Source organism: Prosopis cineraria, unplaced genomic scaffold, assembly GCF_029017545.1.
Source record: "Prosopis cineraria cultivar Desert tree isolate PC_DT_omini unplaced genomic scaffold, ASM2901754v1 PC9, whole genome shotgun sequence".
NCBI lineage: Eukaryota > Viridiplantae > Streptophyta > Magnoliopsida > Fabales > Fabaceae > Prosopis > Prosopis cineraria.
This window is the reverse complement of record NW_026555340.1, coordinates 33,137,869-33,269,108: the sequence shown is the minus strand read 5'-3', so window position 1 is coordinate 33,269,108 and position 131,240 is coordinate 33,137,869. Positions and strand designations below refer to the sequence as shown.

The following is a 131,240-nucleotide window of genomic DNA, read 5'->3' as shown; positions in this document are numbered from 1 at the left end:
GTCTCAACTGATATTTCATTAAAATCTCCTTTATTCAAATATTATATTTTTATGCAAATTCTTTTTATGACAACAATGTGATTATGAGATATTTTGTTAATTAAATTATTTTATTTCATGAAATTATTTTATCAGAATTGATCATTTTAGTTAATCAGTAAATACAAGTTTGAATTTTAATTGTGAGATTTCATTTTGAAAATTATTTAATTGTTACGGAAAAATAATTCATGCAAGTTCGACATTGAAAGGAAAATTTGTTTGAATAGTGATCAATTTCTCGCATGTTTGAAAATGATTTTAAAAAGGACTTTTTATAGAACACTGATTGCTAACGGCAGTTCCGTTAGCCTTTAGCGCGCCATGATATACCTAGCTAGCAAGGTGTTCATAAGAGGTACTAGCCCCATACGATGGCCAACGCACGTGGAACGAAGGGATGTTATTCGTGAGCATTGTACTCACGTTTGTTTCATGGCTTCAAGTCACATTTCGTTAGCACTACCCTCGTGGACTATGTATTCACGTTTGTTTCGTGGCTTTAGTTATGTTTGGTTACTTACCCTCGTGGACTGGGTGTCCACATTTGTCTTCGTGGCATAAACCGTGTTTGGTTATTTACCTCGTGAACTATGTGTCCACGTTTGTTAATTGTTCTTATAAGTTCCTATGATTATAAATTAGATTATTTGGTGATTTTACATCTCGTATTTTATTATTATTATCATCATTTATAAATTTACTTACAATTATTTATTTTGTTGATTTACTTTCTTGAAATCAAGTGACAATACTATTTAATCTGATAATTTAATGGTTCAAAATTTTAACTAAAGTTATATAGAGTTATTTTATTTTAAAGTTTACTAAATTTTTACGAAGAACGTGGTTTGTTTAAACTTACATAATTATTTCACTTTTTTATTATTTATGTTTAATTATTTATTGTTGGAACGTTATTCACTAAAAATATTTTTGGTCTCAGATAATACAATTGAGGACCTACCTTATGCTAATCTATGGGGTACTCCTTGTTGAATCGAGAAGAAGATATATTTCAAGTATATCTTTCTTGTGCTGTAAATGGTTAACTAGTTGTTATATTTTGAAATTGTAATTAGGTATACTCCATGTTAACTATATTTAGAATTCTGAATTGTAGTATATTTGTCTGTTTATTACGGAGGAGTAAAGCTTTGCATTTTTTATTTGAACTGTATATTGTTATTATATAGACTTCAAGAAGTCTTATTTAGAGTGGAGATTCTAGCGAAATTTTTATAAAAAAAATTTACTAATCTTTTGTTTAAATAAAAAAAAGTCACAATCATCTTCCATCATATTTCAAATGACCTAAAATATTATATTAAAGTTTTCTTGATCAAGGCTTAAGGAATGTATATTTGTACTTATATCCCTTGTCGATCACGTCTAACTTTTGGGGGCATGACAATTATATACCGACAATACCTTCCTGCATTACTAATTGATTTCTATACGTGGCATATCTTAGTAGCCCCTGACTTATGTATGACTAGTACTGATATCTTTGATCTTATTAATTCATTTTGGGTTAATAATAAGATACATTTTAATAAATTTATAATAGATACTTAAGCACGAGTCGATCTGTCCTCCAATGTACTGAAAGTATACATACAGATTTTAGAAAAAAAATTTTATACTAATCTATCACTGACAGATTGAATCAAATGCGCTCTTGGGGCTTCCATTTCAGCACTTATTTTAATAAATTTATATTTAGGAGTCCATTGATGAGAAGGCCACAATACATCTCCATCTTTTACTAACTTAGGGATTTTAATTAATCCTGATTATTACAACGATATGTTAGAGTGTTATTCTGATAATATCAAGATAGACATTAAAATGTACTACATTTGAAATTGAAAAGTTTGAATTAAGATGTAATTGTGATTAACATTTTTTTAAAATATAAACGAAAAATTTATAATAAAATTATAAATTTAATTTTCACAAATTATAAAAATTCAACTCTACAAATTCAAATTTTGAAATGAGTTGCTCGACAATTACTTTAAATAATAGATATTTAAATCACCGTTTAAATAAAAAATATTTAAACTATCAAGAAAAGCATTTGATGTGATTTGAAAAAAATAAACATTGCTTCTATAGATATAGTCATTTAATGAATAGATTCAGGTCATGTAGTGAATTCAAATTCGAGATAAATCACAATAATTTTATGATAATCCAACTATTTCAAAAAAAAATTAAAATTTTCTTTTAAAATATTGAAGTTGTTATATATCTCATTTTTATGTTGATAGTGCACAATTAATATAGTATTGAAGTACATAATATATAAACTATTTATGTATAAAAAATACAAGTCACTGAATTCAACTAATTTTATATATACAATATAATTCAACACCATAAACATGATAAATTTAACATTCTTATAATGCCATATTCGTTAGTAAAATTAGTTGGATATAACATTCTAAAAACACCATATCCATAAGTAAAATTATTATAGTATTGAAGTACATAATATATAAACTACTTATATAAAACAAAACAAAACACTAAATTCAACTAATTTTATATATACAATATAATTCATCACCATGAACATAATGAATATAACATTCTAAAAATCTAGTTTTGGCTAAATTGCTCTTGTTCTATGAAAAAAAAATATTATAAAAGAATGCATTGTAACAAAGATTGGAAGGAATAGGTTAAACCCTAAACCCTCAATCTAATATATAAATCCTAAATCCCAAGCCCTAATCCCTAAAGTCAAAATCCTAAAACCCTTAAACTCAAAACCCTAAAATCCTTAATTCTAGAATGTAACCATCAACCTTAATGAAAATACAATGTAATTTAAAGAATTGGTGGGTATATAACCATATGCTTCAACATATTCTCACAATAAGACTATTCAATTTATTTTTATAAAAGTTGACATTCTACACATGAAGGCCTATTTAGATAACCCTTAAAAATACATTCAAACTATATTTAAGATATATTTTTGTCATGTAAATTGAAATTCAAATGGGATGTAAACAAGTTAAAATATAGTTTTTAAAATAAACAAAACTATATATATATAGATGATCTCATTTGTTCATTTCTAGTATTTTGTTTAAAAATACTTATACGTGCACTCCATTTCAAAATTTTCATACATTTAAAAAATTAAAAGGTATTATTGCATTAAATTTGTCATAGACCATTTTAAGATGTCAATCTACCCACAGTTTATACATCATTATTTCAGACCTAGTCTTCTTTTTAAGCAACTGAAGGTGTGCATATGATTTTCAAGTTCCAGTCCCTCGCAGCTTCGCTGCCTGGTTCGCAGTCGGCTGAAGCGAGGACCCTCTCTGGGCAATGCGAAGATGCTGTCGCCGGAGCTCCTAGTTCGTTCACCCCGTCCTTACATATCCACCTCGACCAGCGCCCCGTCTATCTCCACCTCCAAAATTGGCTCATCCTACTTCTCCGAGCCCAACCCTTACCCCACCCCTAATCTTAGCCCTAGCAGTGGCTTCCAAGCATACAATGACGATGGCTCATCGAGATCTGCTAAAAATTCTCGATTCTCGCCCTCTGTTTTTGCCCACAACTGTAGGATCGCGGTTGCTCTAGTACCATGTGCCGCCTTCCTCCTTGACCTTGGCGGTACCCCGGTGGTGGCCACCTTGATTGTTGGCCTTATGTTCTCCTACATCCTTGATTCCCTCAATTTTAAGCCCGCTGCCTTCTTTGGTGTATGGTTTTCTCTTCTCTTCGCTCAGATAGCCTTTTTCTTCTGCGCCCCTCTCATTCTCGCATTTAATTCTGTAGCTCTTGCAGTCCTCGCCGCCTTCCTTTGTGCCGAAACCAATTTCTTGATCGGCGTTTGGGCCTCTCTTCAGTTTAGGTGGATTCAGATTGAGAACCCTTCTATTGTCCTCGCTCTTGAGCGCCTTTTGTTTGCCTGCGTCCCCATTTCTGCTTCATGCCTTTTCACTTGGGCTACCATCTCCGCCGTCGGTATGAACAATGCTTCATACTATCTCATGTCCTTCAATTGCTTCTTTTACTGGCTTTACTCCATTCCTCGAGTTTCGTCCTTCAAGACCAAGCATGAAGCTCGGTATCACGGAGGGGAGGTTCCTAATGACAATTATATTCTTGGTCCCCTCGACAGCTGCTTCCATACTCTGAATTTGCTTTTCTTTCCTCTTGTATTTCACATTGCTTCCCATTACTCTATTGCATTTTCTTCGGCTTCTTCTGTTTGTGATATGCTCCTTCTATTCTTTATCCCTTTCCTGTTCCAACTTTACGCATCCACGAGGGGTGCGCTTTGGTGGGTCACTAAGAGTGAGAACCAGCTTCAGAGCATTCGGGTTGTTAATGGTGCCGTTGCCATGATTTTCATCATTGTTTCTTTGGAGATCAGGGTTATTTTCCATTCTTTTGGACGGTATATCCAGGTGCCACCGCCTCTGAATTATCTTCTTGTGACTACAACATTGCTCGGTGGGGCGGCTGGCGCAGGTGCTTATGCCATGGGTATGATTTCTGACGCCTTCAGTTCTGTGGCTTTTACTACTTTGGCTGTAATAGTCAGTGCCACAGGAGCACTTGTTATTGGATTTCCCGTGGTGGTACGCATTCCAAACCGTTTCTTGTGCATCTTGAGTATTTGTCTAGTTTCAATAATGGTATTTGTGCATCTTGAAGGGCTTTACCTTGCAATGCATTGACTTTGGTAAAGCATGAACTTGTTAAGGCGCCTTTTGATTTGAATTTGATACGTAGAAAATAAAGAAATAAAGAATAAATAATTTTAGTTAGTTAGGGAGTTAGTTTGTTAGGAGTTGCTACAAGGGTCTATATGAGATCTAGTGTAAGTCATATATGGTATGACAAAAACGCTAGAGATGTATTGTAGTCTGTCTGTCTCTTTTGCCTTTTCCTCTCTTCTCTCTCGTCTCTCATCCTTCTTTCTATTTCTCCTCTGTTTTCTATTCTATTTCTTTCTCTTCATCTCATTCTACCATACTAATGGTATCAGGGCCCTCCCTTTTATGCTTGAAACACGCTCCCAAACTCCACTCAAGCAGATGGCAAAGCAATCAGATGCAAGAATGTGTACCTTAGAATCCCATATGCAGGCTCTCACGGCATAGATTGCTCAGCTTGTTCGCACCTTCAATGAGTCTTGAAATAATCACACGACAGCATCCAATGGAGGGGGAGGACACCATTGACCGTGACCAAAGAGGGAGTACCAACCTTACAAGATTCATCGAGATGGAATTCCCAAGATTTTGGAGATGGGATGTTCTTGGTTGGATTCTAAAATGGGAATGCTATTTCCAAATTGATAAAACGCCTAAAGCTTGGAAAGTTATGATGGCCAGCATCCATTTAGATTAGAAAGGCATCCAATGGCATTAATAGAGCATGCGCATAAAGGAAAAGCAATAGGATGGGAAGAATATGTGGGGGCTATCAAGAGACATTTTGGACCTGCCTACAAGGCATCAACAGCCAAATTGATGTGACTTTGACTGACAATGTGGCAACTACAATGACTTCTTCAATGAAATCACATGTAAACTTGACCTCATAGAGGATTATCTGATGCAAACCAGTCTTGAAGGCCTACAAGAGGATTTTCTAGGGCCTATTTGTCTTATTGAACCCAATGACCCTCCAAGATGCTTGACTTTTGGCAAGATTGCAAGAAATTCATTTCTCAAAGGCATACAATGAATACAAAGGTGTCAATGCATGTAAGGGAGACAAAATGCCTTTGGCTAGTCTTCTAGGTCCTTCTCCACGTGTCATGCTCTTGTGAGATGCCTTTTCGCTTGAATCCTAGTCTACTTCTTCAAAAAGAGGTCCCATCTCCTTTGTTTCTTCATTTTTAGGTGCTCTTCCTTCAACAACTCATGTGAAAGTCACAAAAAACACTGAACCCAAAAGAAATTGATGATCTTAGGTCAAAGAATCTTTGTTTTTATTGTCACAAGCCTCTTTTCATAGGGCATAGATGTTCACCAAATCCGTAGTTGTGCATACAACTCATTGAACTTCAACCTGAATCTGTTGAAGCAATTATAGATATTGGGCAATTGTTAGAAAAATAGGAATGTTTGGTGTAGGGAAAGTGTCTTCTTCATAAGCTGGTTCTACTTGTTTTTTTCACAGTTGTTGCATTAATTTAGGGGTTTAGCTACAAGACCCTTGAGGTCAACGGCTTTTTGTTAAGGGAGCGTAATGATAAGTAGAGAAGAAAGAAATAAAGAATAAATAGTTTTAGTTAGTGTTCGTGAAAAATAATTTTAGCCTAGTGTCGTGAGGCGTGCCAAAGATGCAGGGTCTCAAAAGGATGGAAGAACTTGACTTCTAATCAAATGCATGGAACCTCGGTTCTCTTACTACATTTCATCCGAATGTGAGAATGCGAAGTAAAGAAAATTAATGTAGATTCAGGGAAGCAAAGATACATTAATTAAAGAAAAATGTGGTGGGCTATGCTGGCTGTACAATAAAAAAAGATTAAAACTACATAATAAAAAAAAAATAAAGCAGCAAACGTGGAGTCTGGGAATTTGACTAATAGTTTGTTGATACTGATGCCCATCATTGAGAAAAGGATCCTCTATTTATAGATGATCCTGGCTTAGTACCCAAGCCTCATGATCGTCAGTTACCTTGAATTTAGAAAGCACTTTCTCTATCATGGTCACTCATCATGTGTGAAGTACGGATGGTTGACTTGGTGGCTAAGGCTTTATAAATATTTTCTTTCATTATTTTAAAGCCAATTAAATTGAGTTGAGTTTGGACCTCCAAGTTTACAATTTAGGTGCAAACAATGCCCCCCGCATACAAATTTGCCGAAGCTTTCGTAGGCTAATTTTGTATAGATATGTCTTGCAGGACCGGCTCATTCTCGTTCTGATTAATGGTTGATCCGGTACTTTTCTTGAAGGACATCCTTGTGATTGAGGATTAAGGACCATGTGGTCTAGTTTAGGATCAAGTTTCTCAAGGTTTAGGACCTTAAGAGCTGGTTTTGGAATTAATCCTTTGAGTTTTTAGACTTGAAGGACTGGTTCTGTAAAATTTACCTGCTGTGGGGCCCTTGTGGGGAGACCCCTTTAGGAGAGAGCTCTTGTGGAAAGAGTAATTGCAAAACTTGCCTTTCAACTTTGGCCCCTGTGGTGCCAATCCTTATGGCTGCGGCTTGTGTGGTTGCGGCCCCTCTGATGCTGGCCTTGATGGTGCTGGCCTCGATGGCTCTGGCCCCGATGGTTCTAACCTCAATGGTGCTGGCCCGATGGCTCTGATGGTGCGAGCCTTAATGGCTCTAGCCCTTGTGGCTCTGGCCCCAATGACTTCGGCTCTTGTGGCTCCAACCCCATTGGTGCTAGTCCTAATGGCTCTGGCCTCGATGGCTCCAGCCCCTCTGGTGCTGGCCCCGAAGGCTCTGGCCCTTATGGCTCCAACCCTTCTGGTGTTGGCCCCGATGGCTCTAGCCCTTATGGCCGAACGGGCCCGCTATTGAATTAGACCTACCATTTATCTTTTGAGGGATGTTATAGTGGTCCTTGTTATTGATATTCTGGTCAAAGGGCACTTTGGGAGACTACCTCTGAAATCCAATTGTTCTCTAAAGGTGTGAGCTAATTGGAGCTTGCTCTTGCGACGATCTAGATGATATAGCAAAGATGATCCTTAGCCCTTCCTTCAGAGTTTGCAATAGGGCTCTTTGCCTCTCGTTAGCTCATACTTCACACTTTGTGCGTGTAGTCGCTTTCTCTGAGTCATAAGACTCAAGTCTATTCTTTCCAACAACATATTGATCCTTATGTGTCCTGGGCATTCCTTTTACGTAGGTCTCACCAGGCGTGTCAAAAATTGTTCGTGAAAAACAATTTTAGCTTGGTGTTGCGAGGCGTGCCAGAGACGTGAGGTCTCAAAAGGATAGAAGAACCTAACTTCTAATCAAATGCGGGGAACTTGGGTTCTCTTATCACAGTTCACCCAAATGTGAAAATGCGAAGTAAAGAAAATTAATGTAGATGTATTAAAGCAAAGATGCATTAATTAAAAAAAAAGTGGCAGGCTATGCCGGCCGTACAATAAAAAAAAATTAAAAACTAAAACTACATGATAAAAAGAAAACTAAAATAAAGCAGCAGACACGAAGTCTGGGAATTTGACTAATAATTTGTTGATGCTGATGCCCATTGTTGAGAAAGGACTCCTCTATTTATAAATGATCCTGGCTTGGTATATGTTATACCTTGGATTCTGATGGATGTGTGTAATACTGAAATGATAGAGCAATGCAGGTTAGCTTGAATCAAGTTTGTTTCACTTATCTAATTTAATTGTTAGGAACTATTTGATTGTAAATGCTAATCAATGACACAAGCTAGCTCCTTCTCAAATACAATGCCTCATTCTTGGTCTGTTGACAATCAGAAATTTGTTGTTGAGTGAGGTCTTTCTAAACACAATTTTGACTATTTTGTTCTTGAATTATGTGGAATTCTAATGGGTGAGTTTACTACTCAAATGTTGAGCTTTTGAATGTTTTTTAATTTGCATAGTGCATGACTGCATAAAAGTGCAGCATAAGCAATATTGAAAATTGTAGAGCTAATAGAGCTTAAAATTCCACCCTTAATTGTCTTCACCATTATCCTAGTGGCAACCATTGCCAACAGCCACTATTGCTAGTGAAAGATGACTAGCCAAGAAAACCAAGAGCTAAGGCCTACTTAGCATGTAAAATGTGATGAGATGGAAAGGGAAACAACAATAACAACAAGAAGTCTTATCCTATTAAATGAGGATTGTACAACGTCATTGTGTCTATCAACAACCAATTTTCAGATATATTATTCATCAATAAATTTTGTTTGATAGTTTTTTAAGTGTGGTTCTTGGTCTTTTTATATATCTTTTTGTGGGGCTAAAGGTCATTTTCCCAACTCTCCTCGTTAGTTAGTTTTTTTTTTTTTTTTTTTGCATATGGCAAACCACCTTAAATGATTTCCTATCATTTTCTCCTTTATAGGTGCCATGTCACTTTTCCTTGTGTATAGTTAGTAAATAAAACTCTATCAACCTCCTCCTTTTCATTTAACACCCTAAAATTGGTATTAGAGCAAGTTGATGTCGGCAATCCATCTAAGCTGACTCCATCTAGAATGATGAGATTTGTTGTTATATAATTATTATAGATCTTGCCTTTTTCTTTGGTATGGCCAAACATTCATTTCACTCCCTTCATCTCTGCTACCCCATTTTTTTTTTATCTTGTCCCTTCAATGTCGAATATTCGCTACCATGTAATATCATTGGTTTTATGACAGTTATATGAAGCATCCCTTTAAACTTAGTAGGTACTTTGCAATCACAATATGAGGTAAAAAATGGCTTTTGTGGATAAGAAGTGTTCCTTGTTCCCCTAATTGAAAAATAACAGCAAAAAATAGTCATTGTTGGGTATTGGTAACATGGGTAATTGGATATAATAGATATTGTATATCTTAATTTTTGTGCAAGGAAAAGGGAATAGCTTTCCTTGATATAACCGATCAGGGCCTCAAGGTGCTCTGTTTTTTCTTTTCTTTTCTTGTTTTGGGGTGCTCTATTAGTTCCTCCTCTATTCTTCTTTGAAACTTTTGTCTCCATCTCTATACTCTCTTGGGCAATATAAGTTCTATAATTAATAATCATGCATTGCCATGATAATATTGGCACTCCGTGCTTGCTTATAGACGATTGAAATCCTCTTCATTGCACACAGATTGCAAAATATTGTTAAATCCTAGCAAGAGTCAGTTTCCTTCTTCTCTTCCCCATTATCTGTGGACTAATTCAATTATACCAGTAAAGATATTTTTATCTATTTTGCAATCTTTTTGCTGGGGACCATTAAATTTGTTTCCACAATAAATCTGAATGGGCTTATGCTCCCTAGGTTTTCACATTTGCTAATGGTAGTCTGTAGTCATACTTCTGATAAGATATTGAGTTGCAAGAATCTAGATGATATTAATGTTCTGATCACATTGTTGGGAAATGTGTAAAAGCGCCGTGATAATAAGGTGGCAAATCTCTTCTCCGGTGTGATGAACTTTGTTTTGCACTTTAGCTTGATGGTAGAGATGATTTGAGCTGACATTCAATATATCAAGTATGGCATAGTTAAATGCTTGTCTCTTCTGATCTACAAAAATATTCTGTTCTTGACCTGCTGAGCTATTTAGTTGATGATAATAAAACCACACAAGCTTATTTCTATTTCTTATACTTAGTGATTAAATGATTTAGTTTCATGAAACCTTATGACTTTTCCTACTCTTACATGAATTGAGTTAGCATCTGTGTTTAATTTGCAGTTCCTTCCTCTCCCGTCAGTTGCTGGCTTTTATTTTGCTCGTTTCTTTGTGAAGAAGAGTTTGGCATCATACTTTGCTTTTGTCATACTTGGGAGCTTGATGGTTGTATGGTTTGTGCTGCACAACTTTTGGGATTTAAATATTTGGCTGGGGGGCATGCCCTTGAAATCATTCTGTAAACTTATAATAGCAAATGTTGCTCTGGCCATGGCTGTTCCTGGTTTAGCTCTTCTACCTTCTAAGTTTCACTTTTTAACTGAGATAAGCTTGATAAGCCACGTGTTGCTAATATGCCACATTGAGAATCGACTTTTCAATTACTCCGCCATTTACTACTATGGATTTGAGGATGAGGTGATATATCCAAGCTATATGGTTATCATGACAACTTTTTTGGGTCTGGCTTTGGTAAGAAAGCTATCTGTAGATCATCGCATTGGAGCAAAAACTGTTTGGATTTTAACTTGCCTTTATTCTTCAAAGCTGGCAATGTTGTTTGTTGCATCCAAGCCTGTTGTTTGGGTTTCCTCTGTTCTCTTATTAGCTGTTTCACCTCCATTACTTCTTTACAGGTAATTATTGTTCTAGCATTGCCAATATCAGTTTGAAGCATTCCTAGTGTGTTTGATATATTTTATTGTTGGATTTCATAGGGATAGATCTAGAATGGCTTCAAGGATGAAACCATGGCAAGGTTATGTGCATGGATCTGTGGTTGCATTATCTGTGTGGTTTTGTCGTGAGACAATTTTCGAAGTCCTCCAGTGGTGGAATGGGAGATCTCCGTCAGATGGTTTACTTCTGGGCTTCTGTATACTATTGACAGGGTTAGCTTGTATTCCTATTGTCGCTCTCCACTTCTCTCATGCATTGGTAAGTAAGAACTATCCTATCCATATTATTTTTGGCAACATAGAAGGTCCTGGGGTGGGGGAAATTCTATATGCATTGCAAATTTTAGGCAATTTCCTGCTTTATTACAATTTTGAAGGCGTCTCTCGTTGATGGAATGAGCCATTATGTCTATTTTGTTCATGCATGGATGGTACCAAGTAATCAAGGTATTTTACTTGTCTTTTCAGTCTGCCAAAAGATGCCTAGTGCTGGTTGTGGCTATGGGTCTACTTTTCATCTTGATGCAGCCGCCAATACCAGTGCTGTTGAGTTATCACTCTGATCTAATCAAAGCTGCACGTCAATCTGCTGATGATATCTCAATTTATGGTTACATGGTTCAGAAGGCTACTTGGCCTTCTTGGCTGCTTATTATTGTAATTTTGCTCACTCTAGCATCTGTCATGTCTGTCTTACCCATTAAGTACATCGTTGAACTTAGAGCATTTTACTCCATATCCATAGGGGTTGCACTTGGTACCTACATTTCTGCTGAGTACTTTCTGCAGGCAGCTGTCTTGCATGCCCTCATTGTAGTCACTATGGTTTGTGCCTCTGTTTTTGTCATTTTCACTCATTTTCCCTCTGCTTCGAGCACTAAGCTTCTGCCTTGGGTATTTGCACTTCTTGTGGCTCTCTTTCCTGTTACATATCTTTTGGAGGGTCAAATGAGAATTAAAAATGTACTTCAAAATAGAGAAATAGGAGGTATGGATGCGGAGGAGGAGAAATTTACGACTTTGCTGGCTGTTGAGGGTGCCAGGACATCCCTTCTTGGTTTGTATGCGGCAATCTTTATGCTTATAGCCTTAGAGATCAAATATGAACTTGCTACAATTTTGCGGGAAAAGGTAGTTGACAGAGGTGGAACTAGGCATAATTATTCTGGTCAAGATGGATCTACTAGCTTCCCACCTAGAGCTAGATTCATTCAACGAAGAGCCTCCACTTCCTCCTTTACTGTCAAGAGGATGGCTGCGGATGGAGCATGGATGCCTGCTGTTGGTAATGTTGCAACAATAATGTGCTTTGCGATATGCCTCATATTGAATATTAACGTTACTGGAGGCTCAAACCGGGCCATATTTTTCTTGGCTCCTATCTTGCTGCTGCTCAATCAGGACTCTGATTTTGTTGCTGGTTTTGGGGACAAGCAAAGATATTTTCCTGTGACTCTTGTGATCTCAGCTTATTTGGTTTTGACTTCCCTCTACAGCATATTGGAAGATGTCTGGCATGGTGATGCTGGATGGGGTCTTCAAATTGGTGGGCCAGATTGGGCCTTTGTGGTGAAGAATTTGGCCCTCCTCATTCTTACATTTCCTAGTCATATACTTTTTAACAGGTACGTTTGGAGTTATGCTAAGCATTCAGATGCGACCCCATTGCTTACGTTACCTCTTAATCTGCCTTCTATTGTAATGGGAGATGTGCTCAAAATTAGGATATTGGGTTTAGTAGGAATGATATATTCCCTGGCCCAGTATCTAATCTCTAGACAACAATATATCTCGGGTCTAAAGTACATCTAAACATTCACATATTCTGTGCTGAGCTGTCAGATCAAGGAATAGTTGCATTAGGTGCACCTGGATGCCTGGGAATGGTTGCATTATGTTTATCACTTTTCAATTGTTAAAAACACGTTTAAATATGGATGAGCGCCCCCCCCCCCCCTTGAATTAATGGTTGTTTTATTCATGATCAGAGCTCATGGTAATCGTTATATAGATTGTGCACATTGGATCTTCACTTGTACAAGACATTACGATTAGTTATATTATGGCTTTTTGTCATGGACGGGTACTTATATGTAAAATTGAATTGCAAAGTATACAAGAGAGTTAGAATTTTTAGGGTATTTCTTGATTGCTTATCTTACAACAGTATCATTTTTATTGCTTTTATGACTGATTAATTTTAAGTTTGTAAAACTTTACTCTTTGATTGGTCGACAAAATTAAGATGAGATTAATTTTGTTGGTGCTTAATTCCTTTTACTTTATTTTCTTGTGGGATGATCTTGATTTGCTTTATGACATTTGATTTATACACTTGTGGTGCGTTTAATTTGTGTGCATCACTTACTAAAGTGTAACTAAGCTCATAACACCCTATTATCTTTTTCTCCAGTCGCACATGTGAGCACGCTATTTTAGTTCCAAACTTTGTGCCTTCTATCACAATGCAAAGCGTTCATCAGGGTAGATGGTACGAACAGACTAGGCTTGAATTTGCTTCTCTAATTAGGTCCAAGTGGCTCATGACATTTTCAAACTCAATAAGAGGCTATCAACTAATTTAACAGGCTTATTACTCGTTTCTAATCATCCTTAAGTAAAATACACAGATTTTCTTATCTTTCATTAATTTATTTAATTCAAAATTTAAAACTCAGGATGTTAGGGAACCTTCATTTTAAATTAAGAAAAAAATTTATATACTTAATATTATATACTTAAAGTAATTATTTTCAATTAAATATGTAAATTTTTATAAATTATTTAATTTATAATAAATTCTGGTTATTAATATTATTAATCTATTAAAATTTACTTGTTTTAATTTGATTTAATAAAAGTATAAAAGTATATAAGATTAATTACATGAACTTTGCTCTTAAATTAATTTTTGAATAATTTTAAATATTTTAGTTATTAAAATAAAAAAATTATAAAAATTATAGAAAGATTAATGCTAAATCCATTCTGTCCATGATATATATAGATAATTAATTTTTTTAAAAAAATGTTAAATTAGATGCTCAAATTATATTTTTATTATTCAAAGTATATTTAAGTAGTTAATTTACCTATTTTTTATATTTATATGATAGTCAACCTGCGAAATTTAAAATTTCAAATTTTTTATTATTTAATATAAGCTAAATCTGTATTTTTAAGGTTAGTGGTGAACAAATTTATTTAAAAATGTTTAAATTTGATAAAAATAAAAATAAGAATAAGAAGCTTCACGTCTGAATGATGCAGAACTCGGACCCGGGTGATGAGTAACCTTGTAGTCGGATCAGCACGGAATATCATCTCTAGACTCTACCCTGATCCATTTCCTTCACGCAGCATTCGCTGAAATCCTCCCTCGCTCCGTTCGTCCGATTTAAAATTTATCGCTATATTCGTTGACTTGCTTCCCTGGAACACAATGGATTTTGGTTTGATTTTATGCCTCGATCTTTTCAGAAATTATGCCAATTCATTCCTATCTCAATACGAACCAATCGTTCTGCTTCTCTCTCCTCTGCTCACTGTCCTTCTCGCCAGCACAATTCGATCGTTTTTTCATCTCGTGCACGATAAAGGACTTAAACCTACTCTTCTGGGGCTACTCATCAACTCAATCAAGTAGCTTGTCTAATTAAATTTTCTCTAATTCAAATTTTACCCATTGCTTTTATTTTAATAATTTAAGAGAATTATATTATAAAGCCAAATGGATATATGCTTAGTCCATATTTGTGATCTATGTGCACCGACAGATTGATCCCTGGTGTGAAGAGTTACATCAATGCCGAAAAACAGAAGGTAATGTGTTTTTTCACAAGCTTTTGACGTTTTGTCTGCATCTGTCCTATTTTCCGTCCCTGAGAGTTAACCAATTCTTACTTTTTCTACATCGTTGCTGGTAAAATGCCATATGGAATGTAAGGAGAAGCCATTGGCTCATCGCTACCAGATTATTTTTCACACAGTTCTTACAATGAGTTTTGATTTTGTACATTGCTTGGCCAGGGGACGTATTCTAGCGAGCGTACTCAATTGCTTGGATAAATAAGCAGTCGCTTTAATTTCCCTACATCTGTCGACGATACCATGCATTGACTTGTGACTAGAGTCTACTCGATATCATCAAGCTTTTAATGCTGAATTACGTTCTACATTAATTTTGTTCTTTGCTGGATTATATTCAACTTGCCACAATAATTTGGTTGAGAGTTAGATTTATCAGAGCAATGATCAGTTCAATTTTCCTGTTTTTGACATCACAAAACTTTTGGGATGACAGAAATTGAATTTTGAAATTTCTCCATCTAAAATGTCAGTGCCCAATCTACTTACTAGTTCAGGTTAGTTTGGTCTACTGCCAAAATCCAAAGATAGCACCGTGCTTGAATGGTAAAGTGACTTAGACATGGCATAAGGTGACACCCTTGCTTATTGAACATGCATGTTTAATCCCTGGCCACTAGCATTTCATATTGTTATGCTTAATGTTTATTTTGGTGTCCTATGTGAACATCAGAACATCTCGATGCTGTGCAAACTTTTATTTAGCCTTGTTCATTGAATTATCTTCTTAAGCATTGTCTTGAATCTCTTGCATGGTATTGTTGTTGAAGAAATGCTTGTGTGCATTTGGTGCTCAAACACCCAATGGTGAAGATATATTTCATGTGTGGATCTTCCGTGCAAAATAAATCATGGTTGTAAGGTGTACATGCACCTGGTGTGCCTTATAATTCTTTCTCATTCTTGTTTCATAAATCACGGTCAGATTACTTTTTACAAGCCCACACTTTGCTTTAACTTTTTTCCCTCTAAGCCCTGGAAGTTAAGTCATTTGTGGATGATCTAATCATTGGGAAACAGGTTGTGGATAAGTTGCAGTATGACCGTAAATCTAAAAGGGAAGGTTGGAGAACAGAGTTACCAAGGGTAGGACTAGGGATGGAAGTTCTGGAGAAAATGAGAGATGAGAAGAGAAATGATGTGATTTGGCAAGGCAGATGCTCTGGTACAGTGTATGTTTCTAATTTTGTTACATTTAATGTCAAGTTCTGCTTATTTAGTTATTTTTTTTGTGGGTTCTTTTTTCCCTATGTTGATTCACTTCCCCTTACTTCTCAGGTTCATCCACCTGACACTTTCTGTTTCATTGCTTTGTTTATTTCTTGCAGCTACATCGGAGGAAGTGAATTTGATGCACACTTTTCTTTGATAAATGAGGCATGCTCAATGTTAGTACACGGCAGAGTTGTCAGTTGACGTTTCTACCAGTGTCTTATTTAAGTTTGCATTTTTAATATGGAATTATTTATGCATAATTCAATGATAATGTGACTAAGTAACTAACAGTGTAATTTGCGCATGGTGTCCAATTTCCTGTCATATGTTTTTGAAGCTGGGGTCATCTTATCATTATGTGTTTTGCTTTTAGACCATTCAGCATCTGATATATCCTGCAAGGCCTGGGGAACTCCCTGATTGCTTAAACTTGAAATATTATGTTGTTAGAGCATGAAAGATTGAGAGAAAGAAGAGAATTTTTACTTTTTACCTTTCCATTTCCTCTTCCCATTAAATTAATTCCAAGCAAAATTCTGTACCTTTCCTTTTTGTTAAAATGTATAGTTAAATTGTGTAAATTTATTTTATTTCTTTAATATATAGATTAATCGGTGGTTAGAGGTTAAGATAACATTTATTACTCTGTATTGATATACTCTTATAAATAACACAGCCAACTCTTGTAAATAGCAATAGTGAAATAATGAAGGATATTTTTTTACCAAATTTGTCATGGTATCAGAGCCTATCTAAGGCTTAGAGTTTTTTGAGATTGGGTTCATTTTTGCATTAGGGTTTAGCTGTCTCTATACATTAGAGTTCCGAACAGTGAAACCTACTATTGCTGAAGACCATTTACCCTACATGTATTAGATCATCACCTTTGCCTGCTGCTAATCGGCTGAACCAAAAGTCTGACCACCGTCTACCAATGCACATGCTGCCTAACTGAATTTGCCCAATATTGTGTTTTCGACGCGTGAGAGCATGTCTGGGCTCCGTTTGGCCCCCGGTCACCATTCTACTCGGAATCTCCTTCTTTCCTTGTTTCAATCATGTCCGATTGCTTATCGATTGACTGGAGCCAACTTTCTAGCTTGGTGTCAATATGTTCGTACCTTTTTAAAGGGTTGAGGGAAGCTTAGTCATTTACTTGGCACTGGTCCTAAGCCAAGAGAACCCAGGTTCGATGCTTGGGATGAAGCAGACTCAATGGTAATGTCTTAGCTGTGGCAATCTATGGCCCTTGAAGTTAGTCGCACGTGTTTGTTTCTGTCCTCAGCTAAGGAGATTTAGGATACGGTGCACCATACTTACTTGAAGGTGAAGGATGCTACACAAATTTATGAGATACAGACCAAGATTTCCACTACCAAGTAGGGCAATAAATCTATCACTAAATACTCTACCCTTATGAAGAGCTTGTGGCAAGAATCAGACCATTATCAGTGTATTACTTTGAAAGATTCTAATGATGTAGCTACCTTTAAACGCTTCATTGAGAAGCAAAGAATTTTTGAGTATCTTGCTGGACTTAATTTAAAATTTGAATTCTATAAGAGTTCAAATTCTTGGTCGGGAAGATATTCCCTCTCTCAGTGAGACCATTGCCGTTGTATTAGCAGAAGAAGGCTGTCAAGGAGTGATGATGGAAACTCCATCTGTGGAAAGCTCTTCCATGATTTTAAGGAATGTTGCTCCTTATTCTGTGGAAAATGAAAAACAAGGAGACTCTTCTAAGAAAGAACCTCTTCGTTGCTCTCATTGCAAGAGGCTGTGGCACACCAAGGAGAAGTGCTAGAAGCTGCATGGTAAGCTTCCAAATATGAAAAAAGGACAAGCTCATGTGGCCATTGATTCTACCAGGGAGAATTCTAGTCAGATTAATTTTAAGGGGGAGATTAAAAAACTAAGATCTATGCTAGAGTCACTTGACAAGGAAACTACTTCTAGTTCTAGTATAGGTATCTGTTCTTTGGGGTTCTCAGGTATCTCCTTTTAGCCTTCATTTGTCTTATTTTTATCTACATTTATTGCCTCAAAACAAGATTTTTTTCACTCTTGGATTTTAGATTTGGGAGCCTCAAGCCATTTGACAAATTCCTCCAAGAATTTCGTATCTTATAATCTATGTCCTAGTACTAGAAAAATCATGTGGGGTGACGAGTCTGTAGCTACTATTGCTAGTCAACGGAATGTCAGATTGAGTGATAGTCTTCTCTTAAAAAATGTCTTGCATGTTCCTAAACTGTTCATAAACCTTATCTCTGTGAAAAAACTTACTGCAGATTTTGATTGTTATGTCCTATTCTCTTCTATCTCTTGTCTTTTTCAGGAGCGAGAGACAAATCAGATGGTTGGACTTGCTGAAGAAAGAGATGAACTTTATTTTTTTGATGAGCCTAGTGAATGTAGTAGGATTCAAAGCTTGATGGCTTCCTCCTCTTCTTAGTCAAAAAGAGTCGAGTCTAGAAAAGACCAAATTTGGCTTCATCATTGTCATTTGGGTCACCCTTTATTTAATATTTTGAAAGCTATGTTTCCTTCTTGGTTTAAAGATGTACCTGCTGAGTCCTTTCATTGTGATGTATGCGAGCTTGCAAAACATAAATGATCTTCATATCTTATAAGTAATAAAAGAACTTCAGTTCCTTTTAGCTTGATTCATAGTGACATTTGGGGTCCCTCTAGTGTCCTTAATGTTAGCGGGTCTCGATGCTTTGTGTCCTTTATTGATGATTGCACTCGTGTAACATAGATTTATTTGCTAAAATAAAAATCTGATGTTAGTATTATTTTTCCCACATTTTATAACATGATTAAGACTCAATTTGGAGTTGGGATACAAAGGTTTATCTTTGACAATGCAAAAGGTTTTTTTAATCAATCATTGTCTATATTTTTTGACACGTGGAATTCTACATGAATCATCCTGTGTTAATACTTCCCAACAAAATGGGGAGATTGAGAGGAAAAATAGTCATCTTCTTAATGTTACCAGAGCCTTATTATTTCAAACTAATGTGCCTGCGCAATATTAGGGAGAAGCTGTTTTAATTGCTACACACATGATTAATAGACTTCTAACCCCAATCCTTGGTTAAAAAAAGTCCTATTGATGTTCTTACCTAATTTTTCCCTAATTTTAATACATCAAGTGGTCTTATGCCTAGAATATTCGGATGTGTAGTCTTTGTTCATGTGCATTCTCAACAAAGGACTAAACTTGATCTTAAAGCTCTTAAATGTATGTTTGTTGGGTATTCCTCTATTCAAAAGGGGTAAAAGTGTTATCATCCTCCTTCTAGGAAGTTTTTTGTCTTTGCTGATATCACTTTTTCCGAATCTAATTCTTATGTCAATACCCCTCTTGAAAGAGAGAGTCCTCTTGATGAGGACAAGGGTCATGATCCTCTTGTCAACAAACTTTCTAGTTCCTTACCTAGTGAGACCTTGAAAGTATCATCAAGTCCTAAATCTACTCGTCCACTATAGGTTTTTCACTTGGAAGAAGAAGAGAATATCACAACTTACACAAGTCCAAACATTTGAAATAGCTCCTGCTCAAACTTCTAAACTCGTGCATGAAAATTGTGAGGTAACTCCTAATCTTCCTGAAAATACTAAAATTCCTTCAAGTTCTCATGATGTTTTTGATAGTCAGGATGTATTTGAAAAAAATTCTAAACAACTTGATTCCGTTCTACCTATTGCTATGAGAAAAGGGACCCGCAATTGTACCAAAAAATCCTTATACCCATGTCTTCGTTTCTTTCCTATAAGAAATTGTCTTGCAGTCATAAAGCTTTCCTTACTAGTCTTTATCCCATCTTGATACCACAATTTGTATCTGAGGCATTAGCAGATGAAAATTGGGTTAAGGCAATAAAAGTTTAGATGGACGCACTTGAGAACAACAATACATGGGATCTCGTTCCATTATGGAAGGGAAAGAAGCTTGTTGGGTGTAAATTGGTCTTCACTTCCAAATACAATTCTGATGGTTTTTTAGACAAATATAAGGCTCGGCTTGTTGCCAAATGATATACTCAAACATATGGGGTTAACTATGAAGAAACTGTTGCTTCTATTGCGAAAATGAATACTTTTCATATTTTGTTATCTTTAGCAGCTCTCTATGATTGGGATTTGCTGCAGTTTGATGTGAAGAATGCATTTTTACATGGTGACTTAAAGGAAGAGATTAATATGGAGATTCCCTCTAGGTTTGATTCTCATCTTCCTCCTGGTACTGTTTTCAAGCTTAAAAAGGCTTTGTACGACTTGAAACAATCACCCAAAATATGGTTTGGTAGGTTTTCAAAGGCCATGGTTGGCATGGGATTCAAACAGATTTAAGGCGATCATACTTTGTTCATCAAACATTCTTCTTCAGGAAGGAAAACATCCTGGCAAGCCAAAGAAAAGTCACAAGGCCAGCAAACCTCCTTCTCCAGAGCCTTTTGTCAATAAGGAATCTTATCAAAAACTTGTTGGGAAATTGATTTATCTAGATCACACTAGGCCAGACATTACCTATGCTGTGAGCGTGGTAAGTCAATTTATACATGATCCTAAAGAACTTCATCTACAAGCGGTTTATCGAATACTTGAGTATTTGAAAGGCACTCCAAGAAAAGGCATTCTATTCAAGAGAGGGAAAAGATTGACTATTGAAGCATATACAGATGCAGATCATGGATGGGATATGGATCATAGAAGGTCTAAATCAGGTTATTATGCGTTTCTTGGCTCAACTCTCATTACTTGGAGAAGTAAGAAGCAGGATGTAGTATCTAGATCTAGTGCTGAAGCTGGGTTTAGAGTTATGGCACTTGGAATTTGTGAGTTGTTGTGGGTAAAGATAATTTTATCAGATTTGATAATCAAATGGGTAGGTCCAATGAGACTTATATTGTGACAAGAAGGTAGCTATCAACATTGCTCATAATCCTATACAACATGATAAGACCAAGCATGTTGAAATTGATCAACACTTTATCAAAGAGAAGTTGAAAAGTGGTCTAATATGTACTCCCTATATACCTTTTGGTAATCAATTGGCAGATATACTCACAAAAAGATTATCAAATGAACATTTTAATACATTAGCATCCACGTTGGGAATAGATGACATCCACTCTCCAACTTGAGGGGGAGTGTTAAAATGTGTAGTCAAATTGTGCAAATTTATTTTATTTTTTTAATAGATAGATTAGGTGGTGGTTAGAAGTTAAGATAAAATTTATTACTCTATGTTGATATAGTCTTGTAAATATCATAGTCAGCTCTTATAAATAGCAATAGTGAAATAATGGAGTATTTTTTCACCAAATTTGTCACTTTTCCTCTCCCTACCCCCTTAAAAACATTTCCATTATATTGCATTTAACCTTATTACTTTGACCATAACATTGTTATTAAAATCAGATTTCGGGCTAGTCCTAATTCTGCACACTTTTTAGATTCATGGGATCATTCAAAGGATAGCTTTTGTTAACAATTTCATAGGTGGTGTTGAGGCATGGACATAATTGGCAGTGTAGGAAGTCTTACATGCATTTGTGGCAATGTTTAAAGTAACTCCATATTATGATTTTGCTGTAGATTCTTTATGTCTAATGAAAATTTTATTTTGATTATATTTCAGGTTTGCACATACCAATCCCTTGCATTTGGATGTATTTCAAAGTGTTGCACACTTTGAGGCAGAAGTGGTTGCAATGACCGCTGCACTTCTTGGAGGCAAAGAAAAGAGTTCAGGGGGACAAATTTGTGGAAATATGACATCGGGAGGGACTGAAAGTATATTATTAGCTGTCAAATCATCACGCGACTATATGAAGTTTAAAAAAGGAATTACAATACCTGAAATGTATGTCATCGGTGAATCACTATAACATATTTGGCAGTTTGTCAATTATTCAAAATATATGTTCATGAAAGTTTCTTTCTGTTTGTCAATTATTCAAAATATATGTTCATGAAAGTTTCTTTCTGTTGTAGGATAATACCTGAGTCTGCACACTCAGCATATGACAAAGCTGCTCAATATTTTAACATCAAACTCTGGCGCATCCCTGTTAACAAAAGATTTCAGGCAGATCCAAAAGCAATTCGACATCATATTAACAAAAATACCATCTTGGTATTAAGTTACTTGATTACATACAGTCACTTTTCTGTTGATTTCATATGCATGCTTTGGAGTTATGGCTTTTTTATTAAAATTTAAAATTGTATGAAGTGGCACAGGTTTGGTGTTTAAGAAAGCTCCTGACAACTCAATTTTCTTGTGCTTAAGCCTAAAACTTTCTTTTACTTTCAGATTGTTGGTTCTGCCCCTGGATTTCCTCATGGAATAATTGACCCCATTGAAGTAAGTTTTTTGTTTTTCTTTTAATGCTGAAAACGTATTTTAAATTCAAATTGCTTGATCAGGTATATAATACGGTAAATGTACCCCTTTCTTCTATAGGAACTTGGTAACCTGGCATCAAGCTTCGGAATTTGCTTTCATGTTGACCTCTGTCTTGGTGGCTTTGTATTACCTTTTGCTCGCAAGCTTGGGTATGGTCAATAATCCAGCATAAGTTTTGTGCCTTAGTTATTCATCTAAATGCTATTGTCGTCATGTTATGTGTTTCTTTGGCTTCATTTTTTATATGGGGGAAATCATATTAGGTCCTTCTTTTTTCATATTTAAATTCTGACATTTGAACCTAATTCTTCAGTTACATATAAAACTGGATCTTTAGTGAAGCCTCTGCCTGCAAAGGATTGAGTTAATATTTTTCTTCTTTGAAGAAGTTCTTGATTTTGCTGGCCGGTTCTGCTGGCTGATAGACTCTAATAATTTAAATGTTTTAAGAGCAATTTTATAAATCTGAAACACTTTGATGCAAACCAACTCTTACTTTCTAACATTTAAGCATGAAGAGTCATGACATCTGAATCCTCCCCCACCCACCACCCTTCTTTAAAAAGAGGCGTGGCTTTATATGGTTATTTTTTTTTCCTAGGTACTCCATTCCACCTTTTGACTTTTCTGTTAAAGGAGTTTCTTCAATATCAGTGGACGTGCATAAATATGGTTTAGCTCCTAAAGGAACGAGTATAGTACTATACAGGAACCACGACATCAGAAAGGTAACTAATTGATTTGCTGAAGAATGTAAAAGCAATTCAGAGATGGAGTATGTTGAAGCAAGCCACTGAAAATGTGCACTTTTCTTTTCTTTCTTTCTTTTCCTTTTATTTCTTTTTTTTTTAAGGGAAAAAAACTTCTTAAGGCAATTTTTAACATTGGACTGGTTTCACACGAAGCTGTAAACAACCTGAGTTAATTATTAAAAATAATAATATGTAACTAATGTCATTTTGTTCCTTGTCAGTATATAGGTGTATTTTCAACTTGGAAAACCCCAGAATGAGTTGTGATTACTATAGGTTTCCCATTCTAGAAATAGCAGGATGAATCAATGGAGCCAACATGCAATTTCAGTAGTCTGATAGTATCATATTCATAGTCATTCATCTCTTCTGAAAGAAATCATGAAGAGGTGTTGGAAAAGCATCATTTTTCATGCTCTTTTGCTAGCTAAACTGTACATAGGAGATATAAGAGGAAAAGAAGAATTGGGCAAATCCTCACATTCTGTTTCTTCATACATCATAGTTTCACATGGCTATTTGCGATAGTAATCTTTTCATAGAAGGGCTGAATCCTGACTTACTCATTTTTCTAGAAATAGCTAGGTATACTGATTGACTTTTATCTAAAAACAAAATAATGACCCTTGTAAACTATTTGGAACTCTGGCTAGGAGAATCCCTAAACAGATAATCTCTAACTGCCTTGCAAGAGAAAGCAATTAAATTGAAAATAATGTCTGGGTGGGAAATAGTAACAAATATTGCTATTATTATCCACATCCCTTTTGTGCGCCATTCCGTCCCCATTCCTTTCTTTCTATTTGGATTTATTTCACTGCAATATGCTGTCATGGCAAATTGGTTGGTGCCTTGTGTGAAGCTGATCATTAATATACTGCATTTTGGGCTTCTGGACTCAACAGCATCAATTTGTTGCTGGTAAGTTTACAATTCTCATTATTCTATTGCTTCTTTGGTTTACAATGCGTAAAAGTTTATGTAGTTGTATGCTGTTTGTGTGAGTGTGTGTGTGTGTGTGTGTGTGTGTGTGTGTGTGTGATACAATAATTTAATAAAGGTCCATGCTTGTTTGTCAGTACTAATAAAGGTCCAGTATTTAATTTATTACTACTGATCTTATCTCTTATTTGATATCTCTGATTATGTGGGATTAGTGTTTCTTATCTTGCTTTTATTAATATCTTTGACTTATCCCAACAATTTCATACTTGAGTAGCTGATGGAGACTTGGTATTAAGAGATACCAAGTCTCATATTGAGTAGTATGAGATGCTCAATGGAATATTTAAGTCGGTTGATTCTTTCATCTCAATAGCTAGCTTTTGTCATGCAGTTGTTAGGATGCCTAACTTCCACCCAAGAGACCTAGTTTCAATCCCCGGCAATAGAACCCTACCCAAAAGCTAGTTGGTGAGAGAACCAACGCACTCAAATTCCCATTAAGTATTCCATACTGCTCAATGTAAGATTTGGTATCCCATACTACCAAGTCTTTATCAGTGGCAAGCTTGTTGCTACCTCTTTCACTTTACATTCTAGTAGCAAATGGTTCCAGAATGACAAGAAAGGTATTGCTTACTAGGTTTTCTCATGGCATTAGAGCATTCGTGCTCTATTCGCCCCAGAAAAATGGTGTCATTGTACTATTTGCCACAATAGGCACACTACATGGTAGCACATGGTGCATCACCTTTGTGCCATTTTGAGGGGTGCCTAAAATGTTGACCAAATTGAGAGCTGGCACACCTCTAACGGTGGGAAATCTACCCAAATCCTTTCCCCAAATGATTAGTAGGCACAAACTCAGTGAAAGCAATTATCTATGGTAGTCATAGAGTGTCCTTATGTCGATACATCAGAGAAGCCAAGAGAAATATTTCATTTGTGAGGCCGAACAACCATTGACAGATGATCCCAACTATGAAAAGTGGATAGACGATCCCAATTACAATAATGTTCCTAGAAGTTAAAATATTTGCAACCCAGTCAATAATTTTTTTTAAAAAAGGGGGGGAACATAACTTTGGTCCTTGCACTTTACTCGCATTGTGTTATAGGTCCTTGTACTTTTTTTAGTGTTCTAAGTCCCTCTACACTTTTGTTTTTTGGTGTTTTAAATGTTTAAATGAACAAAGTGTAGGGACCTTAGAGAAACCTAAAACACCAAAAAACAAAAGTGTGGAGATTTATAACACCCAAAAAAAAGTGCAGGAACCTATAACAAAACGCAAGCAAAGTATAAAGACCCAAAATTATGTTTTTCCAAAAAAAAAACCTTTTAATAGAAATTAGTGCTAGATAGAGATTGCACTGTGTGGAGAGAAAGTTTGTTTTTCAGCAACAGAGCTAATAATAATGAAGCAAATTCTTGTGGTAATTGGGTTTCAAATCCACTTTCTGTATTGGTGGTGCCCTTGTGCCTGTCTGGCCTTTGCCTTATCATGCATATATGTTGCAGTTTTCTTTTTTGCTTTCTCATTTATGTTGATTTTGCAGTTACTGAGTGGTCTGGTGGGTTGTATGTTTCTCCAACCATGGCTGGAAGCAGGCCTGGAGGTCTTATTGCTGGAGCTTGGGCAGCAATGATGTCCTTAGGAGAAGAAGGTGACAGTCCACGAACTCTGTAGCGTTTGGGGCGAGAATTTACTTGCTCCTTTTACTGCATGTGACACCTAATGCGTGGTTGATGGTCAATTATTGGGCCATTTCATTCTACAGGTTACCTGGAGAATACAAAAGCAATTATGGATGTTTCGAAAAGAATACAGGAAGGGTATGCATACTCTCTCTCTCTCTCTCTCTCTCTCTCTCTCTCTGTGTGGTTATGTTGCAGCTTTCATGAAGTTTGATTGCAGTGTTTCCGGTGTGTGCAGCATAGGTGAGATTCCAGAATTATTCATCGTTGGAAGACCGGATATGACAATTGTGGCTTTTGGATCTGACGTTCTAGACATATTTGAAGTCAATGATATCATGTCATCCAGAGGGTGGCACTTGAATGCATTGCAGAGACCAAACAGGTCGGGGTTTGATCCATGCAACACTACTGTAATCTGGGATATTTATTTTGGAAATTTGTTGACCTTCTAGTTTAAGTATTACTTGTTGGATTGTGGCTCTCACTTCAAAGAAACTAAAATTGCTTTCTTTTTCTTTGTTCTTGAATCAGCATTCATATCTGTGTGACACTGCAGCATTTGGCGGTTGTTGAAGACTTCCTCAGGGACTTGAAGGACTCTGTGATGACCGTAAGTTTTTTTTTACTTGGTGTGGATATTTAGGTTTGATTAAATATTTCGCGAGAGCAGGGATGTTGGCGTGCATGTCAAATGCATTACTCAAATTAATACAAGGTTAACAACACAAGTTAGTACCAACCATACAGACGCACTGGAAAAAAACAGATACAAGCACAGCACACATATAATCCGTGGTATGAACGGTACAACTGAATTGTCAAACTGGAACAAAGGAACCATTCTCCATAAATAGCAAATTCACTTCTATCGCCAAAGTGGTATCCTCCTCTTGAACTTGGAACTGTAGTCATGATAACCAACAGTCCAAGAGTTGGGGGTAGTTTGTGGATCACTTTATTTTTATGTGATTTTGACCGTGTCACTGCAAACAAAATTATAATCGAACTAAAATGCTCTCAGCTCTTTAAATTTAGTATCTTAAATGCTTAGGCTCCGTCTTCTCCTGTGTAATGAAAAATAAGGTGTTTAATATCTATTGCATTATTGTTATCATTAATCATAATTTTTTCTCACCTCATGCTCAGCATATAAATGTTACTTTTTTCTTCAAAATTAATTTTTTATTTTCTTTTTTTATTTTGTTTATCAAATGAAATGTATTCTTATTAGTACTCTCTCCGGTCCTTATTATATAATATTTTTTTAAAGGATTCTTTGGTCTTTAATATAAGGTATATGTAGGGTTATTTATTACTCCATCCATTCAAAAATGTAACGCTATTTTGAGAAGTTAAATATTCAAAAATTTAAAGCATTTTTAGTCTTTTGAGATGTAATTATTATTTTTTTTTCAAAAGTGCCCCTATTAATGAATGACTTTATATTTATTGTAGGGTGTTTAATAGAAGTAAATGTAATTCTATGACTCATCATATACTATATATATCTCTCTCTCTATTTTTAATAGGTAAAGTTGGTATTTTTTTTTTAAACATACTTAATGAGTTAACTGTTATTTATTGATTTCAATGAAGCAGTTGAAAGCATCTTATGATAAAAGGAGTTTTTTTTTTTTTGCCACATTATTATTAGTATTATTATTACTATTGTTATTTAATTCATATTTTAATTCAATTAGTTCATGTATTGCTTTTTTTACCGCAGGAGGGTCAAAAATAGTAGTGTATACTGTTTGATATGATGCTACTTTCTTGAGTTATCTTTTGCTGTTTGCCTATTAATTTAGTGTTTGGCTAAATTTAGGTAAAAGAAAATCCTGGTCCAGTAAGTGGAGGGTTAGCACCTATATATGGTGCGGCAGGCAAGATTCCTGATAGAGGTATGGTACAGGAATTGCTGGTAGATATCATGGACGGTACTTGTTAGTTGCAAATGTGCCTAAAACTTTGATTCGGTTCTGTTTCCATTTCATAGTTGCGCCAGAATTTTCTGCCACCTGCAAAGAATGTAGACCATTACAATACTATCTGTTAAATCTTCTAAAATTAATTTAAACAAGTTTTTTCATACATTGTACCAAGTTTAATGAATAGTAACAGAATTTATAGTTTGATTTAAATTGTTGTACATATGGATGCCATATATGATATATCATGTAAGCGAATTATGAGAAATGAGCGTGAGAGACAGATATGAGTAGTGTAGCTTATTATACATTTTATGGATATATCGATATTCATATTAATTTCATCGCTACATTGATATAAAAATATAAAATTTGCATTGTTTATAAATTTTTTCGTTTTAAAATTTTATATCATACAAAAAAGTATAATTAAAATGAGAATAAATATTAAAAAGTTATTTCTTTTGAGTTATTATTCATATAATCAAAAGCCATTGACAATTCAGTTTTTAAAATTTTGTTCAGTATATGAAAAAAAATATCTAAATTTATATAGTAAAACTTAAGTTAAAAATAAAATCATTTTTTAATTTGCCCTTCTTTAAAAGCCAACTTTTTTTTATAGGCTTACTAGTTATTGCTGCGAGTATGTTTAGAATTGAATAGGATAAGGTAAGATGATTTAAAATGATATCCTAATCTTTAAAAGGAAAAAAAATAATTTTTCATCTCAATTTTTAAATTAATTTTCATGTCTCAATGTTCAAGAACTTAGCTGAGAGTATGATGTTCAATAGAGAAAAGTATGTTGAAGTCATGTTTAATGTTCACCAAATTTTGGAGGAATTTAGAAGTGTTATTTTTAGCAAAGACAATGGGAAAAAAATTAAAGGGCAGAAAAAAATTATAAGTAATTGTTAATTAATTTATATTTATCAAAAGATAAAAAGTTGATTAAGATCTTGATTTTTTAAAAAATTCCTACGTCTTTCTAATTGTGTCTTGAATGTAATAAATATAATATTTGATTTATTCTAAAATATTCATTAATCATTCAACAAAGTTAGTGTGTAGTTTGAAAAAAAAAATACAACACCTATTCAATCTCATATTCTAAATCAAGCAAAAATTTTAAAAAATGATTTATATTGTGATCTAAGAAAACTAGAGGTAAGACATATTTCATCCTTGCTTTTTTTCCTAATTTCTCCTTAGAGAGCGGGAAAGCTTGATGAGTTCAAAAGAATAAGGAAAAAACATGAACTTTTTCTAGAATTTTACAAAAGAGTTCAAAAACACTCACATTTATTTATGAGTTGAAGGTCGTTTTCACCAACTGTAAGCTAAATATTAATGGGATCTTAAATTTAATTGTGGATTATTTTTGTTCCTGAACATATGAAATTTATTAACTCCGTGCTCCTAACGTTTATGGGCCAGATTTTCCATTTATTTTAGTATGTGGGTCCCACTATTTTTATATTTTTATAATAAAATATTAAATGTGGGCCCACCACCTCTTTCATCCCCTCTCATCTCTCGCCCCCACCCCCTCCCACCATCTGCAAGTCAAACTGTATGCATGAGGCCGATTCAGTCGCCTCTCTCCTCCATTCCCTCTTTCCTTGTCCAACTCCCCACTGTGAGTTAGACTTACTAGAGTGAGTGAGCTTGGAGAGATTTTCATGAGCTGGAATTTTGCCATTGCAGACCTCCTTAAATTATTCCACTGCCATCCACATGAAGAAGCCATTGCTAGAACAAAAAACATCTGCATGAGACATGAAAGTAGAACTTGGAACTAGGCAAAATTTAATACACCAAACAAAACAAAGAAACATTGCAGCATATCAGTAAGGATCTCCATGCAAATGCTATTCACGGAGATTCTCCGAAGATTCATGAAAGTAGGCGAGTGTTTTTTTTTTTTTTTTTTTTTTTTTGCGAAAACCTCGCTAAAACCATGCTATTCAAAGACCTCTATTTTATTGTCCTAAAACATAGCATACTTGTGCTTATGGGAAGAACATTTTGAGAAAGCAACAATAACAAAGCCCAAATCACCTATATTAGAAAGATTATTGGGGGGCATGTATGTATTCATGAACATTCTCCCACTGAACGATGAGCTAGAACTTGTTCTTGTGGCCACCAACTTGATAACAGCCCTCTATTTCTCATTTCTTAGATGAATTCCATGGGAAGAACTGCGTTATCGCCAATAACAAGATCTTGTGGATACCAAAAGTGATATTAGAGTATATTAAATACATGAAGCTAGCTGGATATATAATATTTAAGCACTGAAAATAGTTTACTTTGAATGATAGATGTCAAGCCTTTACCAATAAATTGACAATGATGACCGCAATAAAAAAACCTATAGATTATGACAGAGCCACATGCAATTAAGGGGAGGCCATAGGCCCCCCTCACTTGGGAAAAATGACTTTGTCTTAAATATGAGTTTTTATATTTTGTAATTTGTACCATTTACGTATTATACTTTGTATCCCTCATTTTCATATTTTAAATTTTAAACTCATTTTATTCTTACTTTTTTAGTCTAGAACTATTCAATTTTTTAACTCAAACCCTCATGAATATTAGCCCACAATTTCATTATACTTAAATACTAATATTATTTATTAATCCTTTAAAAAATAGAAAAAATTTAATTTGATTAAACTAGAGTCGCGTCGTACTTGTTCTAAATACCATTCAAGGACTAGTCAGAAAAAGACAATGATAAATGAAGATTCAAGATTCAAGAGTAAACTGATTGATTGTCTGTCACTAGTTTATTACACTTATAAATTTACAATTGAAAGTTGAATTGAGAAACAAAGAAAAAGAAATAGTGAACGAGAAAGAGTGAATTTAAAAGAGATAAAAAAGCCTTTCTTGTTGTGAGGATCTTGGCTCCGTCATTGTCCCCCTGACCTAGGATCCTTGCTCCACCTATAGGCACTAGTAGTCTAGAAAAGGACCTTTAGGATACTGAGTTCATCGACGGTTGCCACCTTGAAGCTCATGACACCATTAGAAAGTATGGCGATGATGGGAGGGACATTAGGGGAGTTATTGAGTTTGTTGAGGGGGTTTCTGAAAGGAACAAAGCAAGTTCTACGTGTGGGCTTGCAAAGGGAAGGGATGTCTTGTGTGGCATCGACAACGACATCATCGAAGTCAAAAAGGCCATTGGGGATGGTTTTGAAATCAAAGGAAGAGAGGTCGTTGAGGGAATCAGGACCTCACGATTTGAGGAGGCATTTATGGTTGAAATTAGTTAACAAAGGTTATGTGAAAGTCATGAAAGTGAAGAAGCTCTGCGAGCTTGAGTATGGGATGCACAGAATTTGGCCGCGTCGAGGATATGGATTCAGAGATGGATAGGGAGAGAGAGAGGGAATGAAGGGGGGAAGGGGAGGAGAGAGAGGGATATTTTTTTTATATTATAAAAAATATTTTAAAAATGATGGGACCACTAAAAAAATATCAAAAAATTTAAATATAGAATCAACATAATGATAGAATTGGGAGAGTTCACGCCAAGGGTATGGAGACAACGAATCTGTAAGTTGAAAAATAAAATTAATCTCAAGTTGAATTTAAAATTTTTGGTAACTTTTCACGTTCAATTGAAAGAGAAAAATAACTCTTAACTTTTATATATTGGGATTGTGCAACTCCAAACAAAAAAATGGAAGCCTTGAAATGAGAAAGCTTAAAAGCTAAAATAATGCATATATCATGAAACTTTGCTCGTCTGTCGAGAGCTCATTACAAATCCTTACAAACTTTGAGTTTATGTTCCATGTGGTAAATACAATTGTCACTTGCCAGGCTCCAACCATACCTTCCTACACTTGGATTAGCATTTGTAATATTTAGAGCAAATTCATGGAGAATATTATGGCAAGTGGGCAAAGGCTTTTGGTACCATAAATGGACACCTCTCCCTAAATACCTCATGTTTTATGAATCTAAAGCAAAAGTTATCTTTCGTTAAAGTGTCTCTTGTTGCAGAGTGTACATTTAGTTTTCAATTTATATTTGGTAAAAATTTATTTAAAAAATTTAATTATTTGTTGAATTTAATAAAAGCACATTCTAAATGTAATTTGAATGTACTTTTAAAAATTATTTAAACAGGTTCAAAATTATATTAGAGGATTCAAGTATCAAAAAATTGTCCCGCTACCTCCCCTATGATATTGTGAAACAAATTACATCGATACAATCATACAACCTCCAAATCCAAATGTTGAAGAAGATTTCATCTATTGGAAGGCCTCTAATGACGAGAACATTTTTATCAAGTCAGTCGATAAAAATAATTGAAACTGCAATAGGTGGCAATTTTATTATCCAGTTGACAATCTTGAAATGTCTTGCTTATGAAAAGATTTAATATTTTTTCCACAAAGTTGCAATGCGCTGCGTCTAATCAAACACAGTGAAAACAAAAGATGACAATATTAGCCCCTAAGATATGTCTGTTTTTAGTTGCACTAAAGCTACCATTTACATTCCTTATGACCGCACCAAAGCCTCAAAAACTAGGGGAAATGATAATTAAAGACTTGTAAGGATATTAATGATAATTATAGAATTTAAATTATCAAAATCTCAATGAAAGACCATAATCTTTATTTGTAATTAAAAAAATGTGAATACTTAATTGAAAAATCTGCTAATCATACTTGAGATTATTCGTAATATCAATTAAAAATTTATGAAAGTTGAGAATCTCAATTTTTTACTATTAATATACAAATAAACTGTAACATCCCAATTTAAATTTTAATAGTTAATTTAGGTTAATAGAAATTTAAAAAAAAAATAATATTTAGATGTAAGAAAATTAGTAGAAAATAATTATTAAATCTAATTTAGGATATAATTCTAAATTAAAAAAATTAATTAAAAAAAATTAATAAAAAAATTATTAAATTATTATTATAATAAAAAAAGGGGAAAAGGTATGCCAAAAAAAAAAGGAAGAAGAAGAAGAAAACGAATTTGCTTTCGGCGCCGCATGAATAGTAAATATAAAATAATAATAAAAAAAAGGGGGAGAGAGAAGAAGAAATAATAAAAAAAAATGTGTGGGACCCACTGAATTTTTATAAAACTCACCCGTTTCCTTTCATTTCTTCAATTCCTTTCCTGCGCGCTAGCTGAGGCGGAGAGAAGCGAGTTGCCGGTGCGAAATATCTAAATTTTTAAGGTAAGAGTTTTTAATAGGATATTTAGGGTGTGATTTTAAGCTTTTCAAGACTAAGTAAGTGTTCTAAAAATTTTTCTTAGTCATCTTTCTTCTTTGGTTTCTGATTTTGTAGTGGTAGAAAATTTAAGATCTGGAAGAGGGATAAATTTATGTTGAATAAATATGGTTTTTGAGGTTGTTAGTAGTATAATAAATATTCTAGAGTATAAATTTATTGGTGATCTTTGAATTTGTGGCTTATGGATCAAATTCTAGACTAGATCTGAAAATATATGTTGATTTATTGAGATTTAGATGATTATTTGGGATGAGAAATGAATTATTATGGCTATAGGATTATGATTCTAAGCTAGAGACTTAATTTTTAATTTTTGGGTATTTTACGTACGAATTTATGAAATAAAAAGAAAATTTTGATAATAAAAATTAGTTTAGAAGTTGATTTTTAGATTATTAATGTTTTTGATAATTAAAAGAGGAGTTAAAAATTATACTTAATAGTATTAACTATAGATTTGTATTAAGATTGAGATTAGGAATTATGTTATATTTTTAATTCTATTATTAGAATTATTTTATTAGTTTCAAAAATTGAAACTAATATTTATAAATAATATGTTATTTGTAGATTGTATTACTGGTGAAGATTGTGGTGAGAGAGAAATTTTAAGGAATAATTTATTGAAAAAGCCACAAGGTAACCATGCTTTTAATTTATGATTAGTGTTACTTCATGTTAATTGGGTGATTATTGAGAAAATTATAAATTTTGCAATATTATATAATTGTGCAATATTATTATAAATTTATTTGATTATTGTGGGAGGTGTTGGGAGACTTGCTATTGTTGTTGTATTTATGTGCCACGTGGTATGCCCCTATTGGAACTCAATAGGTGGTTTGTAAGGGCTCGGGCTAATCTACCTTTGGCCGGGTAATTTAGCACCGAGTGAGGGCTACGGCTCGAGGTTAATGGAGGGATATAAGGATGGTTGTTTGTGTGTATTGTAATATTTCATATATTTGTTGGAATTATATTATTTTTAATTCTCACTTAGTAAGCACATATTTAACTGTTTGTATATACTATCATAAATTGGCTTTGGTTACTGGGACTTTTGAGTCTCATTATGTGGTTAACAATTTTCAGGAGAAGAGCCACAAGTGACACGTGGAGGAGTCCCAGAGGCTTAGTGGTATAGATCCACTGTTTCTTTTGGGTATTTAATTTATGATTTATAATGTGTTATATTGCTAATATTAGGGCTTTTTGTTTATTGTCAATTATATGAATATATAAATGTAATCATGCCTTTCAAACTATTTTTATTTTTGATACAATTTGGATGACTGTAATTTTAATATTTGGTTTACTTTGGATTGGTTAAAATGGCATGATTATAAGGCCAAATAACTGGCTTGTGTTGAAAATTGACTAAATTGCTTATTTTACTTGTTGGGAGTATAAGAATGGACAAATGTGATTTAGTTTACTTGTTGGGAGTATAAGGATGGACAAATGTGATTTAGTCTAATGGCATGTGGGAGGTAAAAATTTATCTGAAATGTTATAGTGTGTGAGTTGAAGCCAATTATAAAATATTTTATATCGAAATTATTGATATAAAATGTGTTGGGTGGCTGTAACCCAACTATGATTGAGTTAAATTATTAAAAAAAATTTTGGTGTGTTACATAAACCACTTAAAAATCAAGTAAATATATCTAAAATTATTTGTAATATTAGTTGAGAATTTACGAAAGTCAGTTATGAATCATAAGTGAATTACTTACGATTTTTTTCTTTCAATATATGGATGAATCACTTGAAAAATTTGATAAATACATTTAAAATTATTTGTAATATTAGTTAAAAATTTATAAAAATTAGTTGTGAATAGTAAATCAATTACTTATAATTTTTTGCTATCATTTGAAAAATCAACAAAAGATTGTTGAAAATTTTTGTAACGTTAATTGAGAATTTACTAATATTCATTATTAATCTCAAGTCAATCAATAAAAAATAATATATTGCAAATATGGACCATGATCTTCTGTTGGAATTTCAATAGTATAAGATATATAATTGTTATTAATGTTCTTTCAAATCCCTAATTGTCATTTTCTTCAAAAACTAGTTCTATTTATGCTGCCATTGCAAGAATGGATTATGTGGAATGCCAAAAATGAAGATGGTGGCACTTAAGCAAGAAGAATTCCTTGGAAACTATTCATTCATGTCTGTTAGTCCTTGGAGATTATTCCTTGAAGAACTCTTTAAAAGTAAAGTTAAAGAATAAAAATAACACTTAGTTCAACATTTTTATAGTAAAAAAAATATTTAAAAATTGAATGCAATGCCCATCAACAATAAACATAACAGTAGGATGATAAGGAAAGAAATCTTTAAAGTTGAGAGACAAAATTAATTCATAATTAAATTTGCAAAGCGTAAAGACTTTTTAAGTAAAATTAAGAAACAAAAATGACCTTCAACTTTTATTTTTTGATACATGCATCTCTTTTTATTTGAGATAAAAATAAATAAAAAAGAAAAATATAAAAATAATTAGTGAGAATTATATTGAAGTTCTACACAACAATTAATCACTACAAAGTTCATTGACAACTAAATTAAAACTATTGACAGTTGTCAATGGATCTTGCAATAATCAATTTTTTAATGTGAAAACTAAATGTAATTCTTCTAAAGTATTAATTCATTAGGGGTCTTCTATCTATGAATTGTGATGCAAAGATGTTCCAGATGTCAATGGCACGCATTGATATCCTATTTACTTGATAATATATATGCCAACCGGTACTCTTAAAACCCAAACTACGATGGTCAAACCACCACCCAAAGACAATCGATTTAACCTTACTCGTTAACACATTATAGAAATTAGCACCTTTTGGACCATTTAGAACCAAGTGATTTTGACAGGACCGAAATTAACCTGAAACCTGGAATAGGTGGATTGTTTTGAACCCTTTTTTTCTTTTTACTCTTATTTTAATAATAAAAATTTTCATTCAATTTAGAAATATTAACATCAACTTCCTTCTAATTTGTTATAGTAAAATTTTGAGTGATTTGTATACTAACATTACATGAATTGAACAGTAGAAAAAATTGAACTTATTTACTCAGAGGACAAATAAGATAAATAAATATTATTTTTATTTAATTTTTATATCACTAATTTGACCCGTGATTTAACCAATTAAACTATTGAAAACTGTCACACGCTAACCTTTCCAGTTTATCATCCAACCCAATTTTTGAAACGTTGATGCCAACAAGGAAAGTCTAACCACCATTTACTTGCAATGACCACAACAATTGGACAACAAATCTTGTCCAAACATCCTTACAAGTCCATCGCTATCCAAGGCCATTCAGATTGGAAATTTCCTTAACTTTTAATTCTACTAGAAGTCTGGAATAAAGATGGCTGCATAAAGTTTCAAGTTTAGCGTGTAGATTAAATAAAAATGATAATAAAACAAAAAAGCACTGCACTCCCGACTAGTCAACTAAATTTCAAAGGAGTAAACTTCTGGTTTTGGGAGAACAAACTAATCAGAATCTGAGCGCGACTAACAGAAATGTAAAACACCGTCAAGCCATTGGAAGCTCACCAGAGTCAATGATAACCACCTTCTTCCTCGGACGGTCACCTCGATCTGTCTCCTGTGATTCAATTAACCTAACAATGTCCATGCCTTCCAAAACTTGGCCAAATACTACATGCCTCTGATCCAGCCAGGGTGTCTGTAAACATGTAAACTAAGTCAAGACAAGGGATCATAAGCAATGTCCCATTAATAGCACGTTAAAGTTCTAATTTGAGCAACTGAATTTCACCAGAAATAGGGTGGTACTTCGATCACAATCATCAAATTTAGAAACGGGTGTCTCAAATTTTAATCCTCATGTAAACTCCATGGTCTTTCTCAATTGAACAAAGAAATTATTAATGCAAAAGTTGGACAAGATGGCAGAGCAGGCTCACCAGTCACAATTATTAATAGCATGCGTTTTTTTAAAAGTGGAGGATGACAACATGGCTCCATATCAATTGAAAACCCAGAGTTTCAAACATGCACAGAATCCACAGGGATCTCTGATTTTTTTTTTTTTTTCCTTTTGAGGCGTGGGAAGGTGATTATAAAACTTGTTTACTCTCTAACCATAATAAGCATGGGGGACAAGAAGATACCCCTCTGATAATAAAAATATTGAAGAGCAACGGAAACATACCTTGACAGTGCATATAAAAAATTGGCTCCCATTTGTGTTGGGGCCCGCATTTGCCATGCTAACAACTCCTGGTCCTACATGAGACACTACAGATATTCTAAATATCAGTATTATATTTGCAAAAAGTTTTCAATGGAATTGCATGATGAAAATAAAAGAAAAGGTCAATAGTTGCAATGTCAAAATATCATGTTATGAACTTCTGGAGAAAATTGAGTGAAAGGGTGAAGAGAGAAAAGAGAGAGAAAAACCATATTCATTAAACACTGTAAATAAGATAGGCTTCCAACCTGCACTTGCACTACAACTGCACCACTGCTCTTTCTCTTTACTTTCGATGCACTACAAGTAATTTCTTCTTTATAAATCACAACTTCGTAACCTAATCATACATTATTTTTTCAAGAATTACTCTGACAAAAATTTCTCTAAGATAAACTGATACATCAATCACATTATGCACCCCTTCATTTTCAAGGTAGCTAAGCCAGTTCTTATAATGCAGCGTCATTATGCTAGGCAAGCAAGATCTATGAAAGGCATAAACTTGGTTAAACTCACACTTGAAATTCTCATCTCTGAAAGTGCGGCCATAAATACTTTTACCTCCAGTTCCCTGAAATAGTTTCAAGAACTCATGGATCAGATTAATGTACCAGCAATGCAAGTTCATGATATTAAAAAATAGATTCTTTGAATAATATCAAAACATTAGGTTTGAACTAAGACGAACAAAATGCACAATGCATCATGGACTTCTCTAGTCAAATGTCAAAATTTATGGAACTGATAGAACAAGAATGAGGTAAAAATGATGCTAACTGCCAAACAGATGAAATTAGCTCTAAATGATTCAAGTCAACTCTATGCCCTGTTGCTTAATTATCAGTATTACTTTGATAATAGCTACAAATTTTTAGGGTTCAGGAGGAGCAAAGGTGGACTCAATGAGGGTTACAAGATTTTTTTTTTTTTTGAAAGAAAACTGAAATTTCATTTAAAACACTAAAAAATACAGCAAGGAAAGAAACTAGGGAAAGACTATCTTAACCCCTCATCATTCACATCTTCACTTAATCAAGGTGGGGGATGATCAAATGTACAAAAATACCAATCTAACCTGTAAGCTTAGATTATTAAAAAAAAAAAAATCACCCTTCCTTACCAGTTCTCTGGAGTCAAATATAGAAATATTCCACTGTGTATGAACAAAAGTCTAGCTTCCACTATTACATCAATGTACGGGTGATCTCTATCAACTTCTCTACTAATCAGATTGATTGCCTAAGGCTGAGCACAGTCCAAGACCACTTGCACATCTCTCACACTTCTATTCCAGCAGACTTCTAATCCCTTGATCATGCCTTTAATTTCAGTGAAAGCAGATGGATATTCCCCCTTTCTACAGCAAATGAGGACCACCCACTCTTTATCTTTCATCCATAATACAACTCCACATGAGCGAGCTGCTTTCTTTGTCCCTTGCTGAACCATCCATTTCTAGCGTGAAAGTGATCCTTTGATGTATCTCTAGTTGAGGTTAACTCATCCCAGCTTAAGTGAACTGGAATTTAGGAGCTGCATGTCTTGTTGCACTTTGAACATACTCTCTAAAGCATCCCCCATTAGCTCATTGGACTCACCATTGAACAGCTTGGAGTGCCTCCTTGTCCAGACATCGCTGCGAGTGTAGGCAAAAAGAATGTTCTGTGGCACTTTTTTAGTAAAATTCTTCCCAGCTTTATGAATCAGGTTCCATCTCAGCAATCTTTACCTTGCAGCCTATGAAATTTATCTCAGTTCTGATTTCACAAGGTTCAAATTTGATGAATAATCATTTTAGTAGTAAGTCCTGCAAATGACTGGAGGCAAAAAGACAAAATGGAAAAACAGATAGGGAAGCTCTTCCATTTGTCTGAGGCATTCTAGCAATCTCTGATCAAGCACATGGTTGTTTCATCCTCATTGCATCCTTAGAGGGCATGTGCTTACACTGATAATCTCCTTCTCCCAAGTTCCGCAATGTAAACTATGTCCTGAGCAAGCAGCCATAGAAAGGATTTAAATTTTTTATTTTTTTCATATTGCACGCCTCCATAGCATCTTCCATAAGCTTTCTTTACTTGAACTAGTACATGCAGTCAAAAAGCATATGCAAACTTAACAGTGAAAATACCATCTCAGGATGGTTTCCGTATAAAGGCATCTCCCCCTCACAACTCACTAGTAGGATGAACGTGAGTGACAAGATTAACAATATCTTGCGGTAACCAATACTCTAACTTTGCTCTATCCCCCTCCCCTAACGAAAGCAGAAAAGCAGCCACCCTATCATTCAAATTAACTTCATCATTCACTCTAATAACATAATCATAAAACCTCGTCACTCTGCTAACATAGTAAAGCTAGGTAGTGTTTTGGGAGGGGTAATCTACTTTTTGGCTCTTTAAATCTATAAGTTTGTGTAAGAGGGTGTGTAGTATTTTGGAAATTGAGAGTGATGAGGAGAATTCTGGCTTCTCAAATGCCAAGTTGGGGTGAAGGAAGATTATCTTGCTTCATCAGTTTCTCTTTCTATGTTTAGTGTGTTAGTGAGTAACTTACAATCCAAGTTGTTCTATGGTGTCTATTTACTCTATAATATGGGTGTATGAGGGAGACGGGGTTAGCTTGATTATCTTCCTTGTAATCCAATTTTATCATTCAGTAATAGTATTTTGAGTCCATTTATAGTTTATTTTATGGTTTTCGCATGTTTTAAACTTATTAGAATAAAGGGTTCTATCACATAATTTACAAGGGGCAGATTAAGGCTAGTTCAATCATCAAACCAAAAAGACGCATGTTCCCCGCTTATAATTCTCCTGGCTTCACCCAATTTAAATTTATCCCAAACTGAAAAACACCTCTCCAAGTTAAAGGTGAATTACCATTCTTCTTAACCAAAGGTGCCACCTCATCCCTACAATTACATTTAGCTCTTAGCACCTTCACCCAAAGGATGTTATTATGAGTCAAAAGTCAAAACTTTCCAACATAACTTCATCACATAAGCTTCATTTTGTTTACCTAGATCCTTGCACCCAAGCCTCCCCTTTCTTACCTTGCAACACATGACTCCAAGAAACAAGATGGATCTTCCTTTCCTCTTCTGCGCTTCCCCAAGGTAATCTTCAGCAGCACTTTACAACTTCTTTTAATAGCTATTTTGGAAGGAGCACGGTATTCATATAGTAACTCGATAAGGCTGAGATAACCAACCAAATAAGAGTAGTTTTTCTTGCCAATTTTAGAAATTTCCCTTTCTAATTTGCAAGGGCAAATAAGTTGAAGAGGTTCTTTTATATATCAAAGAAATTCCTAGGTATTTCCAAGGTCTCTTGTGAGCCCAACATCAAGTTTTTTTGCTAAGGTCATAAGCTCTAGAGAAGTGAACATTTCTCAAACAAGCTGCCTTAGTCTTGCTTCTATTCATTTTTTTTTTGTCCTAAGACCACAAAATCTAAGAAAGCATAGGCCCCCTATTTATTAAGTTGGATGGGTTTCCACTTTTTCTCCTTAATACTATTCTCAATAACATGGCTCAACTTCTCCACACATAAAGTAAAAATGTAAAGAGATTGAATCTCATTGGCTTAGAACTCTTGAAGGTTTGAAACTTTCAATGAGCTCCCTATTCCAAAGAATATGTCATGGACTCTAAATGCATGCCATTATTACCTTACAAAGTTTATCATCAAAGCCGACTTCCTTTAAAATATGAAGGATGAAGCTTTACTCAAGCCTATCATAGGCTTTTTCAAGTCTACTTTAATTGTTGTGAATTCTTTATCCCCCTTCTTAATCTTTCATAGAATGGCTGACTTCCTAGGCATGATTATGATATCACATTTTGTCTACTAGAAATGAAACTTCTTTGATGTCCCACAACCTAAGCCAAAACAGTGCTGAACCTGTTTGTTATGACTTATTGTCAGAATTTCATATTTTTATAGCTCACATTGCATAAAGATATGGGTTGAAAACCTTTCACTGAATCAGCCCTTTGAATTTTAGGCTCTCCATTCCAAAGATTCGTTTTGTCTAAATTACTAGATCCAAAGGGAAACATCAGCATTTTTGAAGTTGAACAGCATGCTTCTTTACATTGTGGGGAAGAAACTTTTGACCATTTGCCATCTCTTTGCATATTTGTTGTGCACACTTGAGTAGGTATAGATAAGCAAAAATTAGTTTAAAAAAACATTTAAAATATGAATGATATCCAGCAACAAGAGTAGGGTGGCATATGGGTAGAGATCCAAGATTTAAACCCTCCTAATCTAATTAAGGGGAAAAGAAAGATATGAATGACATATCATCTATCAAAAAATAAGTATGAAATTGTTAGGCCTGCAATGATCCAATCACAGTTGAGAAAATATGAAAGCAAAAAAGAGAGTTGCACCTATGCAATCGAACCCCTGAAGACTCATGAGAGGAGAAAGAGAAGAATGGATAAAATAGCCTTACTAACTTGGGTGAGGAAATATAGGCATGAATGGGAGAGTGATAGAAAGCAAGCAAAATGTAAGAGACTAAAAGGAGAATCTCTGGCCTTCTAAAAGCTAGAGAAAGACAGCCTATTATTTTCTTCTGAATTTCTACAGTCTATCACTTTTTTCTACATTTCTACTCCATAGTTGTGATGGAGCCCAGATCCAAACAAAACCAAAATAACCTTCTATTGAATATACAGCTCAATAAAATAGTAATAGAAGTCTATTACAACTCACTTGCAAGCTATAAAAAGACTCACAATGGAAATAAGACACTGAAAGTGACAAAAAACTAAGCCCACACTCTAACAAGGCCTATGAATGGATTATACTCTTAAAGCATAAAGGATAAAGGTAAATGATAAGAAAGAGGAACCTCCTCTATCCCTAACCTGGTGTTCGAGAGACCAATCACCCTCCCTCACAATACTCACTTTCTGCCTGCCTCGCTGAAATGTCACTCCCTGAATATATGCAGCAGATAGTCCTCTCTATCTCTCTTCCTCTCTCACAGTCCTTATGCACTCCACATGTCTTGGGCTTGGCCCATTGGATAGTGACTCATTAGTCATGGGTCTATCATTACCTAGCCGTTCAAGCTTCACCTTATCCTCCAGGGGAAAATGAGAATTGAGCATTAGATGATTCCTTTGTAAACAACTTAACTTTGGTTTGCTTGAAAAATCTCTAGCAAATAGAAGATATGGTTGCCATTTTGTAGACCAACACTTGTTAAGATGTGTCCCCTAAAAATTTGCTCATTATGACTCAATTCAAGTCGGTTTTGAATCCTATTTGAATACAGGACAAGAAGAGCCATGCCAGGACTTCTACATCTGAGCGCTTTGATTTTAGCAATATTGCAACACTTAATCACTTGTTATTCATTAGCGGCCATGTAGCAGTTCCTTTTTGTAGCCAAATGTAGAATGCCTGAAAACACTACTGTATGGCCAAAGTCTATTCTATTTGCAACTCCTTTGCCTCCCTTTTCTTCAACTAGAAAACAATTTGCATCATTTCTTGTTCCATAATAAAATATTTTATCATCAGTAATAAACAAGATGGGCCACTGCTCAAGTGTATTATATTCAACTATGTAGCTTGAGAGGTTACACAACCAAGACTTGAGTTTTCCAACAGCAACTGATGATGCCATAGATTGGGAAATATCAGGCGCTTGAAGAAAATAATTTGGCTGGTTCATGTGTCTACTCCTTCTGCTATTGACAGCAATGATAAACGCATGCAAACCACAAGTGAAAGCTATTGTAACAACTATTAATCCACTTGCTAATCCAGGGATAAATTAAGCATTGATTCTTGAACAAGTTACCAGGTAGAGTGTAGGCATAGAACTATCAAATAGCAATGCCAAATTTCTGTTGCTACCTTCATGCTCACAAGTTTCAGCCCATACAAATTTATTTTGCTTCTCAAACCAGAATATCACTTCAACCAACACCAAACACATAAATAGAATGTTGATATGGGCATTCATGTGGAGCTTTTTCCATGCTATAAGGGGATCAAATGGAAAAGCCCAATAACATGTCCAAAATATCCCACCATGCTTGACAAGTTCCCATGTTTCTCCTTTTCTTTTTGTGTTGGCAATAAATAAGGAAGAAGCCATGGTTGCTCTTCTTGACTCATCCCGTAAACTAGAGCATACATATGCAGAAGCAATACTCGCATGCTTACCTTCTCAAAAATCATAATTGCCATCTTTCTGCTTCTACAACGTTTCTTTACATCCCTCTTTATCTTCCGATATTAAAAACAGTTGAGGAAGCATCAATTTTTGGTTCTTACCTTTATCATTGTCCTCGAACACCCCAACTATAACCCCCCTCATTTTTTTGCTACACAGAATTTCTTAGGCCTTCATCAGCACTTTTGCAACTGTTGTGAGGAACTTTAATGCTGGTTTGCTCATTGTTGCGCTAGCTCCAGCAGAAATTCACACAAGGCTATTCCCACTCCAATATGTCTCTTCCAAAATCCCAAAAGCCCAGAAAATTTCTCTAGACGGTCTGAAACTTGTGAATGAAGAAGTGGGGTGTGCATAAATCCCAAAGCCGAACACCCAATTGTGACAAAGAGCAGCTTTATAGCCATCATTTCTTACTGGGTTAACAATGAAGAGCTAAGAAAACTCCTCAAAGTGGCGCAACTTCAGTAGAAGTGAAATCTCTCTCTCCTAGTTTAGCGTTAAAAATGAAAATGAAGAGACCCTCTCTGTCACAAAACACTACGTATTAGCATGTTTTGGTGGCTTTTCATATTGGGTAGGGTTAAAAATAAAATAACTAGTCCAACTTAGTTGTTGGGCCAAGTTATTGTGGCTAGGGTTTATCAAATAAAGAACACAGGCTTTTCCTTCCCATAAGCATTTAGGGCTTTTACCCTAATTAATGTGCCATACCCGATTCAATACCCATTTTGTTCCCTCCTTGTCCTTGTCCTTGTCCTTGAGGTGTTCTGCCTGACGTCATCGCCTTTCCTAGTTTGAGCAAAACATCTTTTTGCTATGTTTGTCAACGCCCTCTACTGCCAAAACTTGCTGCTGCTGCAGGTGCACACAAAATGTCTTTTCTCCTTAGACACAACATTCTTCCATTCTACTCCTAGCTCCTTTAATGATCAACATTAACTTCAATTCATCATTCATATCCTCCTTAAATGTTTTCCCTTCATTTGAGTTCTTGAGAGCTACAAATTCATTATCTCCCACCCCAATATAATTCCCTTCTCCAGTTTCTTTTGGTTGAGATTTCCACCCCTCCTTCAATTTCATCAGTACTAAGTCCACTTCAACAATGCCTTCTTCTATACTCCTTTCAGTTTCTGCTTCCTTCTCTTCTTTCACACTCCTCAAGTTGTCTTTTATATCTTCAATAAGTTTTTCCATTTTTTGAACGCCTTATACCCTTCTTCAATGCTGTTTGCATTTCGTTCATTGTTTCTTCCATATCCTTCAATAATCCTACAATTTTGGCTGTGGCTGCCTGAGAACTCGCCATTTTCCCCAACTTGACCTGCTCTAATACCAAAATGATAGAACCCAGATCCAAATAAAACTAAAATATTCTTCTATTGAATATATAGCTCAATAAAACAGTAATAGAAGTCTATTACAACTCACTTGCAAGCTATAAAAAGATTCACAATGGAAATAAGATACTGAAAGTGACAAAAAACTAAGCCCACACTCTAACAAGGCCTACGAATGGATTATACTCTTAAAGCATAAAGGATAAAGGAAAATGATGAAGAAAGAGGAACTTCCTCCACCCCTAACCTGGTGTTTGAGAGACCAGGCACCCTCCCTCACAGTACTCACTATCTGCCTGCCTCACTAAAACGTCACTCCCTAAATATATGCAGCAAATAGTCCTCTCTATCTTTCTTCATCTCTCACAGTCCTTACGCACTCCACATGTCTTGGGCTTGGCCCATTGGATAGTGACTCATTAGTCATGGGTCCATCAAGCTGTAATTCATCTAAGCCCTTTCTCGTATATCTAACATCAATTAGAGGGAATCTCAGCTTTTTTTTTTTTTGTGGTAAATAATACACATGAAAGAGGGTCTCAACAGAAACAAAAATTTTAGGAACTTAAAAGAGAGTTGGCATTATGCATGTCATGAAGATTTGTGATAACAGAATATATAAAACATGTAAAACAGAGATCTTAAATATAGAGATTAGAGACAACTAAAAGGAGAGAATCACTCTTATGCTAGCCTAAAGTCAAGAGGACCAAAAACCAAATCAAGGTGGCCTCCATGGATGTGATTTCTCTGGCCACTTGACTGATAAAAGATACCATTATTTAACATCCTTGAACAAGACTAAAACTTGTGCTACCGCATCAATTTGTACAACATCACTACCCTTGATGACCACACTGATTTGCAAAAGAAAAGTTGACTTTGGCAACCCATTTGGAAGATCAATCATTATAACATGATTCTGACAGCAGAGCACATGGGCTATTCCAGGAAATGGCATACGTACATAGTACCCCTGGAAATTAAATAGCAGGTCTGTCTTGAGCCATAGACTTCATGCACCTCATCGTGTAATGAATCAGCCCAACACAATGTATGTGAACCCAAAAAAGGTGCACAAAAGCTAATAACAAAAAACGCATAATAAAAAGGGAAATAACTTCAAAAAAGTCAAAGCCATTCCAGTTTCTTATAACTATTCCCAAGCGTACATCAAAACAGAGTGGAGTTAAAGTATCTGGTCAAGTAAACTGCAGTTCTTGGACTGTAATTCCACGAACATAAGAAGTAAGAACAGTACTCACATTCCCCTTGTCAAAGTCCCCTCCCTGAATCATGAAATCCTTTATTACGCGATGGAACGTAGAACCTTTGTACCCAAAGCCCTTCTCTCCTGAGACAAAGTTGCAGCGATGAAAAGATCAGGATTTATTAACACTGATCAAAGTGAACCAGGCAGAACATTAGAAGCAGTGAAACAGTTTATCCAATGATTTACACAACAACCTGTGCAAAGGGCTCGGAAGTTCTCTACTGTTTGGGGCACATCATCACCGTAGAGTCCAATCACAATCCTTCCAGCAAGCTTCCCCACAGGATTTCCAATGCTTATGTCAAAATACACCTTGTGACTAATTTTTGATTGTAAAGGTGCTTCCTGAAAATAAACAAAATACAAGGCAAGTTAAACTGATGGTGATCGATATAGTAGCCAGAGCTGAGCTATTTAAGCTTCAGAAAATCCAATGGACTACAATTGATAGCCCTAGCTCGCGGATAGTTAGTCCAAGAAGTATAAGATTCGAAGCAGAAAATACTTTAAGAAATCAATAACTGCCAGAAAAATGACAACTCAAAACCACAAACCTACAATGACTTCGACCTTTCCTCGTATGTATACCAATGCTGGTTATTTCTTCTGAATTTTAACAAAATTAACAGTCCACCAGCAGCCATAATAGCAATGACGATAAAAAGAGCAATAAGAAAAACGCCTGACCTCAGAACTGGCCTGAACCAAGCTGGTAAAACGCGTTCTTTCTGGGGAAGAAGCATTCCGAGAAGAAGAGGAAGGCACCAAACGCAACGAACCAGCAAAGGCGCTCAATGAGGAGCATATATTCGATCGCGTAGGAAATCCCGCGAGCTTAAATGAACTAGCACTGTTCATAGGATACATAACTCTGATCCCAGTTCCGTTTTGTGGACTCGGCAAAGACCCGACATTTGACTGCGCCAAGACAACGAAAACGAGTGAAGCGTAAATGAAATTAAGAATCACAAAGCGTTCACATTTTTTCTATTTCATGGGTATGAGGAAAATTTCAAAGGACAAGGGACACTTAGCATGCCATTAATGGAAGAACCAGCCGTGCCCAAAATAATAATTTTAATAATGGATAATCGACAAAGGAAGACGCAGTCAGCGGGAAACATTTCCCGGTGATTTGAAGGTTTCCTGGAGAAGGTATGGAAGAGGAAGGGGTTTACCACCGTTGAAAGAGCAGCCGCCATAGATGAAGAGCTACGCAGGACGGCAGTGTCTCATCTCCCAGGCTGCAGAATGTAGATGATATCTGGGAACTGAGATGGGCGTATGACGTATATCCGTAAAAACTCCGGGAAAATGACACGAAAGGACCTAGAAACAATGTTAAATGTGTAAATTGCACCTCGATTTTGGGGGGGGGGGTTTACAATTTGCCAATTGTCCATTTTGACCATTTTTTTGATAAAAAAGATACTTTAAAAATTATTAAAAAAACTAAAAATTATAATAAAAAATATAAAAATAAATAAAATGATAAAAAATATATTCTTTTCTATTATTATATAATCAAATAATGTTTAAAATTAACTTTTATTAATAACTATAACATTGTGCTGTTTTTAAAAATTAAAAAAAATATTTTACACTATAAATAAGTTCATGATTTATTATACTATTGAATTAAAAAGTTTAAAAGATAATTTAATCATTTATTCCTTTTTTTATAATTCCATCACTTTTTGTCTTAACTTTTTTTATGCAACATTTTTTTCATTTTGTTAAAAAAATTAAAACATGCTTCATCATGGCTATTGACATTTAAAAAATATTTTCATATTATATTTATATAATATGATATTAACATGTTTTATATTTATATGACTATTAACATAGAAATCTTTTATAGATTATTTATTTTATAATAAATTATTTTTATTAATTTTTTAACTCATTAAAATTCATTAATCATTATTTGATTATATACAGGCATATTAAGTATATGAAGCTAGTTATATGAGTCTTACCCTAATTTTGAAGTTACCTTTTAATTTTTTTTCACAAGTAAAAAGTTTATGAATAAAATAAAAAGTTCATATTTTTAATGTGTATAAGAGTAAAAAGAATTGTAAAAAACAAGTTATTATTAAAATACCTTACTTTACATTTGTCGTGAGGATAATAAATTTTACTAGTGGTCTTTTTTAAAAATACTATTTTTTTACATTTTTTTGCTACGTTAATCATCTTTTTTCACTTTATTTAAAATAAAAAAAAGCTAAAACACGCCTAACTCTGACTAGTGAAATTTAATAAAAAATTTTATATTATCTTTTTATGATATTATGTTAGCATATTTTTTGTGATATCATGTTAACACATTTTCATACTAAGTTTTTATGATAATATATCAAAGTATTATTTTTTTTCAATTACTTGGTTTTCAAATTACATTTTAAATTTTCATGAATAATAAGTTTATAAATAAAATAAAAAAGAAAAAATTAGTGAAAGGGACTTTGCTGAAAGGAAAATTAATCCCAAGAACCAAATATAATTCAAAAATCAAATGCAATATTTTATTCATTAAAAAAATATAAATGATCAAAATACCTCTCTCTTTAAATCAATGAAATTAGGAAAAAAAATACAAAAGCTATTGTTCAATATATATTTCTCAAGCCAAAAGCCTTATACCCTACCCATAAATCAAACCAGAAGCCTTGCACCCACCCTATAAGCTTTACACCCCAAGCCAAAAGCCAAAAATTCTCACTCAATGCAAGTGAAATAAGTTATATGACATAACATAAAGTTGCTTGGATAGCATTTAGGCCTACCCATGTATTTACTGTTGTGATATACTCAGTGAGATGCAATATTATATACACAAGCAAGTTCTTAACAACAAGTTTATATATACACGTTCACATATATTCATACATCCTAGTTGACAACTTAAACCTTTAGCTGCACTATTATACAATTCGTTACATTCAAGTGATCATATCACTATCGAAAAGAAGCTAGCCCTTTTTTACTTTCTTTTCCAACCTTCTCTTGCTCTTTTCGCTTGTATATAAAGATAATGAAGTGAAACATACGTCCCAATAACTTGGATAAACCCCAAATACCGATTAATCAATAAAATTATAAACAAAAGATAAAGTAGCATAAATTTCAACAAAATAGTATAAGTATGCACATACACAAAATCATACCCATCTATCCATTATGCTTATGCACTTTTAGTTCTCACTAACAGAGCAAGCTCAATGCTCGAACCGAGAGTTCCGGCCTTACACTAAACAAGGCTCACTAAACCTTTGTCTTAAACTAAGTATCATTAGTATGGGTAATCTCTTGGGTCTCCACTAGTGAAGCATTCTCAACACCTGAACTCTTAGGACTTCCTAACCTTACATAAGATGGGACCACGACCCCCTGCCCTATTTTAAGGTATACTTGTGGATCATTCTCCTAAATCCTTCTTGGAAAAGCAAGCTATACACTCAAGACCTTCAGGATTTCATAACTTTACACAAAGTAGGGCCACGATCCCCTACCTTAGTTTAGGGTACAATCGCGAATACAAATGTGCATGCTTTTGACATACATTTCAAACATTACTTACACGCCCACATGCATATTTTCTTCATAATATTGCTACTCTATAAGTTTACAAACACATTGCATACTTTTATATAAAGTACTTGTAAATAATTTCACAAACTAACAAATAAAATGGTTACTCTAATTATCTTTTATCCTTATTACCAAGAGTTACTAATCACATTGAACTTTTTAGGGTGCAAATTTTCGCAAACAACTTCTCAAGTAATCAATTTACACAATACAATATCTCTCAGTTAGTTCTTAACACTTAGCATGGACACTACTTGGCTAAAACAAATCTCTCAATACATAACATTGGTCAACCAACACCTTTTAAGTTTACATAACCCATTCTTTATAGCCATTGACCCTTGAGCTTATCCAAACAACCAAAATACCTCTAATTCTAACTTGTTAATCAATTTTCTCCATTTTTACCCCAATAACATGAAGAAGAATATGAGTGATCAAAATAGAATTTATCCCTTACATTAATTAAGAAATATTATTGGGTGACTCGATGAGTAAAATTGAAAAAATGCATGGCCATTCTATAATGAAAAGGGTCTTTCCATTATCATAGTCATTCCACTCAGAGATCAAAAAAGTAATCATCAAGTGAAAGAAAATGACAATTCCATATCTCATACTTAACCAAAATATCATGTGACAAAAGGGACGTGATATAATTGCATGATAGGTTATATTGGATCATCAATCTTTATATGAATTAGGTAGTTGCAATATCTTATTAGAGGCCACTTGTGATTTATAGACTAGTAGCGTTATTGGCCAAATGCCAACTTCATATGAGCTCATAGGGTCACACATAAGAATAGTTTAACTCGAGTTATAATATCCAAGTTTATTGAATCTGGAATGTGTCTAGATTCAATTAATGCAATGTTTTATATAAGATGAACTAATTATATGTGTATGTATTTGAATATTTATCTAATAAATATTTGTATATATATGTATATGAAATATAACATTCAAAATATAACATGCTTGCATATATGTATTTTCAATATATATATATATATATATATTTGTGTATATATATAATATAACAATATATATCTAATATATTATATTATATTATTGTGTTAGTTTTAAATTTAGTTTTATATGATAAATTAAATTTAATGACTAACATGATATAAGAAGACATCATATCAGTTCTATAATTTAAATTTATAAGATAAATTTAAATTAGACATGATATTATAAATTTACTTTGCGAGATAAATTAAATTTAATTGTGTTAGTTACAAAAACCTTAATCTATATAATATAGATAATGGACGAGTTTTTAGTGAGAGAGTCTATTGACAATAAAATTTTAAGAGTTACGAAAATATCCTAAAAAACAAAAGGAGCTTTGATTGATGAACAGAAGTTGGAAGCGGTAACACGCTGTTCATGTGAATATCAATAGAGGGAGTCGATCTACATTGTCAGCTCTTGAGGTTCAAACACTTGAAAAAAAACTTGAGAAGTTTGACGCTAGAAAATGTATTTCTTCTATCCACTTTGCTTAAACAAATTTAATCAGTCTATGATCATGATTGAGATTTAAATTTTAATTTTTTATTGCGCCTGTCAATCTAACAAATTTAACTCCCAATAATTATACATTCATTTCCAAATCAATCATTACATTAATATTTTATAACAATTTCTCAACACATAAATATGAGTCCCACAAGGCAATTCCGTGTCAAAGTAGAATTTTCCATAATATATTTCAGGCTTCAGTTTCATCAAGCATATTATAAACTTTTTAATCACACTTATCGAATCACACGTTTAAAAAAAAATCACAAACATGCATGATAAGTAGGAAAGTAATTACCTCTTGCCAAAGCCAATAAAAGTGAAGCCTTGTAATTAGATTTGTAATCAAAATAAGTCTACATGAGTTATATAGATAGTTATCGACATATAATTTCCTAAAAGATACTTAATTTTAAAGGACTTGATTGTAGTTTTTGAATTTTATGAAACTTATTTATAAATTAACCTATTCCATGAGACCGATACTTAATTTTCCTATATTTTAATATAATCTTACTATTCATTAATAACATTAAATTAATATTAATTATGTCATAAATTATTTCAAATAGAAGTTTTATAGAAATGACAACATCATTTTTTTCAACTAATGATTGCTTATTACTTAATACTTCATTTGTCTATTTATGAGTCACTTTTAACATATTTTATCATAATTCAAGAAAATCTTAAAACTCGTTAACTTTATATAAATATTTAATACTCTTTTTAATCCTTATTATAGGGTGCCTTCTTTTTTGGTCTTTAATATAGAGCATTTGATAGGGTATTATTTACATTGTTTTTCAATATTACTCCTATTTAAACTTATTAATTATGAGAAAGAATGAAACTCAAATTTAAAAACTTTTCATTTAAATAGGGTTAAAATTAAAAGTTAGAATTTATTCTATTTTAAGATAAAATTAATAATTTAACCACCTCTCATTTGTTTTGATGAGGTAATTAGATGTGTCTTATAATAAGGATAAAGGAGAGTAAGTTTCAAGTTTTGCTTCTATTAAATATATATACTTTTATAATATATATTCTATCATCAATATTTAATAGAGGTCAAAAGAAAAAATTTATAATGAGAATTTAATTATGTAATTTATAAATATGATAAAAAAATAAACTCCCCTCAAAGTCATGAATAAGATTGAGAGAGTTTTTAAATAATTTTAATACTATTCGTACACTTTATTATCACCATTTTCCATATTTATTTTTCTTTTCATCCTTATTAAATATTAAAAAATAATTTTTTGTTAGAGATAGAGATAGAATTTATTAAATTTTAAGATAACAATAAAATTTATTAAATTTTAAAATAGAATGAATAAAATTTAGAAAAAATAAATCATTTGATCATTATAATTTTGATCAAATTATGACTCAATCCTTTAATTTTGATTCGTTACACCTCAATTTTTAAAGTTTTGATTCAGTTATAAATCAGTTCCTGAATCTCTTACAATTTAGTTTCTAAAATTTTAACATCTTAAATATTGATCTCTATATTTTAAAAAATAAAATTATAAAAAAAAATTTTAAAAACTAAATTGTAAGAGATAAAGTTTATGAATTAATTTACAATCAAGCTAAAATTTTAATAATTAAATTAAAATAAATTAAAGTTGAAGGGTTAAGTTATAATTAAATCAAAAATATAAAGATTAAATGATTAATTTTTTATAAAATTTATTATTTCCCGGCCGGAATTGTTGAAGAAAGTGACATAGGCGCCCTAAATTATCCCACTCAGATCCAATCAAGTCCCTCTTTACCAAAGAAAAAACCAAACCAGTCCCTCCGCAATGGACATATGTTCACATCACCCCGCCCCTCAATCCATTTTGAAACACAGTTTTACCGAATCGTAGTGCCTTTCTACGTCTCTCTCTTTTTTAACCGGATCTTCTGACATCTTGATGCTTCGTGGGGCACGTCTAGGGTTTTTATGCTCCCCTTGTTGTTGGTAGTGTTTCCAGGGTAATTTAGAAGCAGTCTGGGTAGGGAATAAATGGCGTGCGTATACATACCGGTGCAGAATTCTGAGGAAGAGGTCAGGGTTGCTCTGGATCAGCTTCCCAAAGATGCTTCTGATATCCTCGACATTCTCAAGGCGGAACAAGCTCCTCTCGATCTTTGGCTTATCATCGCGGTACGTACTTTTTTGAAATTTTTTATACCTTTTGCCTCAAGTTCAAAATTCCAGTTGCAAGTGCAGCCGAGCTGAAATACTGCAACTTAAAGTGTTTCTTATAATTTAAATAAACGCATATCTCCTAAATTAGTCTCCGGACTTGCTGGTGCTTTCTAGGCTTATTTTTTCTCTTCCTTTGTTTCTTTCTTTGGTTTTTCCTGGGGGGTTGGCTGGAAACATATGGAAGCATTAAGGGACGAATTCCGGAGCTGGGTGCCTAGTGTTGGGAGGTTCAGGACATAGCCGCTAGATAGTTGTTCTTCTACGGAATTTTTTGAAGACGATTTCGTATATTGTTTCTATTTAAAGCCTGGATACGGGTCATTTAGATTATCTATCTTGGTTGGACGCGTCTATGGAAATGTTTATACAAGCTCCAACGCATTCCCTACCGTTTATTACCTATAATCATATTTTGATGTTCGGTTCCTTTTTTTTTTTCTTTTTCTGTTTTCCCAAAACTAATGCGAATAGCAGCTACCTAGGGTTCTTCCTAAAAGTCCCCATCCATTAATTAAAGAATGAATTGCAAGTAGATAAGATTAAGACAAGTCCTATTAAATTTTGTCAAGCTATTTTGATAGGAAGACAAGCCTAATATACGCCTAATTCTAAAAAAATTTAATAGGATATCAGAAAAGAAAGAAAAGAAAGGGAAGAGGATAGTGGACCCGAGCCATGCACACTCAAAGAGAACAAAAAATGAATGAATGAAAGATGAAGAGGAAAAAAGATGAAGAAAAAAAAGTAGTAGGAAGGATATTAGAATATATTAAAAAGTCCCACATTGATTGATTAAAGTATGAATTGAAGGTATATAAGATCAAGATAAGTGTTATCAAATTGGCTTAAGCTATTTTTATGGAACGGCAAATATAATATATACTTAATTCTCGAAATGTTTAATGACCTAGGCTCATCATCTCTCTCTTTCCTGTTTATTATATAAGAACTTATGATGTCTGGTTACCTTTTTTCTTTCTGTTTTCCCAAACTAAGCCAATATGTACTTGGCGTTCTTCCTATTATCTGTTTACCTGGCTTAGCGTTCTCTTTCCTATTTATGGTTTCATTTAAGTTTTCTTGTTATGCTGCAGAGGGAGTATTTCAAGCAGGGAAAGACTGATCAATTTCGCCAGATTTTGGAGGAAGGATCGAGTCCTGGTATACCTCCTCTTGGCTTTTGATTACGTGCTTGCTTAACAACCTGGTTTCTTCAATGTTATTTGGTATTATATTTATTAATTTAATATAACCAAACTGTAAGGGTTTCTTCTTTGCCTCATTTTGCAGAAATTGATGACTATTATGCGGATGTTAGATATGAGAGGATAGCTATCTTAAATGCCCTAGGGGCTTACTATAGTTACCTTGGAAAAATAGAGACAAAACAAAGAGAAAAAGAGGAACATTTTATTTTGGCAACACAATATTACAACAAAGCATCAAGAATTGACATGCACGAGCCCTCCACTTGGGTTGGGAAAGGTAAGCATATCAATGATTATGCATGTTGTGTCGATCTTGATGCAAAAGGTGTGAACAATAAGTTCATAATGGGGCAAAGAAAATGTGTTTGGTTATCTTGAATTGGATTATGATGATTATTTAATTGCTGATTTTGAGTCTTATTTGATTGTATACCTCCTCATATGGTATTCTTAGCATGTTTTTATGTTAGGTGTTGAAGAATATATTTTGGATGCTGAAGTGTAAATGCAAATAAATAAAGAATAATCAGTTAGTTGCTGTTAGAATAAATGATAAGGAAACCGATATAAGGGATCCTAGTTGTAAATCAAATGCTATACTTAATGAGAAATTCAGTGTTTTATTCAGATAAACCTCTTTTCTCTCTCTCTCTGGTCTCTAGCTCTATTTTCTCTCTTTCCTCTTTCTCTTCTTTTCTCTTCTATTTCTACCACTACACATCAGATGCTGTTTAGCTGTGATTCTTTCCTTACTGTAGTAAATTAAAATAAATCCTGGTTGTGCATTGAAGCTGTTGTGTAGATTGATATAGTGTTCTCTGTCTTGATTATCTCACATTAATTACTGAGATCTCTATTTAATTTCTTTTCTTTACTTTTTTATATATATAACGTGTTGACCATTGAGGAATATTTGAATTTTGATCTGTGTTGCTAACACAGGTTTATATATGATGTTTGAAATGAATTCAGGAATTGCTCAATTCTATCGTTATTTTATGCATGCTAGCATTTAGATTATCTTATTATTGTTATTGATCTTGATGCTGTCTTACATTTTTATTTTGTACCATCAATAGAGGGTAATGCACTGAAGATTCTTAGTACTTGATGCTCTCAGGTCAGCTCTTACTTGCAAAGGGTGAAGTTGACCAGGCATCTGCTGCATTTAAAATTGTGTTAGATGGAGATCATGATAATGTTCCTGCTCTTCTAGGCCAGGTATATCATTTTCTTCTGATTGTTTGCACAAGCATACAATCTTTTAGCTTAACTTGTTGGTGATTCCCTAATCCTATGAGTTTTCTTAACATTGTTAAAAATTTTTTCTTTGTTTTTTTTTTGGGATAATATGTATCCTAATGCTTTTGTCCTCGAAGATAAAAAGTCCAGTGAACATACCTAATAATTAGTACATTCACAAATCTAAAAATGCTTTAAAGTAAATCTGGTTAATCAGCAATGAAGTGTGAAGCTTTTGAAGGAAAAAAAGGAAACGATAGGAAGTCCTCTTTCCCTTTTCCACTATCCTTCCAATAATATCATAAGAACTTTCGAATCTTTACTTAACTGTTGCCTCTGCCTATTCTATTAAAGTCAAACTATCCAGGAGAGTTTTTTGATTCCTCATACAATGACGTTGGAATGTTTTCTGTAGGAAGTATGTATTTTTATTTCTTATACTTCCTTTTCTTTTAGGATATCTTTTTTTCCTCATCTTAGAGAAACTTGTTGTGCTGTGCAGTCTTTATCCTCGAGTCAGCAATTTCCCTCCTAAAATTCCTTTAAAGCTTTAAAAAATTATTTGAAACTTGATTTGAATTTCACAGTTGTTCTTGGGGCACTGTGCTGGTGTACTTAGTCACTGTTTTGTTCTACTCTTTCATCCCCTCGATGGAATTCCTTTTATCAGGGGAAAGATAAAGCAAAGTTGGCACTTGGTTGTCATAAGTCAATCATATATATACATTGTTCATCAGTGGGTTTATTTTTCAATTTTCATGCTTTTTCTTTGCTGTACCTATTATTTACATGTCTGGGTTTTTAAGAGTTTAATTTGCTATGTTTTTGCTTCATTTCTTATGTACTTGATGCTGTCTACTCTATCTATTTTGTGATTGCTCAAGTGTGGAGCAAGTTTGAGGCCAGCGTTTTTTTATTTATTTTAAATTTCATATTTGTTTTGTATTTCTTGCAATAACTTTATTGAACATCTACAGGCATGCGTTGAGTTCAATCGTGGACGCTATTCTGATTCACTTGAGTTGTACAAGGTCTGTAATATGGCCATATTCTTTGATACTTGGAAGCAACATTTTCTTTTTTGATTAAGGGATTAAATACATTGTTGCTATCTGTTTCTACATTACCTTCGTCAATGTCATCTGCTTATTAGTGTCATTGAAGATATCAAAAGGTGTGTTGGTGTGTGCAAATTTCAAGACATGAATGTTGATGGATTATATAATAGAAAGTAATGGGCACTTTAACTGAGTAGAGAGATTTTATGTCAATGCTAAGTTTTCAGAGCTGAATAATGTGAAAGTTAATTATGGGTGTAAAAACTTTTAATCATTGTCATCTTTGGCACCTTTTTTTTTTCTCTGTGGCATTTCTTTTGTTCTATAAACATGAGTCTGATAGCAGTTTTTATTTTGATAGCGGGCATTGCAAGTGTTTCCTAATTGCCCTGCAGCTGTGAGACTTGGCATAGGTCTTTGTCGGTACAAATTAGGTCAATTTGAAAAAGCACGACAGGCCTTTGAGCGTGTTTTGCAGGTAAGTGAATTTTATTAATGGCCAATGCATCAACAATTGTGTAATTTTGCTAGTGCTGTTGTCTGTATGCTTTGTTGTTCTTGGTTTTTAAATATTTTACCAGCTAGATCCTGAAAATGTTGAAGCTCTTGTTGCACTTGCAATAATGGATCTGCGCACTAATGAAGGTACACTCTCTCTTTGTATCACGTTGTTTTGTGCTATATATGTTTGTTACTATATACTCCCTTTGGTCCTCAGTACGAGACCTTTTTAGTTGGTCCTAAATATATTACTCACTTTTTATCATGTTGTGGCATTTATAATGTATTACCACAAATACCCCTATTTAATTTATTTCAGGATGCTTTAGAAAATAAAGCGCACCCACTTTTTTAGAAGGGTAGTCTTAGAAACAGTCATTTTTGGGGGAAAAAAAACATCAAGATTGTTGACTAATTTTAATTTCTCACCTTAATTTATGTGATTCAGTTAAGAGGGTCCTATATCAAGGACTGGAGGGAGTATCTTTTGATCCTAATTTGTTGGGCTGATTCTAACACTATGGCATCTTTCAGCTGCTGGAATTAGGAAGGGAATGGTAAAAATGCAGCGAGCATTTGAGATATATCCCTACTGTGCAATGGCTCTGAATTATCTAGCCAACCATTTTTTCTTCACTGGTCAACATTTTTTAGTTGAGCAACTCACAGAAACTGCACTAGCTGTTACAAATCATGGTCCAACGAAGTCACATTCTTATTACAATTTAGCACGATCTTACCATAGCAAGGTTGGAAATCAAATCTTTTCCCCTGCTCAATTCTTTTTGAGATTTGACCCTTCAATTTTGCTGTTTGTTAAATTATTGATTATTGATGAGGTTTGAGGTAATGGTTACTTCTGCTTGATTTCTTAGTGTAAGTAATGCCCTGGTCTATCTGTTTGTGTGGAGCATAAAAAAATTCTTTCTTAGCAATTTATGATTCATTTTTTCTTGGAGTAAGGGTGAGATGCGCATCACTTCTTGAGTAGTTAGTGGCTTAGTTACCCTCACAAGCAAATGAGCAAGGTTGAAGCATCAGAACAAGTCACGCTATTCTTGGTATTCTTGCTTATGAACAAATCTATGAAATCTGCTCATTAAGAAGTTCTTTCAGAAAATGCAATTAAAAGAGATGGATGATAAAGCAAGCACACTGCTTATTAAGTTATGATGAGCAATTATTAACTAATCTGACTTATGGATAGACCATCTGAATTCAGTTTTGGGGACATTGATCTGCACCTATCTTTAACCTGCCGTTCCAACTTCTATTTAGTGAAATAGATGCGTTAGGATCGCACATATGCAATGTTAATCGCCCTCCCAGCCTGAATTTCTGAAAAGCATAATTAAACTTATTATTCATCAATTCCCTATCTCAAATTTCTTTTCTTTTTGTTTTTTAAACTTTCTAAGCTGAGTGAGGTTCCCCCTTTCAAATATTAATTACCTTCTTTAATATTTCATTGACTTCCTAGTTCCTAGTCTTTTAGGGATAGTACTGAAATTCATATTTTCACGTGTCCTTCATATTTTCTTTGTTTTTTTCAAGCTTTAGCATTGCTGATGGCACTGATATTTTTGGATGATAGGGAGACTATGAGAAAGCTGGACTTTATTACATGGCATCTGTCAAGGAAGTCAACAAGCCTCATGAATTTGTGTTTCCTTACTATGGTCAGTTGGCTCAGGCTTATTTGATAATTCATGGTTCCTTTAACTTTCTTTCATGCCTTTATTATGATTAAAGTTTACTTACATAACCAGGACTCCAACTCCCTTGAACTCTTGTAAATATTTATTGCTTTCATCTAGAAGGATATGTTGAATCAGTTGTCTTCTTTATGGGTAACAGAATTTTGTTTTGACTTTAACCTATGACCTAAGCTTGTAAAGTAAAATGTCATATGGGAATTTAGGAGGTAAGGGTATTCAAGGAATCATAATTAAGGGTAATGCTATAAGTAGGAGAGTAGTATGTGTAATCAGTTGGAAATTGAATAGTATTATGGTTTATTGCATGTTTGAGGCTTTTGCCATTTATGTACCGGGTCAAGGTTGATTGAGCATGTGGCAGGAGAGGCACATGTGAGAGTGTTGGAGCTTTCAGAAAAGCGTGGCAAAATGGCATGGGAGAATGGGGGATGCATTATTTTTGGGCATGGTTATGAAAGGGGTATACTATTGTAGTGTAAATGAGACCTAAAACTCACGCTTGCAAATGATGAGGGGGAGAATAAGGATAAGCTAGAACTCTCCAAGGACGAGCTTGACAACGACAGTGGCAACAAGAAAAAAAGTGTGACTATAAAGTGGAAGGAGGAAGAGGATGAGGGAGTTGGTGAAGTGGTAAACGGTAAGCCCATAGAGGGCCCTGTGCTTGTATGGATTGCTAATGCCTTGCACGATGTCATTGTAGTGAAAATGAAGAAGAAATATGTGAGGATTTGAAGAAAGTGGCAGTGCAGTGTGAAACGTAGCGATCAAGGTCATGTAGAAGTGGGTTTTAATGACCAAGCGCGGATGTAAATTGCTTCAAGGGGTTCTCTTGACCAAGTAAGGACGTAACTTGCCCCCCCCCCCCACACACACTCGCCCTTTTCTCCCTTATAGCAAAATCTGCCTCTATTCACTACTAATTCGTTATTAGGGCTTCAAGTAGAAGACATTGTTAGCAAGGAACTTGTGATACCAAAATGTGAGGCTAAGAAGGATTTAGCACCTTATGAATATCTACTTGCTTTGCTTTATTGAAGCAAAACATCTTGGAGTACTTTACTTGGTTTAGACAAATGAAGACATTCACGTTAGGTGCTACAATGGGCTTGATATCAAGGAACAAAAATGATCATGTCTTATCATTGCTATTTTGTTCTCCCAAGGTGCAGGCCACACACCAATCATGTTGTGGCTCAGATACTTGTACATTGTGCTCATGAACTTGAAATTCAAACAAACAATTAAGCATCAAACTTTTGCTTTGTACCTTGAAGCCTAAATTTCCCTTGGATGATCAAGTCACTTAATGAAATCATTTGTAGTATTCCTTTCCTAGTCATCACGAGAGCCTTTGTAGAGGCTAGGAGTTTGGTCACTTAGGATGTCAAAGAGGTTCTTGTGTTGTCTCGTGTTTTGTGTTCATTAATGAAGTCTTATGATAGTTGAGGTACTTGCTCCTTGACAACCAGAGCCTTTGGTCTTGGAATCTATTTGTAGATTTATTTGGTAAAAATTGCTTTTCTAAGAAGGCTCATGACCTAGTGGCATGTATATGAATCCCACCTGTACTCCGAAGCCTGTTCAACAGAAATGTGAATGACCCCTTTGATTCTTCAGGAACTATGGCAATGAAGAGATGGATAATAATAATATAAATGGGCAATAAATTTGTGAACCTAGATGGAATCTTGCATGGGTTTGGGTTTGGTGTGGTGAGTTTGGGATTGGAAGGGACAGTTGTGATGGGAGGTGTTTAGGTCGATTTGGTCTCTGTTGAGAATCAAATATATCTTGTATTTATTGTACGATATTAAGGCTGACTAGACTCTTTTTAGGCAGATTAGCATATATCTTTTGTCATTTTTACTCATTATTCCTTTGTCTTGTATATATGATTATAAAGAAGACAAGCTGTAGTTCAATATATTCATCGTCTACTTAGCCCAAATCCCTGTCTTCTTAAGAAGGTATCAAAGCCGTGGTTTTTTTTTTTCAAGGGTTGTGTTTCCTTCCAACCCTTTCCATTTTTCCCCCTCAAAACACAAAAAACAAAAAACCCTAAATGGATGTGTTCTTTGTTGTGGAATTCCATTGATCCCAAGTTGCTTCCTCTTTGCTAGTCTTTTGAGAATTGTTTTGACGTTTGGAGTAAGGTCGCCTCCTCATGTAGTAATGATATTTGTTGTTATTATGACATGGATGATACTACTTTTGTTAGCTGTATTGAGTCCTTTTGCCAATAATATTGATCTCCAATGCTTGCTACATTTGAAGTCTAGGAAAGAGTGGGACAAACTCTTCAAGGTTCTTACCTTGTATAATCTTCATCTTACTCTTAGTCATCTCTGAGATCAAATTCTTGGTGTCTCTCCTTGCGCTAGATGATGTTCTTCCTTGTTTAGTACGGGTCTCTCTTAACAATATGGCTTCTATAGAGGCTGTTCATGATGCTTTAGTTATGGTTTCGCAAAGTTTTAATCATGGTAGGGGTGGACATAATGGTCCTTGAAAACATCTTCAATGCACTTATTGTAACAAACTTGGTCATACTCGAGATCATTGTTATAGCCTGGATGGGAGACCCCCTCGCACTGCCAATGTTGCTTAGGCATCTAACTCGCACTTGCATGTGTCTTCTATGCCTACGCCCACTATCGAGCAGTCACTTGCTTCCATACTCTTAACTGGAGCTAACTATGAAGAGAATCTCCATTTCTAGGCTGACAAACAATCATTGCATGTCACTTATGTTGCCTAGAGTGGTAATTTTGTTGCTTGGCGCACCCATTCTTTTCTTGGACTATGGGTTATTGACTCAGGTGGTTCTACTCATGTGCCTGTTAATAAGAATCTTTTGCCTCGTTTTACTAACTCAATTTCCCTTTCAACAAATATCATAGCTATTGGTTCTCTTATCGTAGCTAAGGGCATTGGCTAGGCTTCAGTTTCTCCTTCCATTAATTTGTAATTTGTTCTTTATGTTTCTAAGTGCCCTTGCAATCTTGTTTCTGTTAGTCAACTTACTCGTGCTCTTTGTTGTTTGATTATCTTTAGCAATATCTCTGTGTATTTGGTCTTCAATTCATATTTGGCAAAAGTCCATTTAGGAGATCCAACTATTTGTTGGATTTGGCAAAAGCGTATTTCAAATGTGGTTTGAATGTACTTTTGAGGTTTACTCAAATAGGTCCTCTCGCATCTTGCCGGATAGGAGTACAGGTCGGATGATTGGCATCGAGTACGAGTCACAGGGACTTTACTACTTTCCATCTACTATATCACTAGCTATTTGCACTGCCGTTCCACTAAATCTCATCCATAGTTGCTTTGGCCATTGTAGGCTTTTCAAGCTTTAAAAGATGGTTCCATCTCTTTCTACTTTAAAGTCTGTTGATTGTGACTTGTGTCAACTTGGAAAGCAAACTTGTTCTTTGGCTCTTAGTTGTCTCAATAATCGACCTGATGCTTCCTTTAAACTTGTCCACATAGTTGTGTGTCATCCAAACCTAGTTTTTAGTACTTTGTAACTTTGATTGATGACTATTCTCGTTGCACTTGATTATATTTAATAAAGAACTGATCTGAAGTACTTTCAATGTTTCAATCTTTTTGTGTTGAAATTAAAAATCAATTTGGCTTTTCAATCTTTATAGTATGAAGTGATAATGCATGTGAGTATTTTTCTACCCCATTTCAAAATTACTTATCATTACAAGGTATTTTGTATTAGTCTTCATAGGATATACACCGTAACAAACTAGTGTGGCCAAAAGAAAAAATCGACATATTATTGAAACCGCTCTCAGTTTTCTTAATTCTAAAATGCCTTATTGCTTTTGGGATGATGCTATTCTTATTGCTTGTTACTTGGTTAATTGTATGCCCTCTTTTGTTTTACATGGCGAGATTCCTTATTCCATTTTGTTTCCTCCCACATCTCTTTATTTACTTTCTCCTTGTGTTTTTGGATGTGCTTGTCCATGATTTGATCCCTGGCAAAGGCAAACTTGTCGCCAAAGCCATCAAATGTTCTTTCCTAGGGTACTCTCTGGCCCAAAATGGCTATTAGTGTTTCTGCCTTGACACTACCAAGTACTTCGTCTCTGTTGAGGTCGACTTCTTTGAAAACTCTCCTTATTTTCTCTCCTTCGATTTTGAATAGTTTATGCTTGAGGTCCTTCCTCTCGCTCACCTTGATCCACCTTTAGTTAACTACCCCCCATCACTCAAATGTACCAATGACGCTCTTACCATTCCTTGACGGTTGGCTCTAGTGATATAGCTGTGGACTTGCCTCTTATTCCACCTTTGGCCCCTAGTCAAATATTGTCTCCTTTTGATGATGCTCTTGCTGCTCTTCATAAGGGTACTTGTTATACTCATAATCCCCATTCTATTTATAATTTTTTGAGCTATCATTGTTTATCTCCATTATATACTACTTTTATGTCTTCCTTGCATTCTGTTAGCATTCTCAGGAATGTCAACAAGGCACTTTCACATCCTAGGTGGAGGTAGGCAATGGTTGATGAAATGGAAGCTCTCTGTACTAATCATATGTGGGATTTGGTTGCTATACCTAAAGGAAAATCTCTAGTTGATTGCAGATGGGTGTTTGCCATCAAGTTTGCTCTTGATGGATCTATTGTTTGGTGGAAAGCACAAGTAGTTGCCAAAGGCTACACCTAGATCTTTGGCATTGATTATGATGACCTCTTTTCCCTTGTTGCCAAAATTGTGTCTGTGCGCTTACTCTTGGCTATTGTGGCCATGAATCGCTAGACTCTTTGCTAGCTTGACATATCTTCATGGCGAACTAGAACTAGAGGAAGAGGTACATATGGAGCAACTTCCTAGATTTGTTGTTCAAGGGGAGGTTGGGAAGGTTTGTAGACCACATAGATCCCTTTACTTTCTAAAAAAATCTCCTCAAGTTTGGTTCAGTTGATTCAATATGGTTCTTTAAGAGTTTGGGATGATTCATAGCTTTGCAGATCACTCTATGTTTTATCGTCTGGCCAATGTATTTATCTGGTTGTTTATGTAGATGACATTGTTATTATAGGGAATGATTAGGATGGGATCTCTAAACTCAAACATTATTTAATAACATCCTTTCAGACGAAAGGATGTGGGCAAGCTCAAGTACTTCTTAGGTATTGAGGTAGCTTAATCATTAGCTCTAGTTGCTATGTCATAGCAAAAGTATGCTTTGATATTTTGAAAGAGATAGGAATGTTGGATTATGATTGATTCATACTCCTATGGATCCAAATGTCAAACTTCTACCAAGACAGGGGGCCACTTGCAAACCCAGAAAGATACCGGAGATTGGTAGGAAAACTTAACTATCATACTCTCACTTGTCTTGATATTTCTTTCCCTGTAAGTGTGGCAAGCCAGTTCTTAGAATTTCCATGTGACACTGACTAGGAAGCTGTTGTTCACATCCTTAGATACATTAAGGTAGCTCTAGGTCAAGGACTCTTATATGAAGATAAGGGCAACTCTCTAGTTGGTGTTTAAAAAGAAGGAAAAGAAGAAAATGGTTGTTGCACAAGTTCCACCCTTTCTCATGGCTTTGAACTTTTGATAAGTAATCCAACATCTAGTAAGAAAGTTCAAGTTTGCTACTTGAAGAGGAGAAGCATTAGCATTTTTAGAATTGTGTTCCCCATGTCTTTGTATCGATCCTTGAGGACAAAGATCAATTTTCAAGAGGGAGTAACATGATTTGGATGTAAAGGTATTTAGGGAATTTTAATCAAGGATAATTAGGATATTTGACCACAAGCTCTATGCTTTAAAGAGGGGTGTAGCATGTGTAATTAGTGGGAAGTTGAATGGTATTCTGGTTTATTGGATGCTTGAGACTTTTTCCGTGAATAACAAAATCCATTATTTCTAATGTACTGAATCTTGTAATTGTCATGTGTGATGTGACTAGGCCTTTTTCTTTAATCTAGATCATTTTTAGGTGGCTTGATGATATTAGTTTTTACATCTTATGCCCTTTTCATGGTATGTACTCCCTTTGGTCCTATTTATAGGGCAGAGAGAGGATTTTTTTTTTGTCTCATTTATAAGTCATTTCATTAAATTTTCATCACAAGTTTCCCTTTTTATCCTCTATTAAATGTTGGAGAGAAAATATATTATTAAAGTATGTATATTTGATAAGGGCAAAGTTGACTTATTAAATTTTCAGAAAGAGTTAATGAGATTTAAGGTTTTTTTTGGTACCAGTGAAAAATGATAGAATTGACTTATAAATTGGACTAGATGTGTATTATTAATAGTATCTCAAATTTACTTCCATGAGATCATTTATGTTTCTCTCCTAATTTTCTGTCCTAATTTCTTTAAATTGGTTGCAGGGTTGGGACAAGTACAATTAAAATTGGGAGATTTTAGAAGTGCACTCTCAAATTTTGAAAAGGTTTTGGAGGTGTACCCAGATAACTGTGAGACATTGAAAGTAAGTTCTCAGCTTTCTGAATTCCTAGTGTAATTTTAAGTGGAGGATAGGAAAATATATGTTCATTTTGTTCATGCGATACATGGTTAGATTCCAGCAAATGACTATCCATCATAAAGTCATTAAGGGTCTGACTAGTTTATTGCTGTTCATTACCTACCATGCAGCCCCTGGAAATTTCATGACAATGAGATCATATAAAACTTTTGTGCGTACAAATACTATACTTGTTCTTGAAATTTCTTTCTGCTGAAAATGATCTGTAAAAGTCTGAAGTCAGGGTGAATCATACACCTATGATTTGTACAATAGATTACTGATGGTTTAGTAAAAGGCGTTGATGATTATACTGAAATTTGTTATGTCTCAGAAGCAAAATCTGTCAGAAGAATTAGAATCTTCCCCCCCCCTCTGAAGGATATAAGAATGTTTATTGAACAGGAGAGAGAAAAGTACATAAAAAGAGAACAAAAATCCTCTACGATGTAAAGATTAGAGACAAAGGAAATTTACAGGGTATGTTACTCAAGAGTTTTCCAAGCTCTCTGCATATCCAAGGGACTCCACCTAGATAGCCCATTCACTGAACACCACAGTGAAGCCATAAAGCAATCCTTTTTTAAAGAACATGGAAAGAGACTTTGGGTTAAAGATGCACATTCTGCCTTAACCAAATGCACCACCCCACCTCCTTGGAAATTTGCCTTTGTTGCTGCTTAGATTTTTTTCCTGTCATTTTTTAATTTAATTACTTTTTCACATTTCTTATTTTGATAATTTCTCTTCTATTGCAGTCAGTTGGGCATATATATGTTCAGCTTGGTCAGACTGATAAGGGCCAGGAATTTTTGAGGAAAGCTACAAAAATAGATCCACGTGATGCTCAGGTGAAATACTATGGTATTCAGTTTTCTAATTTTTTTAGTACTACTTTCCTGGCAAATATTTTACTTAAGATTCCTGTTGGTGTCCCACCTTCTGTCACATGGATGGTCCCTTCTTGAAGCACTGCCTGTTTGTGCTAAAGGATGTCTTGAAGATTTCAACTTGTTATGCCATTGGTTGAACGAATGAGAGTATACAATTGATAATTTGTTGTTCTACCTCCTATTTTAGCATTCTCCCTGTCAGTCAGTTACCAACCATACGGCCTTTAATCCAATTTAATCACAGAAGTGTCCTATTTTCTACATTTAGCAATATTTGGTACATAGTCTCATGAAGTTTCCTAATGTTGATGGACATTCTTGTCCTGAACATGTCTTTTTGTCAAAGCTTTTAGAGAATTGATTAAATCATCCCTGAACAATTTATTAACAACTGAAGGATTAGAATGAAATAAACTTTGGTGTGTTATTAGAGTACTCTAGGTGACAAATTGCTTTGAGTTTGATCCTTGCTGCTCCCATTTTTCATAAGCTTAATCTCTTTCTAAGATACAATAGTGTTGGCTGAAATAGAGCATGTGAAGATGTTAACGAGCAAGAGAAGTATTATTTTTAAAAATTGTTCTCATAATTTCTTTACATGGGAGTTGATCACACACACACACACAAATAGGGGAACAATCAAGATAAATTCTAGGCAAGAATCAGGGGAGAATTCTATAAAACTAATTCGTCTTCTATTGGTGACATGATTATTGATATGAAGCCATATTTATGATAAATAAATGTTTCAACACTTCCCCTCAAGTTGGTTTAGGTGTTAGTCATGTCCAACTTGTCATTAAGCCCTTTGAATGTATGATGAGGCAATCCCTTATTAGCACTGTCATTTTGCATGGTTGCATTAAGAGGGATATTTTAGGCTGCTTTATCAACATGATAGAGTCTAATGGCATGATCAATATGGATAACATTGAGGCTACAATCCTTCACAAATTTCCTGAGCTATGACTATTAATTTTGCCTCAGCGCTTCTCCTTGCTGCATCATTCTACTTACTCCTCCAGGTGACCAAATTTTCCCATACAAATTTGCAATATCTATAAGTGGATTGTAAATCATCTATTGTGCCTGCCCAATTAACATCTGTAAAAACTTCTATGGTGGCTTGTCTCCCTTTTTGAAGAATAGAACTCTATTATGTGAACCTTTTTGGTACCTAGGAATATTATCTACTGCATCCAAATGAGCTTTCCTTTGGTGAATGCATGTATTGGCTAATGACACAGTTAAAGCAATATCTGGTCTAGCAAGAGGAAGATAAATTAACTTTCCAACTAGTCTTTGATATTTTTCTTTGTCAAAGGTTCTCTCATGTCATTTGATTTCTTTTCTAGTCTTTATGTGTGTATTGCTGGGTTTGCATGCCGACTTACTTGTTTTGGACAAAAGAGGAAGGGCATATTTTCCTTATGAAACAAGAATTCCCTTTTCAATTTTGCTATCTCCATTCCTAGGAAGATTCTCGCTTGAGCTAGGTCCTTTGCTTCAAATTCTGATACTGTTACCCTTTTCAATTGTCTCATTTCCCCAACGTCATCTCTTGTTAGGACAATCTCATTATTCATTAACATATACAATGAGAATAGTCTTCTTTCCTTCTCTTTCCTTTATGAACATAGTGTGATCTGTTTGCCCTTGCGTGTATTCTTCCCTTAGTACCTTGACAAATTATAATGAATAATGATAGCATCATTATTCATTATAAAACTCATTTGCAATCTACTAGTTATTTTCTACTTGGCAGGTCAATTATTTTCCAAGTTCCATTTTTTTCTGATGCTATCATTTCCAGTTAGAACATTTCAATGCTTCTTGGATGTTGTTTCATATTTTTAAACTATAAAAGTTTGATACAATAACAAGCTTTATTTCACTAAATGAGGTTGGCTACATTGATTGTATGATATGATTGTGCTTTATTTGTAACTAACTTTTGAATTAAGAAATTCTGTTCTATAACTTCCTTGAGTGTCCTTGGTTGCCCTTTATGTTTCTTTAGAGGAGCAAAGACCATCCATTAACTCCTTACAAATGTCCAAATTATTTTAAACGATTTTTTTCCCATTTTCTCTTTGATGTCATGCTAACTATTTTCCATAAATAATCATTATGAATTTTATTTTTTATGGTATGACCACGCCTTTTTCTCAATGTCCTCATCTTTTCTCCATTATTTTTTTTTCGTTCTTGACCTTTCAACACCTAAGATCGACTACCATATAGCATTGCTTGTTTTACAACAGTTCAATAAAACATTCCCTTGTACTTGGTAGGTACTTTGCAGCCACGAACGACTCTTAGGGCCTTTCTCTATTTCAACTGCACAACTTGTATTTTATGTAGAATCTCCATCAATCCCCTGTCTTTTTGTGTAATCCCAAATACTTGAATTTTGACACTTGTGTTATGAACTATTTTCCAATTTTCATTTCAGAATCACTTGTTAAATTTGCATTGTATGTATTTCGTCTTACTTCTATTCAGGCAAAAACTCTTTTGATTTCAAAGCCTCTTTCTGTAAGTTAAGTTTAGATTTAATCCTGTCAAGGTTAGATAAAAAAAGAAGATTATTTAGGAGACGAAGCGGTGTAAGAAACAAATTTCTCAATGGGGGTGAAGGGTTCAAGAATGAGTTTGCTTTCTGAGGGCTATAGGTAAATCATGATAAGCAGATACATCAGGAGGAGAATTACTTACCTGCTCAGTATTTAAGGGCTTAGGAATATCGGCATTTAGACTCTTTTGGTGCCTTGGAGATGGGCTACTCTTCAATATAGGAGCTATACTTTTGTGAGTACATTCTGATCATTAATTTATTTTTTATTTATTCTTGTTTTTGTTACCACTTACTATAAGATTATCTTCTGGGCATTTCTTTTCAATTCTTCCTCGTAAGTTTTAACATCTCATCCTCTCTCTCTAGCCTTTCAACCAATATCCCATTCCATCATTAAGTAAAGTATATTTTGCTTATTTAATTTTAATTTTGTATTCATTCTACTCTCGTTATTAGATGATACAATTGTTAAAACATTAAATATCTGAAATTTATAATACACCTGTTATTAGATTTTTCAAAAGAAATGTGGTATTTTAGAAATATGAAATTAATTGTGTTTATATTGATTTTGCTTCTAACAATGGTTATTATTTTTTTTTAAAGAAAATAAACTTTAGAATAACTATATTCTCTTCGAGTACTTGATGAATGTTGAAATAGAATGTTGGATTTATTCAAGTAAGCTTCCTAGTGATCCTTATCCAATAATTTCAAATTATTGTAGAGAATGATATGTTTTTTTTAAATGCTATGAATTTTTATATATTTCCTCTAATTTCTAGAATTTCTTGGCCCATTACTATCATAATTTCTGTTCTCCTCCTTCTCGTGCAAAGTTTAACTTCCTGTGTAAGTACATGAGTTGGGTCACGAGAGTGAGAGGTAAAGTCAATTGAGAGAGAATGAGAAGTGCCCCAATGACTGATTATAGTATACGGTGCCATTGTTGGTGCGCAAAATCTTAATCAGTATTGAATTGAACTAGTATCATATTGGAAAAGGTTGTAAACATGAAGGAAAATCAAGCCTTTTCTTTTTTTATGGTATGGTACACCTAACAAAGACAAGGATGATAATATATGAAGGTTACAACCACTTTGTATGCGTATAATTTGGAATCTGAGGCGGACCCCACAAATCATTGTATATCATGGCAAAAAGGTTTGGTGGGTTTGTAATTACATTCTGTCATTGATCCTGAAAGATAGGATTAAATATTATTCAAATTAAAAATAAACTAAATCTTAGATAAGGGAGGATAATCTTAGATAAGATAGGATAATCCAAATCCAAACTAAATTTATTTGAAAGTAATCTAAATCCTTATTCAAATCAAATCTAAAAGGTAATTCTAATAAAACAAAGAATCCTAATTATCTTGGGCTAAAATAAAATAATCCTTATTATCCGTGAACCTGTATTCCATCACACACACAAATATGGGAAAGGGAGAAATACTAGGTAAGAATCAAAAGATAAATCTCCTATCCTAAAAATAATCCCCATCATGATGGTAACATGATTACTGATACTAAGCCCCAAAAGTATCTATCATAAATACAATGTTCCAACAAATAGTCATGTCTTTGTTCACTCTTTTAGCTGAAACGGATTTTGCATGAGGGACCATGTCCATAGTTGTAGTTAATGCGTGTACCACCAAACTTCATTAGATTCACTGCATTGATTCTTTGACACCCCTATGACCAAAGTTTATGAGACGAGAATTTGATATTCTTTTGCTCTTGGCCTCCCCCCCCCCCCCAAAAAAAAAAAAACGCGTTTTCTTCTCTAGCTCTTGGTTTAATTTTGTATTTTCTTTTAACTGTATCCAGGCATTTCTTGAACTGGGAGAATTATTGATTTTGTCCGACACAGGAGCTGCTCTGGATGCTTTTAAAACTGTAAGGGTCTAAAATATGTTGTGGTCTGCAAATGTTATCTTGATATTTGAAGGAGGACTTTGTTGTTAAAGTCCCAAAATATTCATTATAATCTGGATTTTGAAAATCTGTTACAGGCACGTACACTTTTTAAGAAGGGAGGTCAAGAAGTACCAATTGAATTACTCAATAATGTTGGTGTCCTTCAGTTTGAAAGGGGAGATTTTCAGGTTTGTTCTTCTCTTGGAAAACTGACATTCTCTCGTTGTGACCCTGTTTTAAAAATACTTTTCATCTCTATATTATTCAGCTCGCTCAACAAACTTTTGAAGAGGCTCTAGGTGATGGAATATGGCTCTCTTTCATTAATGATGAAAAGAAGTCATTTGTTGATGCTGCTGCATCCATTCTGCAATTCAAGGACATGCAATTATTTCATGACCTAGAAAGTATTGGTGGCCACGTGGAAGTACCATGGGACAAAGTCACGGTACTTTTTAACATGGCCAGATTACTTGAACAGCTAAACAAATCTGGAACTGCAAGTATGCTGTATCGCCTGATCTTGTTTAAGGTATATGTGTATTCATTAGAGCAACAATTTGTTTGTCAATATGCATATATCTGTGTGGTTTGTCAAAGACCTGCCTCAAACGTATTGCAATGCTAAATAATAATTTAATTGAAATTTTCTAAATGCCATCTGGTAGTGTGTTTGAAATGTCAGATTGCTTATGGCAAAATATGTTTTGTGATGCTAGTTGTGAATGATCTATCACTTATGCTGCTGCCTGGCATTTTGCGCCATTCATGATGACCACAACTTCAACCTATATTTCATTCTTCATTTGTTAAGAGATTATAATAAAACTATTCATGGGCTTTTATTTTTAGTTTAACCTTGAGTTGAAGTAGTTTGTGACATGATATTCGAGCTTTTATGATCAATTGATGATTATAATTGATTTCTCATAGTTAGAATTGTTTATAATATTGTAAATAATTAGGGACATTATTTTGTAATTATTAGGTATCAATAGATACTCTTGTATCTTCACTATAAATAAGAAGCTTGTGTAGATCAGTACTCACTGAACAATTCCCATTCTCTAGTTCCATTTCTCTTCTTTCTTTGTTTCAAGAAGCTTTAAAGCGTGACAATCAAGCTGTTATGCACTTAGCTTTTTTGCCAGCCTTTAATGAGAGGACTAACATTAGTCTTTCATGGGGTCGGCTTTGTGGATTATATGATGCTATTGTACTCTATCATCAATCATGCTTTTAGGAATATTAACCAAGAGGTCTCGGTTAACAATTTTCATAGGTGTTCTCTTTGGTTTTCCTTTACCTTTTCTTACAGGGCTTAAGATTATCCACTTGACTCTCCTCATTGATGCCTCCCACCACTTTCTTTGTACATGTGCAATCCATTTCAAACGATTTTCTACCGTTTTCTCTTCAATAGATGTCACGTTTGCTTTTTCTTATATATGCTTACATTGGATTTTATCTTTTTGTGCATGCCCACACACCCATCTCAACATTTTTATTTGTGCTAATCTAACTTCACACTCTTGCAGACCTTTTAAAACCCAACATTTACTATTATACAATATAATTGGTCTTATAGTAGTTTGATAAAACTTCAATTTAAGTTTATTATGTACATTTTAATCACAAATAACTCTTTTAGCCTTTCTCCAATTAAACTACTCAACTTGTATCATATGTGCAATTGTTATGATTTTATAATGTTGACATTAGTTAGTTAGGGTTACTTAGATGTTAGGTTAGCCGTTAGGTTCCTATAAGTCCTTATAGAATGTGAAGGCATGACAGATTAATAAACTCAGAGTTCTCAGTATCTCTTTTCTCTCTAATATCTCTCAATTTGTTCACCTTCAACCCTTATGTTCTTCTTGTTCTTCTCTTGATTTCCTCTCTATCTTCTTCTGTGGCTCTTTGAATCTTACAATACTCTAACAGTGTATTAGAGCTAGTCATCCTCGGCCATGGCACAGCATTCATTCCAGGAATATGAGGATGATCGCTAGATGTGGCTTCGTCAGCGGGGGAGTGTGAAAGAATTCAATGAATTCTTTAATGGCCATACCAATAGATTAAAATTGCAAGAAAAATATTTGGTTTATGCGTATGTGGTTGGACTCAAGCTAGAACTTGTAGAACCAATGCATCTCTTCAAACCAAGAACGAAGCAAGAAGCTAGAAGTCTTGCAAGAATGCAAGAAATCATGCTAAAGCATCAAGCATAAAAGAAGGCACGAGCACTTCAAGATAATTACGGGTCACGAGAGTTGTTGGAGAAGGATGAAGGAAACATACCTCTACAAAATTTCGGGAATCAGCAAGCCAAGAATGGCATTATATATCATGGGGATCCAACAGCTAGAACAATTAGAGTTGAGTTAAGTCTTCCTTACTAGTACAAGAACTGCAAGTCGATGGTAGTGATTTCAAGGTTTCTTTGTGCAAGTTGGAAGGTGAAGTAGGCTTGTGCATCTCTAAAGATAACTTCTCAAGCTCTTTCATTGCTAGTATGGGTAAAACCGTTAGTCTTGACTTGAGTTTAGGTACCCAACATTGTTCGAAACATCAATGTTGCCCACTTGCAGAGCCACCGTCACCCTTTGTTCCAACTTTCTCTTTGCCTTTGTTTTTTATCAACCCATTGTTACCTATTTTTGTTTTTCTACCGCCGCCACAAGCTTCTCCATTGTTGTCTCTTGTTCCTAGGGTGTCATCGTTGCTGTCTTCTCTAGTTTCCCTATTGTAGTTTGATTTTGTAACTCCAAACGCTTTGTGGTTGTTTGGTCCATCACCACCCCCACCTTTTGTCTTCTCATCAACGTGTATGTCTTACCTATACCCATTTAAAGACTGTAGACTTCTTACAACTACATAACCTGGGTGTACTTTTCGCAACACGGAGGGCAGGTGAGAGTAGGCTTCAGTGGGGTTTTTTTTTAGGGTCCACACACATGGGTGCATGGGTCAAAGATAGCTATCCTTCATATCAAGTGGGTGTAGTTTTAGTAGATGGCAGCTAACACCGATAGTCAATACATAGGTTCAAGTTTCAACAAAGAAAAAGGAACTACTCCCTGATTTTTCTATTTAGAAGGTGTGGCTAGGTCTTAAAAAGTCAAAAGCCATTCTGCCATGTAGGTGGAAACTTCTGATGCAGAAGCTGTACCTTTATCCTTACTAAACCTGAACCAGCTTCTGAATTGGGATAATTGCATGGGCCCAATGTTACTCAAAGATATTACATTCAGCCCATTGAAAAATCTGTCTTGCTGGGCTTTTCTTTGTCTTCAACTCCTCCCTACCCACTTGTTTGTTGTTCTATGGTATAGAGGAGGATTACTAAAAATGCTTTTGGGCTCAACTCATTATTTTCATTTATTTAGCACATGCATAGTGGTAGTGAACAATGACATAGAACAATGAACAATAGCTTCTAAGAGTTTAATTTTTTTTCCCCAATATTTTAGCATGACCTTGGGAGGCAAAGGTCTTTTGGGAGGGGGTGTTGTTATGATTTTATAATGTTGACATTAGTTAGTTAGGTTCATTTAGACGTTAGGTTAGCCGTTGGGTTCCTATAAGTCCTTATATGAAAACCTTCATGTCTGAATGTAAAAGCATGACAGATTGAACTTAGAGTTCTCAGTATCTCTTTTCTCTTTGATATCTCTCAATCTCTTCACCTTCAACCCTTTTGTTCTTCCTGTTCTTCTCTCGATGTCCTCTCTACCTTCTTCTATGACTCTCTGAATCTTACAATACTCTAACAGCAATATCCCTATCAATTTCCTTATCATGTTGAATAATAGCTCTGAAATATATAAACTTTTTCACTTAAGGTATATTCTAATTTTTGAATCTCACTTCCAAATTACTACTAATTGATCTCTTATCAAAATTACAATGCTAATATTCCATCGTATTCCTGCTAAGAGAGAAACCTTTCAACTCTAAGGTCCTCCTTCATAACTCAAGTTTGCAGTTAATGTTTTCTCTTATCTCCGCAGTAAGAACTATATCATTCACAAAAGGTATGTATTTGGGGATTTCCGCTTGAATATGTTTAGTGAAAACATCTAGAACTAAGTCAAACAAATAAGGACTTAAAGATCATCCCTGATGTAGTTCAATTCTTATGGGAAAGTCTTTTATTTCACTGCTAGATGTTCTTATACTAGTTGTTGCCCCCTCATACATATCTTGTATATCTCTAATATAAACAACCCAAACTTCTTTCTTTTCCAAGGCCATCACATTAACCAACTTTTACTAGTTCAATTTGTCAAATAAACTTTTGGTAAACAAGCTTTTGACAAACTGAAAACCAAATACACACTTAGCTGGCTTACCTCCTAACATACCAGTCTCCTTTAGAAGATTCTTTGATTTTATCTTGCTACATTGATACTCAAAAAGTATCCTTGGTTATCCAAATCTTTCACTTCAAACTTTGATGCAAGTAGCTTCTACAATTTCTTCCATATTACCCCTTATAACCACTATATCATCAACATATACTATCAAGATAGTAAATTTATCACCATTAGAATACTTTATAAAGAATGTGTGATTGGTCTGACTGTGTGTGTAGCCTTTCCCCTTAACCACTGTAGTTAACCTTATAATAATTAGTGATTAATGGTTAAACAATTTGTCATGCATAAAGTTTGCTCATTACTGGATTTTTATTTACCTTTTTGTTTTTCAGTATCCAGACTATATTGATGCTTATCTGAGGCTAGCAGCCATTGCAAAAGCTCGGAATAACATTCTCTTGAGCATTGAATTGGTGACTATCATCCCCATGGTCTTGTCAATCTTCTCTTAGATTTAGTTATGGAGATTTTTCTTGGTTGTCAATCAATTCTTTCTGTAGGTTAATGATGCCTTGAAGGTCAATGAAAAATGTCCAAATGCCTTGTCTATGCTTGGTGAGTTGGAGTTGAAAAATGACGATTGGGTGAAGGCAAAAGAAACCCTTCGGGCAGCTAGTGATGCAACTGATGGAAAAGACTCCTACGCTACTCTTTCCTTGGTTTGTCTACTCTTCCATGTGCAAACTACTTCATTACTTCTTTATTCCATATTCCTGTAAATCATGTTTCTTCATCATTAGGGGATGCTACTAATGGTTGAAATTGAATTACAATTCCTAGGGCTTCAATATGGTTATACATGTGGTTGCTTTGGATGTTGCTTAATGTGGTCAGACCTAATATTTATTGTAAATATTAATTATATATATATATTGTTATGAGAGATTTTTGGGTAGATAATAGTGGGATTATTGATAATTTATTTAAGAGATATTATGCGTTACCTAGATCTGATTCAATCTCCATGATTCTTGGAGATATAATCGCATATCCACTTGTATATATTTGTATACTCTCTTTCGATCTATGTAGAGAAGTTTGCACAGGAAATTGCTGCACTTAACCCACTGGAGAATCATATAATTTTTGTTCTTATGATTGTGTTACCACGTCATGAACTTGTTTGATGTGAATAGGGAAACTGGAACTACTTTGCGGCTGTTCGAAATGAGAAGAGAAATCCAAAGCTGGAAGCTACTCATTTGGAGAAGGCCAAGGAACTTTATACCAGAGTATGGCTTTTTCATCTTCCTAACTGTCCCTTTAAGAGCTATTGTCTGCAATGTCTAAAATTGTGCTTTCCTCATCTTTTGTTCTCTGATGTGAGATCTGATTCCTTTGATATTGGCATTTGCTCTACTTCATGTACATTGAATTAAAAACCATAGGGGGAAAAGAATATGAAGTGTAAGTGTTGTATTTTTTTCCTTCAACTGGAGGATTTTCTAGTTGCCTCTACATGTATTTAATATTTACCCCTCAGCATGAGGAAGAGTATGTAAAACTTATTGGTTTTGAGAGAAAATGAGAAGAGAATATGGAATCTCAATTAGATTGGGTGTCTTTTCTGGAGTCAAACTTACCTGTTCATGGTACTTTCTTTACCATGTATGTTAACACTGTCCTGACAATGGATCTTTTTTTTTTAAAATTTTTTTGTGATTTTCAAAAATTTGTAGGTTTTGATACAGCATGCTGCTAATTTATATGCTGCCAATGGTGCTGGGGTAGTCTTAGCAGAAAAAGGACACTTTGATGTTTCAAAGGATATCTTCACACAGGTTCTTTGACATGTTGCCGATCTTTGGGCCGTGAAGGATATAAACTTTGAAGTTTCAATTGCTAATTACTTCCTTAATTTTTGTAGGTTCAAGAAGCTGCAAGTGGGAGTGTTTTTGTGCAGATGCCTGATGTGTGGATAAACTTGGCCCATGTTTATTTTGCTCAGGGAAATTTTGCCTTGGCTGTGAAAATGGTTAGCAACTCAGCATGTCCTATTTTCACTCTACTCTTTGTATCTCCAAAAGTCTTTTTACAGTGGAAACTATATGCTGATCACCCTTGGTTCATGCAGTACCAGAACTGCTTGCGGAAGTTTTATCATAACACAGATTCACAAATACTTTTATATCTAGCCCGTACCCATTATGAAGCTGAACAGTGGCAAGACTGTATAAAAACTCTATTGAGAGCCATCCATTTGGCACCCTCGAATTATACACTAAGATTTGATGCTGGTGTTGCAATGCAAAAGTTTTCAGCATCAACGCTACAAAAGGCTAAGAGGACTGCCGATGAGGTTATTTCTTTGAGCCCTTGAATCTTTTGATGAAAGCTGATCATGTACCATTCTGTTCTCGAACCTCAATTGTAGCAGTGTTCTTCAAGAGAAAAAACATGGAGTGAGTTGTGTCATGAGCATCAGCCCAATTGGTTAGAGAAAACTTTTTCTTACTGCGCTATGTCAGTTATTATTTCTGTTTAAGTCATTATCTATGATCTAGCAGTGAGGGGTTTTAGGGGGCATTGGTTTAAAGATTTCTACTTACTGTGTTATGCCAATTATTTAAGAAAAATGTTTTTATTGATTAAGATTTCTACTTAATCTGTTGCATTATTTTGATGTGGTTTCCAGCTAATTTCTGAGGGCAATCTTCCTAGGTCGCTGGTTTGATTTATTCCTGAGTACACATTATGCTTTCGTGGGTCGATCGCTCTGAAATAGCATCTAGTTTAGTCACTTGATAATCTGCTCTCTATTTGACATTTGTTTCTTGCTGTTAGGTGCGAGCAACTGTTGCAGAGCTGCAAAATGCGGTTCGTATATTTAGTCAGCTGTCGGCAGCTTCCAACCTGCACATTCATGGGTTTGATGAGAAGAAAATAGAAACTCACGTTGGTTATTGCAGCCACTTACTTTCAGCTGCAAAAGTTCACCTTGAAGCAGCTGAACGTGAGGAGCAGCAGATGCGACAGAGACAAGAACTTGCTCGTCAGGTTGCATTGGCCGAGGAAGCCCGGCGAAAGGCTGAAGAACAAAGGAAATACCAGGTTTTACTTTCATAATTTCCTAGTACCTGCTGTATACTTACTGGTTGATATCTAAATGTTCTCTTTGTAAGTGAACTCTTCTGAATTCTGCTTGGTTACAGCTGGAAAGGAGAAAGCAAGAGGATGAACTAAAACGAGTACAGCAACAAGAGGAACATTTTAAGCGTGTAAAGGTAAGAATCCAAGGTGTTCTTTTAAGAAAAGAAAGGTAATAGGAACTGGTTAGTCCTTTTTGTTTTGCATTTGGCTTGGATTCTTGGTTTCTTAGGGAGGTGCTCTATAGATGATTGTGTTCATGGAAAGTATTTGGAAAAATACTGCACTGAGCATATGCTTTTGCCTGCTGCATAAGGTGTTTATATAGTTTCTGGGGATTCCTTAGTATTAACAAAAAATTTCCTGACAACAGTACATCCTGCACCTGAAAGGTAGATTATACATGAATACAAGTTAATAAAGAGAACAAACATTATGTAAAGTTCATTATCTAACATTAGCAATGCAACAAGTTAATGTTGCTGATCAAGTAACCAATTCAAATAAGCTTATGTTCTTGAATGTCACATTACACTTCGTATGTGTACTATACTAAGATACCATGCTTGTTGAATATGCCCGTTTCCCACTGTGCGGGATTGGATGTGGAGCCATCTATCCAGCTGTCAGATCATGAAATGTCTTTTGTGAATGTCGTTTACTCAAATAGAGATTGTGATTATGCTGCAAAATGTGCTTTAAAAGCTTTAAGCTTCTCTCTGCATTTCAGGAGCAATGGAAGAGCAGCACACATTCTTCAAAACGGAGAGAGAGATCTGATGATGAGGATGGTGGTACTAATGAGAAGCGGAGAAGAAAGAGTGGAAAGAGGAGAAAGAAGGATAAGCACTCAAAGTCACACTATGACACAGAGGAAATAGGTGATATGATAGATGAACAGGAAAATGAAGACGAAGACGCTGACGTAAACTACAGAGGGCCTGATGCTCAGATGATTGATGATGATGGTGCTGAAGAGAATGCCCAGGGTCTTCTTGCAGCAGCTGGGCTTGAAGATTCTGACGTAGATGATAGGATGGTAATGAATCATTGAAATTATTTACATTTATTAGTCATTTTCGTGCATCTCAATTTTTTTCTTTTTTTCTTTTTTTAATTATGAGAGACACGTGGCTTTAGAATCAGGAGTTGAGAGTGGTGGGGATGTTGGATAGCTCGTTTTGGATATAATCTTGTTATCAAAGTCTATCAACAGATTCATTCTGAATGTACATCGCGTCTGGAGACTGGATGTCTGATAGGTTGCCACTGCTTCAATGAGTTAGTAGTCGGCCGCATCTATTTTTTTAGATCATTATAGGAGTCAGTTCCTAAGTAGGGATCATTTTCTCAAGGTAGATGTAAAATAATTGTTAAGAGACCCCATTACTATTTCTGTGGCAAGGTTTGATTTCCAGCATACTTAATGCTGCCCACAATTGATTTTGCTCTTAATTTGTCTGCCACTGAACTTAATTTGTTGTTCGCCTTTCTACTGACTGAAGTATTGCCTGCTTCTTTTTGCTTGAAGGATGCACCTTCAACTATCAGTCGACGGAGGCAAGCTTTGTCAGATTCTGATGACGATGATGAGCCAGTACAGAGGCATTCCAGTCCCATTGGAGAAAATTCTGCTAATCTGCAGGACAGTGATGGAGAAGTCGAGGATAGGGGCAGGACCAATGGAGATTTTGCCAGTGATGATGAGAAGCAGAATTGAGTTTCCAGCTGCAGAGTTGACATGTTTTCAGTCTCGGTCTATTTAGGCGTAGAGATTTCCTGGGGTTCTCAAAATCTTCTACACAAATATGTGATGCATCCCATTTTCTGGTGTACATACTTTGAAAGGTTGTTTTTGTGTAAAGCAACTTTATCATTCAATATCATATCCGTTTTCAGTTCGTTGATTTCGAAAGGATAATCTTGAACAGTGGTTTATGCTAGTGAAGTCTGAGATAACATAAGACGGCCTTAATTGTAAGCGACCAAAACTAAATAAATAACCAGATGGGATATCGGATGTCCTATTGTCCCGTTAAGTACAGTGGAAATCTAACTTGGGAAAGGAAAAGGGAAAGAATCTATCATTTAAATTTGAAGTGGTTCGGTGTGCAGGAAGCCAAATTCGGTATGATCATGAAAAGTGACTTCCTCCCTTAATGCGAGTAAATCTAACTGGTTTCGTTCGAATCAGAATGTTGCCTCATTTTGCCCTGACAAAAGAGGTCTATTCGATGCCACGACGAGTGGTTCGGAGTGAAATTGCTGGAAGTAAATATTTTGCTTTCCAAAGAATTGAGGAATGGGACCCGCGCGATCTTTGGTCCTTAATTGGCATTTAAAAGTGTTGGGATTCGTAATCATCATATCGTCTTACAAGAAAAGGTGTCTAATTGACTACCTTAGATGAGACTAGGTGGCTGATGAAAGGTTGATGCCCATTGCTTGGGATCTTGGTACTTTTTTGGTTATTGTCATTTGTAAATGTTAGTTGTGATATTTATTCGAAAAAGGGGTTTTCTTCTTTTTTCCTTTTATACGGTAAACCATATCTTGCTAATAATGGATTATTCATGTTATCTACACGACATGAGCGTGAATAGTTCCACACGAGAAACTTCAATCATAATATTTTTTAACAAGATAAAGCTTCCCTAACTAGAACTTTCTAATCTATGCAGTCTAATTTAATTTATAAGCTCCTTGGCCAATATATTATATTAATGCTAAAAAACCAAAATGAAGATTCCCGGAAAGAGAAATAATTATTGCCAAATGCTCTAAGTTTATCTAATTTTTTTCATTTCCTCACGCTTCTTGTATTGCAGTGTAATTATCTATGGGACTACTATTTTTGTAAGCATATCTGGATAATTTAGCTGTAGATGACTATATTTTAGATTGGATGCACTGTTCAATTAGACCCGATTGTAAGCACGGAAAGTGCTGCCCTAATGGTTATGCCAGTTCTTATCTGTCTCAATATTCCTTTGTGGTGCCTCGAAAAGTTGCATGAATTTACCTCGAAAGATGTCTCGTTTGCTTTTGTTAATGCTCTGCAGCGAAGTTGAGAATTGCAATATTAATGATAACAAGTAAACGATCAAGTAATCAAATATCCCTGTTTTTGTGATTTTGATTTATATTCAGGATTTCTCTCTCCAAAAATGCATGATACATTGTTAATTAGACTTGTGAAAGTTTTTGAATAAATGAATGTTTCCAGAACTTGCAATTCGACTCGTGTGCTTAATGGGAACTTAAAATTGGACAAGTAAATTAAAAAAGAAGAGTTTAAGTAAAATTAAAGAAGAATAAAGAAAAAGGAGGAAAAGCTTGAATTTAAAATTTGAATTTTTGAAATTTTAAAAATGAAGGCATTGAATCTAAAATAGAACTGATGTGCGATTTTATGCCCAGCTCAAGGTTAAACTAAATTCTTATCAAACCACGTACAAGATTTACCCTGACAAAAAAGAAGGAAAGAAAGAAAGAACACTAAATAGCTTCCTACATGCTACATGAGGCGCCATGTTTGAATTGAAGCTGGCAAGAGTGGGAGAAGAGAGAGAGAGAGAGGCTTTCAAAGAATAGGTCAAATAGTTCACGTAGCCTGGCCAAAAAAAAAAAAGATTCACGTAGCGCATTTTTGTTTTCTCGGCAAAATTGCCATGGTGAATATGGTGCTGGAATGGTCTTTTGCCCCGTTCTATCGTGTATTTTGTTGGGCTAAAATTTATTTTCATCCTTGAATCATATCCTAACTCCTAAGAAGTATCTAGTGTCATATTTTTTTTTTTGGTCCGATTCACCCTTCAAACTTTAAAACCAAATCATCCAATGTCCTGTCATTAAATCCAATTAAGTTTGACTGTTAAATTATTTTGGTTGATTAAAATTTGACACTTGGTAGTCCTTGTCTGCTTAGATATTCCACCTCAGCCGAAGTGTACACTTGCCACCTCATCTTCCCCCTTCACCGTCAGCTCTTCTCTCGCCCTTATATCTTCCTCCTCTCTCCCGTATCTATCTCGATTTCCATCAAACCCACACAAGGAGTCCTCAATACACATCTCATACGGATTTGGATGATGTTGAATTGGAGAAGGAGAAGAATAGAAAAAGAAGGAGATGAGGAAAGAAACAGAGGGAAGTGCTCCATCATCGCGACCAACATCAACTCCATCATCTTCGATCTTCAAATCTAGAGTCTTCCTAATCCACTTCCATCTTTATCCTTTATGTTTGTTTGTCACATCTGACAAATGGGGCTAAGGAAGGAGGAGTGGCAGTGATAGTGGCTTCATTGTTGGCAATGGACAGGGGGAGGTAGGTCTCGGCTAAGCTCAACGTTCTAGCTTCCAAACATTCTTCATCCACTAGTATCTTATTTTCGAATCTCAAGGGGTTTAATTTGTTGGATTTGATTCTTAGGTTGGGTTTGATTCCTTTGTCTTGGCTCCTCTGGCTCTACCCATTGATGACGATAATGATGGTGACCAAATCCTCAACTCCAACAAATTCCCCTTCATCGCCATCGAGTTCGACACATGGCATAAGATCTTGTATAAACTTTGACTTTTCTGGGTTTTTGGCCTTTGATGAGGCCTTGATTTGATTCAATTTTTTGTTTCCAGGTTCGATTGATTCAAGTCATTTTTTTGGGTTTGATTTCTAGGTTTCTGTGAGTTCAAGTTCACTGATTACTTTTATGGATTTATGGGCTCGAGTCTTTCTCTTTTCCCTGACTGTTGGGTTTTGATTCTTTCTTTCTTTTTCCCTTGACTGTGTTCAACTGAAATGAAATATGATTCTTTTGATGTTTGATGCTTTAGTTCCAGAATTTGATCCTTCGCTAGTTTTTCATTTTTTTCATTTAGGGAACAAGTTTGTTTGATGCGATGGAGAGAGAAGGTGATGAGTGACTATGCCACATTGCAAATCCTCCAAATGAACAGTGCAGACTTTTTGTTCTGGTTTTGTGATGTGAGGATGGAGAGATTTGCAATGTGGATGCTAAAGGAGATGGTGAAGGTTGAAGGTTTTTGCTATGGACTTGGTGATGTGAAGAAGATGGAAGAGAGAGATGAGTTGGCAAGAGGAGGAATATCCGGTGCCCTCGGGGGCTGCCAAGTGTCAGTTTTTAATCAACCAATTTAACAGTCAAACTTAACTGAGTTTAACAACAAAACATTGGGTGATTTGGGTTTAAAAGTTGGGAGAATGACAAATAAAAACTTGTAAGAATATTTATGTTAAATTATAATTTTTTAATATTGATATTTTTAAATTTTAATATTTCTCCAATCATGTTTCAATATTAAAATTTTTTATTTAACATTAATATTAAAAAATTACAATTTAACATAAATATTCTTACAAGTTTTTATTTGTCATTCTTCCTTGCAAGTTTAAGAAGTGGATTGGATTATAAAAAATATTGAACACTAGATATTTTTTGAAATATAGTTTAAAAATAAAAATGGATTTTAATTTTTTTTACTTTTGCTATTAAAATTTCATATTTCAAGTTGTTATGTTATGATGATTAATCTAGTACTTTTTTATTTTAAATATTTTTCACAGATTTGATCAAGTTTTATGCAATTTTATTTTTTAAAAGATTTTTCACTTGCTTAAAAGGAGTTTAAATGATTATATTATGTAAGACTCAATGTAATTCCCTTGAACTTGAAGTATTTTTTTTGATTTTATTTATAGAGTAGAGAGAAAAAATTTTTTTAACAGTATTTATAAATTATATCATTAATTTTTTATCATAATTTTTTTTACCAATCAAAAAAATATATTATTAAAATTTATATATTTATTAAGATAAAGTTAAAATTTTTTAAAATTTTAAAATAAAGTTAATAAATTTTAATTTTTTTTTACGCTAGTCAAATATGTTGAGGATAATTTATAAATAGAAATTGAGTAATAATTTAGGAAAAAATGCATCGACCGCGCTGTGCCGCGTGCGTCAGCGATGGCGGGAAAGAGGCATCCGGAGAGGCGTATGGGGGAAGCTTCCGCGCGCGTTCTTTGAAGCCTGCAGCGGTGCAGCCTATTTGAACCTCTACTTTCTCCTCGACTCTGCTGAATCATTACTCCTGCTCAGTGCTCACTCCTATTTTCCTCTTTCAGCCAAATGGTTCACTCCAAAACTACCCCCAAAGCCTCCCACCCTAATCCCAGCCCCCCAATCACTCCATTCCATCCTCACGAACCTTCTCCTTCTTCCCTCCTACCGTGCCCATCTTCCCCCTTCGCTTCCTATTCTCTTCCTCCCTCCGCTCCCGTTCGGAGGCGGAGCGTTCGTCTCCTTCTCGCCTCCCGAATGGATGTTGCTGCACGCCCCCTATCTGATCCTTCCCCCATTAGTACAGATGGGGATTGCTCATTTCCCGAGGACCCCGAGTTCCAGAGCAAAATTTCTTGGGAGCCTGGTGTCCCCCGCGTGTCTCGTTCGGATGATCATGACATGGGGTTGGACTCTAGTGGAAATGAAATCAGGGATTTGGAACTGGCGGACAATACTGACCGAGTGGAAGTGGAATTGTTTAATGAAATGAGCAGAGGCGGATCAGATTCGTGTCAGCATGGATCAAGTTCGCGGATTCCTGGGCCCAAGTCCTCTAAGGCTAAGAGGAAGTGGGGGTTGAATTTGGATGTTCATTTAGACAGTTTTGAATGCAGTGGAGATGAAAGAAGCAACGGTTTTCTCAATTTACGGTCGGGAAAGACTATACCTAAGAGAGGAACGGATTTAGAGAATCCTATGGACAAGACTCTTGAAAAAATTGAATGCCGAGGGAAAACTGTTGAAAGTTTTATGGATGCTGCATCCATTTATAAGGATGTTGCTGGTGGTGCTAAGCGTGGTCGAAAAATGAGAAGTGAAGATAAGGGAAATAAAGAACTTCACATGGATGGTTCCAAGTCAGTTGATACAAGGCAATCAAAAGGTAATAGAAAAGGCAAGAGAAAGTTAGTTGGCGCTGGTGAAAAGGGGGATGTTATTGAAAACGTGGATGAAGGGCTGATCTGTGATACAAGGCAATCAAAAGGTGATAGAAAAGGCAAAAGAAAGTTAGTTGGTGCTGGTGAAAAGGGGGATGTTATTGAAAACGTGGATGAAGGGCGGAGCTGTGATGATTTCTTACCTAATGATAGTCAAGAAGCTGGAATGGGCTTAGAATCCAATTCAGGCGATCGTATTACTAAAGTTGCCAACCATCTAGGAGACAATACAGCCTCACGAGGTCAAGAACAGTTGATAAACATGAGTATAAGAGAGTATGGTTCAAGAAGGAACGAATACATGGAACATTTCAGGGATATAGCCAGGGCAAATGCTTCTCAATATGCTCATTTTGCAGCAGATGAGGAACATGACCAATTGACTAGCGAAGCTGAAGTCGAAAATGAAACTGAAGACTGGCCAGGTCCTTTCTCAACGGCTATGAAAATTATCAAAGATCGAGCACTGAAAAGTATGCAAACAGGTGGTGCCTCTTCAGAGAGAAGTTCACCTGTATCCGTAAAATGGCTTCCCAAGAGGAATCAAGGGAAAATAGGTGCAAGATTCTCAATCCCATCACTGCAAGAACTATGCCTTAACGTTCTCACCAAGAATGCAGATGCAATTGTTTCCCTTAATAATGTCCCTGATGCTCTGAGGCATAAACTCAGTCAGTTGTTATGCGATTGTCGAAAAATGAACAGTCATTTTTTTGAACTTCTTGTCAGTGGATCACCCATGGAGATTCGGCTAAGGGATTGCTCATGGATGACAGAGCAGCAGTTCACAGAATCTTTTCAAATGTGCAGCACTACAAGTTTGGCGGTATGTTCCTAGAGTTATATGATAGCTTTCAGTATTTATTGCAATTTTATTACATTTTGATGTTTGAATTCTGTGTCATACTTTTTAATCCGAATTCTGATTATGAGTATAGTATTATCATTCATAAGCATGGCGTTGGCTTACATCATAAGGAAAAGAGGGCTGACCAACATTATATTACCTGAATGCCAGAATCTTTAATGGATTAGTATTGGTGGGCTTCTTTTCAGTATTATGTAAGATAACATTATTTAGAATATCTTCTAGGTACAAAAGCACTATAATTGATTGGGTTGGAATTTTAGTATTTCACTTTTATGGCATTGATCATGTGTATGAATTAACACCTATTCTATGCATATATGAGTGGATTTTTTTGATGAGAAATAATCTTCCTAAATGGAGCTATGAGCTATGCAAATTTTATGTAGTATGGCGAGACATCTATAAGATTTGCTTTTGTTTAAAGCTGATCTCTATTTATCATGTGAAATTACTCCTTTAATCTGCTTAGTTAAATATGGTTGTCTTTACACATCTTGCATCAATCTGATTTTACTTTGCAGTTGCTTTGTTATGTAAGCTAGTTTGACTTGGATGTAATTATGTAACACCCCCCCCCCAAAAAAAAAAAACCAACAAAAAATGGGAAGTGGACTGGACCTTATAATTTTATTCTCCTCTCTTAGTCCCAGAGAGCCTTAATTTAGTGCTTTTTATTTCTTGATGACTGACATTGCAATTTCTCTTCTCCTTTTTGTATCTTTTTTTTTGTGAATTCCCTCATATTTTTGCTAGTAGTTTTTATTATGTCATCTGATTTTTGTTGTGTGGTAGCTTTTAGTTTATGCATTTTCTATTTCTTTTGGAGGAATTTTTTTTTTTTTGGTTTTGATTTGAAGTTTCTTGTGGGATTCTAATTCTAGAACTCAGGGGAGTCAAATTTATGTTGTTTTTCACTTGTGTAATAGGTGTTACAACTTGATCAGTGTGGTCGCTGTTTGCCGGATTATGTACTATGCTCTACTTTGGCACAGGCACCAAGGCATTTACCTAGATTAACTACTTTGTCCCTCAGTGGTGCATGCCGTCTTTCAGATGGGGGTTTGCGTTCATTAGTTTCTTCTGCCCCTGCCCTTCGATCAATCAATCTTAGCCAGTGCTCCCTTCTCACATCTACCAGCCTTTATATCTTGGCAGATTCATTAGGATCACTTCTGAGAGAGTTGTATCTTGATGATTGCCAAGGCATTGATGCTGCACAAATTGTGCCTGCACTGATGAAGCTTGAACATCTGGAAGTTTTGTCGGTAGCTGGTATTCAGACTGTTTGTGATGATTTTATCAAGGATTATATCATTTCCCGTGGTCACAACATGAGGGAGCTTGTTTTAAAGGATTGTGTGTGAGTACCATATGAGAACTGACCCTATTAATGTTTTGAATCTCCTTAAGAGTGTTTTCATACAAGTATTTGAGCAAGTTGAATGTTGATTTGTATTTCTCAACATGCAGAAAGTTGACTGATTTATCAGTGAAAGTCATTGCTGAACACTGTCCTCAGTTATGTGCGCTTGATCTTATGAACTTGTCTAAATTATCAGATTCATCCATGTTATATCTTACAAATGGTTGTCAAGCACTTAATATTCTGAAACTTTGCTGCAATGCCTTCAGGTTGGTGGTGTCCCTGTCCTCCTGAGCCTTCTTGCATTATCATTTTCTATGTTGTTTTCACTTTTCACTAGTTGCTTTGTGTGTTTATCTGATGTTTTTTTTATGTGCTTTATATATATAATTCTGTTCTTTATGTAGACAGTGATTCAGTCTACTTGTCTGAGGCTACTTATAGGAGTTTCTAACTGTGTAACTGTCTTGGCTCTTGGAATGTTGAGAGCATCTTTTTCATATACTTCTGATTGTGCTTCATAGCTTGAATCTATCAAATTTCAGGCCTTCTAATTGTTGAATAAATTTACGCAACTTTTTTCTCATTACAGTGATGAAGCAATTGCTGCTTTCTTGGAGACCATGGGAGAGTCTTTGAGAGAACTTTCCCTCAATAATGTTAGGAAGGTACCTTGTTTCCGTTCCTCCCTGATTCTCTTCTTGCTTGGCAGTGCATGTCATGCTCGCTACACGCACATTTTAAACACATTGAACAGTTCCAGATTCGATCTCATTGTTTCACAAAGCAGTTTGAGGTCCAAAATCAAACGTATAGAAGATTAGTGCAGCTGAACCTAGATAATAAATAAATAAAATAATTTTAACAGACTGTAATAAAGGCTAATAATTAGGGTTGCTGGAAAGGCTGTTTTGTGCTCATGAAAGGATAAATTCATTCATCTACACCCCACTCGCACGCACACCCCTCTGTTAGAGAATGGGTGTATGTGGTCTCTTCCCATAAATTCCAGACCAATAGCGCCACCTTAGCTTAAAAAGTTGGGGGATTATGAGTAGTTACTGCAGAAGTGTCAGAACACCCAACTCTCTTTTCCTTTAATATTTTCTTGTTAGGCATACACTTGATCATTCCTGTTTAACTGTAATTTTTTTATTAACTTAATAAATTATGATGGATGAGATAAGATTGTGGATTGACCTGCGTCTATCCTCCCAACATTTGATTTCAAAATGTATAAGATATCCTCAAGTAAGCTGATTGTGTCAAGTTTACCATCTGGAGTTCGATCTCAGTCTCTATTCTTAGTAGTGTAACCCGGAACAAAGTTCTGTTTGGCTGTTAATTCAACATGGAGTTTACTCTTTTTTTAACCCCCCCCCTTTTGTACTGATGAGTTTACTCCTCTTTGAATAGTAAATATTGAGGCTGTTAATCTTCTTGCTATCTGTTCCTCAGTTAGCTCTTTAGTTTCTAGAGTGGCCCAGCTGTTAAATCTTCTATATAATGTTGCCCTTACTGTGTATAATATTGCCCTTACTGTGTGCAACATTGAATTTATTCAGGTTGGCCCTCACACAGCCTTGTCACTTGCAAGCCGTGCAAAAAATTTGCTTACTCTGGATCTGTCCTGGTGCCGAAATTTGACAGACAATGCAGTGGGTCTAATTGTGGATTGTTGCTCATCTCTGAAGCTACTTAAACTTTTTGGTTGCACGCAGGTATAAATAATTAAATATAGTTCAAATCCTTCACCGCTTTAAATTAATTACTGAATATAGTACTATAAGGAAGAGATGGCTAAAAGAAAAAGGGAAATATAATTAGTGTCTGAATTTTTCTTAAGAGATAATATAATTTTTAATCTCTAAACTATAAATTATACCGAGTCCAAAAAAAGAAAAAACTATAAAAATTGAATTGCTCCAAATTAATAAACTATAGATATTGAATTTCAAGCCAAAATTGAGGAATGAAATTGATAATAGAGAATAAGTTCAAGGCCAAAAAGTAGTAGTAGTAGTAGTTGTTGTTGTTATTTTTGTAATTATTGATTCAGTCCTGTATGGAATAACTCAGTCCCTCTAAATTCTTACTTAGGACAAGTCAGTGCTTATATATTTTTTTAACTTAATTTGTTTTGCCAGTAATTTTTTAACTTGATAAATTATAAGAATTGAATTATCTTGCGCTAAGGATTGAATTGATAATGGAGAGAATTTAGAGACTAAAAGTTATATTTTTTAAAAAGAAAGTGTAGATAAATGAATCAGATCCTATACATTTTTATTGCAGTGTCACTCTCTTATTATAGACTATGAATATTACTGGAGGGGATCTAAACCGTAATCTGTATAGAGATAAATTACCTTTAAGGTTTTAAATGTTGAGCTCTGCATCTTCGCAGATTACAGATGTTTTTCTGAATGGCCACTCCAATCCGGAGATCCATATAATTGGTTTGAAGATGTCTCCTCTATTGCGGCATGTCAAGGTGCCCAACAGTCAGCAACACGCTTTGCACTATTCCTCGGTTTAATTATAAATTCAGTGGTCTGAGAGTTCTTGCATTTGGGTTGGCGCATGATATTCTCATATATCCTTGGATTCGTGATTTTAAACTGAAGATCTAGAACTAATTTGGACGAGCCTTGGGAAATGCAGACGCATTCACGACGTTTGATTGTCTTGCCTTTGATGTATTCTAACGCCTAATTCGTCTGATCTGACATTTATGCATGATCACATATAAACGCAAATACGCAATCCATTGAGGCTATTTTCAATTTTATATTATACAAACAGCTTTTAAAACCTTAATTTTCTTCCTAGGCATCAAACTGGAACGCTTTAGGTATTGTTTGATTTCTTTTTAAAAAAACTGTTTTGTAATATATTTTTCAAAATTGTGATTATATGTATACACATATGTAAATATAACAACCAGTTTAATCTTGTTAGATGAAGTCAATTTCATGGATTGTATTATATCAGTGTCTTCAATCAACAGTCACATTTATATACATATATAAACATAACAAACAACCAATTGTATCCTATTAGGTGAAGTTAATTATGTGAATTGTATTATATTATTGTGTTCTATCAGTAATTAAATCTATATGCATGTATAAATATAAATGCATTTAAATACATTAAATTATATTTAAATCAAGTTAAAATTAATGATATCATGAGCACTTTCATCAATACTATATTTTAAAACTTGCATCTTTTTTAGTAACTTATGTGTCTAAAAGTAATTTCTATTAAAATCATCTAAATATTTATCGAAATTACATGTTAGAAAACCACATCCAAATATAACTTTAATTGGTGTGTCCAATCAAAGCATGTATAACTGTGGATCGAACAGGTACTGTATTGAACTATATATGAAAACGAAGCAATTATGGTTGCTCGGGTGACAACTGAACGCGCGCCATTTCGACCATCTGAAAAGGATATTGGGAAGCCCCTAGGCATCTATATGTCTGTATTCTGTATATGAAAAAGATAAAAAACCGCAGTCCATGCAATGCATAACAAATTAAGGATTGGGTTACCTCAAATTTCGTTATATAAATACAGTGACTACACGGTCTCATCATAGTGGTTGGCATTGACTCCGATCTGCTCCGCAAATTTTCTTATGTAGTTATCAACATATCTGGAAAAGCCATAGTTAGAATTAGTGGCACAGGCAGTTAACCTTTTACTTTTCTTTCCTTTAATGGGAATCAATTGGATCCGCTTAAAATTGAATGACAATGGGGACAACAAATTGAATAGGTTTATGAAAGAACATTTCTAGCACACTATATTCCGTACCGTTCGTGAGTTCGATCCTCCCAGTGACTTTCTGCCCTTAGCCACGCTGCTGTCTACCACAAAAAACGAAAAATGGAGTACCATGGAATGTTATTTTGACGTACAGAAACAAGAAGCCAGCTAATACAAGAACTGCACCTTATGTAACAATTCATTACGGACCCAGTATTCTTCATCAAGCACGGCTTCTCAAGCGCAACAAATTGCCCAAACTCAAACCTATCCTCTGTAGCCAAATCTTGACCTGATGGCTGCAATTGGTCACAATGGAGATGATCGGACCTCAGACTTTCTACCTTGACCTTGGATGGTGGTGAAAGCTGTACTCAAACTTTTTCCCTTTTACTATTCATCGTAGGTTGGAATTTTGAACCCATCGCCCTGTCCACAAAACAAAACATGAATGGTAAGATAAGTTTCGCATCCCGGGGATTTTGTTTTTTTTTTTTTTGGGGGGGGGTGTTTGACTATTGAAACTCGTCCAAGAGGCAATAATTCTTAGCCATTTATCACGGCTTGGACACCTATTAGGAAAGAAACTTTAGCGTTCGGGTCTTCGAAGTGAAACTGGTGACATAGGATGCATGCTTCCTCCAGGTTTAAGAGCCAATTCTTGTGTATATATTTTGGGAAAAGCTAAATCATGTTTCGGCAACCTAGAAGAAGAACTGACTCTGCTGGTGCAGCCGTGCAAAATCCTATCCTTCTTACTATTTGGACGGAATACATAAGAGGTTCAAACACGAACGGATTAAACTGGAAGAATTTCGTACAGAAAGAAGGAAACCTTGATTCCTGAAGAAATAAAAATACTCACAAAGTGGTCTACCACAAGCACTCAATATCCTAAAATGAAAAAAAAGATAAAAATACTCATAACGTTACATAGATGAATGCAAAAGTAATCATACTGTTAACTTTGACCTAACGCTATTAACTTTGACCGTTAAATACTGACTATGCATGTTACGTGTCAGTCTTTAATGAGGTAAACTAATAAAGGGACAAAAATATCCACGAAATTATAGACCAAGAGCAAAATTGCTTACATATTAGTTCCTCATAGTTATTTGATAAAATTTTTATTTTTAATTGTTAATTTCCTTACATAATTTGATAACTTGTTAACTCAAAACATACTTGTTAAATGCGTAAAACATTAAAATTATGATTTTAACTTGAGAAGTTTATTTCAGTCATTTTGTCTTACATTTTAATTTCAATTTAAGCTTAAATTATTGCTGTGAAATTTCAAATTTATTTGAATCTCGTTTGCAATAATGTCACATCATTGATCCTTTAATGAAATTATCCCATTTTCTAGAGCATGCAAATTTTGATTATTGGTTTGAGATATATAAGTGTATTAATACTTAATAGATATCTACAGAGTTATTAATCAATTATGATTACCAACCTTTTGGCTTCTTAACCCAAACATCATTAATTTGAATATGTTTGAATAAAGAAGAGTGATATTTTAAACAATAATAAAATAATAAAATTAAGGACCTTGAAGAAACAGTAATAATAATTTAGGGCTACAAAATTATGAAATTAACATTTAAGGATCTTGTTTTTCCTTTTGTTGTTTAAAAATACCCTTTTGACTGTCGTTATGCACAATTACTTGGTTAGTGTGAAAAGTCTTTTAAGTTAAAAGATTTTTTTAAAAAAACTGCAAAAAAGACCACAGTTCTTAAATTGAATTTTAAGATTTTGAGATCCTCAATTTTTATTACTTATTTTCCCGAGTCCATAATTGTCCTTTTTTTCTTTATTTGAAAAATAATATTATTTTTAATTCCTATAATTTAAACTAACTTTTAATTCGGCCCAATAATCTTAGGTGTTGGTCCTTGAACCCTTAAAACTAGCAAACTGATCCTTAATATGCAGAAATGATATGAGAGTGTGAGAAGGTGAAACTTATGCTGTGAGGGGCGGTAGTTGTAGCGTCGTCATCTCCACCACGGTCTCCATTGACAATTCCAAAGAGTCAACTTATGCCTCTATGGCAAACAGAATTAGAGAAATGGAACTTAAATCGTGCATCAAAATTTAAACACGTTTTACCTCATGTCATGAACTCAAATGCGTATAACACATTGATTGACAGAAAATTCCCAATCCCAAACGATAGTTTCAGAATCAATATAAGGAAATTACAAAACTGCAATTTTATAGAAAGAAGGAAACATAAAGGGAAAGGTAGCCATGGGATTCCAAAAAGACGAAGAAGGAGAGAATTTACCGTCGCAATTATAGGAGATAATAGAATAAAACCAAGTCTGTTTTATAACTAAGTTGGTTAGTGTGTTTAGTTGCTATCACGTGACTTGTGGGCCAGAATCTGTATCAGTTACTGAGCTGACAATGCTTATATGTTGTACTCACATCTATTGAATAAATCCGAGCTTTGAGAAATACATATTACTTTAATCCACTGATACTGGTAACAATGACAATGCCCGAAGGGAGTAGAACGCCATAGAGAGAGAGAGTCTTCACAAAATTCTTTTCCCTTCAAAACCCTTTTTCATCTCAATTTATCCTCACTTCTTTCTTAACCCACTCCAATTCTTCTGGCCCCATTATATGTAGATGGCCCATTAGTTTCTTTTTCTTGGTCCAAATCCTTCTTAAGTCAATCCATTACATTACCCCCTCATGGTCATGGACATTGACCATGTCCTCAAGGTTAAAGGTCGGGCACTTTCTTTATGAATGAACCAGAGAGATCCAAGTAACTTTTACGTCATAGAAATTCTTGGCTTTGGCTTAGAAACTATAACGTGAGCGGTGGTGTTTCAATTGAAGCAAAATAAAGGCTTTCATGGGTCCAGAAATCAAACAACTTGTGAATGTAATGCCATGTCATGGTTCTCTTCTTGCATTGCCACAGTACAGTCATGGGTAAGGATTCCCTTTCGAATCATAGCCACATGAAAACCAATGTCAGGAAGTATGTCCTATGACATATCAAACAGTGAGCACACTAATGTACCACAAATATTAAAAAAAAAAAAATTAGGACGACCAAGCCACATTGCTGTAGGTTTCTTGAAAAGTTGAATATAAAACCCCATTAGGCTTGGGATTACAATAACAACACTCACATTTGGGTGGAGAAGCAATAGTGTCCAGGTATTAAAGAAAATTTGCTACAGGTGAAAGTGTAGTGGGGCGTGCCAAATGTCCAAGCATTGAGTTGTTCCTTATTTCCCAGACCCCAAGAAAATATGAAAAAACATATTGAAACTGAGGCCAAAGGCAAAAGCAAGATTATTGACAGCACAATATGTAGTCAACTTTAGAATCACCATTGCATAATATTCTTGAAGCAAAACTATAGCAAAATATTTGTGCTGCCTCTTAATCATGTTGTTGACGACAATTACATCAAGCAACCATCTCTTAGAATTACGCATGCTCTGAAAGGTAACAAAAAATGAAAAGGCAGAAATAACATCATTTTGAGGGACTTTCTCACTAACTTGCATTGATCCAAATGAATATTTGAAGATACAAACTAGAGAAACAATCTTGATGGGTATATGGTAAAGCTTCATACAATTCATTTGATGTGATTGTGATTCCAAAATGGGAAATAGATTAGCAATGTCTGACTACTAACAAAATGTGTACATAGACTCACTTTGTTTGTCTTTACTTTGAGTGAGAGAGAGCTTTGATAATAAAGGTTCAAGAGGAATTTCTATAGTAGTATAATTCCTCTTCCATGGATTATGTAGAACATGAGCAAAGCCTGTTGCTTCCAAGAACAAGGATAGCCAAGGAGGGTTAAGAACAAGCATCCTCTAGCAAGACCAGGGTCAAAAATCATAATAAAGATTGATAATAAGATTGGCAGACCAAGATATATGTCAACAAGTTCAATAGGTAAAGCAGAAAGGCTAGTGAAGCATTATGTCAAACACAAGGTATGCAATATTTATGTGATTACATTGCTAATTAGAAAGGAGATTCAAATAAAATTTTAGGATCTAGGATCAAATGCCAATTGAATGACAAAAACCCATTGAAGAACTTGGACCAAATTAAGAGAGCCAATAGAAGGAAATAAAATTGAAAGTCATCAATACTACCATAGATAGAAGATAGCTATGGAGAAATAAGATCACCCTAGATTGAGAAGCCACCCATGAAACCTTCACACAAAGTAACGTTTATGCAAGAGTTAACAGGATTCATAAGCTTTCGAAACTCATAATAAGGCTGACTAATAAATTCTTGAGATTTGGCATTGGGAAAGTAGAGGTAAAGGCTAGTGAAAAAAATCTTTCCGCATTGTAGTAACTTGTTGGGAATTAAAGTGGTCATTTGATAGAGCTCAGCCTTATCCAACAGTTCACAGTAGAAATTAAATGGAACGAACAAAGGAATGAAGGGAAATTCTTAAGTTTTGGTATAATTACTGAGTAATTGAATCAACGTTACAAAAGGAAGTCACTGATTATGGCCAAAACCCTATTCCCTATTATAGGGACACAATACAATATGAAGTACAATGAACAACATACACACAAAGGTCTCTTATTGGTATTCGAGATACCAGTACTCTCTTCTCTAATCTATGAGTTCAAAAACATGGTTTGAGTGCTTAAAACAACAGTAATAAAATATTAAGTAAGAAAAAAGTGACTCTATAATTTAGGCTGAACCCACAGCCACCCTACAGCATAATTATCTATTCCATAAAATTAGGAACCTTAGGCTAAGAGTCTTGTTCAGTTGGATATTTCATTTCCCCTTTATTTTTTTTCCTTTTAACCTAGTCTTATAAGTTTGAATTTGCTTTCCTAACCTCCTCTTGTAAGTCTAGGAAAATCTCATGATCACATCATTGCCCTCCACTAAAAGCTTTATCCTGTCCTCAAGAGGAAAATCTGCAAATTGTATCAAGAGTCTCCCAAGAGTTCTCAAACTAAGGTAAATCTTTCCATTTCACAAGGATCTCTTACTGATCGTTTAAAAGCTTTTTGACTTTGCGAATCTCTTGTTGCTATACCCAGAGCTCCAATTCGTGAGATAATGCAACAGGTATAGTAAGAGTTACTATAGGAAAATGCAATTATTTTTTAAGCTAGGAAATATGGAAAATAGGATAAATGTAGGTTGAGGAGGGTAAATCCAGCTTGCCAACCTTCTCAACAACCTTAAAGGGATCAAAGAAGCATAGGCTTAATTTTTCATTGATTTTTTAAGCAATAGTTTCCAATTGATAAGGCCTAATCTTCACATAAACCAAGTCATGAACCTCCAATTCAACATCCCAACAATGCTTATTAGCTTGTAAATTCATCTTACTTTGAGCTAAGTTTAGATTTTCCTTTAAGGCTGCAATGATCTAATTGTGAAACTAGATCTATTTATTGAATGGTTACATCCCTACTACACTATAATAGGATGTATTATAGCAATATTCTACACAGGGCAGTCATTTAGCCTATATTTATGCTTCTCGCTAGTAAAATAGCCCAAATAAGTTTCTAATCATTAACTTAAATTCTCAATTTGCCCATCAGACTCAAGGTGGTAGGCAGAACTTAAACATAATCAAGTACTAGCTTGCTTGAATAATTTCTTTCAAATTGGCTTATAAACACCCTATCCCTATCTGAAACAATTGTTTTTGGAAAACCATGCAACTTGACAATCTCATTCACAAAAGTTTCAATAATATCCTTGACCGTAAAGGGGTAGGATAAAGGTAGGAAAAGAGCATATTTGGTGAGTCTATTAATAACAACAAAAATGGTGTCATACCTATGAAATTTAGGAAGCTCAGTAATGTCCTATGCATTTTGAGGAATCGAGAGGGGTTGCAAAAGGCTAGCTGGAGATAAGGCTTGGTACTTGCTCTTTTAGCATACATCACATTGAGCAACGTACTGCTATATTTTTCTCTTTATTCCCTCCCAATATGCAATATTACTCAATCTTTTGTAGGTTCGAAGATAGCCCGCATGTCTTCTTATAGGTGAATCATGGTACCCTTAAAGTAACGAGGGAATTAGAGTGGAATTCTTGGGTAGAACCATCCTCCCTCATAATGCAAACAACCCTTATTTAAGTTGTACCCCTTAATACTTCCTGGCTTAGTAATTATCTACTGCAATATTTGGCTCAGTTTTGAGTCTAACTGCACCTCTTTTTCCCACTCTTCAATGTTTTTGCATTACTACGGAGAAAATCCCATCATTTCCATGGGTTCTTCTTTCCTAAAGAGCACATCAGCTGCTCTATTATCCTTATCGAGCTTATAAGCAATTTCAATCCTATACCACATCAACTTAGAAACCCATTTATGTTGATTCTCTTTAACTATTCTCTAGTCAAGCAAATATTTTAGGGCTTTCTAATATGTTTGGATGATAAATTTATTCCCTTATAAATAACGTCACTACTTCTTGACTGCCATGACTATTGCCATCAACTCCCTTTTGTAACAGGCATCCTAAATTAGGACTTAATCATCATACTAACCATGGTTAATCAAGAACTAACCCAAATGGATTATACAATACGAGATTAACCTAAATGAATTCTTAATATGTATTTATTTTTCACAAACTATTTAATATAAAGGAATTCCAAGTCTTTACAATATTTTAAGAACTCATATCATTCAATTAAACATATACGGAAGCATGATAATAACTATTTTTACTTGCACAAATATTTTGACCCATTAATATAATACAAGCATCAAAACACAATCTCAAGAGCCCAAAATACCTTTCCATCCTACACAAAACTCATAGTGCAAATGGATCAAGAATATATTATCCTAATTGATAATATCATAAACTAAATACACATATCAACATAAAAGGAGAGAGGCCTACAGAAGTGATTATTATCACTTGGCCTAATGCTCCTTTCCTCTGTTCTTCTCAAATAAGCTAGCTCCTGTAATATGTTAAAAGAGAGGGGTGAATACAACCACTCAGTAACTAAGGTATATCTAAGTTATACAAATGCATGATAATTAATCATGAATGCAAGTGATCAATAAATTTATCAAGGTAATCATTCAAACAATCACATTAATAACATGTTAATTACATTAACATTTAACTCATGTGAATAATTTCAAGAATAAAGTCAAGTATAAAATTTGCACAAATAGCCACATATACATTATTCGCATAATTACTACATGTTCTCATTTTTACAATTATAATCATATTCTCAACATAGCCATCAATCACTCAAATGGCATGATAATAATAATATGCATGATCAATCTCTTCCTTATATCCCCCCTTATTTCCTCTGACATGAAATCCGTGGGCTAACAACTGGAAGGGATCATCTATGTGGTGAGACTACCCAAAGCCTTAATCATATCATGAGGGGTTACCGGGCCAGGGTTACCTTACTCACTTATGAACACGGTTTCCCCCAAATCACACACTATGAGGTGTTATACCCAAAACTAGCTCTACCCAAAACTCCAGGTAGGCCAGTAGGGTCAAGTCCCTTAATAGGAACAATGCTACAGTACCTTACAAGGTAAGTAGTGGCTATAACTCCTAGGATTATTAGTTAATAGCCAAATACCATATGGATTTTGTGTAATCGCTAACTCCTTCACTAAGGCGAACTCTCGCCATATGATCATACTAATAAAAAAAATGCATTTTAAAAACTCATATATTTAATTCATAATTTATAGTCAAGATTGTGCACATCATCATCAACATCAATCTCATTACTTATACCAAGTCACAATTAACTTGGTCACAAATCATAAGGTCTCAACAAAGCCACATGCATTACAAACAACTATTTCAAATTTAGATATATATATATATATATATATTCTTTTGTTTCACCAACATAATTAATTAATTAATATACAAATGCATAAAATAAATTTCCCCCGGTTACCTCAACCTTTGAGAGGTCAAAGGTTACCCCTCAAGTTACAACACTTCCAAAGCTTTTCAAAGCTTAAATGGTGTTAAAAGAAAATTAATCTACAATTGATCATATCCCAATGTGTCAATAATATTATTAACAAAATTTTCACTCATACTCTAACACCTAAGTATTTATTTTATTTTATTTTATATTTATTTATTTATTTTTTTTAAGAAATTAGTCTTAGTCTCTTGAATTCTAAAATTTAATTTCATGTATTTGAACCTATCTACTTGGTTTAATAGTCTCCTTCACAATAATTTCATTCAAATATTTTTCTAATATCAAAATTTCTCTTTTTATTTCAAAAATTCGCACATAAAAATACCCAAAAATTGCAAACTTGATTTCAAGCCTAGAATCATTATTCTATAGTCATAATAATTTATTTCTCATCTCAAATAATCATCTAAATATCAACAAATCAATTTATATTTTTAGATTTAACCAAAAATCTACCCATAAAAATCTAGGGATAAACTCAAATGCCTCAAATTCCAATTCTATCAACAAAATAATACTCTAGAATATTTATTACACTACTAACAACCTCAAAACCATATTTATTCAACATAAATTCATCCCTCTTCCAAATCCTAAATTTTCTACCACCACAAAATCAGAAACCAAAGAGAAAATATGACTAAGAAAAATATTTAGAACACTTACCTAGTTTTAGAATACTTTATATATGAAGTATTCTATTATGGAACTTCACCTTCTAAATCAGTCAGCCTCTCCATCAATGTCGCTCGCTCTCTCGCTCGCTCTCTGCCTCAGCTCACGTACAGGGATGAAATGAAGAAACAAAGGAAGGAGGGTGGTTTTATAAAAAAAATACTGCGGGTCCTACATATTTTTTTTCCTCTTTCCTCTCTCTTCTTTTTTTATTATTATATATGTGTGTGTCATGATTGCTGTGGGAGCACACCGAAAGCACGATTTCTTCTTCTCCTTCTTCTTCTTTCTTTCTTTATACATTTTCTTTTTTTTAATAATAATAATAGTAATTTAATATTTTTTTAATTAATTAATTAATTATTATTATTTTAATTTTAATTTAGAATTATATCCTGATTAGATTTAACAATCATCTCCTTCTAATTTGCTTACCTCTAAATATTTTTTTTAAATTTCTATTAACCCAAATTAACTATTAAAATTTAAATTGGGATGTTACACCTTTCATACACAGAACACTATTAGACTCTTGGAGAGAGCTTTTAGCTTAAATACGCCACTAGTCTCCCTTTTACATCAATATCACTCCCACACCAGACCCGGAAGCATCCGTTTCTACTTCAAATGGAATAGAGTTTGGCATTACAAGGATCGAAAGTCTAGTAATTTCTATTTGAGTTGTTCAAAAGCATCACCGACTTTGGTTGTCCATTTGAAGCATATTTCTTGAGTAAATCAGTAAGAGAGCTTGTGATCTTTCCATCATTCTTGACAAACCTCGGTAATACCCATTTAGTAAGGAATCCCTTCAAGCACCTCACATTCTTGGGTTGAGGGCATTTTAGCATGCTTTCAACTTTTGTTGGATCATCTTAAAGCCCTTCTTTAGAAATTATGTGACCAAGATACTTAATCTTTAGTTGAGCAAAGCTACACTTTTTTAAATTTACTACCAGCTGACTTTCCTTCAAGCAAGTTAATACAGCTTCTAAATATTTTAAATGTGTAGATAAATTAGTGTTGTAAATAAGTGTATCATTAAAAAATACTAACACAAACTTACGCAAAAACTCCCTAAAAACTTGATTCATCAATGATTGAAAGGTAAAGGGGGCATTGGTCAATTTGAAAGGCATTACCTTGAATTCATAATGGCCCTCATGTGTTTTGAAAGTTGTTTTTGGTTCATCTCTTGCTTTAATCCAAATTTAGTGGTATCCAAATTCTAGATCCAGTTTTGAAAAAATAGTCGCTCCCTTCAACTCATCTAGCAGCTCATCAATAGTGGGGATAGGAAATTTATCCAAAACTGATTTTGTTCAATGCCCTGTAGTCAACACAAAATTGCCAACTCCCATCCTTATTTTTAACCAATAATACAAGGCTTGAATAATGACTATTGCTTGGTTGAATAATTTTGGCATTCAATATTTCCTTGACCATTTTGCTATTTCATTCTTTTATAGATGAGGATATCTATACAAACGGATATTTGGCGCCTGCTCCCTTAGCTTGATTTCAATTATATAGTCCTTAGCATAAGGTAGGGGTAACCCTTCAAGAGCTTGACTAACTTTTGAAAAAAAATTTAATAGCCCCCAAGTTTCTAGAATAAATTCCCTCTCTTGCTCATCTTTACTAATTAAGCTATTGTATTTAATCAAATACCCTTCCCCTTTCTTCTTCAATGATCACATCAAAGACTTGAAAGTAGTTTGATTTCTAGACAAGGTAGGGTGATCCTACCATGCTTTTCTTGTCAATTTTTAAAGTTAACTAACTCTAATTTACCTTCACTTTTTCCAAAGACATCAACCATTCTACCCCCAAGACAGCATGCATGCTACTCAAAGGAAATGGGTAGAAGGTTTGACCCACCTCGAGCCCTTGTATTTGTAATTTCATATCCTTACATTGCTGTTTTTGTTTCATTGTATACCCATCCCTACTAGTACCAGTTCAAAGCCTTGCCTTTTAGGCACACCACAATAGCCTTTAACTTTTCTGCTTCGAAGATGGAGTTGACATGAAGAAGGTACCTATCTACCTAAAAAAAACCATGCAAAGGGGTCTTCTCTAGAAAACACAGGTAACTCTAACTTTTTATACTTACTTGTCTGCTTCTTATAGTCTCCATTGCTCCTCGATGTGTCTTCACCATTGGAAATTTCTGTCTCATTAACATGTGACCTGACCACATTCTTTTGCCTCACTAATAGAGTCTCTTGTATTTTTTTAACCACCTCTCTCAAGGAATTTATGTCTCCAGTTAATCCTCCAACTGTCTCTTTTAACTCTTACACCTCACAATCAACATAACATGCTTCTTCTGCCATTACTTCCTTTTACTAGTATCCTCAGGATTCATACTGTCTTGATACCAAATAATAGAGCTAAGCTCTATCTACCAGTTCATAGCAAAAATTAAATGGAAAAGATAAAAGAATGAAGGAAAATTCTTAGGTTTTGATATAATTAATGAGTAACCGAATTAGTGTTTCAAAAGGAAGTCACTGATTTTAGCCAAAACTATATTCCCTATTACAGAAACATAATACAATATGAAATAAAGTGAATAACATACACACAAAGGTCTCTTATTGATGTTTGAGAGACCAACACTCTCCTCTATGAGTCTAAAAACATGGGTTGAGCGCCCAAAATAGTGGTAACAAAATATTAAGCAAGCAATAAAATTAGGCTAAACCTACAATCACCCTACAACATAATGATCTATTTCATAAAATCAAGAACCTTAAGATAAGAGTCTTATTCAACTGGATATTTTTCCCCCTTATTTTTTCCTTTTAACCTCCTCTTATAAGTATGAATTTACTTTCCTAACCTCTTCTTATAAGTCTAGACAAATCTCATAGTCACATCATCATCATAGATAAAGACTGGTGATAGATGATCAATAGCGTTGCAATCATTGACATGTGGAAGCAAGTTGGGAACAACTTCAGTGAGAGTATAGATTGAAAAATTAGTAAAATCAATCTATTTTTGGTTTGATGAAGATCATGTAGGCTTGTGAGGCATAAGGACACTATGAATAACTTCAACATTGTTAGAGATGGCAATAGATGATATTAAAGTTGAACCCCCAATCAGTGAAGAGAAACACTCATCTTTAAATCCCAAGCGACAATTGATAACAACTCTTGCCTTTATACGGTTAAAGTGAGAAAAGTCATAATGACATTGATGTGGCTCCATCCGTTTGCAACATTATCAAATGGCAAGATAAATGGCCTCAACCTTAGCATCATCTTCTATCAATGTAGGGTAGAAGGTCAATGAAAGCACCATTTGTCATATAAGAGAGGTGGCTAATGAGAGAAAGGGTGTGTCCTTGTCTTCGACAATCAACAATTTAGCATTAGTTCTCCGACGACAAGTAGGGGCATGTGGTTATCAAAAAAGGATGAAAATGCTAAATAAATGGTCATAGACTTGATCATGGAGGATTAAATGAAAGATCTAAAGAAGACCTTATGAAGAAAGTTAAGAATGTGGAAAGGAATAAGGGTAAGAAACTCAAAATATTCTCAAGCCTTTGAAACTTGTTTGTAATTAACAATATATTTGGATTAGGCTCTTAGTGAGATTTGGGTAGCTCCAACCTCAATTTAAGTCTAAAGTTCATTAAAAAATTTTAAATTTTGTTTGGGTAACATATTATTGAAAAGAGCTTTCAAAAGTAAAAGTGTGTTCAGAATAAGGCAAGAAAAATGAGCTTTTAGATTGACTTGTGGTAAAAGTCTCCCTTAACATTAGTTTCTTTTTTTCCTTTTGGAGAATTATTGTTGTAAGATTCCCTTACTAATTCACAACTAATTTTAAAATTGAGGTAATCACGAGATTAACCCAAATAAATTATCAAGTTTATAAAATTTACACAAATAGAATCTTTAGTTTTCAAGACTTAAAATGTTATGAAATTATTTCATAAACTAAAATTAGAGTAAAATTTATATAAAGAAGCATGTATATCATATAAGGTAAGATAACATTAAATTGAAGTCAAAAGAAAAAAAATAATTATTCTAGCAAAATATGCAGCGGCATAAAATTTTACATTGTGGCATGTAATGCAAATCCATAACAATTATCATAGCAGATTTTTTGGCTGAGTTTTCAACACATTTTATTTTTTCATTCGATAATTGATTGAAGTAATTTAGGAAAGATAAAAAGTTAGGTTAGCACATTGCTAAATTTTTTTGCATTTTGGCGTGAGCAGCAATCGTAAATTAGTTTTGAGCTGAGGGTATACTGTGTACAGTGAAGTGTTTCCTAAACAAAGCTGAAGGGTGGCACACCACAGTCAACGAGCTTCCAAGTTCCCAGTGTAGGGTTTTGAGTGGGAGTGGCAGAAGGAGATGGCAACTCTGTTCAGCGGGAGGAGAATCCAATCCTACGAAGAGTTTGTCAAAGTTCATGGGCTGCTATTGGCTGCATCGGGGTTGCCAGAGTCACTACACCGCCAGCTATTCCAGAAGCTCTCCACCGAAACCTTCGACAGTGGCCACTACTTCCAAATTGAGCCCTGCGAGAATGGTCGCCAGAGACGGCTCCTCCTTACTGCGGACTTCATGCCCAAGTACTCCCACGTCTTCCTTATTGATCACGCATGGACTTTTAGACTTTCCGATGCTTACAACCAGGTCTCCACCTTATTTCACACAACTTATTTAAAGTGCTGTTGTGTAGAATGATATTTTATCCTCCTAGGAATCCAAATAATGATGTGTCTTTCTGTCCCGGAATTTGAGAAGTCTTTGGTTTACTGCAGCTGCAGCAAGTTCCAGGATTGGCAGAGAGGATGGGTTCTTTGATGTGCGTAGATATTGATCTAAATTTGGGTGCTGACGAGAATGACCCTGCTAATGAACCTTCGCATGAGAATGCCGACACCGATGTTGCCCAGGTACTGGAGAGTGAATTTGAAGCCGCAAAAATGAAAGGAAACGATCGGTTGACTTGGTTGGAGCTTGACGAGCTTGGAATAGATGATGATATGCTTCTATCTCTGAGTTTATCTGATAGATTTCCGGTTAGTAATTTTTCTTTTCCTTACATGATTCGAGTACTAATTTGAAAATATAAACAGACATTTCATGATGAAAAGGCGCATTTAGCTGAAGTTCACCGTTATTTACTGTCTAATACTACGTGTTTGGACTCTCCTTCCCCTTTCGTTGGATCAGGATCTTCTGGCACTTAGCCTGTATGGGAACAAACTTGATAAATTGGAGGTGGTGGCGCAGGAAGTCGTCAAATTTAAATGCCTAAAAGCACTCTGGTTGAACAACAATCCGATTCTTACAAGTTGGTGAGTTTGCGGAGAGATAGAAACGCTTCCTTAAATTGGTCATTCTCCACGCTAAATTTCACAGGAACTAATTTCTTCTTCTTCTTCTTCTAGCGATGGCGAGTTGGCAGATGCGGTTCTCAAAGTGTTGCCAGAATTGGAAATCTATAATTCAACTTTTACTGGGAACTTCGGTATGTGGGCATTAGGCTTTGTTGCAGGCATATATGGGAAGGATAATCCAGGTGGCTCTGATCAGGATGACTTTCCACTGCAGAGTGTATCCTCTCTTGACCTGTCGGATAGAAACATCCACAATTTAAAGAATAAGGTCGAACTATCTATCATGCGGCTTTTCTATCTGCTGTCTGCATTCCGAGAGCTTTGTTTACCATTGTAGTACGACACCGAGTGATTTGCATGAGTTCCGATAACTGGAATTCTGCACCCTTGTTCATCTAAGAGGCACTAAATGGTAGCCTAAGCACATTTCTAACTATTCATGATGTTATCATGCAGCATTTGATGCTAATCTATTGCTTCCGAGTCTATTCATTGCTGTTCTTTTGTTGGCCCCCTTCTCTTCAGGCATTTTCACCACATCATTTGCCATCTCTTTCATACTTGAATCTTCGCGGAAATCCATTGGAGCAAAACTCAGTCAATGACTTTTTAGAACTATTGAGAGGTTTCACATGTTTACATTCTCTGGAGGTACTTTTGGTTTATATCTTATGCCCTCTATCCCTCATTTGCTTTGCTTTGTAGTCATTTTTTTTCTGTAGTGTCCTACTGCCATAACAAGCACTTGAATCCTCTGGAATATGAGTTATTTTCAGGTGGATATTCCTGGTCCACTTGGAGAAAGTGCTATAAAAATAGTGGAGTCTCTTCCTAACATTTCTGAGCTTAATGGAGTAAACGCATCAAAAATATTAGAAACTCAAAAGCATGCCATTGATTCTATGCTTCTTCCCTGTCTTCCTGAGTGGACTGCTGATGAGCCTCTAGCTGATCGCATTATAACTGCAATGTGGCAATATCTAATGTCATATAGGCTTGCAGACGAGGAAAAGATTGATGAAACTTCTGTTTGGTATGACCTCACTTTTACTTGTTTCCCTGTTAATTCCTTGTTACGGTACAATAGTACAATCTTTTTTTGATTGCTTTAGTATGTAAATTACATAATTTTGAGCCTTTAGATGCAATTTCAATTGTAAAAGTTTCAAGTATTGTTATTTTGTGCTATTTGATTGCATCAATGTCTTACCATGATTGTTTTGGTGTTTTAGCTGACTTAACAGAGTTAGAGGTCTTGCATCAATTATCTTAAGTTCTAAATTTACTAATTACACCTGAATGTCAGAGAATTTTGCTTTGGATATTTTTGTAGGTACATAATGGATGAGCTTGGATCATCCCTGAGGCATAGTGATGAGCCAAATTTCAGATTGGCACCTTTTCTTTTCATGCCTGAGGGGAATCTAGCATCAGCTACAAGGTTAACTTCTAACTTACCCTTATTCTGCTTTTCACTTTGTTGTTGATGTCTTCTTTTATATACACACATATATGGCCCAAAGCTAAGTTTTTTATTCTATGAATCTGCAGCTTTTCTTTATGATTGAACTTTATGCATCATGTAGTATCCTTTTGTACAAAATTTCCATGACTATTTGGCTTTTTCTTTGGTTTTTGAGTATTCATGTATCGTGACTTGATTAGTATGGTCCACTTGGTGGAGATTTGTATGTTTTCAATATTACCTTTTCTTTTGGTAAAAGAGTTTGTAAATTATAACCTAACCTTGGAATATGATGTAAGTAAACATTGTTAATCAATTACGATACTGTATTAACCATTTTAATTTGTTTATGCTCAGTTTTTCTATATTATGGCCTGCTGAGAATGTCCAGAAAGGCGATGAATGTACTCGTGATTTTCTTTTTGGTATTGAGGAGGACAAACAACGTTCAGCCAGGCTCACAGCCTGGTTCCATACCCCAGAGAACTATTTTGTTCAGGTATTTTCTTCTTTTATAGATTGTGACTTGTGTGCTGTTAATCTTTAGAGGGTTTTCAGAAAGTTTAAAGCCAATTAGCTTACTACTTTCAGGAGTATGAGAAGCACCATAAGAAATTGCAATCAAAAACTTTAATACCACCAACTATGCGATCTTCTGACACTAGAACCATCAGTCATGATCTTGGTGGACGTCCTTTACTTGTTTACACAGATATACCTCAAGTAGTGGAATTTCTAACACATCCTGGGTTTGCAATCTGTAAGTGTAGTAAACCCATATTGGGTAATGCTATAATAGAAGCTTAAATTTCCTTTCAGTCTTTATTCTTCCCATTCCAGAGTCACTAATATTTTATTAAAAATTGCTATTAATTTTCAATATATGGTATGCCATCTTTTCCTTAGTGGAGTCTGGTTTTTGGCTGTCTCCAAATCCCTTTAGATTTGATTTTCTATTTGGTTTCCTTAAATCACGTTATTTTCTCATGACGACCTTCTCTGGCTCTGTTGCTTCAAACGTTTGTTTGCATACAGCGAAAGAACCAAAGGATGCAGATATAATATGGACAAGTGTGCAAGTAGATGAAGACATGAAGAAGGTCACTGGGATAACAGATCATCAATACATTAATCAATTTCCTTTTGAGGCATGTCTTGTCATGAAACATCATTTAGCAGAGACCATTCAGAAGGTGATAACTGTTAACTAGTTCGCATTATAATTGATGCTAATCTAATAATTTGAAACGGCTGAACTGTATCTATTTGCCAATTTGTAGTGAATATCATGCTATTTGAAGAAATTATGTAATACTCAACGCACTATAGCATGTAACATTTTTACTTGGCCTAGCCAAATTTATAATGATTGGAGATCTAGTAACTTGGGATTCGTTTTTTCTCCTTTGAGGTTTCATGATAACTGACTTTATTTTTTTCGGGTTGGGGCAGGTGCATGGATCTCCTGAATGGTTGCAGCCTACTTATAATCTTGAAACACATCTATCTCAACTTATTGGCGACTATTATGCACGCAAAAGGGAAAGGCTAAACAATATATGGATACTGAAACCTTGGAATATGGCACGAACTATTGACACCACTGTAACTGGTAATTTATCTGCAATAATCCGACTCATGGAAACTGGTCCAAAAATTTGTCAAAAGTATATCGAGAGACCTGCTTTGTTCAATGGGAAAAAGTTTGATCTTCGTTACATAGTGCTAGTTCGCAGCATGAATCCTCTGGAACTATTTCTGTCCGATGTTTTCTGGGTATGCAGATTTTATCTTTTGATTTAATATTTACTATTAGTTTGGCCTTCAAAGAATATTCTATTCCACCTCTTAACGTTCTATTATTCCCACTATATGATTCTAATGCAAAGCAGCTACGTTTTTCACTTACAGGTTAGACTAGCCAACAACCAATATTCGTTAGACAAAAGTAGTTTTTTTGAGTATGAAACCCATTTCACTGTCATGGTATGTTTTGTTTGCCTTGCACTTGAGCAACAATAAAATCTTTTGTTGAACCTTCATATTGAAATAATGACCATTTCATTGCTTTATCTTTTCCTACAAATTTCTAACGGCCACTTCATGGATCTCAGAATTATCGTGGAAGATTAAATCACAAGAACACCAAAGATTTCGTGAGAGAATTTGAGGAAGAACATCAAGGTAATGGAGACTGCCACGCACGTTGATCTGAAGATGAGTATTCCTAGAATCAGAGGCTTCTCGCACATACTTTGCATTTTGGATTACTTATCAGTACAAACACATGTTCTTGCAGTTAATTGGTTGGATATACATGCAAGAGTAAGGAATGTGATTCGATCAGTGTTCGAGGCCGCAGCTACAGCGCATTCAGAGATGCATAATCCAAAATCGAGGGCCATGTATGGTGTAGATGTCATGTTGGACAGCTCTTTTCAACCCAAGCTACTTGAGGTTATTGGGCTTCTCCTGATTCTCCCTTGTCTCAAGACCTGTCCTAACAGTTTTTGATGCCATTCTTTGTTGTACTGTCAATCGTAGAGCAATATTCTTTGCGATGTTTGCTCGTGTGGATTCTAAAGCTATATTTAATTTGCATTTTCTTTCATGCAGGTGACTTACTGCCCTGACTGTACTAGAGGATGCAAATACGACATGGAGGTTGTGGTTGGAGAGGGAGGTATTGCCAAAGGCAGTGACTTTTTTAATGATGTTTTCAGGTGTCTCTTTTTGAACGAAATGTCACATGTCAGCCCGCTGTAATCTAGCGTTGAGAATTTTACTTTAATGATCATGCATAGCCAGCCAGTCAGATGCTCTTCTCAAGCCCGCCGCCTTTGATGGACGATGCCATAATCTACCTTCCGTTTTGAATGATCATAAGCCTTCTGAAGCATCCTAGGCTTATGTTGGATGTTATAAAATATTTATGGGTGTTTCAAAAGAAATTATTATAATTTAATAATAATTATTATTTAAATCTTATAATTTAAATAACATTATTGTTTGAAACTTTTTAATTAAGATTAAGGTGGTTTTATTGTCCAATGTTGAGATTTCTGCTTATAAATGGTAGTGTTTGTCATGAGCTATATACCAGTTTTTGAGCTTTTTCTCATCTATAATACTGCTTCATCTATGTTGCTTGAGTTTATTCTGTAAATTTTCATTGCTTTATGACCTTGTTCATTTTACAGGAAGAGTCTATTTAATTTTAAAGAATTTTCATGCAATCAATCCAATGTGATGAAATAACTTTTAAAGACTGTTATAAGGCACAATTCATACTATGATTTTACTTACTATTGTCAACAATCTTAAGAGCTATCTCTGGCAAGTTAATATTATTTGGTTTTACTAAGCCTGGGGGGTCGGACCCAATGGAGGTGTGGGGATGAGGCTAAGTTTTGATTATGTCCATAAATGAATTGAGTGCTAGGGCGCATGTGATATACAAAGTATATGTTGAAATGGTGAAAATATAGACATCAATAATGTCAAATATATTCTAAAATTAGGACTCACTTGAAACATCAAAAGCACGCATTTTGGGTGGAAAGTCCTAATATGGACATTGATGGTGTTGGAATTGATAAATCATCCATGGGACTTGATCTTCTTCTACAGGCACATATATGTTTTTTTTTTTTTTAAGTGAAACAGGGCAAGCCACAAGTTTTGGAGTGTTAAAAAATACGATTCAATTGTTAGTGTTTGCCTCCTTTGCCCTAAATCTAAAATTTGCCTTTGCAATTTTGAGGTAATTGCTACTCAATTTGTCAGACTATTTGAGAAATGTTTAGTAATGGGTATATTATGGAGTATTAAATGATGGGTTGCGGGCTGAGAATTCTGGGTATTTTTGAAAATTCATATAGGTTATGAACATGGCTGTCAAAGAGACGGTTTATGTTCTTAATGCAAGTTATTTTGCTGAAAATGGTTTTTTTTTTAATTGGTAATAGACTAAACATTTATGCAATATGATTTGGGATTAAAGTAGCTAGTATTCAAATTAAAATGGTACTGCATGTAATGCTCATGGTTAAAAGTGATATTTTTTCCCCTTAAAGTCCGCTGGCTAGTTATCTATTTTTGACCTGATACTAATTGTTCATAGGAAATAGCTATCCATGTTTAGATAAATTAGACCTAAAATAATGTGATTAGTTGTGATACCATGCATGACCCGTGGAATAATAATTTTATGAAATACCAATGTTTCTTTTGGTGTTGGCTCATTATCTAGTTGTGTTGACATCTCTGTTGGAGGAATTTTTTTTTTTTTAAGTTGGCACGGGTAATTGTAGTTATTATTATTTCAACTTTACAAGTGTGACTGTTCGTGTTGATAATATTGTTACCTATGGTTTTGAATTGCAAGAAGAAATTTATGAGCTTGGCCAGTTTGTTAGGCAAAAAAGGTAACTGCGTTCTGTATGATTTACTTTGTGATATAAATTAGCTAATTTGAAAATCATAAGTGATTCAACAAATAGAGTATGTTGCAAATTATGCTTATGGATTTGGTGAATTTTACTTGAAATTGTGTTGTATTGGTGTTGGTATTGAACCGAGATAGTTATGGTACTGGTTAAATTGTTGAAGCATTGTTGATGTTAAAAAATGATGACTTGAGGCACATTAAATTGGTGAATACAATAATTATCATGTTGGGTCCGACACTTGTTCGTGTCATATATATTTTGGCTGATTATGACACATGGAAAAGATTTATTTTCCTTGTTATGGCATGTGATAAATATGATTAGCTTGTGATAACATGTTTAGATTCTAATTCAATTAGAATTATTGTTGTTACTGCATATTTTTCGTATAATTGAAATATTTGAAAGTATGGGGTGTAACACCCTAACCTTACTAACTAAAAATTTAATTATTCATTTAAACTTGGTAAATCCCGCTAACATGCGAATCACATTTCGTTACAAATACTTAAATATTTATTTCAAGGATAAAAGAGTAAAAATACCCACAAAGTGGTGAGTCAGAGACACCCAATATCTTAAAGTGAGAAAAAAAAATAAAAATACCCATAATGTTACATGAGTGGGTGCAAAAGTGACTAAACTGTTACGTTTGACCTAATGTCGTTAACTTTGATCATTAAATACTAATTGTGCATGTCACTTATCAATCTTTGCTGATATTGACTAATAAAGGGGCAAAAGTATCAATAAAGTCATCGACTAAGAGTAAAAATACCCATAACGTTATCAAAGTTGGTGTAAAAGTGATCAATCTATCAATTCCCTTGAACGTTGATCGTTTAGCTAACATCTAAGCAAAAGTTGACTATTTTTTCACTAATATAGATAAAAAATATTCCCAAATAAATTTTTATAGATGTTGATCAATCATCATATAAGTACCCATAATGTTAATTTAATAGGTGCAATAGTGACTAATTCATCAAAATTCAAGCCATATAATTTCTTTATATCATCATGTATCTCGGCCCCTTCCTTCCTTCCTCTCCACTCATTTTTTTCTCTACAAAACTTAAGATTTAACATAGTGAGATAGGTTGTATATAATCGAAGATTGAGACTGAGCACATCTCTTACGCCACCCTATCTTGAGAACATTATCACAACTTTAAGCAATTTCATTCATGATATGTTTAAAATTTTTAAATAGTTTTTACCACTGCTACAAAGAAACAAGCGATTTAATTTAATATTTGGTGAAAATGATATTTTCTCACATGAAATTCAAACAATGACCAATTAATCTCCAAAGAATTTTATATGAAAATATATTTTGTCCATATTAGCGAAAAATGATCAACTTTTATTTAGATATCAGCTAAGCAGTTAATATTTAAAGGATTTAATAGATTGGTCATTTTTGCACCAACTTTGGTAACGTTATAAGTATTTTTTTCTCCTGGTTGACGACTTTATAGGCATTTTTGTCCCTTTGTTAGTCCACATCAACAAAGATTGACGTGGACTTTTGCACAATCAGCATTTAACGGTCAAAGTTAACAACATTAGGTCAAATGTAATGGTTTAGTCATTTTTGCACACACTCATATAACGTTATGGGTATTTTTATCTTTTTTCTCATTTTAGAATATTAAGTGCCCCTGCCTAACCGTTTTGTGGGTATTTTTACCCCCTTTACCCTTATTTCAACAAAAGTCCCAATGCTAAAATGTTATATCAAAATATTTACTTGAAATAAAACAATTATGCAATTTCTATAACCTTATGACTCAACTATTAGTGCTTAATAATCATCAATAAGAAATAAACAATCTAAAAAATCAATCCAAATAATCAATAATTCTTATATTGGCAAATGATTATTCTATAAACTGAGATGAGACTTAAAGCATACTCAATCTAAGCCTCAAGCTTTCAGACGCTTCCCCTTTGCTCTGCTAATTATAGGTTTACCTAAAATGTTAAAGAAAGGATTGAGCACTAACATCTTAGTAACCAAAAGTTTTACTATATATGTACAAACTAACAACTACACATAATTAGCACTATATGCATACATATAAATTCAACGTCATTATTAAATTATGAGCATAACAATTTATCAGCCATGATTCATAAATGTTATATGCAACATATGATCATATGCAAGGTAGATAACCCTTTTTATTGCTCCATCGAACCTTATACCGCTGATCGAAACCATAAGCTTATCTACGATTTAACCCACACACTGAACTAACCCAAACGTTGTTAAGGCTTGAAATATACCTAGCCAAAGGTACAGTGTCCCAACCCTAAACTATGGCTCCCCTCCTTAAAGAACCCAACAAGGAGATGTCACTGTCCCATCTTCTTCCTTTACAAACCTAGCCGGGTAAGTATTAAGGAATGGGGCCCTACATAAGGCCAACCACCATGCACAAAATGGAGGCAAACCACGTGGTCATTAATTCATATATACATCATCATCATCATCATCTCCTCATCAACCATTCTCCAATGCATACTACACATATACAACATTTATATTGCATACAAGCATGCTTAAAAAGAAATAAAAATATCTCATTCGATCCACTCAATTTGCAAGCATGCTTGAAAGAAATAAACTACTCTTCAATAATATACAATTTCCATAAAATAAACATTATTAATCTATATTCACAAACATGCTTGAAAAAAAAATGCTAACAATAATATATAACCAAGCTACAAGCATACTTGATAGGATTCAAGTAACATAAATTTTTCAGAATTAAATTTATGATTATTTACATTCATTATCAAACACAAAACTTGCATATATATAAAAAAACCCTAAGTTACTTGTTCTCTTTTAGATTACAAATAGTCACACATCAATCTAGGCAGCAAAAACTCTCAATGAGAGTCTACAAAAATACACACATATGCGCAAACATGTTAATATAGAATTCAAAGCTGACAAAAATCACCCTAAGGCTACCCTAAGTTACTCTAGGACTTTAAAGATATTAAGATAACCCAAAATTCTCTTTTAAGTCTATATACCTTTATAATTTAATTAGTTAATTAGAGTCAAATTTCATGCTGAATTTTATTTTATAGAAATTTCCAAATTCATAAATCTTAATTCCTAATCTAAACTCATATTAAATTTACATAATATATTTGGAGGGTGTGTGGGGACACACGCACAATTACAGATATAGTTGAATATATATTTGAAGGGTATAGACACAAGAAGGAAAGGTAAATGTCAGTGAAAAGATGCTGTCCGTTACTGGCATGTGTTTACATATATATGTATATATAACACATAGATATATATAAAAAATATAAGAATTGATTGAAGAGGCTAGGTGATTACTCGAATGATGCTTGCTTCTAATCAAGAAGGTCATAAATGATGCATTATTTGATTGACGTCTGTGTGCGTATTGTGCAATGCGAAAAGATACAAGTGTATGGATTGTGGGTTGCTCACTAACACAATGAAAAAGAAGCACAGAGAAAAGAAAGGAAGAATGAGGGAAGGAAGAGAAGGATGAAACATTGAGAAACTATCTGCTAGATATTCGAAGCAGTGTGCGACGAGTCCAGGAAGAATGAGGAAAACTCAATGAGGGTAGATGTAGGGTTTTCATTAGGTTATAAAATTTGAATTTATAATTTATAAAATTAAACTAATTTCTTCCTTATTATTGTTATCATCATTTCCATACCTATATCTTTTGAGATGATTCTAAGATGATCTCAAAACTTTAACTAGATTCTATTTTTATGATTTTCTTCTTTCAGTTTTCTCTTATAAGTTAAGTCCAGATATTTAATAAATTTAATTACTTTAATTTTTTTTATATCTTACTCTTTTAGGCCCAACACTTAAAATTCATGTCCTCTTTAAAGTGTCTATTGATACTCTAAGACCCAATCATAATTTTAGGATGTTACATAGTAGGGTGCATAATGTGTGGAGGTTCTTGCAAAACTATTTTTCTTCCAAAAAAAAAAGTATTGTGCCAACTATTAGCCTCATTTTGCAAATGCCAAGATATCTTTGTGTTGTGGTTTGGAGAGAAAAATTTATTAAGAGGAGGCTATTTGCATGAGGGCAAAGTTTGTTAATTATCAACAAATTATGTGGCTTGAAACAAGCATTACGATGGTAGCACAAAATTTAATTCGCCTAGTGTAGATAAATGTATTTCAAAATAGGTACATGGCTTATTTAATTATCTAAGTACAAATATTCATTGTTGTGAATAATGATTCATTTATGTTCCCATGAACAAAAGAAGCTATGAATTGTTATATTGTATATAGTTGATTCACATTGTATAAGATACATGGATGTTGATTGAATTGTAAATTCATGTGTGAAAATCCACTAGTAATAATCCACCTCTAGTGGTGATAAAAACAAATATGATGATAGGACCATAATGGAATTAGAGTTCATTACTCAAAAAATTGGAAGGTAAGTTGTGGAGAAACTCCTTAGTAATTGTTCTAGCGTAAATCTGATATCAACACTTAGTGTCAATAAGCATTCCCATGATGCAAACTTATTAAAAAGAAAGAAAGAAAATGAGATTATTTTGTGTTTTTGAAAGTTTATTACATTGATCAATGTTAATCCCATGATACTATGCTACTTGGAGATTGAGTATATCAAGTAATTTCATAAAAGGATAAGGCAAACAAGTGTTTGATGGATACCATACATGCTGGTATCATATATAATTGACTCTCATTATATTAAAATAATAAAATGATGTTAATTGAATTTTAAATTCAAATGGGGAAAAACCCATCAATGGCCGAATATAATATTGTGAGTCAAATTTTATTATTCTAAAATTGGCTAATAATGAGGTTGAATAGTTGAGAAACTTAATCAATATTATATTGAGAGTAAAATTGATATGTTATGTCGATTTGTGTAATTGTCAAGTGACAATAGACATTGCAAAGAGAATAATGGTGAAGATGGACATTGTTTGTAATACAATTAACATAGGAAGTTATTTCAATTGATTATGTGAGATTAAATGTAAATCTAATGAATTCATTAACTAGCTTCTGGGATGACTTTAATTATTAAAATGTCAAGGAAAATAAGTCTTAATTCTATTTGAAATTAATGGTGATGACAACCTAACATTTATAATTGAAAATCTCATGAAGAAGGTTTAATGAATAAGAACAAATCACTTGTGAATTTTGTTAATACTAAATTTTTTTGTCCCTTCCTATGAAAGCTAGAAATAATGCAGCAACTAATTCCATCTCTTCCTCTCCAAGCACTGGTGACATTTGGAAAAATCTATGGCACATTAAGACCCTCCCTCGTATCTGTCATTTCTTGTGGAGATGTCTCTCTAATGCTCTAGCAACGAATGATGCTCTTGTTAGAAGACATAGAGGCACTTCGCCTTTAAGTCCCATCTGTGAAGTAGAACCCAAATCAATAGAGCACCTTTTTTCAGATGCCCATGGACTAGATGTGTCTGGTTTGGTAGCAACCTACTTGTGCAAAGTAATGTGCTTTCTGTTATTAATTTTGGCAGCTGGTGGTCTCAAATTTTCTCTTCGAACAATGGGCTCATTGAGTTTGACATAGCATCAATTTGTAGCATTCTGTGGCAACTGTGGAAGTTAGGAATGTCTTTAATCAAATCCAAGCCTAATCCTAAAGCTGTCATTGATATTGCAAAGAATGAAGTCTTTGAGATTTGGAAGGCATTAAGCACTAGTATTGAAGCTGACCGAGTACAACATGTGCAGGCCCATCAGTTGGGTTGGAAGACTCCCCCTGCAGGTTTTAAAAAAATTAATAGTGATGGCTCTTACTTCCACAATGGTTTGGGAGCTGCAGTTAGGCTAGTTTGCAGAAATGATAGTGGAGAGTTTCTTTAGGGATTTGCTGGTAAAATTAAGTCTATCTCGGCCTTTATGTCAGAGGCTCTGGCGCTCAAGAGAGCTCTTTTACTAAGAAGAGACCTTAGTTACAACAAGGTGCTGTTCGAAAGTGACTGCCTCTTGTTGGTATCATGTATTAACAAAGGTCAACCTGCTCATGGGGAGTAGTTTTGCAAGAGTATCATTTAAGATATTTTAGATATCATGGCAATTGAAGCTGGGTTCTCACTTTTCTTTGTTTCATGCAAGGGTAATTGTGCTGCTGATTTTTTAGCTGCATTTGCTATTAAGGAAGTGGGTCTGAATAGATGGCTGAAAACACCACCTCATTTGTCTCTTTTACTAACTGCCGATGCTATGAATTCTAAGTTGGCTTTTGATCTTTGCATCTCAGCATAACCGTGATGGGGTTGGCTGATCTCTTTTGGCATTTTTTGCCTCTTGCTTCCTGTCGCTTCTTTTTTCTTTGCCTTTTCGTCTTGCTTTTAGACTTGTCTTGGCTTTTTCCTTGCTTTTTGCATTGTTTCTACTGTGGCCTTTTGCCACTTTTAATAGAAGTTCCTTTGGCCAAAAAAATAAATAAATAAACAAAAGAAAGTGTTAAAATGAATTAATTGGAGATTCAACAAAAACTCTTAAATGTTTTTAATAGTTGTTATAAATGGCATATTTATTGCAAGAGGGGAAGAGGATAGCCGCAATAAAAAAAAATTATAAAACATTAAATTTGAACTATCAGCATCTTAATATCATAATTAGAAAAACAAGAGGGGAAGAGGATAGCTGAACAGGAAAGAAGAATAGAATCCTCCCCTTAAATTTCAGCCATTCAATTTTTAATTCAATGGTAAAATATATGACGAGGATAAGAAAAGGTGAGTAAATGGAAAGAGGATAAATCCTGCTATATTGACCCTTCGAATCATGAAGAGAAAACCCTGCGTAAAACAGGGTGTTGATGTTCCGCCAGTGTAAGAATGCTATAAAGGCTCGTCCAATCCCCTTTACAATACAACAGAGTTTGAGGTGAATCAGAAAACAACGAAGCGGGTTCTAATGGGAGCAACAATCCATACATTTTCCCATCAAGTGATTAAGCTCCATGTTCAGACGGTTCAGCTGGTGTATGTGATTGGTTTCCTAGCATAGAAATCTTCCTCTGCAATTCAAGAGTTGCCATCCGCTCCGCTTCCAATGCTCGTTCAAGCTTTCAATATGCCATAAATATTATATAACGTGTACTATTAACAAGGAAGACTGAAGCCAGAAAAGTACGCTATGACTGCATGTTTCGCTGTATTACACTATCATGCCTATCGTTAACCATACCTTAGCTGCACGGGTGCTCCATTCCCCTAATATAGCTCTGAGTCTTTCATTCTCCTCTACATACTGTCGTGTTTAGCGGAAATTTTAGTGCAAGCGCCTTACTGTCAAACGACTTTTAAGTTAGCTGAAGAAACTAGTTCACCGATAAGGTACCTGATTGTTGGTTGTGCGAACACGCAATATCTCTGAGTCTCTCTCAGCAATCAAAGACCGAGCAAGCCTTAGTTCAGATTGCAATTGATTCATCTGTAACATGCATTTCCCAATTAGGATCCTTTTGAGCGACAGAGTAGAAGTCAATAACCTCTCATACTGCATAGCTATCCCTAAAATCAAGTTTTTGATTCGTATATTTGATATATAATGAGGCCATCAATTGCTCCATCTCGGCATGACGGTTAGCCATGCATGTATAAAACGTCATACTAGTTATCAAATTCAAAACCCACCAGCTACTATGATAAAACCCAAGCCATCGTTATAATAAAATTTGAACAATTTGACCTTAACTATTACGTTTCGTTTCATGTGTCAGAAAACACTAGCCCTTCATTTCCTTTCTCTTCCTTCTCCAATGACTCCAACCCTTAATCTAGAATTGTCTTCATGTTGACGCTATACCATATGAAGTTCGAACATGACACGGTATATTCTCCAACAAACAGGGGCAATTACACGTAACAGATCAATCATAAATAACATCCAAAACTTCGTGGAAAGTATTACAACTTGATCGCAGAAATTAAAATAACCACCACAATCAGCTAAAAGAATAAAGCAAAACTCATCATAAAAGGTATTCACAGATAGTATTTTGAATTTTGTGCAATATGATTTAGGCAATTATACAAATGCGGCCACATTTCATTCATCGTATCAAGTCATTGAAAACTAGGGAAAGACAGATACTACCTCAGCAGAAAGTGTCCGTAATTCTTGATCTCGAGCTGCTAACAAATGAGCAAGATCAACCTGCAAAAGAAGTAATTCATTCTCTAATGTAAAGAAAAGGGGGGGAACAAATAAACAGAAAAACATGCATAAGGTGGAAAAATTTTGCAGCCACTGAGAGTTTGAACTGATGGTTGCAGCCAAAACTCCATCCAAAATCTATAAAAAATATATATATAAATTAAAATGGAAATGATAAGATAAAATAGTTTATTCTCGGTCATTATCACCTGTGGGGCACTGCCATCATCAGTTCTTTCATATTTACTTAAACACTCTTGCAGCCGAAGAATCTACAAGACCAAAATGTTGATGGAAAACTATTTATGTAATTCACTTTAACTAGAGAACGGATAGGTACAGTGATATCCACAGTCAGCTAAATATATAATCATTAACCACTGTAATGAACGCTTCAAATTATCATATACCTCCTCACTCAAAAAATGAAGATTCTCTCTCTGATATTGCAGCAAGGCCATTTGCTGATCAGAAAGCCTCCCACCATCATGGTACCTATTAAACCAAAATATTCTCATTACAATTTTTTTTTTTTTTTTTTGGAATATGAATTGGAATTCTCATTCAACAAAATGTAAAAACACTATACACCGAACACCTAGCACAAAGCAAAAGGCAAAAACCTAACAAAAAAGCCAATGCAGTCCACCCAACACTAACTAAAAGGGGATTCTCATTACGATGTTAACATGCCTCACAGTACAACACAATTTTGAGCTCGTACACATGATTTACATCAGCTGCCATCAGCATAAAATGATGGAAGGTTAAGTCATCAAGCACAATGCTATAGAAACATACTTTAATAATGAAGGTTTGTTCCCAATCTGTTGTTTGAAACAATGGATAAAACAAGGAAAAATCAAAGTTGCAAAGTGTTTGCCTTAGACCCTCCAAAGAACTTGATGGCTGGAGTGGAGAGTACAAGGACTTCAGAACATCAGGCTGAGAGTTTAACGAATTGTACTGGTATATATAACCTGCATGCACCATAAATGCACATAGGAATGTGTCAGGTGAAATAGTCACAACAAACGTGAAATACAATCTTCTGCAAGACATAGATTAGAAACTATTCCATTTGGCATTCAAGGTTGGTTGTCTCAAAATTTTAAGGCAAAAGTAGTTTCAAGAAGCTGCTGAAATCATATAAGCATATAAAAAAGATAGTCCACTGGATAATAGAAGAGAACTTACGAATGCAGATTCCAGTGTCCTGAGATGCATGCTGCTCAGCATGCTCCCCGGGCCATCACAGTCATCCTTAATTGAATGATCTCAATGGAAGAATAAGTTGCATCACCCAAAACACACTATTTCACTTAAGTTGAAATGGTGACTCAGCTGCATTTATCTGCACAGTGACAGAGTCCATTGCAGCCATTAATTGCCAGGAAATTTCAGCCATCCATTTTCAAACCCATTAAACTCTTGCTTCACAATGACAGACTCCCTTGCAGCCATTAATTGCCAGGAAATTCCACCCATCCATTTTCAAATCCATTAAACTCTTGCTGCAAGTCAGATGAAAAAAAAGAGTCAGATCCTGTGATGGGTTGAAACAGCAACGCCGTGTCTGTAGCAGTGATGCATTGCAGCAACCAGTGGTTGAAGTAGCAAGGAGCTGCAGCAGCAAAGGGTTGCAGAAACTTCAACTTCGGCCTCATATTTAGGAGTAATCTGAAGGTGACAAAGTGGATGGCTGGGTTTTCTTGACAAAGGATGACTGTGATAGACCCCTGTCATTATGCAAATTTAAAAAAAAAAAAAAAAAAGCCAAAGCCTACCATTTCAATTATTGAAATGTGCATTCTGGGAGATGCAACATATGCCTTTGAATGGGTCAATTGATCAGGTGGACAGTTATGATGAGCTGAAAAGCATGTGTCTTAGGAACTAAGGAATTTGCATCAGAGAACTTATAACTATGCAAAAGTACGGTGAACCCTAGTATTTAAAGACCACTGATTTGGGAGGATAGAATGACAGCCAGGTTCTTCATTCCCCACTAAAACAGAACCATGGCTTCCTCTCACACAAAAACATGGTTGAGATTCTGGAGAAAGAAGTCCAAAATATGAAACCCATCACCAATTGTTGGGACAGATAATATGCAGGGCTGCCTATACTAAATCAACAAGCTATACCAGCCTCTAGGTGGCTTTAGGATCAGACCATGATTAACCACTTACAGGGAAATTCACCTCATGGCCAAAAGAAAACGTCCAACCTGATTAAGGAACTTCTTCTCAAACCCGTTAATATTGATTAGGTAGATATGAGCTTCTCTAATTACATCCTGGGGGGTTTACCACAACTGGCCAACCATTCTTAACCTTTTCTTGGCAAAGTAAGGAGAAAAAAGCCATACCAGAAATGACTGGAACACAAAAACTATTTAAACCTTAGATTTCAAATAAAAGCATGTCTAAATTCAAACTTTGTTGCTAACCTATGTTTCAGCTTCATACTCCCTTTCCTAATTTATTTTCTTTATAATTATTTAGAAGCAGCGCAAAAGGGTTATCACCAAGAAAAATTGAACTGTCAGATAATCAATGAGTGAAGGACAGATTTTAATGGTAGTTGTTCAGCACATTTTCCTATTGATCTGGTAAAAACAAGGCATGCATTTCTAAAGTCAAACAAGGGAAGCTTGATGCCCCAGTTTCAAATTTCAACACCTTATATCCAACCCATGTCTCCACCTAATAGTAAAACAAAGAGAATATAAATGTAAGCTCACCGATATAAAGGCTCATAAAAGATCCAGCACATAGCGCTTCTAGTACCATAATAATCCTGTAGAGTTTTAGAAGATGACAAAAAGTAAACACCTTGACATAAAGAAAGAATATGCCTTACAGCTGCCATTTGTAGAACTTACATTTATATTGATAATGATCAATCATGTCATAACTGATAATGAACAAATAAACCAAGGCAAATAGGGAATAGAAAATAAAATCATGACAGATTACATGTATCGCATGCATATATCAGGCTGTAAAAGATGATAAAAATTAAAGGGTTAAGGAGGAAAAATACCCAGCAACTTTTTCTCCAACACCCAATATCCTTTAGTGAACAAAGATGCAAAAGTATCTATGAACTTGTGATAGAACCCAACTCTAAAATTAAATGCTCAACAACATAAAACTATAAAACAAGCAATAAATGAGGGAAATGCTGAGGTTTTGCTATTAATGACTGGATAACCGAATCAATGTTACAAAATGACTTTCACTGATTCTGGCCAAAACCCTATTCCCTAATTAGTACCCAGATTGCAAGAACAAATGCTGAAACAGCCCCTCGCTGGTTTTTCGAGAGACCAGGACTCTCCTCACTTGTATCTTCTCTCTAAAACATTTGCTGAGTCCTTCCCAAAACAAAGTACAATATTAAAGCAACCCAAAAGTAACTCTAGCTTCTATGCTGAGTCTACGGCCACTCTACAAGCATCATGACTTCTCCCTATTATCAGGACCCTTAGTACAATAACCTTAAACTGCTGGATCTTTCCTCTCTGTCCCTTGTCTCCCCCTCAATTTCCTCTCATATGTCTTGATAAATTTTCCAGCTCTATCAACTTGTTTTACGGAGAGCAACAATCCCCATTCCGTTAAATTTGATTAATATCTATTAATGTTGATCATTAAAAAAATGGAAACAAACATAAAGTGCAAAAATACCCAGAAACTTTTTCTACAGCAACTTTTAGTCTCGTTAAGTCGACAATAATGTATGGGTACCCATTAACTTTATAAAATAGGCTAAACTTCCTAATCCATTAAGTTATATTCTTATAACTTCACAGTCAACATCAAATTATTTTAACAGACTAGGGAAGGTTAAAACCAGTAATTTAGGTCAAGCTTGACGAACTAGCTCGAATAAGCCTAGAAAATCTTAAGGCTAAGCTTAAAAGTTTAGAAAATTTTCCTTGTTTCGAGGCTTATTCAGGCCATCCAAATAAACACGAAGAAATCCAAACCAAACCCGAACATGAATGAGCTTAGCACGAATAGCCGAGTTCTTTTTTATTATTAGTAAAATAAAATTATAATTAAGATAAAAATTGAAATTGACTAAAAAAGAAAAATAAAATAAAATAAAATTTAACAATTCAAGTATTAAGCTAGCCATAAAACCCAAGGTACCCATGCACCATTGACTTAAAAAATACCAACAGCCCTTAAAAAAGTTTTTGGTTATTTTTGCACCCTACGTTTGCTTCTTTTTTTAAAGGTCAACATTAATAGATGTCAATCAAATTTAACAATATGGGGATTGTTGCACTCAGCAAAACAAGTTCATAGATATTCCTACACCTTTATTTACTTAAGGATGGTGGGTGTTATTAGGAAAAAAAGAAAAAGTTACCGGCCACTTTTGCCCTTTAATCCAAAATTAAATCACCCACAAGAAGAAAAGAAATAGATAAATAAAAACTAGCAACACCCTCAGTCATATATCATTTAAGAAGTGAACCACTATTGAATAATTCATTTGTAGTATCAGGCGGCACAACCAAGCGACATCTGAATTTGAAGATGTCTGGAATAGACCTCAAGCATATGTATCCACCAGCCATATGTCTAGAATAGTATCAGGTGGTACATTCATATTGCACTTGCCACGGTGTCATACACATGCAACACATTATACATATATTCATATATATTTGCAAAACACTAACTCCACAATCCACCAGCCAAATCACTCATAATGATCTTTGACCCACATATAAAAATATAGGAAGAAATGGTGTTATACAGATTAAGTATAAGTATATTCATAATCCAAATATTATAACAAAGAAGAAAAAATTATTCATATATAAATATATCATTCTATCTCTTAAATTAATTTTGAGTTAAAGAGCAAATTTGCCCCGGAAGCTTTTCGCCAAAAGCAACTAGTATTCTTAACTTTTGATTAGAGCAATGTTACCCCGAAAGTTCCAAAAATGGTGCAATGTCACCCTACAGTAATGGCTGACCAAATTTGACCATTATTTTGAATGTAAAAGATTAATTTTGCCCTGAACGTTTGTCTGAATGAGTAATTGGTATCTTAAACTTTTAATTGGTGCAATGTTTTTGAATTATCAACTTTCAAATCAAAAAGGATCCAACACTTGTTATAACCAAAAGAGGAGATTTTAGGTTGAATTACATTGAACGCTTTTAAGTCAAAATCCAAGCTAGTCCATGTTGCCTATAGGCATGTTTGAAAAAGTCCGTATATAAGCCTGTGCAAGCCAAGAGCTACTCATGAGCAAAATAAGAGCAAGTCCAAACTTCAAAAGAAAGTATGTTGAGTGCTCAAGGTAGAGTTGATTTTGTATCAAAACAACCTCGATGACCTTTTGTCAAAATCTAGAAATATGAACTATTTTTAACAATGATAATGGGTTGTTAAATTTTTGTTGTAATTTGAACATTAATAACACAAAAACATTGCACTAATAAAAAGTTTAGGATACCAATTGCTCTTTTAGAAAACTTCTGAAGCAAAATTACTCTTTAGGCCTAGTTAGAATTTTCAACTAACGATCAACGTTGGTCAACCATTACTGTAGAACGACAATGCATCATTTTTTAAACTTCCAAGGTAACATTGCTCTAATCAAAAGTTAAAGATACCAATTGCTACTAGTACAAAATTTCCAAGGCAAATTTTCCCTTTAACCTATTAATTTTTTATTTTTATATAACCTATCATTTTCTTTTAAGCTATCTACTTAAAAGAAATAAATGACAACAGAAAACAAGAAGCAATGAAATCCTCAGTATCTTGCACATGATGTGATACAAAATGTCCTCACCAAAAAAAAAAAAAAAAAAAAAAACTCATAGCCATAAAATATCAAGCAAACATCATTACCCTTCTTTTGTTAATAAGATTTAGACCAAATAATCCTTTTATATTGACATTCCTTCTCAACTCCATTTAATCCACACTCCAGTATAGTAATTTTGACATAGACAAATGTGTTTACCTCAAAATCGCAGAGATTGAGAGAAAACTTATGTGGGGTCTCCAGACCATAACAAGTAGCATTGCAGCAGTTCCTGACATCAAATTATCAAAGACGATTGCATCAGTAATTCAAAGAAGACTAATTATTTTTATATCAATTGATTGATTTTACATAGTGTCGTGTGGAGATTAAAACAGATCCAAGTTAACCATAGAAATGCATACCATAAGCGGTGATGGCAAAGGGAATGCGAATAATATACTTCAACTTCTGGCTGAAACTATAATAGCCCTTCAAAAGAATTTTGTAATTGCAACTTTTTACAATCAGAAAACACACACGTGAAACAATTATTTAGGACATCAAAAGATCACCAAACAAATCAGAAACTTTTGTAGCCAACTTTTTATTGGTTATTCTATTTTTTTTCTCTGTATCATGGAAATAATGAATATTCAAGGTGCATGTATTTGAAATTTCCAACTGAATTTGCAGTATTTTCCTTGAAAAGAATTACCTGCAAGCGTATCTTCTGCACTTGGTAAACCAAATATTGTTGAAACATTCCTGAAACAGTTAAATGTAACCTTTATAGCCATTAAAACCATGCGCAGTAAAGAATAAGATACAAGGAAAACTAGGGTTAGCAAAGGCTTATAATGTTTAGTAAAACTACACTGTATGCAATTACAATATAGCCCTTCAAAGTTTTGACAGTGTGTATGTCTAAATCCATCAAATACCTGTCTTTATGTTTTATAAAGCAAGAAAAATATATATTGACCATTCGTATAAACAAATGATGGTATATTAATAAATATAATGTTCAAATTTCAACAAGAAGTTGAGGCCTATGAAATTTAGTGGTCAAAAAGCATAATAAGCTGCAAGATTATACGCATTAGTTAGGAAGTCTTTAAGTATTATCTCCAAAGCCAGGCTCCATTCTACAAATTATTCAACAAGGACCCCAGAATATATAAAATAACTGTCCTGTATGAAAAACATAACTGCATAGATTATTCTATTGAATTGCAAAATGAGGTATGGAAACTTGGAAGTTATTATGAGTAAGAGTTGTTCAAACATTTCTTCTTACATTCTAATCAGAAAGGCATATCAAACTGGAAGCAGGGTCATTGTCAAACATTTAGTCTATATTTAACCATTAGAATAACGAGTATCCCCTTGAAATATGTTAGACTCTATTGCCAACAAAGAATAACTTTTCTGTGGAAGTGAATTGAAAGGACCAGTACAGGATAAGCATGCTCTTTATATCTAACGCCGCCTAAACAAAGCATTGCCCGCATTGGAAATTATCCACGTGCAAAGATAAGGGAACAAAATGCATGATAGTTGTAGGCCAAACCTGTGATTAATAACAGAAAAACATCACAAGTACAAAGCATAGGAGAGATCAGTCCTTGTAAGGGGCGCAGTATCCACGGAGCTCCTACGGCCAGAGTAGTATAACCAGCCTAAAATTGAAGAAACACAACAAGCAAATTACTCCATAATATAAGCAAACAAAAACATAATTAGCTTGCAAATCTACTAAAATCGTCCAAGGACTCGTAAGTTTCCATGATTTCGATTCTACTTACCAATAGGAAGCAATAGAAAATACTCCCAACAACTCTCGCAGGCTTCCGATGAGCAAAGAGAGGGGCCTCATGGAGTATATCAAGAAACCTATAGTAGCAATAATAAAACATCATTGTAAGAATAAAGTATCCAACCAAGGACGCTGCTAAACAAATTTACGCACGACCACTTAACGATATTGGGATCCAAACAGGCATTGCAGTTTTGCAAGCGTAAACACCATCAACAGAATGGCATAACGAAATTTGAAGCTCAAAAATAGAATCACTGAAAAAAGGGGCGTAAAGAATTCATGCTAATGTTGCTTACAGAGCGTTCTCTTCGGACAAGGTTGCCGGTGCAGAAGTGTATCTCTCAGTCGTCATATTGTAGATTAGCCTGCTAAACAAAACTATAGAACAATTGATTGCGGCCGCAAAGTTGCAGATGTCCTGGACGCTTGGTTCCTTAGTTCAGAAAATGGCATGGCGCTATACTATTACTGACAGAAAATTCTCCCCTGCACAAATTGAAGATTGAGGATTCTCGTAGCTGCGTGCAATCGAGGTCGACTAGGTTATTAGCTTTTTGTTTTTTTTAAAAAAATTATTTTAATCTTTTATGCATGGAAAGATAACATCTGAAGACCACTGTACAATATTATATCCTACAAAGATCAAATAATTTCATAACATTATTACAGCCCTCGAGTCTCTGACATATTAATTTTATAAGTGAAAAAATTAAAATGTTCTTATAATTAAAAACCAAAAAAAAAAAAAGCAAAGAAACCCCATCATCAGCCATCAGACCATTGTTGGTTGTCAAACCTTCACCGACGACATGATTACTAGAGCCCTTATTTTTGGCAGGGTTGCCGAAGCTCTGACACCAACGATATTTTATTTAAGAATTGAGGTTTTTAGGTGGTTAAGGGTGGATTTGATTTCATGACTTTTGGTCACCTAAAAAGTTTGGTGGCCACTAAGCCACCAAACCCTTTAATATATATATATATATATATATGACAAAAAAATTTATAAATAGTAAATCAAACATAAAACCACTTTCATATAATAACTTAATATATGTTGTTAATTTCTGAATGAAACTTATTATTTCACTCATTTTACTTGTTAAATATTCTAATGTCTTGTTCTCGATTATAAATAAGTTGTTGTTAAAATTAAATGGATACTTTTCAATGAATGATTAACACGCACAACTAAACCCTTCCTATCATTTTTTTGACTTGTTAAAACCATAATAGATTCTTGTTAATTTCAAATGAATTGTTGTTATTTTACAAATGTCGCTTGTTAATCTAATATAGATAATTACAAATTACAAGCTTCAAAACTTCACTCACTTTACTTGTTAACGCCATAATGTTTTGTTGTCAATCACAAATAGCGTTCTAATGTATTAGTCATTCATTTACTCATATACGTAAATCTAGAGGCCTACTAGTACAATTGTCTTGTTTTCTCTTTTTCCTTCTATTTGGTTTTTCGAACAGAGCATGGCTAGTTTAAGCAAAATTTTGGCTGTATATTGCAGTACATGGCATAGAGAAAGCCCACCCTTTATTGGCTGCCTCTATGCTACGGTGGATGTTTCTCACATCATGGCATGTAGCACAAAGATCCCTTCTTCAATTATTTCTCACCTTTTGATCCTCAAATGGCCTGATTTCACGTTTCACCCGTTTTTTATAGTTGAAATCACAATCATTTATATAATTTGGACCTCTATGGCTATACACCACACCATTAAACTAATTACCCTTATTAAACTTAATTAATTGGGTTTAAATATCAAGGATGTTATGTTCAACATACTTTTCAATATATATGACGAGACTAGATTGATTTGTGCCCCGTGCGATACACGTGAATGTTTTAGTATTTAAAAGGTAAATATAAATATAAATATAAAAAATTAAGAAAATTACTTTAATGTACTTAAAGTAAAATGCATTGCCTTCACCTGTATTTTTTTATTTGATTGTAAATACCACTCTTTTATTTTTAAATTTTATATGAATGTTTTTTAAAATCATTCATTCTACTTTTAAGTTTTCATTTCTATTCATCTAACCATCAATTAGCAGTTAAATAACATATGTTAAATCAAAATATCATTCTTAATATATTCTTTTAAATTTTTATTCATATTTAAAATTTATTAGTTATATAGATTTCTTTATTTAGTATTTTTTAAAAAAATCAAATACATGAAATTGCTAAAATAATATTTCAAATATACATGTGAAAAAATTAATGAAGTAGAAATTTAATATAATAATAGATGGATTAATCAATATAATTTATGCTTATTTTTATTTAAATTTTATGATTTTAATTAGACATCTTTAAATTATTTATTTAAACATTTTGTCAAAAATTATTTGAAGTTTTATGAAATAAAAAATGAGAGGATACAAATACAATATTAGAAAAAATTGATGACTCTAAAATTTTTTAACATGATTTTAAATAATAAATTTATATATATTATAAGCTCTGTTTAATTCAAGGAGAGGGAAGGAAAGGGGGAGGGGGTCTCTCCCCAATTTGGGGGGAGGTTTTGTAGGGGAGGGGAGGGGAGGAAAAATTTTAAAAATTTCCCCTCCCTCCATCTAACCAAACAAAGGGAGGGGCTCTCCTCCCCTTAATTATATGGGACAAAGGGAGCCCCTCCCCTCCCTTCCCCTCTCCCCAACCATATAATGTCAAAGTACTGCAAATCTACAGTACTTTAAATAGTGTGCATTTCTCTTTTTAGGTCTGTTTGATTTGAGGAGAAGGAAGGGAAGGGGAGGGGAGGGGAGGGGAGGTCCCCCCTAATTTGAAGGGAGGGAAGGAAAAATTTTAAAATTTTTCCCTCCCCTCCTCCTAACCAAAGGAGGGGAGGGGAGGGGAGGGGCTCCCCTCCTCCTAACCAAATGAGGGGAGGGAAGAGGAGCCCCTCCCCTTCCTTCCCCTCCCCCCCAACCAAACAGGGTCATATGAAAAATGACAATAAAGTTTTATTAAAATATATAAATGATAATTAAGTTTTTTAAAATGTTATAATTTTTTAAAGTTCTTAAGTACCTCTTTGACATTGATAATTTTTAGTTGAATGATTAAATTATCCCTTGTTTAAAATAAAAGTAACGAGTCTGGCTTCATTTTTTCAATCATAACTTTATTCTTTAAATCACATAAATTGAAAAAAAAAACATAACTTCTCATATGAAATTTCTTTCATAATTGATAAATAAGTTTTGAAAATAATCAATCTCAATTATAAATTTTGTTTAAGAAATTATAACTTTGATTTTATGAATCACGACAATTGAACAAAAAAATCAAAACTTTTCATATAAAACTTCTTTTATTATTGAAGTCCAAGTTCTGAAAATAATCAATCACAACTTTTCTTTAAATAATCACAGCTTTTATTATGTGAATAGTAAGAATTGAACAAAAAATTATAACTTTTTACATGAATTTTTTTTATCATTGAAGTTCATGTTCTGAAAATAACAAGTTATAATTTCAGTTCAAGCAAGCATAACTTTTATTCTATAAATTGTAAGAATTAAGCAAAAAATCATAACCTTTTTTATTTTAAACAAAGGGCAATCTATTCATTTAACCTAAAATCATTAATGCCATAAAGATACCTAGAGACTTTAAAAGACTTATAACATTTCAAGGAGCCTAATTTTTATTTATAT

At 34.5% G+C, this 131,240-nt stretch overlaps 7 protein-coding genes and 2 long non-coding RNA genes across 15 annotated transcripts; 6 read left to right on the top strand and 3 right to left on the bottom strand.

The window, feature by feature from the left end:
- The first annotated feature begins 3,311 nt into the window (after positions 1 to 3,311).
- On the top strand, positions 3,312 to 13,194 carry LOC129319894 (uncharacterized). The gene is made up of 4 exons (XM_054964991.1): positions 3,312 to 4,658; positions 10,425 to 10,996; positions 11,078 to 11,297; positions 11,507 to 13,194. The coding sequence occupies exons 1-4, from the start codon at positions 3,402 to 3,404 to the stop codon at positions 12,848 to 12,850; spliced, it is 3,393 nt and encodes a 1,130-aa protein (XP_054820966.1). The 5' UTR covers positions 3,312 to 3,401; the 3' UTR covers positions 12,851 to 13,194.
- Positions 13,195 to 14,294: 1,100 nt separating this feature from the next.
- Positions 14,295 to 28,099, top strand: LOC129319349 (sphingosine-1-phosphate lyase). Of its 3 annotated transcripts, none has more exons than XM_054964394.1 (15): positions 14,295 to 14,680; positions 14,815 to 14,860; positions 15,926 to 16,077; positions 16,234 to 16,293; positions 21,774 to 21,998; positions 22,130 to 22,271; positions 22,452 to 22,502; positions 22,602 to 22,693; positions 23,146 to 23,272; positions 24,202 to 24,217; positions 25,796 to 25,903; positions 26,018 to 26,072; positions 26,155 to 26,319; positions 26,469 to 26,547; positions 27,763 to 28,099. In XM_054964394.1, exons 1-15 carry the CDS (start codon positions 14,481 to 14,483, stop codon positions 27,883 to 27,885), a joined length of 1,641 nt encoding a protein of 546 aa, XP_054820369.1. In that variant the 5' UTR covers positions 14,295 to 14,480; the 3' UTR covers positions 27,886 to 28,099. The 3 variants fall into 3 exon arrangements, with proteins under 3 accessions (XP_054820369.1, XP_054820370.1, XP_054820371.1); XM_054964395.1 differs by having other exon boundaries at positions 14,296 to 14,680; positions 26,173 to 26,319; XM_054964396.1 differs by lacking the exons at positions 14,295 to 14,680; positions 14,815 to 14,860 and adding an exon at positions 14,887 to 15,767.
- Positions 28,100 to 36,408: 8,309 nt separating this feature from the next.
- On the bottom strand, positions 36,409 to 47,552 carry LOC129320050 (photosynthetic NDH subunit of lumenal location 5, chloroplastic). 2 transcript variants are annotated; one of them, XR_008595613.1, is made up of 8 exons: positions 47,415 to 47,552; positions 46,924 to 47,154; positions 46,431 to 46,581; positions 46,229 to 46,317; positions 37,930 to 37,984; positions 37,659 to 37,750; positions 37,369 to 37,454; positions 36,740 to 36,879 (listed from the first exon to the last, which is right to left on the bottom strand). XR_008595613.1 is itself a non-coding variant. In XM_054965195.1 (7 exons), the coding sequence occupies exons 1-7, from the start codon at positions 47,436 to 47,438 to the stop codon at positions 36,727 to 36,729; spliced, it is 789 nt and encodes a 262-aa protein (XP_054821170.1). In that variant the 5' UTR covers positions 47,439 to 47,552; the 3' UTR covers positions 36,409 to 36,726. The 2 variants fall into 2 exon arrangements, 1 of the variants encoding a protein (XP_054821170.1); XM_054965195.1 differs by lacking the exon at positions 37,659 to 37,750 and having other exon boundaries at positions 36,409 to 36,879.
- Positions 47,553 to 53,175: 5,623 nt separating this feature from the next.
- LOC129320262 (protein CTR9 homolog) lies at positions 53,176 to 80,605 on the top strand. Its single transcript, XM_054965610.1, has 24 exons — positions 53,176 to 53,533; positions 54,673 to 54,739; positions 54,869 to 55,063; positions 55,907 to 56,007; positions 57,006 to 57,059; positions 57,448 to 57,564; positions 57,668 to 57,731; positions 58,122 to 58,336; positions 59,182 to 59,266; positions 65,686 to 65,786; positions 66,581 to 66,673; positions 71,132 to 71,200; positions 71,317 to 71,409; positions 71,490 to 71,753; positions 75,936 to 76,016; positions 76,104 to 76,262; positions 76,740 to 76,835; positions 77,283 to 77,384; positions 77,471 to 77,578; positions 77,678 to 77,902; positions 78,388 to 78,654; positions 78,756 to 78,827; positions 79,421 to 79,729; positions 80,222 to 80,605. The coding sequence occupies exons 1-24, from the start codon at positions 53,393 to 53,395 to the stop codon at positions 80,408 to 80,410; spliced, it is 3,267 nt and encodes a 1,088-aa protein (XP_054821585.1). The 5' UTR covers positions 53,176 to 53,392; the 3' UTR covers positions 80,411 to 80,605.
- A 1,893-nt stretch (positions 80,606 to 82,498) lies between these two features.
- On the top strand, positions 82,499 to 83,515 carry LOC129320100 (uncharacterized). Its single transcript, XR_008595619.1, has 2 exons — positions 82,499 to 83,019; positions 83,125 to 83,515. It is a non-coding gene; the product is annotated as an uncharacterized LOC129320100 (long non-coding RNA).
- Positions 83,516 to 84,406: 891 nt separating this feature from the next.
- On the top strand, positions 84,407 to 90,738 carry LOC129320099 (uncharacterized). 2 transcript variants are annotated; one of them, XM_054965285.1, is made up of 6 exons: positions 84,411 to 86,539; positions 87,511 to 87,944; positions 88,055 to 88,216; positions 88,540 to 88,615; positions 89,513 to 89,668; positions 90,355 to 90,738. In XM_054965285.1, exons 1-6 carry the CDS (start codon positions 84,842 to 84,844, stop codon positions 90,484 to 90,486), a joined length of 2,658 nt encoding a protein of 885 aa, XP_054821260.1. In that variant the 5' UTR covers positions 84,411 to 84,841; the 3' UTR covers positions 90,487 to 90,738. The 2 variants fall into 2 exon arrangements, with proteins under 2 accessions (XP_054821261.1, XP_054821260.1); XM_054965286.1 differs by lacking the exon at positions 88,055 to 88,216 and having other exon boundaries at positions 84,407 to 86,539.
- Positions 90,739 to 91,311: 573 nt separating this feature from the next.
- LOC129320101 (uncharacterized) lies at positions 91,312 to 92,529 on the bottom strand. Of its 3 annotated transcripts, none has more exons than XR_008595621.1 (4): positions 92,303 to 92,529; positions 91,917 to 92,159; positions 91,779 to 91,831; positions 91,312 to 91,617 (listed from the first exon to the last, which is right to left on the bottom strand). It is a non-coding gene; the product is annotated as an uncharacterized LOC129320101 (long non-coding RNA). The 3 variants fall into 3 exon arrangements; XR_008595620.1 differs by having other exon boundaries at positions 91,779 to 91,827; XR_008595622.1 differs by having other exon boundaries at positions 91,779 to 91,827; positions 91,941 to 92,159.
- A 12,179-nt stretch (positions 92,530 to 104,708) lies between these two features.
- Positions 104,709 to 110,248, top strand: LOC129320996 (uncharacterized). Its single transcript, XM_054966718.1, has 15 exons — positions 104,709 to 105,082; positions 105,211 to 105,471; positions 105,626 to 105,750; positions 105,844 to 106,060; positions 106,318 to 106,443; positions 106,569 to 106,825; positions 107,126 to 107,233; positions 107,615 to 107,756; positions 107,849 to 108,017; positions 108,293 to 108,450; positions 108,710 to 109,033; positions 109,169 to 109,243; positions 109,372 to 109,441; positions 109,557 to 109,714; positions 109,874 to 110,248. Exons 1-15 carry the CDS (start codon positions 104,798 to 104,800, stop codon positions 110,021 to 110,023), a joined length of 2,625 nt encoding a protein of 874 aa, XP_054822693.1. The 5' UTR covers positions 104,709 to 104,797; the 3' UTR covers positions 110,024 to 110,248.
- An 8,268-nt stretch (positions 110,249 to 118,516) lies between these two features.
- On the bottom strand, positions 118,517 to 128,107 carry LOC129320062 (protein FIP1-like). The gene is made up of 14 exons (XM_054965211.1): positions 127,844 to 128,107; positions 127,534 to 127,621; positions 127,299 to 127,407; positions 126,444 to 126,493; positions 126,151 to 126,217; positions 125,945 to 126,017; positions 122,684 to 122,739; positions 120,821 to 120,917; positions 120,348 to 120,432; positions 120,147 to 120,209; positions 119,878 to 119,937; positions 119,119 to 119,211; positions 118,966 to 119,028; positions 118,517 to 118,843 (listed from the first exon to the last, which is right to left on the bottom strand). The coding sequence occupies exons 1-14, from the start codon at positions 127,897 to 127,899 to the stop codon at positions 118,730 to 118,732; spliced, it is 1,074 nt and encodes a 357-aa protein (XP_054821186.1). The 5' UTR covers positions 127,900 to 128,107; the 3' UTR covers positions 118,517 to 118,729.
- Positions 128,108 to 131,240: the final 3,133 nt, after the last annotated feature.

What these genes read in the sequence shown, in the direction of transcription:
- LOC129319894 (XM_054964991.1), top strand. Translation starts at nt 3,402, where the DNA reads ATGCTGTCGCCGGAGCTCCTAGTTCGTTCACCCCGTCCTTACATATCC. An exon ending in CCTCCATTACTTCTTTACAG is followed by an intron (nt 10,997 to 11,077) that starts GTAATTATTGTT and finishes TGGATTTCATAG; the next exon opens with GGATAGATCTAGAATGGCTT. An exon ending in TCCACTTCTCTCATGCATTG is followed by an intron (nt 11,298 to 11,506) that starts GTAAGTAAGAAC and finishes TTGTCTTTTCAG; the next exon opens with TCTGCCAAAAGATGCCTAGT.
- LOC129319349 (XM_054964394.1), top strand. Translation starts at nt 14,481, where the DNA reads ATGGATTTTGGTTTGATTTTATGCCTCGATCTTTTCAGAAATTATGCC. An exon ending in TTAACAAAAATACCATCTTG is followed by an intron (nt 22,272 to 22,451) that starts GTATTAAGTTAC and finishes TTTTACTTTCAG; the next exon opens with ATTGTTGGTTCTGCCCCTGG. An exon ending in GATGTCCTTAGGAGAAGAAG is followed by an intron (nt 25,904 to 26,017) that starts GTGACAGTCCAC and finishes TTCATTCTACAG; the next exon opens with GTTACCTGGAGAATACAAAA.
- LOC129320050 (XM_054965195.1), bottom strand. Translation starts at nt 47,438, where the DNA reads ATGGCGGCTGCTCTTTCAACGGTG. An exon ending in CAGAGATGAGAATTTCAAGT is followed by an intron (nt 37,455 to 37,929) that starts GTGAGTTTAACC and finishes GAATATCTGTAG; the next exon opens with TGTCTCATGTAGGACCAGGA. An exon ending in TTTTTATATGCACTGTCAAG is followed by an intron (nt 36,880 to 37,368) that starts GTATGTTTCCGT and finishes ACATGTTTACAG; the next exon opens with ACACCCTGGCTGGATCAGAG.
- LOC129320262 (XM_054965610.1), top strand. Translation starts at nt 53,393, where the DNA reads ATGGCGTGCGTATACATACCGGTGCAGAATTCTGAGGAAGAGGTCAGG. An exon ending in GGAGGAAGGATCGAGTCCTG is followed by an intron (nt 54,740 to 54,868) that starts GTATACCTCCTC and finishes CTCATTTTGCAG; the next exon opens with AAATTGATGACTATTATGCG. An exon ending in TTCTCTTGAGCATTGAATTG is followed by an intron (nt 76,017 to 76,103) that starts GTGACTATCATC and finishes TTCTTTCTGTAG; the next exon opens with GTTAATGATGCCTTGAAGGT.
- LOC129320099 (XM_054965285.1), top strand. Translation starts at nt 84,842, where the DNA reads ATGGTTCACTCCAAAACTACCCCCAAAGCCTCCCACCCTAATCCCAGC. An exon ending in CTTGTTTTAAAGGATTGTGT is followed by an intron (nt 87,945 to 88,054) that starts GTGAGTACCATA and finishes CTCAACATGCAG; the next exon opens with AAAGTTGACTGATTTATCAG. An exon ending in CCCTCAATAATGTTAGGAAG is followed by an intron (nt 88,616 to 89,512) that starts GTACCTTGTTTC and finishes GAATTTATTCAG; the next exon opens with GTTGGCCCTCACACAGCCTT.
- LOC129320996 (XM_054966718.1), top strand. Translation starts at nt 104,798, where the DNA reads ATGGCAACTCTGTTCAGCGGGAGGAGAATCCAATCCTACGAAGAGTTT. An exon ending in TTTCCGATGCTTACAACCAG is followed by an intron (nt 105,083 to 105,210) that starts GTCTCCACCTTA and finishes GGTTTACTGCAG; the next exon opens with CTGCAGCAAGTTCCAGGATT. An exon ending in ACATCCTGGGTTTGCAATCT is followed by an intron (nt 108,018 to 108,292) that starts GTAAGTGTAGTA and finishes GTTTGCATACAG; the next exon opens with CGAAAGAACCAAAGGATGCA.
- LOC129320062 (XM_054965211.1), bottom strand. Translation starts at nt 127,899, where the DNA reads ATGACGACTGAGAGATACACTTCTGCACCGGCAACCTTGTCCGAAGAG. An exon ending in TTTTCTATTGCTTCCTATTG is followed by an intron (nt 127,408 to 127,533) that starts GTAAGTAGAATC and finishes CTTCAATTTTAG; the next exon opens with GCTGGTTATACTACTCTGGC. An exon ending in TTTTCTGTTATTAATCACAG is followed by an intron (nt 126,494 to 127,298) that starts GTTTGGCCTACA and finishes TAACTGTTTCAG; the next exon opens with GAATGTTTCAACAATATTTG.